Consider the following 144,179-nt stretch of genomic DNA (forward strand, 5'->3'; position numbering starts at 1 on the left):
TTCTTAATGAAGTTGCTTCACTAACAAACCTCAATTCAAAAAAACTATCTTTAAACAATTATTGTTTCTTTAAACCAACTCTAATTTTTTCTTTTACATGCAAAATATAGTTCTTTAAATCAAATTTCTAACCACATAATCTTATCTTCAAAAGTCCTTCAAACGCATGTGCTATGTTCTAAAGAGTGGCAATAGATACAAAATCAATATCTTGACTTTGAGCATCTATATCTCTTTTACAAAAATTCCAAATCTCACAAAATTTGTGCCAAAAATATATCCAAAATCCTAAACTTGATAATCTTAACTTTGGATATTTGATTGTCTTCAAAAAAGTAAGCAAACTTCCTTATAAGATCTCAAGCAACTTCTTTGAAGCCCATTGGGCATGACTTTTGGCAAATAAGAATAGAGATTTTTATCATCTATCTCCATTCATCCATATAGATGGCTTAACTATTTTTTTATATACAACAATCATTTTTTGATCCTTTTTTTTAATAATTTTTATATAATATGTGTCCTACATACCAAATAAAAAAACAAAACAAGATTTTAAGAGTCACCAATGTCTAATAAAGGTAGTTCTAAATATATTTTATAATAAATTTTATATTATATATATATATATATATATATATATATATATATATGTGTGTATTTTTTTATATGGTAGCTAAATCATAATACAACATCTACTCCTTTCAAACTTTTTCATCTTCCAATATACACTAAAAAGAATCAAAGTTATGGTCGACATCATATTACTTCCTTAATATTGTTTTTTTCATGATCCATTTTTTTTTCTTCATTTGTAAAAAATCAATGTCTTTTCTAATATCTTCTCCTGTTATATCTTAATTTCATTCCTTAAAAAAATTTATATACTTTTTTAGCAACTGGAATCTTAAAGAATCTTAAAGTATTTCCTAAATATATATGTGGCATTATGTAGAACGTTCACAAACATATAAGGTCCAAACTAATACTTTTATTTTTTTTTTGCAAAGTACTATATAACTTATTTAAATTTCTGTCATAAATCAATACCTAATTACTTTTAAGAATTTTTTGTAGTCTTAATTAATGTTATCATAAATCAATACCTAATTACTTTCATGAATTTCTTGTGGTCTTAATTAGTGATGCTTTTCAAATGTGTCATTATTTAATTTTTATAATTTCTTCTAAAAAATCTTCTAAACTTGTTTCTATATACATATCTATTATCTTATCATCTTTATCAAGCATACTTATTATTTTTAGGATTTTTTTAGATTTTTATATACTTTTTTCTATTTTTATAAATCATTAAATCATGTGTATACAACAAATTCATTCTTAGATAATTTTACAATATCTCCATAAAAGAAACTTTTTTTTCTACGTAAGAGTACCTTCTTTGATGTACCACTATATTTCCTCTTTATAGTGGTACTTTGCAAAAATCTTTAAATTTTTCATTAAGCTTTGGAAATGAATTACTCCATAAATAGTCTCAATTATGCTCATAGTTAATAGGTATAGCTAGGTATTATATTGCTTTCTTGCCATCAAGGCTTTTGATAGAGGCATATGCTAATCTATCATTCAACATCTTAGTCTCTATCGTCATAGCTGTAATATATGGTTGTCTAGGAATTATTGGATATGAAATAGTATCTTAAACAAAAAAAAAAAAATCAATAATTACATCTTCAATTTTCACCTTTATATAAAGACAAGTACCATAAAGATCCTCTTTCAAATTATTTGTTGCCCAAATCACCCAACTATATTCAATGTCAATGGACCACCTTCCACATTTGTAAATTTCTTTTGACATAATAATAATTTCAGATCTATAGTCAATAAGAGAAATTATTGGATCTATTAAGTCTTCTATCTTTACCAAGGTCTTTATTGTAGCTCTAGCTCAATGATTTCTAATATAGTAACTAAGGCCCTTTTCATCAACCTTGTCTTCATTCAAAGAAAATTGAATCTTTTTATTAATATAACATTTAGCCAATTCTACTTCTTTTTCTTCTATCAATGTTATATCCAAAATATTAGATACTATAGATTTTCCTATTAATTGTCTTTTTTGTTTAATAATATCAATAAAGATATCATGAATTTTTTTTCTACAATGTCTAAAATTTTGTATAAAGTAAACTTAATTTTGGCATTCAACACTCTTTCTTTTAGCTTCCTTTTAAATCTGTAGCTACCTCAATGTCTGATTGTAACTTATAAGTAGCAAACTTATTCTTATCTTTGTTTTTACTAGTTTTCATTCTTTCTTCTCATTTTTCTTTTGGTAGTGGTGTATTCCTAAGGTGTAATATTGATGGTCCAATTCCAAATGGTCTATTATCCTATAGTATAGGTATCTCCTTATTTTAAATTATTTTTTCATCTTTTTGAGATTTTTTTTTTTGTCATTAATGTTTTTTTGTTACATTTCTACCCCTTTTCATGTCCACCAAAGCTTTATGTTGGAATTTTACCAAATAAGCATGTACAAACATGACATCAACAAGATAATTTTATCTTGTAGCATTCCTAATCATTGTAGCTCTCTTAAGCAAATCTTTCTTTGGTATTTTTTCTTTAACCATATTAATTATGGCATGGTTCCATAAATATTATGTTTCTACATGCTTGTTAAAGATATCCTTCTTTTTTCTTACTACTTCAATACCATAAGAGATAGCTTCTCTTGATGCCATAGCTTATTGAGACAAATGATCATTTAAATCCTTTCTCATTCTTCTTTTTTCAAAATTAGTTTTAAGGAAATCATCTATATTTCATAAAACAATCTTTTCATCTTTCTATAAAATTACTCATTATTGCAAAGTATCAGTAAAATCTCCAAACTCCTTGCAAAGATGTTCAATACTATTACATCAAATACATCTTTGTATACATTATGGCTTTGATATAGATTTTTTCTTAAGTTTTCATTCTTTTTCCTCTAATTTTTCCAATTTGATTTGTAATTCTTTTATTGCTTTCACCAACTCTTCAATTACATCTTTTTGAGGTGCAATTGTAGACATAGGAATAGAAGCAGTAGATATTAGTATAGTAGCTTGTGATAGTTTCCTACTAGATATTGTGATTGATGGAGGCCTAGTTTCTTGTCTTATAACCACCTTACTTCTCTAATATTTTCTTTTAGAAAGTATATCCATTGCTTTAGAGACCTTCGAAAGCCCTTCATATGCACTCGCTATGTCCCAAAGAGTGATAGTAGGTACAAAATTAATACCTTGATTTTGAGCGCTTATAATGCTTTCATAAAAACTCCAAATTATTAGTATATATATATATATATATATATATATATATACCAAAATTATACCCAAAATCCTAAACTTGACAACCCGAACATTAGATATTTGAATATCCTTGAAAGAGTAATCTTAATTCCTAATAAGGCCTCAAACAGCCTCCCTAAAGCCTATTGGGCATGACTTTTGCTCGATAGAAATAGATATTTTCATCATCCATCTTCATTCGTCCATATGGATGGCCTAACTATCCCTTTTTATGCAACAAGCTTTCTTTAATCCTTTTTTTAATAAATTTTTTGTAATATGTGTCCTATATATCAAATAAAAAAAAACAAAACAAGATTTCAAGAGTCACTAATGCCTAATAAAGGTGGTTCTAATTATATTATATAGTAAATAATACATTAAATATATATGTGTATTATTTTTACATGGTAGCCAAACCTTCATATAACAATGGTTCTTGAATAGAGACAATTTTGTCAAACACATCCACTTTAAAATTGTTGATTAAGATGCTGCCGATGTTATAATATCTATAAAAATATGATGTATCAGTGTGGTCGGAATGAAGTATAGTGCTGTTGCACGGATTCGAGAGCTATGACTTAATAAACTCTTTAGCCCACTCAACAAATAGATTCTTCCTCAATCGGGTTTCACCGTCTTAATAGTCCTTGGCTTATGAAACAATCTTTATATTCTTCTAGTCTTTTTTTCGACCATGCATAAGGTCCACTAGCATCTTCTATTGACGAAGCTCCCAAATCTTGATTGCAAGAGAATCCACATCTACATGCTCCTATGTCTCATTGACTCGGCTCACAATGTCGCTCTAGAAACTTATTGCCAATTTGCCGTCAAGAGAGAAAATCCACAGTGATTCTTTTGCCATCAAAACCATCTCGTAGCACACAATACCAACTCGACCAATCATCTGTACCACCGACAAATACCTCGACACTTTGTTGCTGCTATCGCAATGCTCGAGTCATCCAAGGTATCAGCAGCAACTTCGTCTATGATGACTTGACTAAGATCAGAGATAATAAAAAAAATAAAAAAAAAACACAATACAAACAATGGCGTTTGGGTACTTCTCTGGTCAATGACACTTATGTGCAGCAGCAATAGTGTCATTGATCAGTTGCCAATGGGTGATTATCGCAATTTGCTGCTGCACATAGTGTCATTTCTCAGCTCTTGGACATGGTGTTTTTTCAGACGAGCGTGTAAAAGCTTCCGAAGGCAAATTGTCCAGGTTTAAAGTAGCAGAAGGAGTTGAAATCGGTCCAATCCGAGTGTGGCCGTGCGGCCCCTGTCTCTCGAGATCAATTGGAGACTTGGATGTTGGCGATTACATTGTGGCTGTGCCTCACGTGAAGCAGATCAAAGTAAGAAGGCATTCGAATGTACCCATTTCCAAAAATCTATTTCGTCTTTGATTTCTTTCAGTTATGAGATACATTTCCTGAAGGAATTTGGAGTGAATAATGGGTTTTAGTCTGAATCGGGAAAACCCTTTCAGACCCAGAAATGCATTTCTCCTCGGACATAATGGCAAGTTTTAGATTTGAGCATTCAAAAGTGGTGCCTTTCTGTTTTGCCGTAGCTTTCACCTGCTGGAGGCAGGCTTATTCTTACGTCGGACGGAGTTTGGGACGCCACTTGCACAAAGAGAGCTGCAAAATTCTGTCGCGGGGTGCATCATCCAGAAACTGCTGCTAGATATGTAGTGAAGGTGTGCATTTTCCCTTAGCCAGATTGCATTACCACACTTACCCCAAGATAAACTTGATTCACAAAGAACGAAACTTTTTTACATCTGTGACTGAAGTCATCTGCTTGAGGCTTACATTTTATTGCATGAGCTGAAGAGATGATTCCTTTACCCCTACTCAAGTCCTGTTTAATTAAGAAATCTTACCAATAACAACTTCGGATTGAATCTATTTTCTCTAAGAGCATGGAAGAACCTCAAGAGGAATGTTCATCATTTTGCAACTGGGTTAACGAATACATCAGTAGTCTTCATTTGCAACCATGGTCCTTGTGACATGCGAAATCAATGTTCTAAATGGTGAGTGGGTTCAGAAAACCTCTGTTGCAACGAAGTGTAAGATCGCAAAACAGAATCCTACATATATTTATTTGGCTGACAAAGACTTGAGTCAGTTCTCGATATTGGCCCAGAGAGTCATAAAAACTCATGAAATGTACTTAGTTTTTGTGTGTATGGAGGCAGTGAGAAGAATCGTACGGGATTCCAGGAAGCATAAAGAAGTCGTGGATTACGAGATGATACGACTTGTTTAGTGGTGGATATTGCACCACTCGGTTCTCAACCTTTTGCACCACCACTTAAGAAACAAATGCGGTTCTTGAAGATGTTTCGCTGTACCGCGGTGAGGGAAGGACAGATTGCCAGTGATCTATCCATTATGGAGGAGCTTTTTGAGGAAAACTCAGCAGAACTGACTGAAAGGCAAGTACACAAATTTTGCTCCTCATCGGTACTCGCAGACAAAAACACACGTACCGAGCTTCACTTTGGCCGTTCCAGTAGTGCTTTTGTAGAACGTCCTTGTCCAAACATGCGCTCATTTCCTCCAGGCTTCCATTCCTGAATTTATCAATTAATTTATCAATTAACTAATTTTTATTTTTTTCGTCCATTGAGGCAGGTTGGGACCAGAGATTGTGCATGCTGGAAACGGTCTGTCCCTCCAAGTTGCAACTTGGAGAGAGATGCACAAATCTTTGTACATGCAGGATCATACTTTTCATCGGCTAGAAAGGATTGGAATGGTAAAGTTTCATGTACCGAATGCAAGAACAAACACAATGCAGGAACAGGACGATGACCGCCTCGCGATGAGAAAAATGCATCTATCACTCCCAAGCCACCAATACTACAACTGAACAACGCAGGGGGAGCAGAACACAACCTCGTGAGGAGTATCAAACTTCGGTGCATCCTCTGCGAGGTATTGAAAAATTGTTGCTAAACCTGCACAACTGGTGGCTTCGAACTCATTCATCATCAGAGGCAGCGCAGAGTAAGCTATGGTGGCCAAGCAGGCAAGAAACAAGCTCTGGGTTGTCTTTGCGTATTTCATTGTTTTCATTCACGGCTCACAAGTAGAAACAGATGACCATGCAATGCCAGGTGCACACAGTTTCTGGTATCTCCGGAAGCTCTTGTGTGTTTCTAACACTGTCTTTGCACGCACCCATAAATGGTCTCGACATAGATTTTGAGGATTGAAGATTAGTGTAGAAAATGTAATTGACCTTGGATGGATGTAAAATGAATGGGCGCATCTTTTTATGTTCTACTGAGTTAAATTTTGATAATGAAGATGCATGTTTATCTCAAATTCTACTTTTAACTATGTATGAGTTGGTATGAGAATTTAATAGTGAGTTGGTTTTGGAAATATGCCCTCATGGCTGTTGTTTTGGCTTGTACCAGAATGAGTGCACACAATTAAATGTGAAATAAATCCTTAGAAATAAGGATAAATTATTGAGAATTCATAAGACTGGTTAATATGAATTATCATTCTTTACCTTTAATATTTGAGTTATGCTAAGTTAAAAGAAAAATGTGATTTTCATACAATTTAAGTAGAATTTATGGAGTACATCATCTCAAAAAATGGTTTAAACATGGACACTAATAATGTACAAATGATTATAAATGTGACACCTCTTCTAATCATGAAAGATGTTTAATGTTTATTAGAATTTTTTTATTATCATAATATATTCATAATATAATAAAGAGTTTTTCAGTTCTTGCTCTACCTACACAAATTCTGTGAAAACAAAATAAATTGGAATAGTAATATAGTAGTAATATTTTAAGGTTGAAAACAATTAGAAGCAAATACATTGGATTTTATATTAATTTCAGTGTCATAAAATATAAGAGCAAATACTAAATCTCATCCTTGTTTTTTTATTCAATATTAAAAAAAACTAAGATTAATTATAAAATTTATAATAAAAATTCTGTACTATGATAGATTTATTATTTGTAAATTTAATTAGCAAAAAGTCAATAGAATTGATTGTGAAAATTTTGTAAAAACTAACTATTATAAAAATAAAAATAAAAAATAAAAAAATCTTGTTTTAATACATTTTTAAAACAATTCCACTTATTTCTAATTTTAAAAAAAAAGGTATTTTGATAATTGTAGTTCATTTCACCAAAAATATATATATAACGTCTTGTATAAATTTCATTAGTAGTAAAAAAAATAATCAAATAATTTTTTGATAATATATATCAATACTGTAGATTTATTATTTGGCATTGTATGTAATGAATAGTCTTAGTTTTTATCACGGTTTTACATAACCCTTCATAAGAATATTATCTTAAAAATAATATTGCTAGAGATTAAATGTCCTTTACTTTTTATCCCTTAAACCAAAAATAAAATAATATAAAATACAGAAATCAAGTAATATACCAACATTTATTACATAATGTGTACACATATTTTTATTAATATATACATATTTTTATTAATATATTTATTACAAATATTTTTATTAATATATTTATTACACATATTTTTATTAATATATTTATTACACATATTAATAAAAATATGTGTACAAATATCTTTAAAAAAGAATAACATCAGAATAGAAAATGTAAATTAATATAATATATTATACCTTAAAATTTTTATATTGTAATAAGAGAATTTTCTAGCAATATACTCTTGAACTGTATCTCAAAATTGATTAACTGTACCTCCACTGCCTCTAGTTGAATAAATGCACTATTTTTAGTAATAATTATTGCAAACATCTTAAACCCTAAATTTGTTTTAAGTATTTTATTGTAACAAGGATGTTAGGGATTTTTCAAATTATATCTCTTTAATAGAAGCTGTAGCAATAAATGAATGCAAATTCATATCTTTAAGAGAATTTTCAAAATTTAAATCCCTAACATCCTTATTTTTCAAAAGAATTAAAAAATAATTGAGAAGCAAATTTAAGTGTGCACATTATTCTTTAATACACATACAAATAGTATTGTATAAAAAAGTATATTACGTGAATTCTTTTCGAAATATTATACTTGAAATAAAGAACATTAGTACATATAAAAATAAGATTAAGATTCTATTTTTTCTAATAAAATTATTTAATTAGGTACATAATAATAATGATAATCTTCTTTCAAAAAACTATGTACATTATATTAAAAATATATTATTGTTTTCAACCTTAAAAAAAATTTAAAAATGAAAACAATTTAAAATGCTAATCATAATTTAGAATTAACTTTATTTAAGGTTGAAAACAATAAAAATGATAATCATAATTTAAAATTAACTTTATTTAAGGTTGAAAACAATAAAAATGATAATCATAATTTAAAATTAACTTTATTAAAAATATTTCATGAAAATATTAAGATATGTTATTTGATTTGATTTGAATTTATTTAATTTATATTTTTGATATAAAATGAGATATACCTAATACATTCAAGGATTAGAAGATTACAATAGTTTATTTAACTTATATCCAAAAATAGAGAGAAGAGTACCAAGAACTTGGAATAATTCTTCAAGCAAGCTCATTTATAATTTTGTATGTTGAGGTATTATAGAGTTGCTATTTCTTTTGAAAAATTTATAGGAATAATAGGACTCTATAATTACAAATTTTTTAATATTTCTTTTTAAAAAATTCCAATAAATTTATCTATATTTGATAAAACCTTTCTAAACCATGCTTCTAATATAGAATGTAAGCTATACTTCATTTTCAAAGACAATTTTTTTTTTCTTTTAGTCCAAATAGCATATAGACAAAGTTTCTATAATAAAGACCACATTTTAAAAAAATATTTTAATTTAAAAGAAAGAATATATCGATATATATATATATATATATATATATATATATACATTACAAAGCAAATGACTTTTTAGGATTTCAATTCCAAGAATTGGCTGGTAATTTATATAACAATAAGATTGTCCAATTTCAAATGTGATGGAGTTTTATTATTTAAAAATCAACGTATGAATTCATTAAATAGATATTTTTAGAACGCTTTGATCTTATATTGAAGTTGGACTTACAATCCAAAAACAATACATAAGATATTTATAAATATCTTTTTGGAAATCTTAAACAACTTAAGTAAGCTTCTATTTATGTTAAGTATACCTTATTAACATCAGAAAAATCCTAAAAAAATATTATCATACTCTAATTAATTCCAAATAAACCTTAAAAAATCCTTAATAATCCTAATTAAATACCAAATAAATCCTAATAAACCAAAAGAAATCCTAAATAATCCTTAAAATATCATAAAAAAACCTTTAAAAGAATCTTAACCAAATTCAAAGCAATTCTAAAATAAATTCTAATTGTTTCCTAATAAAATTATCAATAAAATTAAAAAATCCTAAAGAAATCCTAATTAAAATCTAATTTTTTAATCAAATCTTAATTAAACCTTTGATAAATCTTAAAAAACTATAATCAAATCCTAAATAAATTCTAAAATAAAATTTAAGACCTTAATAATTATTAAATTAACCATTGATCTTAATTTTTAAAAATTATCTACTTAAAAGTATTATTTTGAAAAAAATACACAAAATTTTAAAATAACTAAACTTATAGATTGGAAGAAAAAACTCTTAAGTTTCTTTGGTATCAATTGTCATTTTTTTTTTTTAATCTTGATATTAATCTTCCAACATCTATGACTCCCTATTGTACAATTAACTTACTCTAAATTTTTGCATAAACGTTAGAAACTAAGTCAACTATTAATTTTAAAAAAATATCATTTTAATATATTTTTTATATTTTTTAAAGTTACAAAATTTTTTATTTATCCTCAAATACTATTTTTAAGATCCTAATTTATTTTTATTTTTATAATCTTCAATCTAAAAATTTAATAAAGCTTAACTTTATAACAAATATCTAATACAACTATGTTCACAAATCTAAAAATTTTCATTTGTGTATTTGCTATAAAATTCACATAATTTACTAAAATAAAAGTTCTTTTCAATCATAAAAAAACTTAATCACTTAAAGTAATCCTAACTTTGCAAAGCTCTTACAAAATTATTATTCACTCAAATTCCTTAAATCCAATTTTTGAAGAAACCTACTAAGTTTTCTTCTTAATTATTTTTTTATAAATAAAAAAGCTCTTATTTTCCTAAATGTCCAATTTTGTATCTTAAAGTTTGGTATTGACTGAACTCCACAACCGATTCTCTCTAGGTATCAGTTTAAATAATTTAGATAATTTTTACTTAAAGTTACGCTTTACCCTCACCTGAAGATACTTACAATATTCTTTTTTGCTTAACTATTTATTTTTTTGTCTTGATTATGATCCTATGAATTAAGTAGAAGTTTTTTTTTTCTTCAAAAAAGTTATATTAATACCAATTTTTTTTCCTCATTAAATTTAATCTATATTTGCTGAAAGTAAATATTCCTAGATTGAATATCTATACAAAAAAATATCAATCCAATCATTGAGTATTAGAAAGAAATTATTATAATAGAATATATTTTTTTAAGAAATTAAAAAATAAATGTAAAAGAATTTCAAATAGGGCTATAAAATGGTGAAATGTGGTTTGTGGGTATTGCTTCTTTTGTGGTAAGGGGAATCAATGATCCTTTAAAAAGATTATTGACACAATGAAGATTGCTTGAGTAGAAAAATATAACTTAATAGAATTATTTATGAATTTCAACTAATAAAAATTAGAGATTCTACCATAAATACAATCTTATATGTTAAAAAAAAATTTAAAAGGCTAAGCTGAAGAAACCAAGATATATACAACAATATATATATATATATATATATATATATATGTAGATCCTATATCATATTTATGATTTAAAATAAATAACCAAATAAGATTTGATCCCTTATTTCTATTACTTATAGATTTAAAATTTACCATTTTAAATCTAATTTTTTTTTTTTTTTTTTTTTAGTTCAATTGAATTGCCACCAGCATCCATTTGAATAAGAGTGCTTTAATGGCTTTTTTTAGGTTAATGATATCAATTCCACCTTCTTTGAATTCTTTACAAAAAAAAAATAATAATAACAATAATAATAATAATATGTGCTACATTAGATGGTGTCAAAGAAATGATTTTTTTTCACAAAAACATTTTAACCATAGATTTAATTTTTCAAATATCTTTTACAATTTCAACCCATATAGCTAAAAAAAATATAACAAAAAAATATGTAATATTCACAATCATGGCTTGACTTATCATATTGGTTTTTCTGATAGAGCATTAGTAGTCTAATTCTTTTATCATAACAATGATAAAAATTTGATAAATATTCTACACAATGAAAGAAACTCCAAAAGGAGTTTTAAAGTGTGTATTGATGTTTATATTAGATGTCCATGTCCATTCAAATTGATTACTTTAAGCCACTTTATTAGATCTTTTGGATTGTCAATAGACTCTTGATTGAAACCAATTCATTTTAAGATCCAATGCCAAGCTAAACTGCTTAATAATTTATCTTCTTTGTCTTAGTAATAATAGTAGAGACATCAATATATTAGCTTATGATTTGTTAACTACAGCTCTAAAGAATATAAATATCTTATAGGTAGTGTTATTTGGTAATATTTTAAATATCAATATTAAAAAAAAAATATCAATCAAGATGAATAAATATGGAACTAAAAGACTACATTGTTTTACTTTTTTTTCTATAGAAAAATCTTTGGTATAAGCTTTGTTAATGTCAACTAAAATGGATTGAGCCTTGGAAACTCATTTGAATTATTTTTCAAAAGAAGATATCAAAACCAAATACTTTTAAGACTTAAAATATAAAGATCTAAGGAACTTTGTTATAGGCTATAGAATAAATACATATATATAAATATATATATATATATATATATACATATGTATTTAAATATATCTTTTTTTGAGATTTTAACATAATTTATGGTCTCTTGCATTATTGTGTTATGTAAAATTTAATCTATAAGTGTACTAGGAATCTAGCTATGGAAGAATTTGGACTTATCTTAAAGTTTGATTTACAATCCAAAATAATACATGTCATATAGAAACATCCTTTGACAATCTTGAACAACCAAGGTAAGCTTTCAATTAATCAAAGTACATCTTATCAACCTTAAAAAATCCCAGATGAATCTTATCATACTGTAATCAATTCCAAATAAGCCTTAAAAAATATTTAATACTTTTAAATAAAATTCTAATAAAATCTTAAATAAATTATTAAAAAATTATTAAAAAATTATATTAAAATTTTAACCAAAATAAAATTCTAAAAGAACCTCAATCAGATTTTAATCATATCTTTGTCAAATCATTAATTCTAAATCTTAATTAAAATTAAATTAAATCCTAATCAAAATCTTAATCAAATGCTATAGCAAATTCAAAATCTCAATAATAAATAGTCCATTTGTTGATTTTGACTCAAAATTTGGACATCTCTTAATCATTTTTTAGACAATAAGCATAAAAATTTAAATATGGTCAATCATATTAAATAGAAGGAAAACCTCATAATTTTCTTAGATGTCAACTGGTATCCTTTTCTAACCTTGATGCTAATCTTTTGGTGCAAATATCTTTAGTTTTTACAATCCAATTGCTTTCAATTTTTTGCAGTTGTTGGAAATTAAGTTTGCTATAAGTATGCCAAATTTTATCTCAATCCATTAGGCATATTTTTGCAAATCTTAAAAAATCCTCACAAGTCCTCCAAACTTTAATTTTCAAAACAAAAATACACTTGAATTTCAATAATTTTTAATTTAAGAATTTGATCAAATTTAAACTTATAACATAAATTTTAAAAAAATATGATTACAAATCCAAAAATCTTTATTTGTGAAACTACTACAAATTTCACAAAATATAAATCCTTTTTATTTCACAAAAACTAGAGCCACTTCAAAACAATCTTAACTTTGCAAAGCTTTTACAAAGTCATTAAAAATTCAAATCACTCAAAATCAATGCCTAATAAAATAAATTCTACTTTATTCTTGAATCTCACTCTTCAATCAACAAAAGAACCTTCAAATTTACCACAAGGAGGTAGGTTTGTGCCTCAATGTTTGATTTTGATCCATATTCTTAATTGGTCTTTTGCAAATATCAACATCTAATTTTTTAAGTTAATTTTTTTTAAATCTACTATTTAATTTTACTTTAAGATATCCGTAATATTAATTATGCTCTTCTACCTTGATTTATCTTATCTATGGTCCTACAAAGTGAATAAAAGCTCATTTTGTAAAAAGACTCCATAAACACTTATTAATTTTACCACCTTCTTGAATATTATCTTTGTTTCTAACATAATTTGCTATTATATTTTGAAATGAGTTCTTCTATAATATAATTTTTTTTTTCTTTTTTTCATTATTAGCCATATTAGAATATGACAATGTCTAAGTGATTTAGAATAAAATTGATCTTATGAAAATAAGTGTACCATCTCTTTTTTTCTCAAGCCTAAAGATTTTGTAATGTAGAGAGTTATCAAAGTACAATAAATATTATTTATTAATTCTAATTCATCTTAAAAAATTAAAATTAAACTATTAGTTACAAAAAATATTTATTTTTCTATAAAAACAATGATCAAATATTTTGTTACATGTACTTATGGTAAGAACCTCCAACTTCAAGACTATTTATAGATAAAAAATGAATTTTATTTGTAAAGTATGATTACTATTGGAATAAAATTTGTTAATAGAAGAAGAGCCAAAGTAAAAACAATTGGCTACTACTAGCTTTAATTTTATGGAATAAAAATCTATTACTAAATTTCTACAAGCTTTCAAAATGTGTTAGATTTTTTTGACTTTATGATCTATAAAAAGTCTTATTGCCTTTTGAGATATAAGCCATTTGATCCAATAAGTGTAGAATTATAAAACTTCATGAATTTAGATCTATAAGCCCTTATTATACCAAACTTGGTGGACTTTTAGGTACAAGCCTTTAATGGACCATAAATGAAAAATCTAGGCCAATGATGTTTTTCCGGCTTTATTCTACAAGACTTGGCACTTTTGGATTTGGTGGATTTGATAGTCATATGCTTATTTTATTTAATACTAATTCTACAAGCACATATCTAGGCATTACCTTCATAGTATTCTAACTCAAAGCCACTTTAGTGATTATGATAAGTTGTATTGGAAAATAATTTCTAAAATCAACTTTCTAAACTACGTCTTAATTGACTTGTTGTAGCCTAATTGAAGAGTCTTTTTACTATTTGAATCTAAGGTATGCAAAAATATTATTAGTATCATGTGATAATATAACATATTATGGCAAATTAAGATTAGAGAGCGTTCTAAAAGTATTAAGTTTATCAAATCAAGCTACAAAACAGTTAATAGAGAACCTAAATTCATTCACAATCTTGCTAAATATATTATTATATTAATAAAGATTTCATCAACCTACAAATTTACTAAGCATTTGATTGTGGACGGATTTGATTTTATCTAAAAATTGAATACATAATACAAAATATTTATAAAGTATTTAAAAACCTCTTTTTGGCTAACTTGAGTAATTTAAGTAAACTTTTAATTATCTTAAATATATCCTATCAACTCTAGAAAAACATTAGACATTTCTTATCATATTCTAATCAACTTCATATAAATCCTTAATAATCCATAAGAATCCTTAAAAATATCTAAAAAAAAAAAAAAAAAAAAAATCATATATAAATCATAAAAAATGTTTTTTAAAAAATAAATAAATCTTTAAAAAATTCTTAAGAAATTTTAAGGAAATCGTAAATAAACATTGAAGAAATTATAAAAAAAATTAAAAATAAAATTAAAATCTTAAAGAATCCTTTAAAAAATCTAAAAAAAAAAACTAAAAAAATATCCACTATATTAAAAAACTATATTAAGTAAATACACATTTATATTGTTAATTAAGATTACAAATTTTGAGCCAAAGATTGAAGCTATAATTAGTATTAAATTTATAGCAATATTCTAAAGCTAATGAGTATCTTGAAATTATTCTTGCTTATTTTTAAAATACCATTTGTGAATTTTATATCTTATTCATCTATTATGTTGTCTGCCTTAGCTTTTTTGCTATTAAAAAAGATGGTTATGATTATTATTGTAGCTATCTATATCCTCTCCATTTGTTTTTCTAGAGTGCTAGCTTTCTCTTGCACAAATTCTTTAGTATTGTCAGAAGGCTTGTTGCTTATTGTATAAAGTCTTATTGATCTATCAAGTTAAAGACACTCTTAGATACATGTTACTCATCAAAATTCAATAATTGCAAGTTAGAATTGTGATTTATAGAATCTAAAGATGTCATATATTTTGTTGTCAAGATATTTAATTGAAAGTAGATGGATAATAAAGTATTTTTAAGGGTTTCCAAATCCATTACTTCTTATATAATAAATTGATTAAATCTTGGTTTAGAGAGTAAATAGATCTTAAATTTAATATCAATTTTTAGATTAATGGATTCAAAAGAAATTTGTATTTTAGAACTTGTAAAATATTTGATTGTATATTTAGTAATATACTAATATTTCTTCTTAATTTCTTCTTATACTTATACCTTACTATAATAAAGCCATTGTGTCAATTATCTTTACATTATACATTATCAAAGTAAGATTGAGATTCATACATGAAGATTTGTTTGGTAAATCTACTTTTATGTAGTGGTTATAATTTTTTTAAGATATTATAGATTTATTTTTATTTTTATCAAAAAAAAATTTTTTCTTGCTTTGGCGAATTTGCTAAAATCTTAGATTTGAATTTTGGCTTGGATTTGATATTTGGTAGCAAGACAAAATTAATATCTTACCAATAAGTTTAAATAGTTTTTAAAAATAGCTTTCATAGTATTAGTGACAAGATTATTCAACTTCACTTTAAGGTCCCATCCATTACATGAGTTCATGTGAATGTAAAAGTAAAGCTTTGAAGTTTTATTGTTAATTGATTCATGCTTTAGAACCTTGCCAATCCCACTTGCAATTTGAGAGGCTATTAGAAGAATTTTTTTGGGAGCTTACATAATACAATTCATATAGGGATTTTAAAAAAATTGGAATGAGAAATATTAAGAAAGATTTAAATATTTTTCACATCAAATTTTGAATTCTATGCTTAGTAGATACTAAATCCAAGTCTAGAACAAGATGGAGATATAATCAATATATACCTTGTCACTTCTTTGAAGGATGTTTTTAAAAATAAATAACTACGGCCTAAGTTCTTGCTAAGAAATATAACTCCTATCGTATGTTTAAGTCTAGGTTCTATAACTTTATTCTCCACAAAGCACATAATAATTGTGTTTTGGCATAATTTAGCCACTTCTGCTTGTACAATTTCTTCATCCACCAATATTTTGCATGATTTAGTACAAATAAAAAGACCTGCACAACTCCTTAAAAATCCAAGAGGCAACAATTCACTTAAAAATCATTTAGTTGGATGAGGATGTTCTTGTATTTGGCATATTTTTACAAATAGAATGAACCGGATTTTCTTTTAAAAGATCCATAGAGAAGTTGAGATTTGTACCAAAGACACCAGAGTCATCACATCTGCTAAGAAGTCTTGAATTGTTTCCACCTCCGCTGACTTTTTTTAATATTACATGTAATTTTTTAGCAAGAAGTATAACATTTTTTAATGTTACATGTAATTTTCCAATGGTCCCTATATAATTGGTCTTTAATGAATCATCAATTTTCATACAAGACCCCTAACAAAAAAAAATATATATATATATATATATATAGATACATATATGAATGATAGATGGATACATAAATGGGCCCTTAGTAGAGGAGGATGGTAAGAAGCACGTTTCAAAGAGAAGGGCATTGCATTTAGGCACATTTGTGTGAGGGAGATTGCATTGGATGTGAGTGGAGACCTTTCATCCCATTGAATTAATATTAGTGTTATCACTATCATTATAATCATTATTTTCCACAAGTTAGTTCTTTACCCTCAATTTGAACCCATATTCAAGAAACTTATATATATATATATATATATATATTTACATGAAAATAATAGTAATAATAATAACAATAATAAAATGAAAAAAATAAATGTTGAGTTGAGAGTCTTCCCAAGCTTAGACTAGTCCCGTTGAACCCACTTCATGGAAAATCAAACTCATCTTTAAGACTCATTCCTTTCTTTTGCACCCAGTTTGACTTCAAGTGGTGTTGATGGACCAAAAATAAACGAACAAATTAGATAGCATAAAATAGAAGTAAAATTATTTCAAAAACTATTTTTATAGAGTTCAGTGTTTCAAAAGTCTCAAACAAAGCCAGAGTGGATGAGTTTCTGTGCAGTATCTGATAATGAACAACTTTTCTACTGAGTAAATTCAACATTAGTGCATCCTTAATGCACTTAAGACCCTTCAGTGTTTTATTTTATTTTATTAACTCCTGTCACAATTTCGGTAGAGTAATATAGTTCTATGTGTTGACTAGCAACAAACGTCATTTGGGTAGGCCATTATTAGTATGTGATAATTATCAACCATATTGACAGCTACCGAAGCTTAATTAAGAATATGACGTCGATTGTTTTTGTTGGTTATTTTACAGTGTTCAACAAGAATTGTATATGTATGGGAGTATTTTATTTTTAGTATTTATTTACTTTTAAATATACGTGGAAAAATAATTAAAAATGGTTTACTCTATTTTTAAAATTTGAAAACTTTCCCACAAGTTGGATCACTGGTTACTACACTTTTTTTGTTTTTCCCTTGCAAAATGAGTTGTAAGTATCTTTTTTTTTTCCTTTTCAAATGTCTTTTCAAGAGATGATCATGATGAACCATTGCACTTGGCAAAAACACACAATATAATATAATTTAGAATTTAAAAAAGAAATCTTACTCATTCCTAATTGACTTTGATATCATCTCTTAATAGTCAGTATTTTAAAATCATTTGTTACAATATCTTTTTTTGTTACGTTTTTATTCTGTATTAATATGTAATTGATTTTGATGTTTTACTCGAAAATACTACTTTTCTTATCTTCAATAACTCAAGGAAAAAAAAGTGCTTGCACAATATTAAAAATAAATAAATAAATAAATAAATAACTATTATTTTATTTTTATATTTATCATAAAGTATTTTATAGTTTCAACTTACATCAACCTAAAAGACTCTTGCTTTGATATAGCAGTAATGCCAAAAATCAAGTCATTGATTTGTAAGAATAAGCAATACAATCAAGGTGAATATATGGACAAATGTATGGATCTTTAGATGGATAATTATAAATAAAAATGGATTAAGCCAACCTTGGTAGAAGTTTTTGCAATGACTTTTTGCACAAATTTTCATTATATTTTTCATTTTATTTTTGTAAAACAAAATCAATTCAAGATGTAAGTAAGATTTTATTATGGTTTTAAAGATATATGTGTCTTTTGTACAAGTATTATTGTTGCATTCGGGCCAAACAAACAATTATAGATAATTTATAATTTCAATAAAAATCATCTTGAATTTAGTTGCTTATTACTAAGCCTACATTCTAATTCCAATTGGAGAAGGTGCACACCTAGTTGTGCCAACAAGAAACTTGATAACCAAATTTTAAATATGAAATCTAAATTTATTTGTGAATAAAAGAAATTTCCTATGAATATATATATATATATATATATATAGGTATAGGTATATATGTCTCAATAGATAATTTAATAATCAAAATTAATATGATTTGAAATATGCTTCTTATTCTCCTCCACTACTAAGAGCCCATTCATGTATCCATCCATCATTTCCTTTTCCTTCTTCACTTGGACATGCCTTCATTTGGTCTTTATATATATATATATATATATATATTCTTTTTCTTTTTCTTTTTCTTACCAGTTTATTTTTTATTATAAAAAATAAAAATAAAGTTTGGTGGGAGACCATAGCGTGTCTGTCAAAAAGAAAGAAACCTCAAAATAAAACGAAATAAAAATTTATTGTCACTAAGATATTTTTAATAGTATTGTAATCAAATTTATCACAATGTAAAGTTTATATTGTCTTTGAAACATCATTAAGAACTAAATATTTATAAATCTAAATAAAAATTAGATACAACTTGTTAGATTTTTTGTTGAATTCTATGTTTGATTCAAGTTATGTTTTAAGAATCTATTGACACCCTTCAATTTTGAAAATGGATGACAATATCATGTGATTGTTGTGAAGGCAGGAGTTACTATTCACATCTGTACTTATGCAGAAGTAATCTAGATTTGCAGTGTTTACATTGAGCAAAGTATTTATTGAATCAACAGTTGTTAAAACAAAATTATATTTTAATCAAATGATTGAAATAAATAATAGACATCTCTTTGTTTCAAATCAATACTTAATTCCAAATAGAACAAAGAGAAAGAAAAGAAGGTTAAGCATATTTTAGTTTTTTGACCATTTGAACACTTTGACACACTCACACACATATTTATGTGTATACATGTGTATGTGTATATACATATATATATATACATACATATATATATATACATACTCAGGTATAAGTTTCTTTTCATTTTCTGAGAAACATATAAGAATGCATTGCTCATTCAAGGTAATCAAAATTACTCAGTAGCATGTGTTTTACATGTTCAGTTGTAAAAGTAGACATTAATTACAAAATTTTAATTCTGATTTTTTCACATATATGGATTTGTATTAAAAAACGATTTTATTTTTTTTTGCATCAAACACTTGATTTTCGAACATCTAAATTGGGAGTTTTACTTCATTGTTAATGAGACTATCCATTGTAAGTATATTTACCCCACTTCTTGCTCTGTGCTAAGCATGGTCCACCTCTTTCATGTTATATAATATTCCTGGGCACCCACTTTATGTTTTTAGAATTTTATTATATTCTATTTGATCTTATTATAAAATATAAGAATGCAAAAATTATATAGAAATCGTCTATAAAAAACAAATAAAAGAGAAGACAGAATTGAAAAAGAAATAAAAAAGTTGATATTCTGTGAGTCCACTTCAATAGACACAAGAAATTGCAAAGAGGATATGCCAAAAATATTGATTTCACATGGTATGATTGGGCATTGGTTTGTTTTGTCCAAATCAATCAGTGATCTGAGATCTCTTCTTCATGGTCACACATACACAAACATTTGCTTCACGGGGGGTTCTTTTAACTTGGAAATCCTCTGCGAGGGATGGAATTTCCACCACAAAGATTGTCACACCAATTTGCTCTACACCACCATTCAAAAACCACTAAACAAACATAACACACATACATTCTTCTAGTTAAAAAACAGAAGAAGTTAATTCACAATCTGTGTTGCACAGAGGAAGAATCTCCCAAGCTTGAAACCTTGCTCCAGTTCTCTCCCAATGGAACTGTTGAGATGACAAAGCTCATAACATACTTTCTTCAGATGCAACAAATGGGCTTGAGACACATGGGGATTGTGACAGTTTCTGTCCCACCTGGAGCTGGATCAACTACAGCGACTGAAGTTGCCCAATTGTAGACATCAGCTTCAGATTGTATATTGAAAAATACACATATATATATATATATATATATATATATAAACAAAAAAAAACAGAAAAAACCACAGTGATGGGCAATGTGTCTGAGCCCATTTAGTTCTCTGGGTAGTATGTAGTCCAGAGCCCATGTTATCAAACAAAGAGGAAAGTTTCAAAACCCCATAGAAAGCAAGCCAAGTAGTAGGGTGGTGTGTCACCTTTCTGTGTGTTTGACTGGATGGATGGCAGGCCTGTTGTGGGATTGACCCTTCTCCTTCTTCATCTCCTTCATTCGCATGCTTCTTCTCCTAACTTACATCATTGTCTGTTTCATATTCCACTAACTCTACAATGGCATAGAGCATGGCATGGCCCTGGCTGACAATGGTAGGGCACAGAGCTTTCCCCTTCCAGCCATTCACTCCCTCCTCCTTGCCTGGCTGTGGGTGTGCACTTCTCATGTCTATCAACATGGGAATGGTGTCAGCCCCCCCCCCCCCCCCCTCATATTCCTAACTGCCCTGACTTGGACTTGTGCTGCTGGTAGACAGTGACTCAGACACACAGACAGACAGGTAGACAGAAGTGGAAGAAGAAGAAGAAGAGGCAGCAAAAAGGATCCTTCTTATTTCTCATGTATTTACTTAGCCTCTGTCTAAGAACATGGCAGTAGACTAGTGATGTGTCAAAGCTGGGTCTCTCTCTCCTATGTTGTGGATTGGAGTAGGTTTTGAGACGCACTGGGAAAGGAAGAGAGCAATAAGGGGAAAAGAGAGAGAGAGATAGAGAGAGAGGGGGAGAGATTGTATGAGTGTGTATGCTTTTTCTAGAGGCCTTGAAGAAGTGATGGGTGCTCATGTTATCCTGGGCTGGATCCCTGGCTCTAATTTAGGAAGGGGGGCTCAGATGTCAGTGATATCCCCAGACCCCCATCTGACCAAATCCATGTTCTAACCACCCTGCCAGCAGCTGTGCCTTGCCTTATGCTGCTGCTGCTGCTGGAGCCCTGCTGCAGCTCATATGGTCCTTCTTAAGATGCCTGGAAGTTTTCTTTTGTCATAGATTCCACAAGGTTATTGTTATAACCTGCTGAGGGATTGGTGTACATTACCTCTCTCTCTCTCTCTCTCTCTCTCTCCCTTTTTCACCCAAAAAGATTGTTATTTTTTTTTATTAGTGAACTGAATTTGGCAAAGGCAGGGGCAAAGGCTATAGACCCTAGGTTGACCAAGGAATGGACACACAATCAACAAGCAAAGATCAGTTGAAAGGGAAATGGGGTATTATGATGTTACAATAGGGAGGATAAAGGTGGGGAGCAGATGGATGGCCGAAATGATCAGAAATTGACCTATCCACTGAGAAATTGACAAAAACCCACTGAAACAGGGATGTGATTTTTTATGGTTTTGGTCAGTAAATATTTGTGTTGTTGTTGTTGTTGAAGTGGAGGCCCACCGAGGGAGGTCCACTTCACACCCAGTCTGAGTCCGCACTCTTTCCTCTCCCCCCCCCCCCCCTAGTTCTCTCCTCCTTTATCTTATTGGGTGACTTTTCAGTTCAACTGCATGTTGAGACAGAGACGCCCTAAGGCTCGGTCCCAGGTCGAGTTCTAAAGAGCCTTTCTAAGCGTCTGTAATCCCACACACGCTGTGGACAAGTAAAGCAGACAACCCTTGTTCGCACTTCTTCTTTCTGTTGCCACGACTGAAGCAACCAATAAGTGACTGAAGGGGACTGCGAAGTGACTGTGAAGGGACTGTTCCTATGTTTCGCTGTTCATGAGTTGTGGTTGTTGTTGCTATTGCTGTTGCTGAAAGGGAGAGGGGTTGGAAGAGTGCGAGAGGAGGGTATAAGTAGTATTTTAGCAGTATTTTCTCCGCTGTGGAAGGTTATCGATATTCCTGTGCAGGTCTTGATCGAAGGCTCTTCTTGTGGGAGTTTTGGATGTGGTCTCCACGTCAATCTCTTTCTTCAGAGCAGACATTAAGCGCATTCACCTTTTGATCGATAGTTCTGGGTCATGTCGATGGTACCGTTATCTGCATGCCGTGACGCATCTTGAACCAGCCTTTTGAGTGGTTTGTTTTTCGCCGAATTGCACGTTGCATGTACCCTGCTGGTATTCTCAAGCGCACAGGATCAACCCCTCGAGCTCAACCGGTCTCTGGTTCAATCGATTGTCGGCAGTTCGTTGATTGAGTTTGCTCTAGATATAAAACCTTACGCAGTTGGAATCTTAAGTGTTGTAAATCGGCCAATGCTTGTGTGAGATAGCCGCTGCGATTCATTGGAAATTGGTTCAAGTGGGCGCTTCTTCAACCAAGGGGATGTTATCATATCAGCTTGGTCTCAAGTTATACGTCTACGGTTCAGATATACCAGGACTCTAGCTAGTCGGTGGTTCACTGTTCCATTTCCTCGGAGGTGAGAGCCTGAGAGCCTGATCAGAACTGATTGTGCGAGCAAGCGAGAGTTTTCTGAGGATTAGATTGGCATCACTGAGGCGGTTGTATCGAGAGCAAAAAATCTGGGCGTTGTTCAGCGGTCGGTTAATTTTGTTGTGATAAGTATCAAGGTGTTCGGGAAGTGGGTGAGGGAGAATCTGACCTGTAGAAGGGATGGGAACCCATATGGTGCTGTTTCCTGAGCACGAGCACGTAAGGAGAAGTACATCATGGGGGGGAATGCATGACTCGGATGGTGGTGGATCCTGGGGCACGCCCTCGAGCTACGGAACGCACACCCAAGGAGGGGGGAACACGTGGAGCAAGAGAATTGCAGCCAACAGTGCCGAATCTGACTCGTGGGAGGTGCGCGCGTTCGCCGAGGACGCGAGCACGAGCGGCCAGTGGCCTCCGCGATCCTACTCTTGCAGTTTCTGCCAGCGCGAGTTCCGCACTGCGCAGGCCCTGGGTGGGCACATGAATGTTCACAGGCGAGAGAGAGCTCAGGCGAACCAGCTCGCGCAGCTTCGAAGTGGAGCAAGCAGCGGCAGCGAGACGCCCAATTCCACGTTCAACAATGCCTCGAGCGACTGGATCGCGAGAGGAAATTCGCATGACATGCAATCAAGCTCAGACTACGGTAGAGCATCGTCTTATGAATATCCACACGCCCATGTGGATTCTTATCAATCCTACGGTGGTTCATCTTCTAGTTACCGCAACCCTATCTTGTTCAACTCTCCCTGTGAATCCACCTGGAGATCTCCACACGACAAGCCTCTGGATTCAGTCGACCTTGAGCTCCGACTCGGTCAGAGATATGACTGATTTCGATCAGCGTCGAGGATTTCCATTCTAACTTTCAAGCTTCGATGATCACAGATAGTTGAACTGATAGTGGTTCAGAGTTAGACTTATGCCCGCCAGTCTATCCAGTCATTCACAGATGGCAATAGAGATTTCTGCCAGTTACAGTTGCAGTGAGCTCACGATTCAATGGATCAATCGCTAGATACAGAGCTTCCATGGCGGATTAGTTATTCCTCACTGCAGGGATTGGAATAGTTTCAGACATGGCGCTGATCTGTAATCATTGTACATATAATTGTGGAGACACATGTTTGTCGAGTCAGAGAAATTCATTGTTTGGAAAAAACATGAAAGTCTCCACGCTGTGTTCACGTCATTCTATGTATTCCGTTATAGCTAACATGGTCACATTCGTTCTGTTGACTGCCAAAGTATGACATCATGCACAGGCTTAAACCAAGCAAGGTTTTTAGATGCTCACGTTTGATTTTGTGTTCACATTTGTGCCGGTGGACACTAGATTTCATCAAAAGTCCTCCTTGAACCGATGATTCGAGGCTGCCAATCGTTGTATTTCGGAAAAACAGGAGTTGACTGTTTAGGAAGGAAATCAATTCTGCAGGATTTCTATATCTTCTTAAAAGTTTCGCCCTCTGCCCTTTGCAACGATTACAATGAGATCAGTTAAAACTCTTGATCCTGAAAGCCTTGCTGATTGAAAGGGCACCTCCACTAAATAATGCACCAGTTTGGTGCCCATTACTTGTAGCATGGAGCAAAGCACCGCACATGCAACGCGCCCGTTTGATCAATGATTGAAAGCAAAGCATCTCCATGATGAACCAGAAGAATTTTGCCGTCATTACTTTAGGCAAAATTTTATGTGATGACCTGGACTCTGGAGTCTTCCAACTCAAACTTCACATGTGCCAAAAGCCCTACATCAGTTGTTACTTCTCAATTGCAACAACATGGAATGCCAAAACTCTTTTATTTACATAGAGCTAGACCCTCATGTTCAGATCAATCCCTTGCAATTGATTCACATCTAAATCTTCACATAGTTGCTAAAGTACAGTGTCATTCTCTCAGAAAAGGCATGAACAGATTGCACTCTTGGTTCATTTGTTAATATTCATATATACAAACTGAGAATTAAACCTTCCTTTCCTTGGAAGTTAGGTGGGTGATGAAGGGCCACCTTTTCATGGGAAAGCCATATCAAAGGACCTCAAAGGCCATAAGGGCACTGAGAGATGGATCCATGAGCAACTTGGCCTCCTCCCCCATGCACTGTTCACAACACTCAACACATTAGATGGAAATGGATGGGGATGGCCTCTCTCCTTGCCCTTCTCTCTCATACCCCCTTTTACTACTCACGGCATTTACAATTCTTGCCTCCTTTGGGCACTCATGGAGCCATTACTTAAGCCACTTGGCTTGGCTTGGCAAGGAGGTAACAAATTGAATGCCACACTTTGGGGCTAGGAAAGGTTGGCAAAAAAAAATAAAAGGGGGTGGGGGAGGGGCCCCTTAGTGGGTAAAAATGGGTGAAAGAGTGCAACATGGGGTGATTTGAAGTGTCGGGGGGGGGGGGCTCACTGGATCACACAACTAAAGAAACATCTCCCCTTGTTAAATATATATAAATAAAGAATGTGGAGGAATGAAGGAAGAACAAAGAAAGAAGATAAAGTCTGTCTGTTGGTGGGGAAAAAGCAGGAGTACCCACATTTTGTAAGAATGGACACATATAACTTAAACCCTACTTTTTGGATTGTGTTGTGGTGACCATTCTGTGGCCTTACAGTATTGTTTTTATGCACACACATGCTCAGACTTTTTTTTTTTTTTTTTTTTTTTGTAGGTGGCTGTTGAGGGGAAACTACTAAGTCAAAAAATATGTGTTCATTTTTTTTAGTTTTTAATTTTTGCCGAGTTTCTTCCCTTTTTGGCATCTTTTTAGTAATACTTACTGATTTGGTTCACACTGGATGATGGAGATTTTTTATTTTATTTTATTTTTTTTATATATTCAGTTGGCAACAGATCAATTGTGAATGCATCTTTTCAAATTGGTTGTATTGTTGAGTTTTTGAAAATTTTGATGAACAATAGAAATTCACATTAGTGCATGTATTAGAGGATTAGCAATATGGATATTACCATTAATATCTAGTTCTTTTCTCATGATTTTAAGCTTTTATTTTCTTCTACTAATTGCCAAAACAACTAGCACATTGCACATGGTGATTTTAGAATGTTGAGCATAGTTTCTTTTTAGTGTTTCTGAATAAATAATTTTCCAATAATGCTTGGAATGTAAATAAGTAAATTTTGTTGCAGCATGAGTATTATCATCAATTTTTAGGGTTTAAACAATCAATTTTTCTTGAAATTCTGAAAAAAGCACAAGACTACAAATTCAACATGCATAAAATTACTTTAAAAAAAAGTACTACTGATATATTTGAAGAATTAAATTGCATGAATTATGAAAAAAAGATTTCATTCTGTTAAATAATAAACCAGTAAATTCAACAAATGTTCCTACCAACAAAGTAACAAGCATCATTTATCTGATATTGTTTGAAACAATAATACCCACTCCATTATTCCCTATCAACCCTATTAGAACCGTGACATGTTATTACAATATCTTTATCAAAAGAGGCTTAAAAACAACACAACCACAAACAAATACATTGAAAGAACTCAAGAGCATTTGAGGAAAGTTTTTGTACCATCATGAATACTATTGTGATAATGGTAGTCAGGATCATTTTATTTATTTATTTATTCATTTTTCCTACATTTACTTACTATTTCAATACATTTGAAAGTTGTAAACTATGACAACCCATAGAGGAAAGAGACATTGCTTCTTCTCATTGGGCTATGAAGTAGAAATCTACTTTAGACCTTCAATTTTTGGGGGTGATGGGCACCCATTCAAAAAGTGAGGGGGACTTGTCAAAGTCACAAACTGCGCTAAAGATGGATCAAAGCAGTGGTGAGAGCCTGTAGCCTACAAATAACCCCCCCTTTGACCACAAAATATGGTACTTCTTGCCACTTTCCTTTCTCTCTTTGCATTCAATTTTACCAAGTCTTTTGAAGTACAAAAGGAGTCAACTGCTCAAGTTCACTGAGATTCTTCACCACCTCCCTCTCTTTCTTCTTTACTGAAGAGCCAACCTAAAGGAAAACAACTTTAAAAAACTAAAAAAACTAAACTAAAAGGACCCAGAAAAAGACAAACAAGTGAGATGAGCAGACAAGAGCAAGATATAGAACATAAACTGATGGTTGGGACAGACTTCATGAAAAAACTAACTTCTTCTTCTTCTTCTTCCAGCCAATATTAGCTAAAAGAAAAGGTGCATTGTTGTTCCCTAATTTGTAAACTTGTAACCCATTTTTTATCATAGAAAATGTGGGTGGTGAAGGTGTGTGGGTAGACACCATGTTGGCTATAACCATCCAAAGGCCAAACATGTCTCTACTGGACATGGGAAAACTTGGAAACATCCCAAGACAAGACCTTGTCCAAAGGCCAGGAAAATTCCTCGGCCCCACAATCTGAGTGAGTGGGGAATCTGCATTGACCAGTCTTTGTGTGTCTCGAAGTGCTTGCTCAAGGGAAAGCCTGGTCTTCAAAGGCCCTTGCCTTCTTTTTCCACTATCAAAGCGGAGAGAGAGAGAGAGAGAGAGAGAGTTTCATTTGTTTGTTAGCCTTTACTTTAATGGTCCAAACCGCCACCCAATCATCAGGTGGGTTAAGCCTCCATAGTGAACTGTGGCCAGTCGCAGTTGTAGTAGAAGAAGGAGAATAATAAACAAAACAAACAAAACAACCAAAATGAAACGAAAACAAAACTGTGACTTGTTCAATGTCATGCCTGTGGAATCTGGATCATTGCAATTTGAAGGCCGCCCAAAAGGGCTATTGATTGACAATCCCCCCCCCCCCAAAGCATGTAGAATGCTAAACTAACTATCTCTGTGTAGGTGCAGCAGAATCATGCAAGAATGAAGCAATAGCCACATGACTAGTCCAGTCAGCAATGCTTCACTATCATTGAAAGTCAAAGAGAAATACAAGTGCCTCAAATAGGATTTGCATTATCATGTTGTTGCTTTGGAGCTCAAGGGTTGTTTGTGGTTAAGCCTTTGGTGAGTTGAATGGACATGGTTTGGAAAAAGTGTGAGCAAAGGGGGCCCTTTGAAGTCCAACAGAGGTTCCTTGACTTTGTTTCATGTGTTTGTGTGATTTTGAAACTGTTTTTGAATTAGTAGCTTTAAGATGTCTGTGATTCATTCCAAAAGTTCCTTTCTGTTCATATTCTAAATGATACATGCATTCATACATACTTGTATACATTGGTATTCTTTTAAAACAACTTAACAATGTTTTGGTAAACATACTTTCAAAGATTATATTAAACAATAATTTTCATTGAAGATTTAAACTGGAAGAACATTTTTTTCCAAAATTTTATGTGAACACAAAGTTTCTTCGCCTCATTTTTCTTTTAAAAACTCAATTTAGCTTAAAATCTGGATAAATAAATAATCTGAATATACATACATACATACATACATACATACATACATACAAATTGTCAGTTAATCTCTCTTTGTCTTCCTAGGCAGAACCCTTGTAATAGTAACCTTAGAAATGGGCGTTTCATACAATTTGTCTTTTAAAGGCATAAAAACAATTTGAAATCAGTATAGCAGTTCCAAGTTCCAGTATGAGTTTCATCCTCATGAAGGAACGATAACACCCCTAATTCCTTCTCAAAGGTCTGAAATGCTACATACAATATGACATTCAGATTCATTGTATCAATTGATTTCCAAAGGGGAAGAGAGAAGGGAAAATCCTTGCAAAGAGATGGATGTGCTTCACCTCCTCCGGGCAAAAGAGGAGTAAAAACACAACCACGGCACATGCTTAAAAGTAGGATGCGATGCTTCGGGAACAGCACCGAGTCTGTTTTTATACAAACAAACATTAAAAAAACAAATCTCCAGGAATGTTTTGCATTAGAATCCTTGACACGATCGGAATCCCAGTAGCCTGGGGGGCGATGAACCAAAGCGCCAGTGCCAGGCTATGCGACGCCGAGATCGCACACACAACCCGCAGAGCTCCACAGTCCAGACCTGACTCCTCCTCTATCGATCCCTCCATTCTCATGTGTGCGATCAGTGCATCGATCTCCGTGATAGACAAACCCTTCGTTGCTTACCGGAAGGCTAAAGATCGAGGCCGAGGAATCTAGATACCTAGTACACAGATCGATTGTAGTGTAGCTGGGCTAAATTCCTCCGCTTAGGGGAATTCGGACATTTTCTTTTCCTTTTCATTTCTTTTTTGTCTATCTTTTTTCTGTTTTTATTTTGTCCATATATATATATATATATATATATAGTTTTTTCCATTTGTTTTTCGGGGAGCGGGAGCTGGGTCATCGTGACACCACGAAGGAGCGTTGGCATCTTTGACAATGCAACGGTTTTGAAGCTATTGGATCTGAGGTAGCGGGAGAAAGTGGTGTAGATTTCCAGATCAAACGACAACAGCACATGATGTCAGTAAAACTGAAAATCAGTTGACACAAGTAGTTTGAAGTGCGGAAGATGCAGGGCGGGGTGGGAGGTACAGATCCATAGACAAAGAGGGCCAGCAAGTAACTGAGAAGATGTAGTACCACGAAGACTGGCCCCTCTTCGACTAGGAAGTCCCCAGGGGAAGTGGTAGGGGGCCCGTGGGTGACATCTAATCTTCCACAGAAGCTGCCAGGAGGGGACCAGGAGGGATCCAGCAGGTGCCAGATTATAAACTTGAAAAATAAGAATCACATGGGGATTCTAGGTTCCAGGGTTAGAAGCCGTGAGTGGAGTGAGCTTTTGCAGCATCACAGCTCAAGCCAACTTGGATTCATGACAGGGAGGGGCATGGCGCGCTGGAAGATCCCTTCCGCTCCCCGAGGCAACTCAATGGCAAGCTCAGTGGGGTCCTGGATCGATTCAGGGGCCTCGTAGTGGACGGCCACTCCGACCTCTGGAGCACCAGCGACCTTTTGCCTCTACCGGCACTGGGCGTTGTATCATGCTCACACCTGTTATGAAAGGACCAAAGTGGATCAGTTGTACAACTGCTGCCAGCAGCGCCAGCTTTTTCCCCTTCGGAAATTGCTTGATTAACAGATGATGGAGAGGAATATTCAGAGCAAGTTGATTTAGTACACTGCGTCTATACTGGCGTTCAATGAGAGTGGTAGTAATCATATGCGGTTGCAGGAGCCGCGGTCGAGGTAGCTGTCAAGGGGTGGAGGGAGGGGAGAAGGCAGAACAAGCAAGTGGGGCGAAGCATGGGCAAGTCTGCAGCAGTTTTGTGGTGATCGAAATCAGTGTGAAGCCTGTTTTAAAAAAAATTATTCACCCTATGAGCAACAAGTTTGTGTTACTCCCTTCCCGAGGCCGAGGATTATAATCTCATAGTCGCGGCTTAACGTCGCCACTTTATCTCTTGAATGAGCGGGTGGCAAAATCTTTGCGAAAAGCGTAGTCGACGGCATTGCTTTCTAGATGGGGAAAGCGATTCTCAGTACTGGGAAGTTGCAGTCTCAATGTGTCCAATGAAAGCATGACGGTTAGTAAACCAGCAGACCTTCACATGCGCTACGTAAGTGACTTGATATATTGCAATCAGGACAGAGCTCTTTAGTCTCTGGAGATCATGAAAACCGTCACTGCACTGACTTGATTGGAGGCATCTTTGAAAGGCATCCCCCGCAGGCTTAAGTTCAGTGTGGATATTCCTTGTAACCCATCTCACACTACAATCCTAATCGGAAGTCAGCTCATGCTAGTTACTAAAATTATAACATAGTGCGAGAAATTTACATGCGTGTAGCATGTTGTCAACCCAATCGTGAGGTTGAGTGACGAATAGTATGAAGTGCTTTCAATTGGGAGACATTCAATCTTTCGGTTAAGAACGAATAGTATGAAGTGCATCAATTGGGAGACATTCCAACCAAAACAATTGATTCCTGTTCAAGATGTGTCAACAATTTCGCCAATCGAGTAAACAAATGAGTCTGCTCACAAGCACGAAGTACGGGTCTAGCTAATTATCCTGTTAGGTGCACAGTATATGGATGTTGATAATTCTCCTGATTCCATTTAGTAATATGATTTTGTGCTGCTTATCCAACATGATGGCGCGTAGACAATGGGGTGACGCGCATCCAAAAGTGGATCTGCCAGGCTGACATACATATCCCGGCTTTGGGTGTTGAACTATACAAACGAAATCAAAGTTCTTTCCTTACCTGCAATGGCCAAACTTTTATAATAATCGATGGATAATATCTGCATGATTAATTAAACTCTATTGTTATTAATTCAGGAATCGGTTGTAAGCTATGACTGAAAACCTGTGATATAATGTAGGATCTGAGGAAAGGAAACATGCAGCATATCAATGAAGTTGAAAATAGCACCTGGCATTGACTAGAATGTGAACCAGTTGTCATCTCTCAGAACTTGTAAGCCTGACATGTCAGCTTGCAGTACCGTGATCGCTCCTTTATGAGAATGAGCTTTCCCATACACATGGAATATGTGTATGTGGGATTGTGGAGTTAGCTAATAATTTAGTCCTTAGAGACCTGATATTTCCTCAAGTGGGTTTTCTAGAAGCCATCATTTTAACAATTCGAACTAGGAAAAAGCTGCACTCATGAAGCAATGAAATCATAGATCAGTGAAGTAGGATTCTTGTTTACAGTCTGAGAGCAAGATCCGGTTGCCGACAATCAGAATCGTTTGGTTGGCTCCTCAAGAGCATCTTCTTCAAATATGAATTCCAACCTCTAGCTGTGGAAAGATTAGTTCTGGTACTTTCCACTATCAGCTTGGCCTATTATTTCCTATATTCAAGCAGCATAGTTCTACAAATTATCTCGGCAATGTTCCTCATTTGTTTAAGTTCATGTACAAAATCAAAACATGACATGCTGATGCACTCTTAGTAAAAACCATGCTCTCAATGGTAGTTCAAACAGAAGCAAGAACGAGAATTAGTTGTGGTCATGTGCAAGAATTTTACGTACACTGTGAAATCAATTACACAAGTGACAGTCATAAACATTTAGCATTGACTTGTGTGCACAGAGAACTTGCACATGTCACTGGAGAGCTTAGAGAGTCATCAACATGGGCAGCACCCAGACGACAGCAGTTATCAGCCAATAGCAATGTCCTTCCAATCCTGCATCTCCTTGCAAAAACCTAGTTCTGTAGTCTACCGATTTCTCGTTACTAAGAGTATAACCCAAGTGCTCTTCCTGCCATTCGGCAAAATTAATTACTAGCCTCTAGTGTACTCCAATAAAGCTCGAGTCTGACCCCCTGGATCACTGCAGTGGAACACATCACAATTCAAGGTCCATGTTAAAATCATTCTTATCACGATGATTGCGGTGTGCTAGTGATCTATATTCAGACTATGCAGGGAATACTCTGCTCTTCTGAGCCCAGACGAAAGGAACAGAAATTTCCCTCAGTCCTTGTTCTTAACAAAGAATGCTGGCTATTGAATTCCAAGGTAAACCCAACTTGAAGAGCACAATCGCCACTGAAGGTGAGCTGCAGTTCGACATCTTCACAAACCCAGTAGGTAGGAGCATTTCTTCACTGAATATCTACGATATTAAATTCTTTCGTGCTATAAAATGGGTCAACGACGTGAACCGCACTCGCTGAAGCACATCGGTGGAGTCGATCAGGAATATAGAATCAGCGACGAATTGACATTAAATGCGAAGGCAGCAGGAGAAACACCTTACAATGTGGATGTTAAGCATGTGATTTTAGTGAATACGGCATTCAATACAAAAGAAACAGTGAATTGAATGGATATCTTGACAATAGTGAAAAAATGTCCAGCTTGAATAGTGAGAGTTTATTGAATCGCATTCATATCTGCATTCCATTTTGAATGCAGATAAAGTTTCACATGGATTACCCAGCATATCATAACATTGTGTCTTGTGCCTGAGGGAGCACATCATATCATCCAACTGTGGTTATGCAGGGGCCACAACTCTCTTCATAATCTAGAAACAATATGGAGGCCAAATGGCCCTGCATGCTGTGAAAACCTTGCTACCATTACTGAGCACCAGTGTAATGTATTCCCACTGGCTCTTGCATACTTGAACTTGTGTGACATTACAACTTTCTACTTACAGCACAAACTGATAAATGCAATAGCTCCAGTTAGCTCCATCCAAGAGGCATGTGAAATGAGCATTGATTTTCTTATCAGAACAGAATGTTTCAAATGTTCTCTAACAACAGTGTAATATTCTCAGCATCTCAACAATTTCTGCAGAATGCAGCAGCTAATTAAACCAACACCAAGCTTGATTTAGATTGCAGGGAAGAAATGATATCTTTGAAGCTTCTCTTGATTTAGACTGAAGACTAGGAGAGCCTCTATCAAAGTTCCTATGAGGTTTTAGAAACTGTGACAGATCTGGGTGAGAGACCCTGTGGCCATCATACACACACCTTGGACACACCAATTTTCCCATGGAAAACAATGTAGGTAGAACCTCATCATCAAAGTACTATCATATTTGCACAATAATAGAAACAACAACTAGATATGATCTTACTTCTGAGTGATACAATGCATGTTCTTGTGAATTGTTACTTGCACAGTCATTTGTAGCAGTGACTGATAGTTAGATCCTTATCTACAAGATACTATTATTAGCTATCTACTATGGTAATAACCATGTGATTGAGTGAGTATGGTTTTACTCCAATCCATTGTAGTATGGCGTGATTTGCTATTTGGGAATACATTAGGTATCTAGTTGTAGAGAATGTAGCTTAAACCTTTATATGATTCTTGTCTTAGCTTCCAAAACTCCTTTATTTTTGTATAAAACTCCAAATATAACAAAATCCCTTCAAAACATATTTTTCTCATGAAAGGTTTTTTTGCCCCAAATTTTAGAAAATCATAACTATTGATCTAACTGTTCAGTTTATCTCAAATTTACAAGATAGGTAGAATTCACCCTTAACTTTTACCACAAAAAAAAAATTGCAAATTCACTTTCGATCTTTTGGCATCCATGAAACCCTAGCAGGCACTCTAAACCCTAATTTACAAGCACCCGAAAAACTATTTTCCTTATATCTCAAAAATCCAAACTCTAAATTCCACAAAACTTATGTAGAAAGCTTTATAACAAGATTATACACAATCTTGGAAATTTTGAGCTAAAACCTCATCAAATTGTCTAAGATATAGCTCAAATCACAAGCACAAGTAAATCAGGCTACTTACTACCCTTAGATTCCAAGTATTGACTTCAAAATCCAATAACTCCTTTATTTCAACTTGGAATTCAGTAAGCAGTATATAAAAAGTATAGCCGCAAAAGTGTTCTCTCTAGTCGCAGTTGCCGATCCTCAATTGCTATCTATACGCGTGCGTTATGCCCAAAAGAGTGATAGTAGGTCCAAAACTAATACCTTAACTTTGAGCGCCTATAACTTCTTCATAAAAACCCCAAATGACATAAAACTTATATCAAAACCACAGCCAAAAATCTAAACCTTTTGATCCTTGCCTTCAAAATCCAAATGGCCTCGAAAAACTAACCCTAATCTCTAATATGGCCTCAGGTAGCCTCCTCAAAGCCAATTGGTCATGATTTTTGACCAATAGGAATGGAGATTTTCATTATTCATCTCCATTCATCTATATTGGTGCCCTAATTACTCCTTTTGCTACCAAAATCCTTCTTCAATCCTTTTTCTTATAAGATTTACATAATTTATGCTCTAAACACCAAATAAAAGAACCAAAAGAAGTTTTCAAAAGTCACCAATGTCTAACAAAGGTGATTCTAAATATTTAGAAGTTACTATCAACCAAAATCAATCTTAAAAGTCACTATCAAAAGAAAATTAAAATTATACAAATTCTATAGTAATCTTTTTAAACAACCTCTTCTCAAGGTAATAATCAAATTGTATTCTACAACCAATTAAAATCTACTAATATGGCTCTCACCATGTTACTTAATAAATTATATATTAAGTACATAATTACATTATTTTCATATAATAGCCGAACCACAACACGACACCACCCTCCTTCACCTTGATAATTAGTCTAGGTGATATATTCTAAAACAAACAAACTGAAGTATTTATATTCTAATTTATTTGTATATATCATCTGAAGACTATGGTGATTTCATCTTCTTATAGCATCATGATATTGAAAGACATTGATTGAACTTTGAGAATTGGAACCACTACAAGATTGTGCAGCAGATTTCTATGGTAAGTTTAATACACATAACATGTAGTCTTTGTTTATTCTTTTGGAAGGAAGCTAAAATGACTTCACATTTTTTGTAATTTCATACAATAGAAGTCATGTCTTCTAATATTATATGCATAATTTATTTTCTTGGATTAACTATTCATTCATATCACCATATTTATGAGAGACTATTTTATTCAATCCATCAATAAGCAATTCATAGAATCCCCCTTCTTAAGGTAATTGCTCTTTTTTGCTCAAAGTCTATTTCTATTATGTTATCAATTGTTTTAGATGCTATTGTGAAATAAGTGTTGTCACCAAAGTTGAATAATCTATATTTCCTATTATTGTTGAGGCAATTAAGATGCGTCAATAGGTTGTGATCAGATTTTATAGCTTCTACATTGGAGTTGTAAGCCTTTGAGATTGTAAGGATTGAACATCTTGGTTATGTAGTAATAATTTTAAGTAGTGGTTGAAATTGTATAAGACTAATTGAGAAGTGAAAAACTAATTGCGAGATTTTTTGTCTCTTCTTTCTATTGTAAAAAATCTTGCTAGGTTTTCAATTTTTTACCTCATAGTTGTACAATAGATGAGGGAGCTTATCCTAAATTTCTTACTTTGTTATATAAGGATCATCATGTTCAACATGGTATTAAATCCTTGGTATTAAAAAATGCTTATTAAGCATTTTTAAGACTATAGATGCCCAAATTTTACTTGAATTCTATAAATTTTTCTTAGCCTAGAGGTTTAATCATTATATTTGTAATTTGTTCATGTGTGGATACATAGAAAAATTCTACTATCCTTATGAGGATATTTTTACAAATAAAGTGATGCCTTACTTTAACTAATTTAGATCTAGTATAACAAATCAAATTTTTAGAGGATTTAATTGTACTTTGATTATCGTAATAAATAGAAATTGATTAAATTTTTCTTGCTTTAATTCTTTGTAGCAATGTCTTTAATTGGATGACATCCTTAATACCTTCTGCAATTGCCTTTGTTTCTACATTTGTAGATGATGTAGCTATCCTTGTCTATTTTTTTAGAGCCCCAAGTGATAGATTGTCATGGACATACATATTTACGTAGATAAGAAGTGCTAGGTAGAAGTTAAATGTAGATAGATTTGATATTATCTTGTGATAAAGCTTCTTAGAAGCTTTATAGATATATATTTGACTTTATATATGCTTATAGTTGATTGATAAGTTAGAAACATAACCAACAAGTTAGCTATCCACACATGCAATACATGTGTTTGTTTGAAGCTACCATCTGGGTATAGCAGATACGTGCATCTGGCAATGGAGGTTTTCTTCCAACATGGTGCTTAGGTTGTATGTGCAAGAATGTGTTACAGTAGATTTATTCAAATCTATTTGTACGTTTATGACCACATATCCATCCACTCCGTCAGAAAGTAGCGAAGAAGTATTCAAATTTAACCTCAATAGTCGAGTCCATTTATCTGTACTCACGTTGAGTTCAACCCTAGCTGGTGGATTGAATGGAGCTGTAAGCACTTGTGTCTCCTATGCTAAGTGCAGGCAGGCTTTGAATATCATCATGCAAACCCCACTTACGTGATGCTCGTTCTTCGGCTCCCAGAGAATGAACCCAATTCTCTTCCTAAAAATGCCTCTCACACGTGCATTCGTCTTGAATGACGGACAAGAGTCATTCAACACGTTTAAAATGATCATTGAATTTCATTATTAGAGAACAATGTTGTCTGTTGTACCAACACGTGAAGTTTATCCTCTGAATGCAGATTCTAGCCATACAAGAGAAGCATGGAATTTGGAGTCAAGGCGAATGGAAGAGGCCAACAGGGGTTATCAAACAGGTCTGCGATTTCCCTTGTATTGCATTTTCTTGATTTCTTTTGAAATAGCTAAGTTCCACAGAATGAAGCAGCTAATAAGTCCTTCTGCTCGAATTGAAGGGTGAGGATATATTCGCCGGAATCGAACGAGAGGTTCTGGAGGAGACTGGGGTACACACAGCTCTCTTTGCGAAGTGGTTTTGATGGCTGTGGATTTTTACTTGCTGCTGTTCGGGTAGTTGTTAGTGAAAGTGCATTCTGATGATCCTCTTGGCCGAAAGAATTGATTTCCATCTTACAACGCAGCGCATGTAAACGATTTTCTGATGGACTTACGTGTTAACGATGCAGATCGATCCGGAATTTGTCCAAGTGATTGGTTTCAGGCAAATTCTTACTCCCCTCGGAAACAGTTAGGTTTCCAATTATGTTTTGCTTTTCTATAATCTGATGTTCAAAAAGTGTTGGCGAAGGCCCTTCTTTTGCTTCTCTACTTTCTGACCTGTTACTTTGAAAATCTTGAGCTGGTTAGGATTTCAATTTTGATAAAGAGTGTAAAACTTAATGTCCCCTTTCAGATGTCCTAATGAGGAGCTGTTGCTCCCATGTTTCAATGATATAGACAGCGTAGATGCCCAACTTGGGTGTTGAAAGTGGCTTATTACGTAACTTCCATGAACTTAACAGTGCTTCCGTTTGTTACGACAAGCTCACCGAGGAAGGTTTGGGAGAAGTTCCGACATGTTCTCAGATTAGTTCTTCATGTGTGTGTTGCGGCCACTCACATTTAAAATCACCGCGAAAGCGTCAGAACTGACTAACGCCAGGGCACTTTTGATCTAAACATTTGATCTCTAGTCGTCCTGCCATATAAACAAGGTTCCCCTGGTAAATAACCTTGATGCAGTTTCAGTGCACTTTCCAACAATCTGGTACTTTTTGGCTGTGGTTCAGTGGATTCCACTGCCTAAATTCCAAAATCAGGAGTACCTCGCGGAGAGAAAATAATGAAGAAGATGCTGGATATGTGCATTGCAACTACGAACTCATCTCCGCGCAAAGGCTTCAAAAGACAAGACGTTCAAGCATGCACAGACAAGCACCCTCAGTACTTCAACGTCAGTGACTAATTCATCTGTGTCTGAGGGCTTTCCCCTGGTTTTTATGCAATACAGGTATCCTACCTTCTAATTTCGTATTTGCAACTATCGATTTTGTTTAATTGCCAGTTCTGCAATTTGTGGTATTCAGCTTCAAAGATTTCATGTAAGTTTTTCAGTATAAGCTGTATTTTTGCACATCAATGCGACTACAGATATGCGAAGAATAGGATACAATTTCAGGCTTCAGTACATATATATTACATATATAATACATGCTTCTATGAACTGAAGTTGGTCTTATTATGCCCAACCTTTCACCCACTCTCGCCCTACCACCTGAATCATGTCCATTGTTCTTGGAGATTGGCTCGGTAGAAGAGTTGCCTTGAATCATGGCGTGGCCGCATGTGCCGACCTTGAAGTCTCAGAGTCTACGCCTCCATGAAGACCAGCACGTTCAATTGATTCCTTTTTCAGCTCCAAGAATATGTAGCTCTGGATTAAATAAAAGTACGTTCAATTACAAGGTTTACAAATCCAGATTTATCATCACACAAAACATAGTCTCAGACATATGTGTAGATTGACAGGTAGAACAAGATCAATATTCCACCTCAAGCATCAACTGACAAAACCCGTTACTGTTCAATCTATGAAATGCCGTGCTTTTATGACCTCTAAAATACAGATATTAGAGCTTTCATCAGTGCCTCCAGCACAAGTTTTGACTTCGCTAACACTTGCACATAAAATGTGGTTGTTTAAGACAATTTATCCAGCCTTAGTATGGGAAATTCTAATGGAAAGTCTGGAGACTAAGAGAAGTGATGCATCTCGCTGAACCCTATAAAGCTGGAAACCGAAAACCCTTCCAAATGTTCAGAAAATGAGGTTGACCTCAGCATGAGTGGGTTACCGCCTGCATCCATACATAAGACAACTAATTATCCTAAAGCCCAAATGCCCATTCACGACAAAAACGAGTAATAATCACTATCATCTTATAGCCCGACTGATGCTAATCCCAACCGAGGCCCACCATGTTGTTGCAAGTTTAAAGGCCTCCCAGTGCAAACAGTACCGCTCATGAATGTCTCACCTAAGCAAGCATTGTAGTTGTTTGGGACCTTCTATTCAGTGATCCTCATTCCTGCTAAAATCTCCACTCTAGCCCCTCTTCCTCAGTCATATCCTCGGTTTAGTAATGAGCCAGCTCAATCGTTAGTTTCACCTAATTTTCTTATCCCAACATACAGATATCGAAGAGCAGGTATCAGAAACTCAACCAAATACAACACTCTGATGCTGTCACGGCTACTTAGAAAACAACGCAGACTTTCTGTCGTTAAAACCTGCTCTGGAGGTATTGGTAGCATGTTCAATCCATGTTCAAGTTCATGCCAGAAAGCTCTTTCCAACGAAAGCAAAAAAGGAGCATTCATTCAAAGGAAGTGTGGAGCAGTAAACCCTGCATTCGGTGCAACAACTGCAAGTCTCTCATCCTAAACCCTTGACTCCACAAACCAACGAATTGCTACCTCAACTGGCCAACAAACTGGGTTAGTTAAGAAGCAAAGGAACCCCAACTCCCTGCACCAAAAAAATTAAAAAATTAAAAAAAAAACATGGGCAACAGCATTTACTATTATTTGGAATTTTTTTCTATTAATATATTATCTGACTTTATTATTAAATTTTCAGTTTGAATATTTTGTGATTAAAGATATTGAAATTCAGTATGTTGCCTTACTCAAATATTTATGGATTTTTATTATTATTTTCTTTTTATGATTAACAACATTGTCTTTGATATTTTGAAAAAATATAATTGTGAATTGGCAACATGACATTAAAATCTAATGTATGTTTGTATGTGTGTGTATGTATGTATGTATCATCATTCTATTTTTAATTTCAGTGGGTCTATATATAGACGTGTCTAAATTCAGAATAAATATAAATACAGTTTATCAAAAAATAAAATGATAAAAATTAAAAACAGCAGCCTTCATAACATTATATTTCTGTCTAATAAAAACATTTTGTGTGAATCTAAATTAATTTCATACATAAGTTTATGCAGTCTCATTATGGTTTGTAAACTAGAACTTGTTATGTAAAATAGTTGGAAATGTAATAATATGCAAAAACCAAGGAACATTAACAAAAACAAATAAATGTTTATGTAAGAACAATTATTACAAAATACAGGATAAGATAATTTGCATATATGTATATATATATATATATATATATATATAATAAAAAATCTTTAAATCTGTGAAGACAGAGAAGACATGTCCTATTGCATGACTTAAAAAATATGTTAATGAATAAAATATTGTCTAACAGAAAAATAATTGAATGAAAAATAGAAATAGAAAAAAACTAAAAACAATTAATTTTCTAAAATAAAAAGGATTTTTATAAAATTTCTTAAACATTTAAAAATAGTAATATAGACCCTTAAAAAAATCCTTCAAATATTGCAAAAGTTAATACAAAAAATAATGATAATAATCAAACGTAACAATTGTTTTTGAAGGTCATTGTTGGTGTCCTTGAAGTTTGTTACGAAAAAAATCTGAGGTATCCATGGAAAAAGTCCATATCGAAGTAAAAGTGGTAAAAAAAATGGTACACAAAATAAATATTATTAGCATGAAAATAATTACCAAGCGTTAAGCCACAGATGGAAGCTTGAGCCGCCCCGGGCCGGGCCAAACCGGTAAGCCGGTAGGTTGACCCGGCCCTGGCACAGGACCGAAAGGGCACGGTAGAGGCAGACGACGTGCGCAGTGATTGCTTGTCTGTGTGTGTATTTGGGGGGTTGAAGTATTGCAATTGCAACAAGGCCGTGGCGATGGCGCTACGCAGCGTAGCTCGCAATCTCCTGCGACAGGGAGCAGTCGCACAGCACTTATCAAAGCATCCAGGTAGAAAGACCTATGTAGCTGACAATCATCACGTAGAATGGGATTTCAAAGGGCAACGTCAGATTGTTCCCGTAGGTCACCGAGTGCCGATTGTGGCTGTGGACGCATTTGTCGCGCCCAATGTGGTTCTCGCGGGCGCAGTGGACGTGCAGGATCGAGCCACAGTGTGGTATGGTTCGGTGCTGCGGGGTGATTTGAACCGCATCGTTGTGGGGTTTTCGTCGAGCGTCGGGGACAAGTGTGTACTTCACGCCGTGAGCACGGCGCCCACGGGGCTGTCTGCGGAGACTCTGATCGGTAAGTACTGCACCATTGGGTCGTTTAGTACACTGAGGTCCTGTACCGTGGAGGATGAAGCCGTTGTAGGGCAGAGGTGCGTGCTGCTGGAAGGGTCGCTGGTGGAGATGAATTCCATGCTGGGGTCGGGGTCGTTGTTGCCGCCTGGAAGGAGAGTTCCGGCCGGTGAGCTATGGGCTGGAAACCCGGCGAGATTCGTTAGGATGCTTACGAATGATGAGATTATGTCGATTCCTAAGCTGGCGGATGGGTTGCGCGAGCTTGCACAGGAACATGCGCAGGAGTTCTTGCCCTATGGTACTGCGTATTTAGAGGTTGAGAAGCTGCGGGAGAAGCACCTATTATCAATGTGAAGGACGAATGTCTAAAAGGTATACGCTATGTCTTAGCGATATGCGAGTTTTTTCGATGATTCAGAGCTGCGGTTTGTGAACGTAGACTTGAGCACTTGACATCATCTAGAGTTATATGTAGATTGGATCCAGTTCAGATGAATTCTCCCAACATGGAGCTGCTGGCGTTCGTCGAAGCGTCTCGCTACTCTGACTGCAGTGGACTTTGAACTCTGCAATTAGGGATGGGAGAGCTTAGTACACTAAGAGCTTAGTACACTAAGTGCAAGTGCAGGGAATGGAACATCTGAATAAAAGCTGCAAATGGCCCTCAAAGCATGATTCCTAGGGTATAATTAAATTGCAAAAGCTGTAACTGTTGATCCCGTGGGGATTATTCAACACACCTACATCGTGCAAGTTGTGCTCATATCTGGAGTGAATCAATTTCGAGTGAGCTGTGATTTCAATTTTCTGAAGAAACTCTTGGGCATTGCGTTGCTTTTTCAGCCTTTCAGCTACGTTCAGAACATGTGCTTAAATTTGTGGGTGCTTTAGGTGAACGAACACGGTGTCGGCACTGACAATCATCCATCCTGAGCTGATTCTGAACCCGATCAACCACGGAGCAACGTTTCCATCACTTCGTAAGGGCAAATCACCAAGGTCTTGTCTCTACAACCATGTCCTCCAGGGCTCTTTCTGATCCTGAAGCAGCACACCATTTGCTTTTCTTACATAATTGATTTTGATTCTAAATTTAGTGCGACTGTGCCAGCATGTACTTATACCATATCTATCGCAGTAAGTTCAGTTAGCTCCTATATAAGCTTGCAATATTCTTCAACGTTCAACCGTCGTGGTGAAGGGGTGCTTCAGGATTCCTGAGTGAAATTCCCCGAGCTTACGGGCAGAGATGCCATCCCGGAAGGGAAGACCCGTTCGACGAAGCCTGTCCAGCGGCGCAGAAAAGTTGGACATCGAGCCCTCGAGGCAGGCTCGCAGCGGCAGCTTGCTACAGCACAGTAATGCAGCCCAACCCTGCAGTAGCAGTGTGTTAACCGAATGGGGATTACTCTCGCCATGATCTCTTTTTTAGTAACAAACTTTACATGGACGAGGTCTGACTTAACTATGAGTCTGGGTTATTTGAGTCACATGTACAATTTTACTATTTGGAACAAAATCATGCAACAGCAGCACCTCTTAGAACCACAGCAATTCTTGCTTGCGAAAGAAACCTGCGACAGACTTCACAAGTCACCAATCAACTTTCCTGAAAATCAGTGAATGCATTTTATGCAAACCGCGAGGCATGGATTTTATCGTGGATTAGGTCGAGGTTCTCGTCCCAGAATACGAGATCGGCCATAATTCGCCCTCCTTGACAGAGAATGTTCGTGGAGGCGATGCCGAAAACGTCAGTACGTGGCGCGTGCGTGAATATCGAGGGAAACCAACTGCCGAAGGAAACCAAATCAATCCATCGATGTGCTGGAGTTCCGGCAACGGGTGCAGAGCAACAAATCAGATCGGGAGGACGGATCGGGTCCCTTCGCCCTTTTCTGGAAGTCACGAATTAGGGTTTACTGCAGGTTTTAAGTATTTGTGAGTGGGGCAAAACTCAAAATGCAATAAGTTAGAATTCGGAAAAATACTGAATTATTTATTTTGCAATTGCAGTAGGAAGCTTGATTTAGACCTCAGCTTGTAGTGTTTATACACTTAGAACAATTTTTTATATTTTTTTAAATAGCAATTTCTGTAAATTTTAAAGATGATTGTTAATTTTAGGGGAATTTTTTGTGCTTAAATTGATTTCCGATTTTTAATAATTACGTGATTATATTAAATGTTCAATTAACAATGTGTTTCAAATATTCATGGTGTGCTAATATAGCCTGTTTTGTTTATATTTTATTGCGTGTTTCCTTAAACACACTCATTGCAATACTTTAAGTACAAATTTTGATTTTAAAAGTTTGAATTTGTTTATGTTTTCTACAAACATGTATATGCAGAAATATATTAGAACACATTATTTGGTCTATATAATATATACACATTAATACAGCCTTCTATTATAATAAAAAGTTAATGATGTAAATAATTATTTTAAGCTATTTTTTACTTATTTTTGGTTAAATACCAAAAAGAAATGCTTGAATTGACAATAAACACATAAAAACTGAATATCATATTTAATAATTTATATCTGGAAATTATATATATATATATATATATATACACATACTTGAACATGATTATTCTTTTATACATATATAGATGACTAAATCAAAATTACATAACTAATATTTTTACTAGTATAATTAAATATAATATATATATATATATATATATATATATATATATATATATCTATTAAAAGACATCAAAATACTTCTTTAAAATAAATAGCAAGAAGTTAGAAACAAGTCAATTAAATTACAATGTAATTAAAAGAATACATAACATGTTTTAGAACTATAACTAATACAATTATTATTTGAAACCTTTTAATTTTTTTTCTCTCTCTCTCTCTCTCTCTCTCTCTATATATATATATATATATATATACACACACTTAGCTAATTAATTATTATTTTTTGGATTTTTGAGCATCAACAAATTAAAAACTATGTAGTATCTTAGAATATAAAACATTTTATACTAATAATTGTGAAAACTTTGTTTTTGTACCCCAAACAATTTGTACATTCTCTATTTGGAAGACGATTCTTACTATTCAGTAAATTAAAAATAATAACACACATCACCAAAAGGAAAGTGAATCCATGACACAAACTATACACTAACATAGAATGCATAACTTAGTAAAGCAATCTCCATCAAACCTTGAATGGAAAATGGTCAACAAAAGCTCCCACACTATCTCTAGAATTGACAACCAACAATAAAACGAGTCATACATACCCATCAGTTCCGACGGACGAAGCTCAGCGACGTGAAGTATCGTCCATCGTCGGAATGGGATCGTCCGATGTCGGCGGACAAAGAGGGGGAGCGGTGTCCATGGAGTGTACCAGCGAAAGGAGAGGGAGGGAAGAAACTGTGGCCACATCGTCGTTTGAATGGCCAACGGTCCTGCTTCGCTGGGGTGCGCGCTGCTTCTCTTGTGGTGCCGTTTGAATGTGGTGGCCAGAAGCCGATCAATCGCAGGATCACCACCGAAGAAGATCCTCACGCCAGGTGGGTCTTATTCATTCTTTTGCTCACTCCTGCAGCCAACCGCCTCTTCAATCATTTGTACAATAATGTGGCATCGTGGGGGGGGGGAGTTTGAGTTTTTGTTTTTTTTCACCGTCTCCTGAATCAGAGAGTCGTTTAGAAATCCCGGAAGTTTGAAGCATACCTGTTGCACTGTGCCCTGGAGATCGGGTGCTCAAATGCCGCTCTGAGGGAGGTAACCGGTTGCTTCGGTTGCGGAAATTTAAAGTGCAGTTCAGGATGTTGAGTGATTCTGAATGATTTTGTTTGGTAATTAGAGATTTTGAACTGTTTTGCTGCTCTTGCGTTTAGGTGGTAGTGTATTGACTTGTTCGTGCAACGCTTCGTAGGTGTTGTAGTCGTACTAGTCGTTGGGTTGTGCGAGGATCTGGGTTTATGAGGATCGATCGCTTGCATTGGAGAACGAATGTGGGTTCTCTGTTGTGGGTTACAAATGCTGAGAGCTTGAATGTGTATGGAACAGTGTGAAGTTGGTGACTCCCGACAACGATTGAAGCATTGTAGTGGACTTGCCGGAATCAGGTGCTGGCTGTGAGGTTCGTGAGAGTGGCGGTCTACTTAGGTATTTTGATCAGCATTGGTGGAAGTTTAGTTCATCATTTCTTTCCTGTTGTTGTCTCCTCTCCAAATGATATGCTCTAGAGGGTTCTGACTGAAGGGTTGGTCGAATAGCAGCTATCGCCCTGGATTCTAGATCTTGAGGTAGCGATCGGTGGAAGGTAAACATCAGGGACGATGAAGGGGAAAACCGGAGGATCACGGGGGCGAGAGCCGCCCCAATTTGAGAGGGACCCCTTCGGCCTCGGTTTGAGGCAGAAGATCGTCCCCATTGTTGAGACCCCGACGAAACGTAGGGGTCGCAACAATGGTGAAAACGTAGCTTTCGATGGCACAGCCAACGTGGAGACGCCCCAGACCAAGCCTTCATGGGCATCGAAAGGGTCTAGAACTCCTGTCAAAGATACCGTTGTTCTCAGCCCTGCTCTGGTCGCCAAGGGTCCCAAACCATCTCCTGCTCGAAATGTTTTTCCTTCGAACGAACACCCCGAAGCAAATGCACAGATCGCCACAGGTGCTGGACCAGAGCAAGAAAATGGTTCAAAGAGAAAGCTCAGTTGGGAAGCTCACACAGGGCCAAGTGAGGGCGTCGCAAATCCTTCTTCAGTGGACCCATCAGATTCTGGAGTAAAGGTCAGAGAGTCCCAGTGCAATTTTCGAGTTCAAAGTGTAACACACAAGTAGCTTTTTACGTTGCTTAGAATACTACGAACCTACCAGTAGAACTCATTTCCTCAAAAGCCGTTGTGTACGCCCGGTTCCCTCTCACTCTTTGTGGTTGACCGACTTCTTGTAGGTAATCGTAAGAATGCGCCCCCTCAATAAAAAGGAGGCTGCTGAAGAGGCCACAAATATAGTGCAAAAATTATCTGGTGACTCCCTGTCGCTCGGTGACCAGCAATTCACATTCGATTCTGTGGCAGGTGAAACTGAGTCTCAGGTTAGTCCTCTTGCTCTAAAATGTCATATTGCCTGAATGCAACCATGGAGTGCGATAACGTGCTCACTGAAATTCTCACGTTCACTGAGACCAACCTTTGGAGACAAACCTTTGGAAGTTGATGGTTTGATGCCATTGTAATGTCACTCTCAGGAAGCTGTTTTTGAAATGGTGGGTCGACCCATGGTGGAGAACTGCTTGGCTGGATTCAACAGTTCCATCTTTGCCTACGGCCAGGTACCGTGCTCAGCATGTTGTCACAACGTGGTCGTGTCTTGCCAAGTCTAAGTTGGTGATTGTTGACAGCCGCCGCCACCGAGTACGATCATTTGCAGAGTTATCCGTCCTTGGTTTGATGCGAGAACACTCACTCTCTCTTTTGTGTCATGCGAAACAGACAGGAAGCGGTAAAACGCATACCATGTGGGGTATCCTGCCTACTTCAGGGACGGATGCAAGTGTAACAGAGGAGCGTGGTATCACACCACGTGTGTTCGAACAGCTGTTTTCCCGCATCCAGCAGGTACATCGGCAGTGCAAGCATTACGTGTTTGTGATGCTTAGCTCACACAATGCGTGCAACGGAGCATGTTGAAGGCAATCTGGGTGTTGTTTGGGACAGTGAGGGTAGTGAACGTAGCCCAGTGGTACTCCGGCTTACAAGCGTTTCCGTTTCGATGCAGGAAGAGCGGAACAATGTGGAGAAGCAGCTGCGATATCAATGCCGCTGCTCGTTCCTTGAGGTAGTGGAGGTGGCGTGAAATTTGATGGCAGTAATGACTGTGCGGAGGAATGGGATGGGGGTGACAGAAGGAATGCATGTGTGCTGACGGATTACGGGGACTGTGGTGTGGCAGATATACAACGAACAAATTACAGATCTACTGGAGCCGACCCAAAAGAATCTCCTGGTTCGCTGTTGAACCAAGTGTTTGATGTGTTTGGTGAAGTTGGAATGTGGGATGGCATGCGTGCATGACGTTGGTCCGGAACTGATTACAGGGTGTGTGAACAGATCAGGGAAGACACGAAGACCGGTGTTTACGTGGAGGGGTTGACGGAAGAGTATGTGTCGAACATGGATGACGTGATAAGCCTTCTCGTTCGGGTATGTGGCGAAGTTTGCAGTAGAGGTTTGCGTTGTGGTGTGGGTTGGTGACACGGCTTAGGTGTTCCTCGTGCAAAGCCTGGGAGTGGCATGTATTGGAGGGAAAGCAGAATGATTGCGTGGGTGAATGTGGAGCGTAAGGGGATGAGATCGAGTGGGAATGTGGTGTGTTTTGAATGCAGGGCTCCGCGAATAGAAGAGTCGGGTCAACAGCGATGAACAACGAGAGTTCGCGGTCGCACAGCGTGTTTACTTTTGTGATCGAGTCTCGATCCAAGGTACTGAATTAGCAATGTTGATGCCGACGTGAACGTGGTGGAGTTTCCGTGGGTGTGGAAGGTGCTCGGATTTGCCTAGTGCTTGCGAAGTGATTGAAGTGAATGGGGTGTTGTGAGTTGAGGAATGTCCAAGTTAGGCATTGAGCTTCCTTGAAGCGTTCGAGAGTGATGATGAGGAGTGTTTGGGGTGTGGGCAGAGTGTTGCGGAGGGTGTGAGCAGTGTGAGAACAAGCAGAATGAACTTGGTAGATTTGGCGGGCTCGGAAAGACAAAAGCAGACAGGGGCTGCCGGAGATCGTTTGAAAGAGGCTGGCAACATCAACAAGTCGTTGTCTCAACTTGGGTGAGTGACATCCGGAACCCGAGGAGTTGATCCCCAGGCGTCCAAGGAGCCGCGTCTGGTTGGTGTTGTTGCAATGTGGTAAGTAGGAACGTGAGGTGACGGGCGGCACTGGTTGAGGGCGAAATGGGAACGGTGGAAGGTGGCATGACGTGGGGGTTGCAGTGGAGAGGAAGTGGCAGTATTGTGACGAAAGCGTGTTGTTTTGGTGGTGTGGGCAGGAACGTGATCAACATCTTGGCGGAAGTAGCACAAAGTGGGAAACATCGTCATATCCCGTACCGGAGTTCGAGGCTGACGTTCCTTCTTCAAGAATCACTGGGCGGCAATGCGAAGCTTGCGATGATATGTGCCATCTCTCCAGCCAGCAGGTAGGAGGGATCGTTTGTGCAGTTTGGGTACGTGATGTGGTTGATAAGTGAAGTGAAAGTTCTAACAAAGAGGTTGTGGATTGGTGGTACAGTTGTCGGACTGAGACGCTGAGTACACTGAGATTTGCTCAGAGAGCGAAAGCTATACAGAACAAAGCAGTAGTGAACGAAGAACTTGGTAACGATGTGAATCTGTTGCGTGAACAGATCCGTCAACTGAAGGTAGGGTTGAAGCAGAATGTGCATGCTTCAGAGTAAGGGTTGGAGGTTGATGCGTGTCAGTGAGTAGTGGAAACGGTGGGGGACGAGGGTTTCATGTGAAGCAGTTTGTGTGTGTGTTGCATTTGAGGGTGTAATGAATGGTTCTGGGTATGATGCTGCAGGATGAGCTCATGAGGATGAAGTCCGGCGGCAATCAGACTGAAGGTACTGCTGGAGGACTGTCCAGTGGATGGAATGCCCGTCGCAGCTACAACCTTCTGAGACTGAGCTTGGGTCAGCCCATGACTATCGCTCCGATTGAAATGAAAGAAATTGACGAGGATCTTGAACAGGAAATGGACGAAGATGAGTTCTTTGATGCTAATGCAGGTGACAAGTTACTTGCCTCTGATGTGGATGTGGAGACTAAGGAGCTTTTGACGAAGGCTGAACTCAACACTGGGAAGTTCCCAGATCCGAATGAGAAGTCGCAGGCAGCCGATGGATCCGTTGTAGGTGACGGGAATGGTCCCGAACTTGCTGCTCAGCGAGAACTTCCTGAGCTTACCCTTAGTCTCGTTGCGCCTACCATGAGTGTTTCCCCTCGGGTGAAGGAGGGGAAGAAAGAAGAGTTTGGTGTGGACATCTCTTTTGGATTGCCGAAATCCCCTCTAGGACTGCGTAGCAGCAAGGCGTTCTCATCTTCCACGGGTCAGCTGGCTGCTAGTCTTACTCGTGGCGTTGAAATTCTTGAGAATCAGCGTCGACAGTCTAGAAGGTATAATATGAAAACTTGGTATGGGTTAGTAGAGATTTACTGTATAATTAGAAGCTTCGAGACCATCCAAATGTTAGCATATCAAGGGACAAGGGTTTTGCTTGGTTTGGATTCAAGTTTTAACGAAAGCCAGGTGATTTAGGACGTAAGAAGTACTAACGGTGAATATCACAGGTTTTCGGGAGCGCGGTTTTCTTTTCAAAATGGTGAATCTCCAAGTTCACCGAAGTGTGAATCACCTGTGCTTGCAAGAGTTAACAGTATCGGCATCAATCCCTTATCTCAAGGCACTAGAGATGTCGTATTTGCTTCTGAGAAAGAAAATACCTTCATTACAACTAATGGAATAAAACTAGGGTCCCCTTCTCCAGGGGAACTTTCTCCATTACCTGAAATTACTCAGGAGGACTGGAAGCTTGTGCCCTCTACTCCACCTGCTCAAATGAACAATGCCCAGGTAATATTTTTCTTCTGTTGGCAAATTGAAATCACTGAAAGCTGTTGTCGGTTGCCAGAGCTCTTTAAATGACTTCAGAATTCTGAGGATAGTTTGGATAACGTCTCGATTGGTTAGTGTGCACTGTAGAAATGTCAGCTCAAATGTCTGACCACGAACATTAGTAATTGTCTAGTTGAATTTTGACTGCTTATGCAATGAAAATCGTACAAAGTTTCTAAGATCTTGTTGACGATGTAATAATGTCACGTGAAATGTGGTTGTATTTTTGTATGTAGGACGTGAGCGCGCTTTTGGCAGGGGCTCTAAGAAGAGAAAAGATTGCCGAGGAGACCATTGCGCAACAAGCTGCGGATTTGGAGCAACTCACTCGCCTGGTACAATACTATGTTTTTGACATTTTTGTGAATGATCGTACAATTGTCTCTATGCTCAAATTTTGGAACCTTCTGATTCTTTTTGTCAGGAACTCAAGTTTACGTGTCAACTGATCCTCAAAGTTGTTTTCTACTGAAAAAGAAGCTGTTAAAAACTGTCACTGGTTCTCGTACCTCACGTTTCTTGACATTAGAACAATGATGTGCAGTTCGTATACAAAAAAATGATCTGTCTCATAATCGAGTGTGGGATTCGCAGGTGCGACAATACAAGCAGGAGAGGGAGTATAATGCTGTCATACAGCAAAGCCGAGAAGAGAAGATTGTTCGGATGGAGTCCTTAATGGATGGTATTCTGCCTTCAAAAGATTACTGCACTGATGAGTTGGCAGCATTGCAGCTTGAGAACAAGGTGCGAGGCATCTACAGTTACCATTTGCTTTTGAAAGCATTCAGGAACTGATGTGAACCAGAAGTTAATCGCTGATTTATATTATGTTAGTACACCTTCTCCTTCACAAGTCCTAGTCACTCGTGTCACTAAGAGAATCGCATGGGTTTTACTTTTTGAAACTTCCAGATGTTACAAGAGAAGTTTATCCACCATCCGGAGCTGGCTGAAGCTAAAGCTGAACAAGAACTGCTCCGTCATGAGCTTAATCGATACAAGGCTTTATGTGATCTTGAAGCGAGTGAAAAACTTCAACAAGAGATCGTGCAGCTACGTAACCAGGTCCTACTCTACTTGGAAAATGGAACCCCTGGCTCTATGAAGCAACGGCGCCTGTCTCTCACCCCGACTAAGGGAATCCAACCTTCTTATAGCCCGATCAAGCTCATGTCGTTAACAGCCGTACCAGAAGCAATGCCTTCATGTGAGTCTGCGTCCTCTTCCAGGCAACTTGATGATGAGCCTCCAGCGTCAACCACAGAGGGACGTGCTGCCGAATTCTTGGAGCAAGAGCGCGCGGAATGGGACGAGAGAGAAAAAGAATTAGTTGCGATGGTTCAAGGACTGAGGGAAGAATGTGACCATTATATGATGTTGGCAGAAAAAAGGCGCAAGGAGCTCGAGGGCGAAAAGAGGTGAGTTTTCATTTGCTATACCTTTCAGCTAGAACAGATTCGTGGTTTATACTCCATATTCAAATGAGCAATGATTTGGGGGTGATTAAGACATGCTATTTATGGAGAATGTTCTCTAGCGCTTGTTTCCGACGTTCATTTTCGTCAACAAACAGCCAGGGATGCATTTGGTGTTGTCCGTGGTGGATGCTATATGCCTGAATAACGCCAAAGCCGCCTTTTCTGTTGAACTTTGCTGCTTGACTTTGCTTAGTATGTGTTCAATTCCCCTGTCCAGGTGTACACAGGAGATGCATGAAGCGCTTCAGATGGCTATGACAGGCCATGCTCGTATATTGGATCAGTACGCTGAGTTACAGGAGAAACACATTCTTCTTTTATCTAATATGCGTGAAATCCGCCATGGTGTAATCGAATACAAGAAAGAAGCAAAGAATTCTGGTATGAACTGCGTTGAGGATCACTGGTTCGATGTCCAAGCTACTCAGATTACATACTTCAAAGTTGAGCAGGAGCGCTTCAAAGAGCAAATTAGACAACTGCAATCTCAGCTTGATGATACTGCCGATGCTGTACAAGCTGCTGGGGAGCTTGTGGTACGATTAAAAGAGTCCGAACGAGCCGCTACCTTGGCCAAGGTGAGTGGTTCAGAAATGTTGACTGTCTTAGTCTACAGTAACGGCCCCATATATGTTGGACTACGTACCGTTCATTTTTGTATTCTAGAGAATTCGTCCATCTTACCTTTTCGGTAGGCAACTTCTGATTTTTGGTAATGTAGTTGTTCTTGAAAATATCCTAATTATTTGATGATTTTGTGTTTCTCTTAACATTGCAGCACACGGCAGCAGTAGCAGAGGAAGAAGCAGATGAGTTGCGTCGGGAGTTGAAAAAGTCCAACAGGAGGCACTTCAAGGAGATTGCATCCCTGCAGCAGCGATTACACCAGTCCTCATCAAGAGATTTAGCTCATTTGGGAGACGATGGTGACAACGTCCAAGCTGAGACCGCTATTATACCTCATGTCATGAAACAGGATCCTGGAGTTTCTGAAAGCTTGAGTGGTGACACGACTATCTCAGAGTTTAGTGATGATGGTACTTGTGTTTATGAAAACTGGGATGTTGGCGCTACGAATCATCGAAGCGACGCGCATGATAGTGCATTTGAAGACCATGACCATGATATCGTGAGGGAGAGCGTAAGGTTTAGCAGAGATCAATATCAGAACCTGAAAAATCTAGAAATAAATTTTGAAGATGACGATGGATTTTTTTGCGAGCAATGTGGTCAACAAACTACAAACTCAATGCGAGTTTGCGACTCCTGTATCTGATCGGATTCGACAATCGACAGCTTATAGATCTGATTATTGCCTTCTATCAAAACTCTATCAAAGCAGCTTTTCAAGGGAGAACAAGAACAGCTCCAATTTCTCAGTAATCTACCTGTTTTATCCTGCCATCACGAACAGGTGACTGAGGTCATTGGTGAGGAATCCATTGAATCACATTTTTCCAGGTTAGTGAATTGTTTGTTACCTTGGTGTCTTGATTAGTGAAGCCATGCGACTGAGAACTCCAACATCCCACCTGCGAAAACCGTGTCGCCAAAACCTGCTTATTGACACAGGAAAACTTGACACAATTTGTACAACAAGCTAAACTTTGGTTTCTCACTTGTAGTGAGGGTAATAATATAGTTTTCCAAACGACTGCGAGAATCGTAGGGGAGGGCGAATGCTGCGGCATCTATTTGCCATTTTGTAGCTGTAACTTCTCAGCATGTCTGATGGTTTACCTTAGAAGAAAGTGAATTAGGGTCTCGACACAGACCTGGATCAGCATTCCAGCTGATCAAGTTAAGTTTTGTGTCCTAATCTGTTCTTTTAAATTCTAGAGTTCGATTGTTCTGGTTTTGTCACATTGAGTAAACTTTCCTTAGTTCCTCTTGTGGCAGTTATTGTGGTTTTCATCAGAGGGGTAGAGAGAATTGCTGACCGAAAGCGCCCGTGTAAAGTAAATTTCATTAGTGGAGAGTAGAAATAGCTGACTTTGTTAATATGAGGTCGAATTTAAGATCTTTGTCTCTCTAATTTATTCAGCACTAGCGATTGTACTGGATACCAAATTTGCATAACATCTCCCTATAATGTCTTGTGACATTCTTTTTTCTGTTTTCAGCGACAGTTGCTAGATGAGTAAATGTTAGATCGTTCATCACACTCTTTGTTGACATGTTGATGTTCAAGATCACGTATAGATTGTCGTTGCTCTTGCACCAAACAATTGATCTTGGTGTTCCCAGCCTTCAAATGAAGGCCGCTGTGTTAAATGTACAAGTGGACACTGTCTACAACCTGAGGTTATACGATTTCCATCTCTCAAACCTGAGGATATACAAGTTTGCACCTTCTATCCGTTTTACAATGGCAGCCAGGAAAAAATAACAAACCACTGCATCAACATTTATCTGAACACGCCCGAATATTATGTTTGACGATGGTCATTATGGGAAGTCGAGATTGACATCGTTTGACCTATGAACTGTTGAGAAAGTGGTGATCTTGTGCCACAACTGGTCCAGGGAGTAAAGACACTCAGAAACGAGGTTGGCTTTTATTTTGCATCGGGTTGACGACTTTGGTAGACTCCAAACAGAATGCGACAGGAAAATGAACTTCTTATTGGAGACTTTCCCTTGTCATTCGGCTGATTACAACCAATTATCGGCCTACCCTGTTCCTTGTACCCGTGAGCGTTCATGTCCATGTTTGTGGAGGCAAAACAGAAATTCTGGAAATGTGTGCACAGACCACCATTGCCCATTCGGAGCATCCGTCAACCCAACATCCACGAGGACTGCCAACTTTCCACTTTCAGCCATGGCGAACACCAATGTTGACCCCCTATGGGAATCAAACAATCATTGAGCCGTGGTAAGAGCCACTGCTGAACATTTGATTAGGATTTGGTTAGAGTTTGTTTAGGATTTGACTATGATTTATTTAGAATCTGATTAGGATTTATTTAGGATTTGACTAGGATTTGGTTAAGGTTTGATTAAAATTTGACTAGAGTATGGTTAAGGTTTGTTTAGAGTTTGATAAGGATTTGGTTAAGGTTTGTCTAGGATTTGATTAGGATTTAATTAAGATTCGTTAGAATTTTAATAGAATTTAATTAAGATTTCTATTTTAATATTTTATTAAGATTTCTATTTTAGAATATTTTTGAATTCTATATTATTTCTTTATGATTTCTTTAAAGATTTTTTAAGAATACTTTGTATTTTTTACATAATTCTTTTGAAATTTTGATTGAATTTGATTTGATGTTTGATTATATTTGCTAATCTTTAATTATAATTTATTAGGACTTATTGTTGAAATTTTCCTTTTATCTTCTAGAGCTAGGTATTCAATGCTTTCTCAAGCCAAATACCACGTAATATTATAGTGCCACATAGTTAGCTTATTTCATAAGCTACTATATGGATTTAACTTGTTCTACAAGCTACCAACACGTGGTTAATTTATTGGCCAAGTTTCTAATCTACAAACACATCTAAAATAAAATTACATCTACAAAGCTTCTAAGAAGCTTCTCTAGAAGACTTTATGAAATTAATCTATATTTACCTACTTCCATCTAATCATATAAGTAACTATTGGGATAAATGTATATGTCCATGATACTTTATTCTTTTAAAAAGTCAATTCTTTTCATGGCACATAATGAAGATAATCCTTAGAAGAGTATTTTGATTCTAACTACAATCCTAGGCTACTTACAATGCTTTGTGGCACATTCAAATTAAGTATTTTAAGTCTCATTTATTCACTAACAAAATGGTGCATTTGTTATCTTTCAAATTTATTATTTGAATACTAATCTACATGTTTTCTTTTGTTGAAGAATTCTCATATCTATCTCCTTAGCTAGTGATGCTCACTAGTAACAATATGGAATTTCAAACATGGCCTTTTTGGATGATATTTTACCAATGATGCAAGCTTGAAGTATCCTGTGATATTTTGAAATATCCCTTCATACTTCACTAAATCATCCATTTTTTTTCGTGAGATAGGTGATTTTGAAATTGAAATATTAAAAGAAGGGTGAATCAAATATCAAAAACTATGTTGCTTGCCTCAGCTCTCTTCCCTCTTTGACTCCATACCAAAGGATAATAAAGTTTGAATCAAAGAATAATATCAAAAGATGATAAAGTTTGAATGGTAATATTTTGGATTTGATATTTATAGTGATTTTGGAAATATCAATTGTTCAATCCCAATTATTAGATTTTACAAAAGTGTCATGTTTGAAACCCCCTAATATTGTCATTTTATACATATTGGATCTTAAGAAAGAAATGTGATATAAAATACACATTTTTCACATGTGCATAAATTTAGTAGAAGTTGTTCTATTTGTTTGTTGTTTTTAGGGTACGATTACACTTAAAGAGGGTAATGGTTGAAGCTGGACATATTGTGCTCAGAAATTTGATCTCTCCCATGATTTGGAGGTAATTCCAAAAACTATTGTGGTTTTCTTTGATAAGTCTTTGTTTGAACATATTTATAGAATGCAAAGGAGGTGAACATTTACCCTCTTTTCAAGTTTTATTGATTTATATCAATAAAGGACTTCTTTATTTGGACATCTGTGAATGCCCTCTTTTCATGATTGTGGACTTTATTTTTCTCTACTTTATTTTAGTTTTTAGTTTTTATTTTTTTGTTTTTTTACTTTTTAAAAAAAAGAAAAATAAAACTAAACAGAACTATGTTGTTATAATGTCGTAGTTACAAATGACAAATGAGAAGTATTCATGTATTACTTTGTTGGGAAACATGCTCCAATATAATTTTAGTTAAATTTATATTATTTAACATACTCAAATTCTGAATTGAAACGTGACAGAAGTAGAATACATAAAAAGGAATGTTTCTAATAGGAATTTAAGTGAACTGAATATGTGTACGACTTCTTGTCAAATCCCAGAGATTTGAATTGACAATTCTTCTACTGTACATTTATATTGAGTAGTCTATGATTCATCTTGTATAGATCAATTTTTATTATAAAAAATTGCTAGTGCAATTAGTAGTTCATGATCATAAATAATTTACAGTTACATTTCTTGATTGAAAAAAAAAAGAAAAAAATGATGAGTAAAACTTTTATTTTCTATGAAAGTTTTAGTTTAGAATCTTGTTTTGTGCTTGTAAGATTTGATGTTAAATGAGCATTTCATGACCTCCCATATAACTTGAAGACAAAATCGGAAGATATTTTTATCTTCTAATAGAGAGTTTCTCTTTAACTACTTTAGCCACAAATGATGAACTTATCTGAAAGTAGTTTTTCATATTCAAATATATGTTTAAAACCATAAGTATTCAACTATATACATGAGTAAATAAATAAATATAGGAAAAACATAAATTTTCTTTACAACAATATTAGAGTTGACTTAACTGCAGAAATGTCAGCACACAGTAATAAAATGTTGAGTCTTGGTAAATAAATAAATAAAATAAAATCTTTTTTTTAAAAAAAAAAAAACCCTTCATTTCCACTTTTTTCAATATATGTGTGATGTTGTATTTTTTTGAATTTTATCCTCAAAGAATTCTATTTCTATGATTTTAATTTATTTTATTTTATTTGACAATATTTTTCACATGACACAATATCATCATGCGCCATCCTCAAGCACCTTTTGTAGTTAAAAAATATAAATATTTATTACATAAATTCATTTAATTTTTGATTCACTCAATGTATTATGTATAATGAAAATAAAAATAAATAAAATTATAATATTTAAGAATATATAAATATATATATATTTCTAAAATGAAAGATTGTTAAACATACTTAATGAATCAAATTCTTACATCTTACAGTGCTTCTCACATGACTTGAAACCTATAGTAGACATATTTTGTATTTTACACACTTTCTGCAAAATAAATACTATATTAATAATTTAGACAACATGAAATGGTACAAATCATTCGTATGAACAATTATTTTGAATCAAATAACATTTTTTTAATTTCAAAGAAAAGGTCACCAATTTGATTTGATAAAGAAGCATGATGTTTGGTTTTCAACTTTAATACCTTCTGTTATAAAGCTCCTTACAATTTGAACATGGAGCTTCAAGCTTTTCTCATACACAATGGGTGCAAGTCTAAATTTATTTTTAATAATTTTGGCCCTTATAACAACATCCATATTGACAAGTGCAGCCCTTATATACAAGTTTTGCTAAAGAATTAATACTAAAATCTTATCTTGCAACACCATTATATTACTACATTTGAAGGTTCTTTTCCATTCTTAAATTGTTGAAGGCAAACTCACTTGAAAAATCTAAAATTAACAATTACAATGTGTTGAACTTTACATAGATGCTATTCATGATTTGGAATGTTTCTTTTAATGTCTATTTACAACATTAATCGATTTTTCCAACATTTAGTGATATCAATATCATATTGAATACCTTTTTCTATACTCTTCAAAAATGTTAATTTTTTTTTTCTTGTTGACCCATTTATTTCTTCATTGCAATACATTTTGTTCATTGCATGTGGCTCTTTTACCCATTTTTTTCGCTGTCTGTAAGTATTTATTTCTGTATGTAGATATGGTTTTATTATATCAACATTTTTTTCACAAAGCTCAAAATTACTTACTAAATCACTACATTTTTTATCCCATGGTGGTTTTGTATATAGCTTTTGATGCAGTATATTTTTCCTTGTATTACAAAACAATTCTTTGACTAATTGTTCTCTCAAAGGTGGTTTTAATTGTGAAGGTGTTAATGCACTAGAAACAAATTTGGAACCATCTTTTAGACGCTCTTTATTGAAACAGTTTGGTACTCCTTTATACATTAATTTTGGCTTCAAAAAACTTTGTAGAATATCTGAACTTGTTTGTAAATCCATTGTCAACCCATCAGATGTAGAAGGTTTACAATTATTTTTTTCTTCATCTATTTTATTCTCTGTGTCAAATGAAGGCCATATTCTGCTACTTTCATGAGACTTTGTTGAGGTGTCTACTATTTTATTTTTCAGTGGTGAGCTAATTATTGGGAATTGTATTTCATTGCTGCAGTTTGTAACAAACTTTTCCTTGAGCTTTTGAAAATCAATGTTTCTTTTCCTCGTATGATTCTTAGTATTATTTCTCGTTATTCTTTTTAGTTTGAACCGAGAATATCCTTTCAAATTAGAGATTCTGGTAGACCTCTTCATTTTCTTTTGTAACTGTGCACAAAACATATTGTACGTGAGCAGTATACTCTAGACTGTGTTTTTGTATTTAGAAATCCATAAAAATATTAAATGATCAATAATAGCAATAAATTAAATATACATATATATATATATATATATATATATGATATCAAGATCAAAGTTTTGAAAATTAATTTAAAATGTTGGTACCAACTTTATGTAGCCAAATATTTGAGGATATTTCTTGAATTGTCAAACTTTCTATATCATTACTATTTTTTGCATTATGTAATTCATACAAACTTCCATTTTTAATTAAACCACATGTTTTGATGTGTTCTTTAAGAATGTTGGTATGAATCTCTCTTTGAGAATTGATTTTATTGTCCATCAGTTTTTCAAAATTTTGATTCAAAACATCAACTTCTTTGAATTTTGAAAAAGCAACGTCTTGATTTGATTCTTTGTTTTGAAAAGTTTCATATTCTAAATGAAATGAATTAAATTTTCTACATTTATTTATATGCATATTTTCTTTTAAACATTCATGTTCATTTTTTATGGTTTTAAAAATGTTTTTCTGCAAATATGCATGTTGGTTGTTACCACACAAGTTAATTCTTCTATTTAAAGATTTTAATAAATCTTTTTCACAAATCTCATATATTTTAGAGAGTTTTACATCAACAAACTCCAGAATTTTGGAAATTAAATCACTGTAACAATTAATTTTATCTTTGACCAACCAAGTCACTGTTTCACCTTCACATTTAATTGTGTTTTTTGACTTCACACCGAATTGGTAGGATTTTTCATCATACAAAGAATCCATGTTTAAATTATTCTGCTTCTTAAAAATTATTTGATTAGAATAGCCATTCTGTGTAACCACATTTTGGGGATTTAAGAACCTCTCTGTAAAATGATCACCTAAAATATGTACTCCCTGGATACAGTTTTCAACCACGTTTAATTTAAATTTTAGATATAGACTAGATTATGTTTTTTTAGAAAATCTAACTAAATCAATAGTTTTATTTTTTTTTAATACTTTTGAATTTATTAGAATTTCGGTTGAAGCATTTACTTTCATACAAATATTGAGTATCAATCATTATGAACAATTTATTTAGATTTTTTTTAAGAAAATCATGAAAAAAAATATATAGAATATTGCTAATGCCATTAAAATTTTTGCTATTGCCACCACAACCCCCCATCCACCATATGCTACTTTTGTTTGATATCTTTCAAACCATAAGATCTTTTAGTTAAATATTTTTTTAACCATTTGATTGAACTATTTTTTAGATTAGATTAAAAAACACTAAAAAAAAAATGTCAAATGGATGGTGGGCTGTGATGAAAAATGCAAAAATTATGGTGGCATGAGAAATATCCAATATATATATTTATATATTTAGCATAATTTTTTTAGCTTTTTTAAAAATATGAATATATTCTTTTGTAATATTTATACTATTAATATTTATGCTATATAAATATATAGATTTTTTAAAAATAAATTTGATGAACATTATCTATCTTATTGATGTTTATATGTGTATGTTTGTATATATATATATATATATATATATGTGTGTGTGTGTGGGTGTATATGTAGATATATATATATATATATATATTAAAGAGAGAGTCTTTGTTACAGCCTTTACATATGAGAGATAGTTTTTTTCAGGATCTTTGTTAAACATCTGAATGGATCTTAAACACGTTTTATTGTCCTGATTATAATTAAAATTATGAGATTCTATGTTTGCCTCATATACCAATCCTACATACACTTTAAAGTTTTCATGGTCAATTTGTGTATTCTGTGTATTCTGTGATGAATTTTAGAATTGTGGTATTAAAGCTTTAAGTATACTCAAAAAGTAAATGATACTAACCATTTGCTTGTTTCAAATCAGATAGCTTTGATGGTCCACACTTATATATATATATATATATATATATATATTACTTCTAAGTAAATCACACTATTATGCAAAGAAAAGACCTTCTAGTAAGAATGGTTCTAAATCTACATCAATGCAACAAAAGAAAGTAAATAAATAAAACTTTTAACTTTTAAAATTATTTCAGTGTTTTAAGATTATGGAAATTTTTCCTTGAAGAAATCTAAAATGCAACAATCTTAGTTAAATATCAAGAACTTTGAATAACTCATGGTTAGTATTTGAAGAAGATTTACCCATTGATTCCAACTTAGATGTGCTTCGTACATGGAACATGTAGAAAATTCGACAATCTCTCAACCAAGGAAACATTGGCAAATTTTCGCTTTTAAAATTTTCAATTTTATTTAATTTTAAATTTCTCTGTTTGGAAAATAAACAAGTTGGAAAGTAATTTGTGATATTTTTGTAATATATAAAATGCATTGTGTTAAAGACCATCAACTCAAGGTTGTTTTTTAAAATTAAGATTTTAGAATAAGATTGTTTTGAAATTTTATTCAAATTTTGAGTTACATATTGAGTGTGGAATTCTTCACATTCATTTTTTCTATAATTTTGATAAAGATTTTTTCTATAGCTTGTCGAATTGATTATTTTATTATCCAATGATTTATTTATATTATAAAATACTACATAACTTATTGTTCCATTATAATATGAGCTGAATATTTTTTTGTTAGCTATGATTAATTTTAGAAAATCTTTGCCTTTTCCATAACTTGCACAACATAATACATCGTCTTTATTTACACATTTTTCTTTTAAATTCAAACCACCCAAATTTCTGGATTTTATCTCTTCCAAATCAACAGTTATTTTCTTTTTATCAATAGAATTATTTATTTTATCAGCATTGCAACACACCATATTCATTAACTTTGACGTCTTATTTTTTAGAAGTTTAACAATTTTTGTAGTGGCATTCAAAAGTGCAGTTGTTTTTATTGATTTTTTTCCGTGAACAGTCTTGTTATCATTCTTACATATTTTACTAATTCTTTTATGGAACTTTGAAGTTCTTTGTTGAAACCAATCTTTTGATGATAAATTTTTATTTGTTTCATTTTTACTATGTAAAATATTTGAAGCTTCACAAGTTTTTAAGTTTTTAATTTTGATTTTAATTATAGTATTCTCATCATCACAACTTATTCTGGTTGGATTTTTTTCACTAGAACAAAATTTTCTTAGTGTTTGAGAAAAACATGTTTTCAACTTATTTTTGTTATTATCACCTTTACTCTCATATTGATTAGTGACATGCATTTCTCTCCATGAAATGCTACCAAGATCACTTTGTTCTTTACTTGGAGATGAGAAAATTATGTCATTTTTATTTAATCTTGGAACCAAAAAAATTACATCACTGGTACTATTAATTAAAATATATGTTTTAAGATTAGTTTTTTTGCCATAGAATTCCTTTGGATTAGGTTTTATTGTTAGGTCTAAATATGATTCTTTGTCAGATTGTTTCATACTTGGTTCTCTCAATTCATTGGAAAATTCATGGAAAAATGACAAACTACTAGAAGATCCTATACATGAAGTATCAACTTCCACACTTGCAACATTAGGAATCATCATAGTTACTGGTTAAGATTCAATTGAATTTGATTCAATTTGAATTGAAATTTCACATTGATCAATCAGCCTTTAAATCATCCTTATATTTAAGAATACAAAATCTTTTAGGGAGATTTTTAGAGACGAATTTCATGCCTTCAATTTTCAGAAGTTAAAGTAAAATCTGGGTTGATTTTAAATTCCATTAAGCTTTTGCTACGATTTTTTTTTTCCAATATTAAAAATAAAAATATTTTAACTGCGTCATTTTAAAAATAAGACCTTGCTTAAAAATGTCCACAAACGGAAGGATTTTTCTCATAGAAAGAAATCTTAAAATAATTGACAGATGAATAGGTTTAGGCTTATAGTATTAATATATGTATCTGTGCATTAACCTAAAATAGTAAAATAGGATGTAAACCCTCAGAATATACAACACAACTCTTTTCACCCTTTCTCTTATTTCAGAATTGTGACAAAAAGATACAATAACATATCATTGACAAGTTGGGATAGAGTACTTAGAGGAGACTCTCATATGATATTGATAGAGATTCTTTTATTCTTTTAGTTTATTTTTTGCTCTTCTTGGTAAAACTGCTATTGGAAAAGTCTTCAGCAACCAACTAGTCTTTATTATTCTAAGATAGCATCCAAATTTTCATAAATTCTTTTAGATGACACTGCTTCTTTATTCTAGTATAGATTCTTAATGCATGAACCAATTTTCATATTACTAAATGAATGGAACTGAGATAAAACGTCCACATTGAGCATCCTTTTACTTAATATTCATGATGAATTTATCGAACTTCAATGGAGCTGCCAACTTCCGATTAAGTGTTGCTGTGGAAACCTCGAAAGTTAATATCATGTTTCGCTACGGATTTATTTGTTGAGTGACGAAGAGGTTGTGCCAAGCCTGTAACATATAACAAGAGGCTGAACCACAAGCTGCATCAACTTCCTGTCATTGCAACATCAAAGCAACACTTCTATCAGCTTGCATTTACAATTTACTTTTCTCTAAGCTTTTGATTAAGTAGTTCCATAAAATTACCATAGTGCTGTGCATCCGAATCCTGAGATTCTGCGGCGGAGCACAAGATTTTAGCAAATCGTTCAAAGCATGGTACCTGATGCACACAACGTGCATTCATATGACTTGACACCTCAAGGATTCGTGGAAAAGTCCTCTCTGCCAGATACATCCCCCATGAACGGGAGAAGATTCAGTTGAAGTTTCAATGACAGTACATCCGGATACTGTACTCATGCAGACGATCTGGTTGCTTTAGCTCTCGAAAGACAGCCAGCATGAAGCACAGCGATTACAAAGGTTGTTTTTCTTGCAATTGTGTCCTACATTGTACTTCCTGTCTCGAGCTGTTACCAATCTTGCAAGTAACCATCTACACGTTCTAGCGTAAATTTGTTAAGGGAAAGAATTATTTCAGCAGTCGGGGGCAGTCGCATGGGTCATGTTATTGCTCTGCATGTTAGGGCCAAACCAAAGCAACTCATATTGTGAAAGTCCAGCTCTTTAATGCCATGTAAACAGAACCTCCATCAAAAACCAACGCGTGAGGTTCCTTCCACCCCTGTGTCCACGTTATTAACAGCTTCCTGTCTCGAGTTGCGGATCCTTGAAACTCCTTAAATTCAAAGATATTTAACCAGACTTCTTCTCTCCAAATCCTTCGTCTGCTAAATCTCGAATCACATGTTATCTTAATTCTGTTCCTTGCTCAGGCCCACCACAGACTACGTGATAGGGAAACGCTACTAAAAGATTTCGCTAGGTCAGCCTTAACACATTATCTTGTCAACATTAATAATCTCTCGCTCACGACTAAGAGCAGAAACCTCCAACGAGAACAAACCTCTACCTCAATCTCCATACACCTCGTTCCATTTCACATATTTCCTCCAAACAACGGGCGTCCATGTCCACTGAGAAAACAAACTAATAAGAACAAAACGCAACAGGGACTCATCTCGACGCTGCGGTCACGGGTTTCTTCGCTGCTGTTCGATGGCCCCGTTCTCATCGCAGCCATTTCTGAGACTAAAATGCGACGAAAATGTTGACGGGAGAGTGAGAAGCGGCCGTGAGAAGAAGGATCCATGGATCGATGCGAGGGTTTCAGATAATGGCTTCTTCTTCTTCATTGAACGGGCAGCAAACAAACAAACAGGCAAATTAACAAACAATCAGGGTGAAATGTATAGTGCAACGCTCTCAACCCCCCAAGGCCTGTTGCAATCTCTCTTCGAACTTCTTCTTCTTCTGTGCCACCCATACCCGTGCCCATTCCTATGCCCGTGCCATAAAAATATGGCTACAATGCCATGCTTTAAATGAGATCCTATAATTTGAATGAGATTCCATGAATTGAATGAGAGCCACCTGATTGGCCCTCCAGGGGCTGGGCAAACTTTAGGATGTGGATAACTGGAGGTGACAATTCTGGCTGGGAACCAAACTCTAGAATATTCACAATTCCGGAGTTCACATCCTTGTGTGTGTGCGCTCAAAACAATTTAAAATAACACATATTTGTATATATATATATATATATATATTCTATTTTTTTTGAAAAATTAATTTAGAACCTTTGAGTTCTAAATCGATTTTCTAAAATTCGAAAAGACTTATATTCTAAGGTTCTAAATCGATTTGTAGAATAAAGTTTTCTTTTTCCTTTTTTTCTTTTTTTGCACAAATTAGGTGCCAAGTTTTGTGACATCATTATAAGAGCTTAAAATTTTAGCTTTAGGTTATGAAATGGCAATGTATATAAAAAAAATATATTATCAAGAAACTCAATTAGATGGATAGCACAATTTTTTTTTATTATTATTAATTAAAACCAAGTTTGCATGAAGAAGTTCTGCCTCTTTGCTAAAAAAACGTTTTTTAAAAATTACAATCAATCTATTGTTGTATATCTTAGTGGTAGATAAAATTGCATAATTTATGATATATTCTTAATTGTTTGTATGGTCAACAACATTACTATAAATATATTGGTTTTTTATTTAATATTTCTATTAAAAATATGAATTATGTTTTTACCTTCATCAACATAAATAGCCTTTATTCTTTCCCCAACATAAAACTAACATTGTACAAAGTCTCTAGTTTTATTTCCTCCAATGTTATTAGCTTAAACCAATATTACATTAATTGTGGAGTGCATTTTTTGTATACATGGTTATAAATAAGTAAACTTTAAGCTTACATCAATAATTTGAATTCTTATTTTTAGATAAAAATTGGACAATATTTGGCAAAAGGTTCTACCTAATACAAATACTTTTCTACTAAGCAACTTATTGTTATTTCACATATCATATAATAATTTAGCTACAACCTTAAAAGTATCATTATTATTAGTGCTTCATTCAAAATAAATATCTTAAACTTTTTAAATAATCTTTTAATTTGGACTAAATAATAATGTAGGAATTTGCTTTATTACTTAAATCTATTTCTCACTTCGAAGTAATTAGATTGCAATGAAAAAAGAAACAATATCTGTAGAAATTTGTATCTTCTTCATAAAATTGTCAAAGACATAAATCAAGACATAATTGTTTTTTTAAATACAATTTGTGTTGTTGAAAATAGACAAATAAGATATACATATAAAATAGAAAGTAACTAGAATGTGAGTTAATCACAAAGAACCTAGAACCGAGAGAGTCATGTTACGGACACTCTAAAACTTCGAGCAATTGTAAAGTCCATCAAAAAGTATTGGACAGACAGACGATGAGTTGCACTGGAGATTGACAAACAACCATATTTGAACACTGCTCACATCCATCGCACTACAAAAGAACTACAACGCCGAATTAGGGCAAAGGTTCCCGTAGAGCAAATATCACGACTACACTACAAATCACATGCACATGATTTAACAAGGAAATATATGGATATGAGAGCAAAAAACCCATCTGAGTATGTGTAGTTTCTAAAACATTATGTCTGCCCAAGGCGCTTGTGCTGCATACATTCGCTAGAAATGAGCAGGTGCCTGTAAAAGCTGTCTGGGCGCCCATCGCTATGTCTGGATTCCTTGGCACGGTCGACCGTATCCTGGGAGTTTCCCCTCATCAAAATCGCATCGGATATATATATGCACTAGTGCATAGCTCCTAGGTTGTGGTGCTTACTCTATAGCTGCCGAAGATGGGATTAGATGGTTTACTGTCTGTTTACTATATACAAGGTGCTAGCAAGTCGCTAACTTGTCTAAGGAATGACTATGATACAAACTTCAACTAGAGCAATTACACTTAATGAAAGTCACAGGAAAAGCACGGCAAAAGGTTGCAGTCTACTTTTTATAGTTGTCTTGGATAGAGTATTCGACTTTTACCCACCAGGCGACGTCTTTGAGATACATATGCTCCCTGAAGTTAGAATCTGTTTCTTCCTCGCAAGTACTGGCTGGGTCCATTTAGTGATCAATGTGAGTAAAGAATTGGAATAAGGACAGAAAGAATGAAGTTACAGCCTGCCTTCTTATAAAGCACGTTGTTGAAGAATCCTGATACAGTGGTAGTGATTATAGGCCAGAACGCCCAAGCCACCACGAAATGACTTGCAGCCTGAGCAACTGGAAAGACTGCCATTGTTATGGCAGCAGTCGTCACCGAAACTGCAATCATGCTCGGCGAAATCGTCATGCGGCAATTGGATACTCGACATCTCCATTAAGGTTTCTACAAGCGTTATAATCGGAGTTGATTTCTGAAAGCAAACATAAACAGAATGAAGTGAGTTCGGAAACTCCCCTGCCTATCGTGACTTAAAGCTAGTTCAATTAAGTTCACCATAGCTTCACGAGTAACGAACACAACTGACACGGTTTACGTCCAACTGTCCGGGTTAATTGGAATCTATGAACGAGGTCAATCTTTGCAGTATCACTTGATTATGAATAAGCATTTCCGTATCATCGCTTACAGTATCACATGAACCTTGGAGGATCCAACATCACAGTGCAGATCCAGGTGGTTAGCGCGACTTAAGTCAATTTGCAATACCAAAGCGTAGATAGAGCTGAAAGTTACCTGGCGCAATTTCCGTAGCCAAGTTTGCAGCTCGCTCTGACTCCTTCAATCGTACAACTAGCTCCCCAGCAGCTTGCACAGCATCAGCAGTGTCATCAAGCTGAGCTTGCAGTTCCCTAATGTGCTCTTTCAAACGCTCTTGCTCAACTTTATAGTATGCAATCTGTGAGGCTTGAATACTGAACCATTGTTCCTCAACACAGATCAATCCGGAACTCTTCCCCTCCTTCTTATATTCAACAACACTGTCACGAATCTTGCGGATGTTAGCCAAAAGGAGAATATGCTTCTCCTGTAGCTCAGCATACTGATCCAAAATGCGAGCGTGACCTGTTATAGCCATTTGAAGAGCTTCGTGCATCTCCTGGGTACACCTGCACGGAATTGAAAACCTTTTCATGTAAGAAAACACATGACACTACAGGCATATTAGACAGAACATAAACCACGACGCAATTCAGACATTAAGCCAACACGGCGTTTTCACACGCCACGAGACTGCGGTTGTACATCGCCGATGAAGAACATCAGCAACCAGTCCAAGCGAACACCCAACACGCATGATGCGTCTTAACCAGCTTCAACCCATCCCTCATTCCAAGCTGAGTACAAAGCACGTATCCGATCTAGGTGGACACTGCCTGTACATAAAAAGAACACAACCCACCTCTTTTCGCCTTCAAGCTCCTTGCGCCTCTTCTCTGCCAACATCATGTGATGGTCACATTCTTCTCTTAGTCCTTGAACCATCGTAACCAGTTCTATCTCTCTCTCGTCCCATTTCCGCCGCTCTTGCTCCAAAATATCAGCAACATGTTCCTCCGCGATTGACGCTGGAGGTTGATCATCTACGTGCATGGACAATGCAGATTCACATGAAGGCATTGTCTCAGGCACAGCTGTTAAAGACATGGCCTTAACTGGGCTATAAGAAAGTCGAGCGCCATGCGTTGACGTCAGAGAAGGATGACGTTGCTTCATAGAGCCAGGAGCTCCGTGCTCAATATAATGATGCACCTGGTTCCTTAGCTGCAAAATGTCTTGTTGAAGATTTTCACGCTCATCAAGGTCACATAAAACTTTGCAACGATGAAGCTCATGCCTAAGCAGATCTTGTTCAGCTTTAGCTGCAGCCAGCTCCGGGTGGTGGATAAACTTCTCTTGTAACATCTGAAAATTTGGATAACACCAAAAAGTATCAGCGAAACAAATCAAAGAAAGATTCGAAATGCTCGAGGGACTTAGACTCGTAAAAAAGCGGATGTATCAGCTTGATGTTGACCATCAGTGCACTTCCTGATGCCACAGTAAATGGTGGCAACAGGCTGTTGAGAATGAATTCAGAGATGTGTTAACATCTTGTACCTTGTACTCAAGCTGGAGAGCTGCCAATTCGTCAGTGTAGTAATCTTCTTTAGGAAGGACACCATCCACTAAAGATTCCATTCGGGCAATTTTCTCCTCCCGGCTTTGCTGTATGATGGCATTACACTCCCTCTCCACCTTGTATTGCCTCACCTGCGCATCCCACATGCGATTGTGGGGCTGAATCAAATACCTTCCCCGAGATCCGATTCTTCAACTTCCTAATTCCTTAGACAAGTAGCGGTTACAGGACACTTTTGATTCTCGATAGCCTTAGTCAACCTCGTGTTCACTGCACAGAACCTAGGGAATTGCGCCGCAGATAGACTGAAAATTTTGAACACAATTTAAATGCTGAACATGCTTAAATTAAACATCAACGTCACATACATGTTAGCTGAAAATGATTTCAAAGTTTAAAAATCATACCAGACGAGTGAGTTGCTCCAAGTCCGCAGCTTGTTGTGCAATAGTCTCTTCAGCAATTTTTTCTCTTCTTAGAGCCCCTGCCAAAAGCGCCTCTGTGTTCTACATAAACAAACAGCAACACATTTTAAACGGGCTAAGTGTCAGGCCAAACTCTTAGAAATTGAGTGTGGCTTCAAACTAAATAAGCAATCATCATTCCATCGGACACTTACATTGATCCATGGCACAAATACTTGAGCAAAAACTGTCACAAAAAAAGTCAATCTCCAAGGTGGACAATATCCGTACCGTTCCTTGTAATTACGGAGATTTTAGAAGTAGGGCAATAAGATTACCAATTCGGGCTCTCACATACCTGAGCATGTTGCGTTTGAGGAGGTGGAGTATATGGCGCAATCTTCCAGTCCTCCTGAGTGATTTCAGGCAATGGAGAAAGCTCCCCCGGGGAAGGAGATCCCAACATTATTGAATGTGACATGACCACCATATCTTCGTGCTCAGAAGGACACGGAAATTCACCAGTTCCTGGAACTGAAGTTGAATTGCCAAGGCCGTTATTCCTAATCCGTACAGGCGATTCGCGCTTCGGTGAACTTGGAGATTCACCATTCTGAAAAGAAAACCGCATTCCCGAAAACCTGTGATTGAAACCGTTAGTCCTATTTTCGTCCTACACAAACTAGCTTCTGGTGAAACTTGCATCCGAATCAAGAAAAAACATTACTGCTCAAAGTGGAGACACCTTGACGGTACTGAACCTTCTCTTGGAGATGTACAACATGTTTATGATCACCAGTACCAAAGTTCCATGCTTTACCTTCTGGATTGTCGTGATAGTGACTGTCGGCGCTGGTTCTCAAGAATTTCAACGCCACGATTAAGACTGGCAGCCAGCTGATCCGTGGAAGATGAGAACGCCTTGCTGCTACGCAATCCAAGAGGGGATTTCGGCAATCCAAAAGTGATGCCAACCCCAAACTCTTCTTTCTTCCCCTCCTTCACCCTAGGAGAAACACTCATGGTAGGCGCGACAAGGTTAGAAGTCGGTTCTTGCAATTCCGGCTGCGCAGATGATTCGGATATGGGTTCTTCCTTTTCACTGGATCCATCAACTGATCCGAGCTTGCTACTCCAATCTGCTGTTTCTTCCGTGTTCAATTCAGTCTTCATCGAAAGCTCCTTCGCCTCCACATCCGATGCAGAACTTCCATCAGCACTTACGTCCACGCTATCATCCTCACCAATCTTCTCTTCGAGCGGCATGTCAGTTTCTTTTATTTCATTCGGAGCGATAGTCATGGGCTGTCCCAAGCTCAGTCTCAGAAGGTTGTAGCTGCGACGGGCATTCCATCCACTAGACAGTCCTCCAGCAGAACCTTCAGTCTGAATACTATTGCATTTCATCCTCATGAGTTCATCCTGCAGCATCATACCCAGAACCATTCATTACACCCTCAAATGCAACACACACACAAACTGCTTCACATGAAACCCTCGTCCCCCACCGTTTCCACTACTCACTGACACGCATCAACCTCCAACCCTTACTCTGAAGCATGCACATTCTGCTTCAACCCTACCTTCAGTTGACGGATCTGTTCACGCAACAGATTCACATCGTTACCAAGTTCTTCGTTCACTACTGCTTTGTTCTGTATAGCTTTCGCTCTCTGAGCAAATCTCAGTGTACTCAGCGTCTCAGTCCGACAACTGTACCACCAATCCACAACCTCTTTGTTAGAACTTTCACTTCACTTATCAACCACATCACGTACCCAAACTGCACAAACGATCCCTCCTACCTGCTGGCTGGAGAGATGGCACATATCATCGCAAGCTTCGCATTGCCGCCCAGTGATTCTTGAAGAAGGAACGTCAGCCTCGAACTCCGGTACGGGATATGACGATGTTTCCCACTTTGTGCTACTTCCGCCAAGATGTTGATCACGTTCCTGCCCACACCACCAAAACAACACGCTTTCGTCACAATACTGCCACTTCCTCTCCACTGCAACCCCCACGTCATGCCACCTTCCACCGTTCCCATTTCGCCCTCAACCAGTGCCGCCCGTCACCTCACGTTCCTACTTACCACATTGCAACAACACCAACCAGACGCGGCTCCTTGGACGCCTGGGGATCAACTCCTCGGGTTCCGGATGTCACTCACCCAAGTTGAGACAACGACTTGTTGATGTTGCCAGCCTCTTTCAAACGATCTCCGGCAGCCCCTGTCTGCTTTTGTCTTTCCGAGCCCGCCAAATCTACCAAGTTCATTCTGCTTGTTCTCACACTGCTCACACCCTCCGCAACACTCTGCCCACACCCCAAACACTCCTCATCATCACTCTCGAACGCTTCAAGGAAGCTCAATGCCTAACTTGGACATTCCTCAACTCACAACACCCCATTCACTTCAATCACTTCGCAAGCACTAGGCAAATCCGAGCACCTTCCACACCCACGGAAACTCCACCACGTTCACGTCGGCATCAACATTGCTAATTCAGTACCTTGGATCGAGACTCGATCACAAAAGTAAACACGCTGTGCGACCGCGAACTCTCGTTGTTCATCGCTGTTGACCCGACTCTTCTATTCGCGGAGCCCTGCATTCAAAACACACCACATTCCCACTCGATCTCATCCCCTTACGCTCCACATTCACCCACGCAATCATTCTGCTTTCCCTCCAATACATGCCACTCCCAGGCTTTGCACGAGGAACACCTAAGCCGTGTCACCAACCCACACCACAACGCAAACCTCTACTGCAAACTTCGCCACATACCCGAACGAGAAGGCTTATCACGTCATCCATGTTCGACACATACTCTTCCGTCAACCCCTCCACGTAAACACCGGTCTTCGTGTCTTCCCTGATCTGTTCACACACCCTGTAATCAGTTCCGGACCAACGTCATGCACGCATGCCATCCCACATTCCAACTTCACCAAACACATCAAACACTTGGTTCAACAGCGAACCAGGAGATTCTTTTGGGTCGGCTCCAGTAGATCTGTAATTTGTTCGTTGTATATCTGCCACACCACAGTCCCCGTAATCCGTCAGCACACATGCATTCCTTCTGTCACCCCCATCCCATTCCTCCGCACAGTCATTACTGCCATCAAATTTCACGCCACCTCCACTACCTCAAGGAACGAGCAGCGGCATTGATATCGCAGCTGCTTCTCCACATTGTTCCGCTCTTCCTGCATCGAAACGGAAACGCTTGTAAGCCGGAGTACCACTGGGCTACGTTCACTACCCTCACTGTCCCAAACAACACCCAGATTGCCTTCAACATGCTCCGTTGCACGCATTGTGTGAGCTAAGCATCACAAACACGTAATGCTTGCACTGCCGATGTACCTGCTGGATGCGGGAAAACAGCTGTTCGAACACACGTGGTGTGATACCACGCTCCTCTGTTACACTTGCATCCGTCCCTGAAGTAGGCAGGATACCCCACATGGTATGCGTTTTACCGCTTCCTGTCTGTTTCGCATGACACAAAAGAGAGAGTGAGTGTTCTCGCATCAAACCAAGGACGGATAACTCTGCAAATGATCGTACTCGGTGGCGGCGGCTGTCAACAATCACCAACTTAGACTTGGCAAGACACGACCACGTTGTGACAACATGCTGAGCACGGTACCTGGCCGTAGGCAAAGATGGAACTGTTGAATCCAGCCAAGCAGTTCTCCACCATGGGTCGACCCACCATTTCAAAAACAGCTTCCTGAGAGTGACATTACAATGGCATCAAACCATCAACTTCCAAATGAGATACGCACATGAGAATTTCAGCGACACGTTATCCCACTCAATGGTTGCTTTCAGGCGACATGACATTTTAGAGCAAGAGGACTAACCTGAGACTCAGTTTCACCTGCCACAGAATCGAATGTGAATTGCTGGTCACCAAGCGACAGGGAGTCACCAGATAATTTTTGCACGACATTTGTGGCCTCCTCAGCAGCCTCCTTTTTGTTGAGGGGGCGCATTCTTACGATCACCTACAAGAAGCCGGTCAACCACATACTGTGAGAGGGAACCGTGCAGCAATACCGGCAATCGAGATAAGGAAGTGCTACTTGTAGGTCCGTAGCTTTCTGAGCAGCATAGATTGTTTCGTTTTTGTAGGATCCAGAGCTCCACAGAAAGCTCACAAATTAATGTACCAGACAGGTCGTTACTTGAAATTCTTACCTTTACTCCAGATTCGGACGGATCCACTGATGGATGATTCGCAACGCCATCTGCGGCTCCTGATGGAAGGTCCCAATTGAGTTTCCGCTTCGAACCATTGACCTGCTCTTGCGCAGCACCTGCGATGACCGGTGTGATTGCGTCTTGACCCTCGTTCGTGGGCAGTACATTACGAACAGGAGACGGTTTGGGAAACCTGGGAAGCAGAGCAGGGCTGGCCATAGCAACGTCCTTCACTGGAGTTTTGGATCCTTTCGATGTCCAGGAAGGCTTAACTCCAGACATGTCTACATTGGTGGCGCCGTCGGGAGCCACATTTTCACCATTGTTGCGCCCCCTACGTTTCGTCGGAGTCTCCACAGAGGGGACGATCTTCTGTCGCACACCGAAGCCAACAGATTCTCTCTCATAATGCGACGTCTCTCGCACTCGCGATCCTCCACCTTTCCCCTTCATTTTCCTCTGCTATTCGCTCCACCACGACCGCCTCTCTCAAGATCTAGAATCCAGGGAGACAGCTGCTAAACCCAAAGCCTCTCAATCGGACCCCTCTACAGTATTCTCCTCGCCGTTATTCAGCTCCGATCCAACTCCTACGAAACGAATGACCTCACATTCACCACATTCCGCACAAGACCTAAGCCAATGCTCACCCTCGCGAATGCTTCTACCAAAGTCCGAAACATTTACCACAACGCCTTTCGCGAACTCGACAATCTGCTACACTTCTAACTCAAGCATCGCTCAAGGCTTCCAACAGGTGGCCCAACATTCGCCGCCCTCAACAGTGTACCCGCATTTGAGGAGCTCCGATGCTACTAATCCATCCTCATAATCTCAATACGCACATCATCTTAGTGCCACAGCCTAACGACTAGTACGAATTTGAACAGCGACAACAACAGTAAATTCAGCCGCAATTCCTAAGCGGAGTCGAGCGGTCACTTTTTAGAAGAGTATAAATTTCGTAACCGCTCCTTCCTCATGGTTTTTGTCTGGTTTATTGAAAAGATTTCAAACTAAAGTGTTGAAAGTATAATCGAACTGTTAGTTTGGACGATGCGCGGGATTTCGGAGGTCGGCGTCGCCCTCCCGGTCCACTGGCATTCCGTTCTGTGCAAGCAATCGAGAGACGTCCGTCATTCGTCTCCGAGTGCGAATCCAGTCATCAACGACCTGCGAAAAGCCACTGTTCCGGTGGTTTTGCAGGATGGAATCGTAAGAAGGTTTCTGCCGCACTGCTGACGATATCTTCCCCACCCAAACCCTAATCGGACGTTGCATTTAACTCACTTCCGCAACTACTCTCACCACGACGCCCACCCGGGACGCGGTTATGGGAAAGGGCTTCGTGCGGTTGGAAGAGAGTCCATTGCCGTGATGGCGAGTTCGTAGTGGTCTCTTCAAGGTGTCTTATCACCGCATCCCAAATATTGAACTGCATGTTTGACTGGTCTATTTCTTGCAACTAAGCCAAGAATTTGTTACGAAGTATCCAAAACTTGCTGAGAGAATTTTAAAATATAATATTATATTTCAATCTACTTAATATGGATAGAACATACCAAGCTTCTTTGCAACTATGAATTATTCTTGAGGGTATTTTAAAGAGAGAAAATAAAATTCATGCTGTAATAAAGTGTATGCTTTATTTGACAAGAAAATTAATCTATCTTGTAGCTAGTGTTTATGCTATTTAATCGCTTTAATGTATACCTTAAAAAATTACAATCATATATAAATGTATTTTATCTAATTTTAATAAAATAATTATATTACATATATAATTCTTTGTAAATTTATAATTCTTTGTTTAATTATTTTTTAAATTGAAATAATTAATAATTTTATTTTTTAATAAATATATTTATAAAAAATAAAATTAACATATATAGGTATTATTATTATTTTTAATTATCTTTAAAAAAATAAATATTTAACTTAAATATTTTTATAATATAAATTTTAAAAGAATACAACATAAAATTTTATGTATCTATAGAATTAAAATATGTTTTTAATTTAAATAATACTAATTATAATATAATATTATTACAATAAAAAATAATTATAATAGAACTTATATAAAATATTTTTAATTAGATTTTAAAAGATGATTATTTAGTTGTAATTTTAATATACATATTATATTATTTTAAAAATAATATCTATTGTTTAAATGGTTTATAAAGTTATTGGTAGATCTTTCAAATTTTAGTATATACTACAAGTTAATTTAGTTGTCGTAAAAATTATATCACATTTTGTTTTATTTTATTTTATTTTTTGATGCAAGTAAAGTGAAACTTTATTACACATATAAATAAACATATAAGCATGTTGACTAAGACTAGCTTCTACAAAAGATCCTTATTCCTATTATAATCTTAGTTTATCAAATTGAGGCATATCAAAGTCTATTGAAGAGTACTTGTAACTCATAATGCGTCTATCACATTTTCATATCATTGGAGATAAAAAGCTTCTAGTATTAAATGGGCTTGATTATGAGTCTTTTTTTTTATCTTTGTCTTTGTCAATGCTTATTTTTTTCTTCCATAGTCAATCAAATATAATCATAATATATTAAAAATTTGCTCTTGATGCCAATGCTAATTATTGAAGGCCGTAATTTTTTCTTTTATCTAAATATTCTATATAATTATCTATCATAATAGCAACCATAGGCAATTCTTTTTTCTATTGCAATGTAGAATCTTGTTGACAAGAATCCCTTAGTTTCTATATAAAGTTGAATACATGATTGCTTTGATTCCCTCTAATATTGTTTCAATTAGATAGAGATACAATATTTGTACAATAATTTCCCTTGCTACTCCTTGGATTTAATCTAATCCAGCTAATAGAGACATTTTTTCCTCCTCTCCTTGTCTTTTACTTGAATAATATCACTATGTATTGATTAAAAAATTTATTTACAATACTATGCTTCCACACTCATACTTTGTTAGCTACAAGACACTCTAAGACTTTATGTATTATAATTTTGGATTTCTCTTCAAAGCACACAGAATAACTTTGGTCAATATTTGTATTTTTTCTTTCTTTTTAGACAATGATAGCAACTATACAATACCAAATGAATTAGAAGAAGCCAACTTCCTTCCTTGTTTGATGGTTGAGCCAAATATTAAGCCATTAGAGTTTATACAAGATTGACAATAATCCTACCCATTTAGACTCTATTATAATTGATATTATATATTTTTATTGCAATAATTTTTTTTAATTGTATAAAATAGTATAATAACAATCTTTTATTTAGCCAACAAAATCTCTCTAGATCCTACTAAAATTAGTCTAAAGTGTCATAAAAGAAGTGGACGTTATGTTTTTGTTGGCCTTACAATACTTGCACAATTTGTATCTAGTGAATTTTACCATGCATTAGAATGTATATAACTCTATTGATAGTGGATGTAGAATCCCATACAATTATGTTCTATATTAGAATTAAGGTGAGACTTTATGTATTTTTGTAAATGTAATATATGTGCTCTACAATTAGTATTCAAAATTATATTTTATTTATTGCTAAAGCATTAGCTGCACTAACATAAAAGATTGTGTATAAGAAAGGATCATTATCCACATCATATACCTCTATCCACTCACTTTCTACATAACTTATTTATCTTGAGTTCAATATAAATCTTTAAGAATTATATATTTACTTGTATATGGTCTTCTATATCCCTATTTACTTAGGGCTAGGCCAAATTCGGTTGCATCTTCCTTTATAGTGATAAAATTACTACCATTCTATACATCTCTATAGACATTATATTAATATTATTTAATTGTAAGGCCTTTATTTAAGAAAATCCAAGCCTTATCAAAGTGATAGTCAGAGAGTGCCACATGCTACAACTTAGGAGGTCATTCATGTTATTTGGTAGTATATAAGTGAATTCATAGAAGAGCTTTTTTGAAGCAAAGGTAATTTAATTCCATACAATGGATCCACAATGGCTTAGGTAAGTTGATAATGTAAAATAATCTAAATTAATTTCCCATTTTTCTTTAACATATGGTTGATAGCAACCAATTCTATATTTCAATATAAGTTAAAGATTTGATTGATCTTGTTCTAGTGCCTTAATGATTATCTTGACTATAATATTAAAATAGCATCATTAAGATGAATAACATTAATATCACCCTAAGATTTAAGTTGACGATATTACAACCATCCAATTCTTAAATTTGATTATTTTATAGTAACAATAGTAAGATATATTCTCAAATAAGCCTTAATTTTATTTAGTCTTTTTTTGTGTCTTCCTATGCCAATATGAAGAAAACTAATGAAGATAGTAATATACTATTAACTACAATATATCTACTAATTGTATTAATTTGTTTGATATACTAGTAGGTGAGCTTCTTCTTAATATGTGATTCTAGGAACTTATCAATATCCTAAGATTTTAGTGACAAACCAAAGAAGGTGCACTATAATTTACTTATTTCATCTTGATCATCCCATATTATTTTTAGATAATTTTTTCATATAGATTGTGATAAATTATCATAGCCTTTTTAATAGCTACTTGATTTGTTTTAATTTATATTAAATTAAAAATCTAAGAAAAATATTTCAATAAGAGAAATGAGATTACAAGTAAATTTTTCTTTTTTACATAAGATAAATGATGTATTATCTATATAGTATGCCATAATTTGTTATTTTTTACTTGTGGATAGTTGAATTCTTTGGATTCTACCAATATTTTGTTTCAAGAATTGATCTATAAAGATGGAAATTGTGGTATGATTATGAGGCATCTGCAGCAAACAAGTAATAAAATCACTAGTTATTTGATCCCAACATGCCGTAGATAGTGAAATTGGCTCCAATAATCTAGGAGATGTCGCATTACGTACTTTATTACATTGATATGACTCATAGGAGTATATAAAGGATCAAATATCATTATCTAATCTTGTTCAAAATCATGTGCGAGTCCAAAATAATGCACCAAAATTTTTTTATATAATTTTTGGTATTTCAAGAAGATATAGTATTATTTATTTATTAATTATGAAAAATTAGAGGTTTTTAGGAAAAATGAAGTTAGTTGTAGTCAAACTATGGTAAAAAATAATAGAAAGTTATTCCACTCTTGAAGCCACAAGTGATGGTGAAAGAAGATGAAGAATTACTCTACTCTTGAAGCTACAAGTGATCGTGAAGGAAGGAGATGGAGAATTATTCTACTCTTCAATCATTACTCTTACAACAACAAATCAAGTTATTTTCTAAAGAATCTATTCTAAAGATTATTATATTTAAGTTAGTAATTTTTTTAGCAAATATTTTAATTAATTAAGTTATTATTATTTGAAAACCTATGCATTGATTGAAATCTATGGTGATTTTTTATGATCTTGTCGCAAATGGATGTCAATCATTGGTCCTTTTTATAAAAGGCATTGGTTGGAGATCATGGGAAGTGTAGGTTGACTTAATAACAAGTTTTACTATTTATATGGATTAGCTAGTAGGAAAGCTCTTAAATTAGTTTTTATTTGTAAGTTATCGATAATAGTAATTATCAATAAATGGCTTGAGGGCTGCGGTGTCGTGTTGTAATACGTCTATATGATGAAAATATAAATGAAGAAGATTTATTAATATTTAATGACCTTAGATGTTAGAAGCAGCGGCCAATTCCAGTGCAAATATTGAGAGGCCAGGTTCAGTCACCCCATTACAATCAGCTGGGGCATACTCACCAATAACAAAATATTCCATTTGATTCCAGTAACGGGAGTCAGCAGGAAGGAAAAGGACCAATTCAACGTTGGGTGAGCCTGGTTTGGAGAGCTAATTGGATCCAATTTTAGAAGACATCTAATCCAGGTCCTATTACGGGCGTCTTACCTAATACGAGACCTGACTTGGTTGGACAACTCAATGCAGTCCAATTACAGGGCTTCGATTTCGTTTCAGGCTGTTTCATTCTTTGTGCCGTACCGAGAACGTCCTTTTGATAAAATGATCTCTTAAAGGTAAAAATGGGAGGGAAAAAGCGGGGGGGTCGGCTGTTCTAATTCGGGGAGTTCAAGGCGAAAGAATAGGATCTTCTCAAGATAAAAGGGAAGGGTAGGTTTAGAAATAGATTTTTTTTTCAAGAATCAAGGTTTTAGGTCGGAGAGCTAGCTTCATGCTTTCGGAAAAAGACGAAAAATTGGGATTTTAGGTCGGAGAGCTAGCTTCATGCTTTTGGAAAAAGATGGAGAATTGGGGTTTTTTTTTTATATATAGGATTTTGGGGAAACTGAGAGGGGAGTTGCTGAAAGTCAGTATTATATTAGTGAACTAGATTTTTTCGGAAGAGAGAAAAGGCTGATACTCTTGATTATTGATGGAATGGGAGATACTTTTGTGGTTGAAATTCAGAGTTGTCTAGAAGGTTGAGTATGCTCAATGCATGCGTGGTTGTATTAATCTGATTGTACGGATAGAGGATATTTGCCAACAGTTTAAAGAGGTATTGGGAGTTGGCAAATTGGAGATTGTTTAGGGTTTCTATGATAATTGGGGACCTACCGACAGAGATAAGAGGAATATCGGCAAGCGGCCAAGGGACATTGGTGCGGATTGTAGCATAGCCTCATAATCTGTAAGCGGGGCTGAATTGGAACTTCTTGAGCATTCGAAAGGGCTTGCAGAGACACTAGCGATAGATGTTTCACAATACGTTGGAAGGACAGATTGAAGATCACAGCTTGCCGAAGTTCACGGTCTAGGATTAAGGTAATTAACAATAAAGATAAAATAAAAAATAAAAAATAAAAAAAATAAAATAAAAATAATAAAAGAGATTGAAGTTATATAGGGTCTCTAGATATTTTATATTGGAATTAAGCTTTTACATTGTAATCTGATATAGATTATATTTGGGTAGTCAAGAACCCGATAGACTGCTTGAGTATCAACGAAACACGATACTACTTCCTACAGCCAGACGCCCGGTACATTCTCAAGCAAGATAGCATGTAATACGACATAAGTGGTGAACCCAATGTGAAAGCTTGAGGTGGAAGGTATTGGATTTCGTTTGATTTTATTTTTATTTTTATGGAGAACAAAAATAAAAATTTTGAAGGATCTTTGGGAGGAGTTTCTGGTGGGGGTTCTTATAAAGGACAAGGTATGCACATGGATCTGTCTATTGCTAGTATGTTTCAAGCCTTCTCATTATTAATGCAGCAACGGCAAAACAATGATCGAAAAGAAGCTTTGGCAACCAAAGCATTGCAAGCAGTGGTCAATAAAATTGATCAATTTGATGGAAGGAATATTTCAAGATATTTAAGATGTTATGTTCATGAAATGGAATTAAATTGGATTTTTGAGAAGAAAATGGTTGAATTATTTGGACTTGCCACAATATAGGAGATAAGAGACCATATTACATCGATTACGGATCGTTATGGGAATTCATGGGAGGTTTTTTCACATGCATTGAAAGATGAATATTTCTTGGAAGATGTTGATTGCATTACTAAGAAGCTGTTTCTGGAATGGATTGAATGGCCCAATAAGAATTTGTAAGCAACAGAGCTACTAAGAGAATTTGAGAGGCAATACTCTCAATTATCGAAGGTAGAAAAATTGACATTGGAGCTGAACAAAGTTGATCTATTTCTTCAAACTGCTGATGGAAAATTGCAAGGAAAATTGGAATTCTTTCTTGAAGACAAAGAAGAAGATGAAGGATTGACAACAAAGTGGAAGAACATTGAAGATGTGGTGGAGTTGCTTGCAAAAAGAGAAAGAAGGAAGGATAGGAGCAATATTCCAAAAATAATACAAGCACCCAAAGCTCCAATACGTACAACACCACCAACAATGCCTACAGTTCAACCTTCGACATCCTTATCAAAGAAAGCAGATATGGGGATGGAAGAAATTATACGAGGAATGTGAGATCTTCAAATCAAATTGACAAGACTTGAAGAGAATACTTCCACAAACAATTTGAAGAATGTTTCAAAACAAGGATATGTACAAAGATGCATTTGGTGTGATGACGCTTCACACACTAGAAAAGATTACAATGAATTTAATAATATGATATGGCAAGGAATTATTTGCTAGAAAGATGAGAAGATAGCATTAAAAGATAGGAAGGATCTTCTTCAAACCAATTTTGGTAAGGGAGGAATGAGAGCATTGGTTCAAGATTACTTAAAAGAGCATGAAATAGCAGCACGAGAAAGTGTAAGTTATGATGCTAGAGTAGATGATGACCTTGGTGGAAGTACGAAAACTAGTGAGTTTTGGGGTTCTGCCATTTCTACAATGCAAGAAGGAAAATTACCTCGAGAAGCATTATTGAGGACTGCAGCTACAATACGAGGTGCAACAGGTTGGGAGGATCCTGTTGAGTCTCTTTCAGTTCATACATATATTGCTAAGAGCCAACATGAAGCTTTGATAGAAGAAAAGAGACGAAGAAATTTTGATGATACGAGAGAAGGAAATTCTTCTAAGAGACAAACTCGAGGAGATAAGGCTCGGGAGGTAGCTTCACAAGAATTGCCTGTAAAGGATACCTCAACATCATTGGGAGAAAAAAACAAAGGAGACAAAAGATAAGGGCAAATCAATTGCTTATAAGCTACTTTCTGACATTGAAGCTGCAACAAATTTGAAAGGGGTGTTGGAAGAACGTATATTAAACGCTAAGGTGGAATTCACATTAAAAGAAGTTTTGGGAATTGCAAAGAAGGAGTTTCATGATGTTATCATTGACAGCATTAAGCGAAAGAGGTAATTAATGGGTGAAACTGGAATGAGTCATGCTATTGATGCAAGAATATATAAAGAAGAAGAAGAAGTTGATATTAGTTATAAGAAACCAACAAATAAAAAGAATGGGTATAATCAACGAGTACGTTTCGAAGATTATAGTGATAAGGAAATGGAAACTTTGAGCCATTATACTAAAAAGCATTGGACAAGGGCAACTATTGAGATATTGATGAAAGTATGAGTTATAGAAGAACCAATTGTTGCTTAAGTCGACCATGGTTCTGAAATAAATCTCATGTCTAAAGATCTTTATAAAAAGAAAAAATGGCTAATTGATATGGAACATGGATGGGCAATAGGAGCAGCTAATAACACATGAGGCAAATTATATGGAGCTTGTCCAGATGTCAAAATTCGGATTGGGGATGTTGCGATGGAGCAACATTTCTTTGTTCAAGATACAACATCTTATCCGTTGATTTTAGGACATCCTTATATTATGGTAATACGGATGGAAACAAAAGTACTTGACGATGGTTCTACTTATGCAAGGGTATGTAGTGAAGATGGGAGGAAAACTGTACAATTTCTAAGAGTACCTCCTAACCATGAACGGAATCGAGATAGGTTGAGGGAGAAACCATTGCCAAAGATTATTGAAGGATTTAAGGATTTTGGAGAGGTACCACTATAAAGCGAGATTATGGAGGTACAAAAGAGGAGGTACTCTTGCAAGATGAAGGTGCCTTTGATGCGAGTTTTATTGATATTTTGGAGAATGGAAATATTATGTATAAGAAAGTTGATGATTTTAAAAGAAAAGAAAGAAAAATATTATATAATATTGAAGGAGAATTATACAAGTTAGATACATTACAAGATGATGAGAGGATTTTAGGTGTTTATGAAGCAAATGGACTAGAAGATTCATTGGAATTGATTACATCTATTGGATTAGGGTATAATGATAAGATTGTTGAGATTCATTCAAGAGAGGTCTATACCAAACTTGAATCTTTTCAAGCACCAAAAGTCAATGTAGAGACGAGATATAAAACGGTGTCGTATTACGTGCTTTCCTGCTCGAGAACGTGTCGGGCGTCTGGCTGTAGAAGGTAGTATGGAGATTTGCCAATAGTCAAGCAGTCTATCAGTTTTTGATTGTTGGAATATAAACGATTGCAAGAATACACCATAAATCTATACGGATGCCCTTCGACTGCTCGCCAAAGTCCTTTCTGTCCTAGCCAGTAGGTCTCTAGACGTTACAAAGAACCCCAAACAATCCAAACTGCTAATCTTCGACACCGCTTTATACTCACGATCTTGTATCCACTAACTGTCTCGTTAGATTAATCCAATAAATTTCATTCACTCCGCATACTCAATCCTATAGACACCCTTTTAATTCTTCATCATAGACATAACTCGATTTCACAAAACAATCAAGAGTAATCAAATCCATTTCATTAAAAAACTGGATTCACCATTACAACACTGACTTCAGCAACGATTGCCTTAGTCTTCCCAAAATCATATGAAGAAAAAAAAAATCCAATTCTCTGTCTTCTTTCCTCGCCCGAAGCATGAAGCTAGCTCTCCTCCCCTCATCTTTCAAAACCTCCTCTAAAACTTATATTCCCCCTTAACCTTATCCTCTAAATTTCTTCAATCTTCTGTCTAGGATCCGGAATTGGCTCCCACCGTCAGAGCTTGGATCTAAAATTGGCTCTCGCCGTCAGAGCTTTCTCCTCTGTTTTTACCTTTAAAAGCTCCTTTTACCGAAAACAACGTTCCCTGAAATGGCACAGAGAATAGGACAGCCTGAAATAGAATCGAAACCCTGTAATCGGCACCACATTGAGTCGCCCGACCAATTCAGGTCTCATATTGGGTAAGAGGATCCGGATTGGATTCTTGAAATTGGATCCAATTGGCTCTTCGAACCAGGCTCACCCGTCGTGTGAATTGGTCCTTTCTCTTTCTACTGACTCCCGATATTGGAATCGAACAGAGCATTTCAATATGCCCCGGCTGACTGTAACGGGGTGACTGACCTGACCACTCAGTATTTGTACTGGAGTTGGTCGTTGCTCCCAATATTTGAGGTAACTGAACATTAATAAAAGTCCCCTTTCTTTATATTTTCACGGTATACTCGTGTTACAATACAACATCCACCCCCTCTGAACTTGTGCATCCTCCGGTATGCACCAATTTACCCAATTGCTGTTTGATTTAGAAAATATCCACTACGTCTTTGTCCAGTTCGTCTTCGTCACCTTCATTATCCATATCACTTTCAATCTCTTGCTGCGGAATCTCTATACCTTCATTAAGGTCTTCCATATTCATCTCCATGTGTCTTCGTTTAAATATTTTTACACGCTTCTCTGCAATTCATTTTCTCAATTTTGTACCATCTAACTCCCGTAACAAGTAAGTCGCATTATCATGAACAGTTGTTACTACATATGGTCCAAACCAACGTTTTGAAAATTTCCGCAAAGTATTATGTTGATTATCCAGACTATTGTCATAAACAAGTACCTAGTCACCTTCCTCCATGGCTTTTGGTCTCAATCGAAGTTGCTTATCGAATCGTGCCTTGTTTTGTAACCTTGCTCTTTTTAACCTTTCCAATGCTATCTGCACATCTTCCAATCTTTGCTCCAATTGTCGAATCCTAATAGCCAGAAGTTCTTCTCTTGACAATCCATCTTCCTATGGTAGCATACTCCAAGTAAGTACCTTTTCTTCAATCGACATAATTGGTTTTTGACTTGTCATAAGTTCTACTAGCATATATCCTGTCACTGAACTATGTGTTGTTCGATTAGCCCATAATGTAAATGACAAAAGCCGTGGCCACTCTTTAACTTTTCCATTACAAGCTTTAACTAATGCTTTCACAATCAGTGGGTGACCTCGTTCGCTTTTTGCATTCCCTTTCGGATTATAAGCAGTAGTCAGTGATAGTTTAATTCCACATCTTTCAAAGAACTTACGAGCTTCTTGTGCATTTAATTCTCCACGATCTACAGTGATTTTTCCTACGCATCCGTAGAGGCAAATGACATCTTCAAGCAAAAACCTACAAATCCCCTCTATAGATTTTGTCCTCAATGCTCTTCCTTCTACTTGATTTGATAAATCTTCACGAGCTAAAATCAAATATCTCATCTGCCATAACCCAATCGGCATAATAACCAAATCAACAACCCATTTAAAATGAATAGCCAGAGGATACGTAGGATGAAGACCATCTCGATGTCGGATATTAGAATACGATTGACAAATTTCACATGACTCTACAAATGAGAGCACATCTCGATACATATTTTTCCACCAATATCGTTCTTTGAGTTTAGCAAAAGTAGCCCAGATTCCTCTATGCCCTGCCCATAAACTATCATGAAACTCCTTTAATAATTTTAGTTTTTCTTCCTTTTTGCCTATCACTCATCGTGGCATTCCAATTCCTTTCTTTGGTCTCTTCTATAAGAATCCATCTCGAAGTAAAAATCCATATGCTTTTTTTCTTATTTATTTGAATTTTTTTGTAGATCAATTCTCCTGCTTAGTCAAGGTATTCAAGTAATGACCAATATCCAATAATTCTCCTTCATAAGATTCTTCAAGAAATAGCTTGTCTTCTCTATTGAGATTTGATATTGAATAGAATTTCAATCCGACGTCATCAATGTCTTCAACCATTTTGTCTTCCCTCTCGTATCTTGCTCGAGATAGCATGTCTGCTACTAAATTGTCCTTCCCAGTAACATGCTTAAATTCTGGATTTAGTGACTTAATATAACTAATCTATCTCAACATTGCAATATCTGGCATTGAAAATTTAATAATCATTCCAAGCAATGGCAAGCAATGTGTTTCATTTACTACTACTGCCCCAATCAAATAGTCCTTTTCAGCTTTTATAGCCGAAACGACTCCCCAAAGTTCTCTTTTGACTTACGAATATGCATGCTGATGAATACTTAAAACTTTAGCCCCAAATCGAACTGCAAATCTATTCCCATTTGAATCGGCTTGACCCACAGTCCATCCAATGGCAATTGGACTAGCGTCCATAGTAAGAATCACTGGTCTATTGCACTTATAATCAACCTTCCTCAATATTGGAGGTGACATCAATAATTTCTTTAATCTTTGCATTGCCTGAATATGCCTTTCTTCCCATTTAAATCGGTAGCCCTTGCGTAACAGTTCATATAATGAATCCACTATGTGAGCAAAATGAGGGATCCAGATTCGATAAAATACACATGCACCCAAAAACCTGCGAACCTCTGTTAAAGAATCACAATCCTCTTTCATCCTTTCAATTGCATCAACTTTAGTCGGATCTGGTTTTCTTCCGTAAGATCCACATAAATGTTCAACAATCACAACCTCTTGTACTCCAAATACGGACTTCATACCCGATAATGTAAGATGAACTTCTCCAAGCCAAGTTAAAATCTTTTCACAATCTTGTATATGATCAACAACATATTTGTGACACCCCCTCGTATCTAAAGTTTCATCCTTGTCTCCTTCTCTGCACTTTTTTATAGGAACATCATCTAGAAAAGGCATAGTCTTTTCCAGAATAAAATCTCTCAATACCTTATTCATCCCATTCATCATATGCGCAACTGAGTTGGTCGTGCCTTGAGGAAGAGTGCACACTCTAACCAATCGAGGTGGTGTACTCATTGTTGTCATATCTCTACTTCCTTCAGCAAGTTGAAATTGATCATAACCTCAATACAAGTCACCCATTGAATAGATCGCCCTTCCAGCAAACGCCTCAGCAAATTCATCCGCAATAGGTCCAATTCTTGCATTCCTGACAGTTACTATATTTACCGGTTGCATATCTTGAATAAACCATAGTGACCCATTCTTCTTAGGTACCGTAAACCATCGACTAGAATACGGCGCAAATGAGGGTTCCAATATTTTCATCTTTATCTTTTCTTTTAATAGTTCCACCAATTTAGGTTAATGTGCCCTCGGTACTAGAATCGGTCTTTGATTCCAAGGTACATGTGGTACAGTGAAGATAACCATAGGTGTTATAATATTTAGATCCACATACCCAATTTCATGAGATTCGAAAGCAAACGATCTACCTTGTTTAGCCAACATCTTTTTGAAGCAAGTAATTTCCTCTGGCAATAAAGAACCATCAGAACCAATCTTCAATTCTTCAAAAGTCTCTTTAGTAAACTGATGTCCAATACTCATTGGATCTCTTAAACTTGCTTCTTTTGATGTTTCTCCCATTTATTCTTTAGAATCTTTTGGTAATGGTCCGGTAACAGGCTTTACCTTCTTATCTGCCATTTTATATCTCGTCTCTATAGTGACTTCTGGTGCTTGAAAAGATTCAAGTATGGTATAAACCTCTCTTGAATGAATCTCAACAATCTTATCATTATCTCCTAACCCAATAGATGTAATCAATTCAATTGAATCTTCCATTTCATTTTCTTCATAAATACCTAAAATCCTCTCATCATCTTGCAATGTACCTAACTTGCGTAATTGTCCTTCAATATCATATAATCTTTTTCTTTCTTTATTTTGAAATCATTAACTTTCTTATACATAATATTTCCATTGTCTAATATATCAATAAAACTTGCATCAAAGGCACCTTCATCTCGCAAGAGTACCTCTTCTTTTGTACCTCCATAATCTCGCTTTACAGTGGTACCTCCCCAAAATCCTTAAATCCTTCAACAATCTTTGGCAATGGTTTCTCCCTTAACCTATCTCGATTCCGTTCATGGTTAGGAGGTACTCTTAGAAATTGTACAGTTTTCCTCCCATCTTTGCTCCATACCCTTGCATAAGCAGAACCATCGTCAAGTACTTTTGTTTCCATCCGTGTTGTCATAATATAAGGTTGTCCTAAAATCAACGAATAAGACGTTGTATCTTGAACAAAAAAATGTTGCTCCATCGCAACATCCCCAATCCGAATTTTGACATTTGGACAAGCTCTATATAATTCGCCTTGTGTGTTATTAGCTGCTCGAATTGCCCATCCATGTTCCATATCAATTGGCCATTTTTTCTTCTTATAAAGATCTTCAGACATGAGATTTATTTCAGAATGATGGTCGACTAAAGCAATATTTGGTTCTTCTATATCTCCTACATTCACCAATACCTCAGTAGTTGTCCTTGTCCAATGCTTTCGAGTATAATGGCTCAAAGTTTCCATTTCCTTATCACTATAATCTTCGAAACGTACTCGTTGATTATACCCATTCTTTTCATTTGTTGGTTGCTTATAACCAATATCAACTTTTTCTTCTTCTTTATATATTCTTGTATCAATAGCATGACTCATTCCAGTTTCACCCATTAATTACCTCTTTCGCTTAATGCTGTCAATGATAACATCATGAAACTCCTTCTTTGCAATTCCCAAAACTTCTTTCAATATGAATTCCACCTTGGCGTTTAATGTACGTTCTTCCAACACCCCTTTCAAATTTGTTGCAGCTTCAATGTTAGAAAGTAGCTTATAAGCAATTGATTTGCCCTTATCTTTTGTCTCCTTTGTTTTTTTCTCCCAATGATGTTGAGGTATCCTTTACAGGCAATTCTTGTGAAGCTGCCTCCTGAGCCTTGTCTCCTCCAATTTGCCTCTTAGAAGAATTTCCTTCTCTAGTATCATCAAAATTTCCTCGTCTCTTTTCTTCCATCAAAGCTTCATATTGACTCTTAGCAATATATGCATGAACTGAAAGAGACTCAACAGGATCCTCCCAAACTGTTCTACCTCGTAATGTAGCTGCAGTCCTCAATAACGCTTCCCTAGATAATTTCCCTTCTTCCATTGTAAAAACGGCAGAAGCCCAAAATTCACTTGTTTCGGTACTTCCACCAAGGTCATCATCTACTCTAGCACCATAACTTGTACTTTCTCGTGCTGCTGTTTCATGCTCTTTTAAGTAATCTTGAACCAATGCTCTCATTCCTCCCTTGCCAAAATTGGTTTGAAGAAGATCTTCCCTATCTTTCAATGCTATCTTCCCATCTTTCTAGCAAATAATTCCTTGCCGTATCATATTATTAAATTCATTGCAATCTTTTCTAGTGTATGAAGCATCATCACACCAAATGCATCTTTGTACATATGCCTCAACTATAAGAACCAACTGCTCATCTTTTTTTTGAATACATCAGCATATTATTAGTGATAGTATTGCAAGTAGTCCTATCAATCTATAAAGCAAATAGAAGCAGTTTAAGCCATTGAATTGACTTATTCTTACATGCCTTAATCAATACATAAATGATAGGAAGATGACTCTACTTATTCTTTCTATTGGCTTTAAGATTATAAAAAGTAGTTAACTTTAGTTGAATTCCATATCTATTGGAAAATAATAATAATAAATATTTGTTATCAAATACATAGTAAATATTTCTATGAAATGCTCTATATAGGTTGAAGGATCTTCATTCCTTGTATCTTTGAAAATAAAAAGATTAGAGGATATAGGAAGAGCATTAAGTCCCTCTAGAATTCAAATAGATAAATATTTTAGTTAAACCAAGGAATTAGTTGGTATTGATAGTGATTCTTCTTTTTTTGCTCTATTAGGATTCATTGGTTCTTATAGTTGAGGCAAATGAATACCCTCTTGATCCAAAAGATTTGTACTATCTACCAACTAATTTGAAAATAAGTCTTCTAAATTTTCTTCACGATCTTCTAAAGAAAGATATTCAAATTATTTAAGGAGTTTTTTAGGTATATTTAAATCAGGTCCAAGGGTCAAAGTTCTCATATTTAGAAAAGATGTTTTGATGATTTTCAAAGACTCTAGATTTTCTAAGAATTATACTAATACGGATTTATAGAACTTAATGGAGCAGTTCATTAAACTGCTACAATTACAATGTCATGTCTAAAAAGTAAAAATTAAAATAATTGAATAAGCCAAATAAGTAACTTATAGAATTTAACTTTTTATTATCTTGTATTCATCAACTTGTATCCCACTTAAATACTTCTTTCAATAGGAAAAGATAACATAATAGAAATAACCTAAAAAAAAATACTACTTGAATATATATCTAATTAATATTTTTTTTAGATTATTATATAAAATAACCTTTTGTAGAGGTGATCTTGAATAATATTCAATGCAAAGGTATTTTTTTGTTGGCAAAGAGCTCAAGATTTTATTTTTTTTAATTCTTTATATCAATTTAGTTGAAAAATTATCTACTACTTAGTTAATAATAAAAATATTAGACAAAAAGGACTCTTTGGATGCATCAATTTAACTTGAAGGAAAACTCACTTGGGTGCATTTCCAACCATCTTGTGACTTATTAACAAATCAACATCAAAAAATTCTTAACAATTTTCTTAATTGATTACGGACTAGATTAAAAAGATAGTATCATAAGTATAGGTTCTATTCTAATGCAATAATCTCAAGTCCTAAAAAAAAGAATAGATGAGTATTTCTTTTGCTTCTCTTTCTTGGGTTCTATCTTCAAATTTCTCAATCTTTGCTCTTATATAATTGCTCGAGAACGCGCCGGGCGTCTGGCTGTAGAAGGTAGTATGGAGATTCGCCAATATTCAAGCAGTTTATCGGTTATTGACTGCTGGAATACAAACAACTGCAAGAATACACCGTAAATCTATACGGATGCCCTTTGACTGCTCGCCAAAGTCCCTTTTACCCCAGCCGATAGGTCTCTAGACGTTACAGAGAACCTCGAACAATCCAACTTGCTAACCTCCGATACCGCTTTGTACTTACGATCTTGTATCCAGTGACTGTCTTGTTAGATTAACCCAATAATTTTCATTCATTCCGCATACTCAATCCTATAAACACTCTTTTAATCCTTCAATCACAGACGTAACTCGATTTCACAAAACAGTCAAGAGTAATCAAACCCACTTCATTAAAAATCCCGATTCACCATTACAACACTGACTTCAGCAACGATTGTCTCAGTCTTCCTAAAACTCTATGAAGAAGAAAAACCCAATTCTCTATCTTTTCTTCCCCGACCCCGAAGCATGAAGCTAGCTCTCTGATTCCTCAAAAAAAACTCCCACCCTCTGATCTTATTCTCCCCCTAACCCTATCCTCTGAATCTCCTCAATCTTCCGTCTTGGATCCGGAATTGGCTCCCATCGTCAGAGCTTAGATCCGAAATTGGCTCTCGCCATCAAGGCTTAGATCCAAATTTGGCTCTCATCGTCAGAGCTTTCTCCTCTGTTTTTACCATTAAGAAATCCATTTACCGAAAACAACGTTCCCTGAAACGGCACAGAGAATAAGACAGCCCGAAACAGAATCGAAACCACGTACTCAGGTCCACATTGAGTCGCCCGACCAATTCAGGTCTCATATTGGGTAAGATGCCCGTAGTAACCTGGATGTTCGCATAATTGGGTCAAATTGATCCTTCGCGTCAGATTGGCTGAGACCCGTAGTAAGACCTCGATTTTCTCGTAACTAAACTGCATTGGGTTGCCCGACCAATGCAGGTCTCATATTGGGTAAGAGGACCCGGATTGGATTCTTGAAATTGGATCGAATTGGCTCTTCGAACCAGCTCACCTGTCGTGTGAATTGGCCCTTTCCCTTCCTGCTGACTCCCGTTATTGGAATCGAATGGAGCATTTCAGTATGCCCCGGCTATCTGTAACGGGGTGACTGAACCTGGCCACTCAGTATTTGCACTGGAGTTGGTCGTTGCTCCCAATATTCGAGGTAACTGAACATTAATAAAAGTCCCCTTTCTTTATATTTTCACGGTATACTCGTGTTACAACACGACAACGGAGACAAGGATTACTATGCTTGAGAAGTTTGATGGAACAAGATCAAAATTTTGAGGATTCTTGCAACAAGTCAAGCTCTATCTACTGTTGCATCCTTTCCAATATCTTGATGGATTTGCTCAAGTTGGATTCATAGGCGCACTTCTATCAAGAAATGATCTCTCTTGGTTTGCTTTTTTTAATGGAAAAAAGATTTAAGACTCCTTTAAGATTTAAATTTATTTGTAGAAGTGTTTATGACCACATTTGGAAAAAGTGATCGAGAACGAGTAGTAGAGAAAAAACTCTTATTTTTATGATAAGGATCACGATCAACTACCACATATGTTGTTGAATTTCAAAACCTTGCTTGCAATGTGGATTAGAATGACAAAGCATTCATCAATCAATTTTGATAAGGATTAAAGGATAGTAACAAAGATTTGTTATTAATAATGCTAAAAGTAGAATCTTTAGAATAATTTATTCCTCAAGCCATTGTATGCAATAATCCATTATTTGAAAGGAGTGAAGAACAAAGACCTGGTTGGAGAGGAACAAGTCAAGTAATAGCGGCAACTTCCAAGTTTTCTAAAATATATTTATTAAGGCCGGAGCCAATGCAAATTGATATGATACGTTTTAAAACTCTCACAGAGCAAGAAAAGACTCGACGTTGCCAAGAGGGTTTGTGTTTATATTGTAGAGAAGCTAAGTATATTGCTCAACTTTGTCTAAAGAAGTTACACAATTACAAAATGAGAAACATAATTACCAAAGAAAATAATGAGTCGGAAAATAAGTTTTTTTAACTACAATAGAAACCATGCATCTAGAATCATATACAATATCTAATAAAGATCTTATTTTTTCTTCAGATACCTTATTTTGTTTTATAATAGATGTATATTTATGACTTAAAAATCACAAAGTCTTTGCCTTATTAGATTCAAGAGCCTTAGCCTATTTTATAGACAAATATTTGGTCAAAAATCAAAAAATATCTTTAGTTAAGAAAACTAAATCCATACATATAGAAGTCATAGATGGCTATTTATTGTCTTCTAGAAATATTATCCATGAGATTGTTCCTTTAGATATAACAATTAAAGATCATAATAGTATAGTAGTATTTAATGTAATAAGATCTCTCTCTAATTTGATTAATTAAGGATTATTATAGCCAAAAAAATACAATCCTCAAATAGATTAGATTTTTTGTAACCTTAATTTTTTTGGTAGTATAATCTAAGATCAAGTTACCAAAGTAAACATACAAAAGTCTAATACTTCCAAATCTTTATTGGTAGATGCAAAAGCTTTCATGCATGCTACAAAAGAAGAATCATCTTTTGTTATATATGCTATATCTATTTCTAATAGTAAAAAAATGTCATGTGGTCTTCTTAACAAATAAGAAGAATTTCAAGATGTTTTTTAAAAGAAAAATATAAATATTCTTCTAAAGCATCGACCTTATGATTGTTCAATTGATTTGCAAGAAAGAGCTCAACCACCATTTGAACCAAACTTTAGCTTATTGCAAAATGAATTGACTCCATTAAAAGAGTAAATTGATGAAAATTTAGCAAAGAACTTCATACACTATTCTAAATTCTTAGCCAAAGCTCCTATCTTATTTATGAAAAAGAAAGATGGATCTCTGTAAATGTGTGTGGATTATTGAGGACTCAATAAGATCACCATCAAGAATAAGTATCCTTTGCCTTTGATTTTATGACTACATGACCAACTCAATCAAGCAAAGATCTATACCAAAATAGATCTACGAGGAGCATACAACTTAGATCGTATCAAAGAAGGAAATGAATAGAAGACTACTTTTTGAACTAGGTATGGACATTTTGAATATAATGTCATGTCTTTTGAAATCACAAATACAACGGCCACTTTTCAAAATCTTATGAATGATTTTTTTTGTAAGTTTTTAGATGATTTTATTGTTTGCTATTTAGACAACATTCTAATCTACTCTAAGAACATAGAAAAATATGAACTTCATGTTTGTTGTGTGTTACAGAAACTTAGAGATGCAAGATTATATGCCAAGTTGAAAAAGTGTGTATTCCACACTACTCAAGATGACTTTTTAGGACATATCATTTCCTACAAAGGTCTTATGATGGATCCCAAGAAGGTCCAAACTATCATAGATTAGAAGATTCTAAGAATAATATGAGATGTATAATACTTTTTAAGCTTTGTTAATTACTACCAAATCTTTATCAAGAATTTTTTTTAAGTTGCAGTTCGACTTACATGTTTGACTAGTAAAGACAAACTTTAGTGGAATAAAGAAGCAAAAGTATCATTTGGTGCTTCAAAGAAAGAATTTACTTTTGCATCAATCTTGTATTAAATTAACTTTTTTAAGACATTTTTTGTAGAAACAAATGCATCAGACTTTGCTATGGGTGCCGTGTTATCACAAATGGGACAAATGACAAATTCCACCCAGTAGCTTTCCATTCCAAGAAATTTTTAGCAGCGGAGATTAATTATGAGACTTTGGAGTTAATGTCAAGAAATTTTTAGTAGCTTCAAATATAAAAGGTAGTCAAAGACTTTATATAATTATGCGATACTTTTTCAAGATTCAAAACTCCTTGCCATCGACTTTATAGACTACTTCAACCATTACCTATTCCAGAATAACTATGGTCTTCTATTTCTATGGATTTTATCACGGATCTTCTAATCTCAGGTTTATATGATTTCATATTTGCAATCATAGATTGCTTCACCAAAATGGCACATTTTGTATCATGTACAAAATCTATTTTAGGTGAAAAAAAAATTAAGCTTTTTATTGAAAATATCTATTGCTATCATAGATTACTAAAAGATATTATATCGAATAGAGAGACTCAATTTATATCAAGATTTTAAAGAATCTTATTCAAGATTCTAAAGGTAGATATAAAACTTTCTTTGGCTTTTCATCCTCAAATTGATGGACAAACGAAATGGATGAATCAAACTTTGGAACAATATTTGAGGTGTACTATCAATTATTATCAAGATGATTGCATAACTCTTTTGCCATTGGCAGAGTTTGCATTCAATAATTCAGTACATTTATCTATTCAATAAATACTTTTTTTTCCTAATTATCATTATCATCCACGACTTAATACTTTGACTTTTCAAAAGTTGATAATCTTGTAGTAGAAGATTTAGCAAATCATTTATCAAAGCTACATGCAACAATGAAGACACATTTAAAAGAAGCTTAAGGATGGCAAAAGATCAACGTAGATGCCTATTACAAGGAGCAACCACAATTCAATATAAGTGATAAGGTATGATTATTTCGTCACAATATGAAGACTACTTGTCTTTGTGATAAATTGGACTATAGTAGGCTAGGACTTTTTTCTATTTGTGAATAAATCAATCCTGTTGCTTATTGATTACATCTATTGGAGTCAATAAAGATCCACCTTGTATTTCACATGTCCCTTTTTAAGTTGTATAAGGTAGTGAATATTTTGGGAAGAAGACAAATGCCACCTCCTCCTGTAGAAATAGAGAATAATAAAGAATTTGAGATAGAAGAAGTCTTAAATTCAAGGCAACACCAAAATAAGTTGGAATATCTTGTTCATTGACACGGTATTGTATTACGTGTTGTTTTGCTCAGGAATGCACTGGGCACTTAGTTTTGGAAGGTGAGATTATGTTTCATAAGTAGCCAAGAAATCCTAATAGGTTTCATCCATGCGAGAAGAATATAATGTGAATTTCAATTCAAAAGTACTAAAAATACTCTTCTTAATAGTCTTAACTATACATAAATCCCAATTACCTTGTTACTTTCATATTTAAGTAATTTAGATTTTTCTTGTAAATCCCAATCCTAATCAATGAGTTTTAACAAGCTGTAACATCCAATCCAACTGTTCACTTGATGTGTAATTTTGCAAGCAATTGTCAATGCAAGTCTTTTAAATGCTCAAGAATTTTTAGCCCAATCCAACTTAAAGATTGTAAGAAACCTCCAAAAATTTCACTAATGTCACTCGGCCACCAACTTGAAAAGTGAAGCAAAAATTCCAGCAATGATTTCTCTTTCTCCAACCGTTAACTTTGTCTCAAAATTTGTGTATAGCTTGATCTTTAAGTCCTCCAATACCATGCCAATTTTCACTTTAATCCGACTGATAGATCTTCAGATATTGTAGAAACCCTATCCGACCTCAAACTACCACCTTTTGAAATTCTCTTGTGCTAAAAACTAGATATCTCTAAACCGTGCTGTTACATTATCACAAAATTACGTATACACTTAGCACATCCAATAATCCAAATAATATTGAATTTTTAATTATAGATGTCATGCCAATTGCACAAATTAGCCAAAATTGCTAGTCTTAATTATATTATATAAAATCCAAATCACTGATACAAATTCTAACTTTGAAAAATAATTGCTAAGTCCTCCAAAACCCTTTCAAAACAATTCTTATGTCTCTGAAAAGAACTTCAAGCTAGCTCTCAAATCCTAACCTCTGATCTTCAAATGAAATCCTATTTTATCCTAGGCCAAAGGTCTGATTTCAACCCTGTTTCATAAATGGTCGATCCTTGGATATCAATCTATCCTATCCTAAGGATTTTTTAGCCCAATCCTACTCTCAACTTAATCCTGGTACCAACTATACTAATTATTTACCTCTTCTAACCTGATTTCATCAATTTATGGTCTTTCTAAAGTAATAGAAGAATCTCTACAACCTAGAAGGTAAAATTACTAACTAACCTTCAACCTACTAATTGTTAAGATAAGAAAATAATCTAAGATACTTTTATAAAAGATGAAGATCCTCAAAAATGACATGTTCTTTCTCAAATACTTAGCAAGATACAATGTATTTGGCATCACAACCTTGGAAGTGATTTTTTAGTTCTTTTCAGTTATACAAGAGTGTATCAAGGATTTTCTTTCGTTTAGATTTATGTCCTTGACAAACAATAGATACAAAATCATTATCTCAACTTTGAGCATCTATATTTCTTTCATATAAATTCCAAATCATATTAAATTTGTACCAAAATCATAGCCAAAAACCTAAACTTATTGGCCCTAGCTTCCAGAGATCAAATGACTTTAAAAAAATAATCCTAATTCCTAATAAGGCCTCAAAGAGCCTCTTTGAAGCCTATTGGATATGATTTTTGGCCAATAGGAATAGAAATTTTTATCATCTATCTCCATTCATCCATATGGATGTCCTAATTTTTTTTTTTGCTACCAAGATCCCTTTCTAATCTTATTTTTAATAAAATATACATAAGTTTATATAAATCTTTCTTATCATAGCTCCATTTCTTTTATCCTAAGGCTTATTGAGAAGCTAAAAATAAGATCTAGTTTTTTTTCTAAATTTCAACCCTAGAAAAAAAAATCCAATAAATTGCATAAAAAATCCCAAATTAATCTTGAATTTTGCCATCCAAAAAATCTACTAATCCTCCTCCTACAAACTCATATGGATCTCCTTCCTCATAGTTCTTATTCTTTTATGCTAAAGCATATTGAAAAGCTAACAAAGAAATCCAAATTCTTTCAAAATCTCATATCAAAAAGAAATAATTTCAAGAAATAGCACAAAATTCCCAAACTAATCTTGAATCATGTTGCCCAAAAATTCCAACAATCTTCCTCGCACATATTCCTACGTAAGCAAAAAAAGAAAAAAATACCTATTTCATGCCAAAATCCCTATCCTAATCTTTCTTCAATACTTGCCTTGAACTACTATAGAATTTGATATTTATTCTAAAAGATAATATCTTCAAAGCTTGAATAATCCATTCAAGCCAATAATCTCTTATTTTAAATACCATTCAAATTTGTAAATATATTAGGATTATATTCTTCCTCTTCTACAAGCAAAGTTAATTACCTTTCAAATAATTTTGATGAACTTAATTTAAGTATATTATAATAATAGCAAGCTAATGTGACCACAATATGGATTATGAAATTTATGAGGCATGATTAATTAATCTATGAGACATGATTAATTAATCTATGAGATATGATTAATTAATCTATGAGGCATGATAAATTATTCTCATATTTTTACATAGGCAGCTAGTTTTTTTAAGAAGAAGGGAGGTAATTAAGCAACAATCTAGTAAGAGAAAAAGAGAGGCAATACTTAATTAATTTTTTTTTTAGTAGTGAAGATCAACTAGCAAGGAAGACTAGGGGTAGCTTGTTGTTTTTGGTGATGGTGTGTATATTAATTTTATGCCATTGAAGATTGACGAGTACTTGAAAGAAGGTATTAATTTGAGGCTTTGTTTCTTTGTATATATTCTAATATTACGACAAAATAAACATGTTTGTTTTAAAATCTTTTTGCAAAAAGTTATAATTATAAGTAACAAGATTGAATAGTGAAGCTAGTTCTTATGAGAATAAAAGAAGAAGTAGCATGTAAGTTGCAATGGAAAATTTTGACCTTGAAGAAATTTGATGTGATGGTTATTAGTGGTGTGAGCTAAAATAAACCTCTACTAGTTAAAGGTTTATTCTAGTTTATAACAAATGAATTAATTATATAAATTTTAGAAGTTATAAATATTAATTAAATCCTAATTACTTTACTCTTTATTCTTCTTAAATAATCTAAGCAATAAAGTCAAAACTTTATCATCAACTCATACGTACAAATAATAAGTCAATTAACAAATTCCATGCAATTAAAAATTCCATATGAATATGATTTTCTTTATTTTTTTTATTTTAATTTCTATTTAATTAAAATTTATCCTTAAATAATATTTTTTTTTAATAATATTTTATCTATATACTTTATTTATACTTAAAAAATTTATCTTTGATTAAAATTCATCCAATATTTAATAACTTTCATTCAACCCTAAATTAATTACATCCTAATTGATTTTTTTTTAATATAAAATCTCTTTAAGAATCTTAAATCATCTTGTAATATTTTATTGTTTCCAAATGTTGAAAAAGGATCTTTTTTTTTTCCACAAGATTTTTTCTTTCCTTCCAAAATTATCTTGTAAATTCTTTACTGTTCTACTCTGGATGAGGATTTAAAGTTGTTAAATAGAATTGTGATGTCGATGCTCCTCTTCCAACTCACATAAAGCTTGTTCTTAACTTCCACAATCAATGTCTTCTTACATGATCTTATTAAGAATGTTTAAGTGTCTTCTATGTTCCAAATGGAGTTCTTAGTTGATGCCTTCAACCACCTCTTTGTCTTGCTAAGCACCTTCTTTTATCATTGAGGTATTGTAGTCAATAGTTTTGCAATCTGAGCAGGTGCATTCTGAGCCTCATTAATAAGAACTCTTATAATTCTAAGTGTATCATTGAAGCCATCAAGTGTTTTATCTATGATCCATTTTAGATGTAAAATCTTAGCAATTTCAGTTTCTACTAAAGTTGTCTTAGGATTGGGATTCATTGTAAACGTTTTTGGTTCTTCAAATATGAGTACTTTATTTCTTTGTTGATTAGATACTCTTCGTTGAAGCGATAAGAATATATTTTCTTCAAAATGGCAATTTTACAAATGTGCATGTAATAATGTGCCAATTGATGGATCAATAATATGAATAATGCTTGGTGAATCAAAACCAACATATATGCCTTCTTGTCGATGAGCTCCAATGGTACGCCATTGAGGTTTTGGTATTGGAATCTAAGCACGGCAATCAAATACTCGTAAGTGAGATACATTTGGAACACGATCCGAAATGAACTCATGTGGTGAAATAATTTCAAGAGAAGAAGGGCGAAGGCGTATTAATGTTGCAGCATGTAAAACTCCATGACTCCACATAGATGCAAGTAGATTTGGGTGAAGGAGGAGTGACCGTGTAATGAGTTGTATACGCTTTATAAATGACTTTGCAAGTCCATTTTGAGCATGTTCATATGGAACACAATATTTCAATTCGATTCCTATCGTAATACAATAGTTTTCAAAAGACTTTGATGTGAATTCTTTTATATTATCCATACATAATGTTTTTATAGGATAATCAGGAAAATGTACCCAAAAGTGAATAAGCATAGATATAAGATTGGCAAACACCATGTTTCGAGTTGATAATAATGAAACATGTGATTATTTACGTGATGCATCAACAAGGACCAAAAAATTACGAAATGGTCCTGATATTGGATTAATAGGACCACAAATATCTCCATGCAATCTTTCAAGCATTGGTGGTAATTCTTGTAGAAGTTTCCAAATTGAAAGTCGAGTAATCATTTTACCATGCATGCATGCATGACATAATTCCATAGAGTCTACATCTACAGGCTTTAAATTGTATCCAATTATACATGGAATGATCTTTTTAAATAATGAAGATCTTGGATGTCACAATCGTCCATGCTAGAGAGAAATACGACTCTCTAAGCTAGATGATGTAAAATTAAATATAATGGGAGGCCGAATCACAATTCGATATAAACCATTTTCTGTAGCAAAATCTTTTTCAACAACTTTATGGTTCTTCGCAAGAACCAAAACCTCTTTTCTATTTAAAGTGGCAGTCGAGAGGTGATAACCATTAATACACACATCTCGGTAGCTGATCAGACTCCGAGGTACTGAGGGTGGAAACATTGCATGTTTACATTTTATGATAAAACTCACAGGTAATTTTACCATCACTGTGCTCTCTTGAAAACAAAATGTATTTGTTCGAGCCATGGTCATCATATTTTTAGTTTGCCAAGTTGAAGATTTTTCAATAACAAATCATCTATCTTGCAAGATAATATGTGTTGTTGCAGAATCATTGAGCGCATCATTTGATTCATCATTAGAGGTTCTATCATTCATATAAGCCTCTAAGTCATCAACACCAATTGAATCCATGGATGCATCTATGATATGAACTTTACCAGCCTCAACTCGTAATTTCTTATTTTCTTGGAATATTTTAATAAAATATTCTGAAATACGGTACGCATGTGCTAAATGTCCAATCATTCTACACTTATGATAAGAACGCATCTCTGATTTTTGTTCTCTACTATAATTAATAGTAGAACATTTATTCTTTCTATATGGGTAGAAATGGTCTTTTGATGATCAAACCTAGATTTAAGATTCTTCCAAAGTTCTGCTTGATCTTCCATTTCCAAATATTGATGTTGTAATGCAGATACAAGATGACGACAAAGGAGAAGAAGTGCTTTTCAACGAATAGTGGGAGATATAGAAATACTTATTATAAGAGATTCTTTAAACATAATGATATCCAAAAGTTATTCTGTAAATAAATTTACTTTTGTTATTTTTGTCCATAATAGATAATTGTTTCCATCCACAATCAATGGTGGAAATAAAAGAGCTTGAAAATATTGGGATGCACTAGTAATAGTTGGAACCATAGTAAAAGCAGTTGAAGATATTAAAGCACCCAATATATTTAAATCTGTAAAGAAAATATAAGATCAAGTAGAAAAGTTGAATAAAACATGCCTTAAAATATAAAGTCAAATAAAATGATAAACTTGAACTTGAAAAAATAAAAATATATAATTAAGGCAACTAAACAGTAATAAGATGGCAGCAACAGGTAGTGGTAGGGCAACAACAGTAAGGCGGCAGGGTGGCAGCGACGGGCAGTGACGGACAACAATGGCGAGCAGCAGCGACAGTGGCATTAGGGCGGCGACGGCAGCAAGTGACACCGTCAGTGGCGATAGGGTGGCAATAGTGGCAATGGTGGATTTGACAACAGATCAGCAACTGTTCGGCGACAGTTTGGTGGTAGACACGAGGTGAAGCAAGGAGCAAGGAAGAGGTTGGGGTGGAGTTGGGCTGGATCAAGTATTCTAAGCAAGCAAGACAGAGAGTGGAATAAAAGTTCTAAGCAAGCAACTAATGTATGATGGGCCGGCAAGAAGAACAAGATCATGAGACAGACACTGAGCAAGGATAGCAACAGGTTTAAAGAGTCAAAGACTAGAGCAAAAAATTGTGATAGTGTGTAGAAGAGAGTCATGCTTATAACATGTTGAGAATGTTTAGAAAGACACAAGAGTACTAATAAGTCATACACACACAGAAGAGTAGTAGTAAGTCATACACACAAGAGGGTTTCTAAAGAGAGAGAGCTTCACACATAAAAATCTATTGATCTGGTTGTGTCTTGTATACAAGAAGAGAAAATGGAAGATGATAAACACTACTTCTCCACTAGACTCTAAATATTGTAGCTATAGTATTTACTATATTCTACAGTAAATATTATAGAGAGTATCGGATATATTTAATGATCTCAAAAACTTACTAAGTAATTAACTTTAAGCACCATAAGAGCATTTTTTGTACTAAAATATACTAATGAGGCAATTCCGTGTCTCACAAGTGGTAAAAGATGAACTTGTTTGCTTAAGAAAGAACTTGTGTGAATTTGGCTTTTCTAATTGAAGGAATCTCTTTTTGAATTTCAAAAGGCTGAATTGTTCACCTCTAGTAGTTATCATTGATATTTTCTCTCAAAAACATCAAACATTAAGGAAGTAGAGGTGAAGTTGATATTTTCTCTTAGCAACATCAAACATTAAGGAAGTAAGGGTGAAATTGTGAATCAAGGAGGTCGTGTATGCTCTAGCAAAAAAATATTGTACCAACAAAGGTCTGCTGGTGATCCTAGGAAATACAGGACATCAAAGAAATAGACTCTTCTTAGAAGAACAACCTCTAAGAGTCAAACAAGTAGAACCAAGAATTCAAGTCCATAAGCTTGTGTTAGAGGTAATAGATCTACCATAGGGCAACAATTGTACTACTAATCAAAGGATGCACTTTTGCATTGTGGGAGTGTTGTGGTGCTACACTTCTTGATCTCTCATTTTTTCCTTCATGAAAGCAAGAGCTCCATAGCAATCAAGGTTGCGGTTGGAAATTTCCACTCCATCATGTGTAGAGTAAGCAATTAGGTGGACTGAGTATTTTTTATTGCAATGTCAAAAGATTGTGGCAACAGACTGTATAATGTTGAGCAGAGCAGCATTTGGATGCAGTGGCTGAAGTTGCTCTATGGAATTTGATGGCATGGTACTATGGTGGTGACAATACTAAGTTCTGATTGTTGGCAGTGGTTTTACAACCAACAGTTTGTGAACCATGAGCCAATGCGGGCTTTGATACCATTCTCCATCCTTGGGATATTTTGTTTCTATAATTTTGTGGCGGAATATAATCTTCTACGGTTTGGTGCCGAGAGCCAAACCACATGATTAATTTGGTTAAGAGTGCTCTAGCTTGCATCTCTAAATCAAGCACCTTGAGTCCTCTTTGTGTTAGGGGTTGTATTACTGTTGACCATCGGACCTTGGCGCGTATAGAACCCATTGTGATGCCTGACCATAGGTAATTTTGCACTAAGGATCTTATTTGCTTGAAGATCTTACTCTCTATTCTTGCACTATGTGGAAGCTAAGATAACTTGGTTTATGATCATAACCCTTCCTACTAGTGAGAGTTTTTTGGAGCCCCATCTAATGAGCTGGGATGTGACTTGGCACAAGATCTTTGCTTCAGTTTCTGCTGGGGGCATATGAAATCTTATCAGGAATCCGAGGTATTGTACTGATGCTCCTGTTCTTACCCAATTGAGTCCTTGTTGTTCCCCCCCATTCACAGTTGCGGCTGTTTTGAGAGGCCCATATGTCTGATGTTTTATGCCAGTCGGTTTTGGCTCCTGCCCCCACCTAAGCTTGATAATTGCACATACTGTATGAGTTCAATAAAGGTACAAACCCTCATGTTTTAAAGTGTTCTCTGAATTAGTAATTTGTTTTCTTCTTATTACTTGTATGTGATATGTCTAATTCAAGCATATTTTACTTTATAGAGCTACTGTTGTGCATCATCAAAAACAAATTGTGAACAGTGAGCCTCCAATTGTATAAATACTTTAGCATTCATGTTTTGACTTTCTTTTTCCCTTATCATGACAATAATGCTTTTAATTGAGATCAGCAACTTATTCATTCATTTCTGTGTGTGTGCGTGTATATACATGTATATATATATATAATATATATATATATGTAAATATACTTTTGATATTATATAATTATTATAAAATACATTAATTTAAATTATAACACTATAAATTATTTATTAATTTGAATTTATAATATTATTTGATATTATTTTAACATATGCAAATAATGTTATTTGATTATTTGTTAAAAAAATCGAATAGGTTCTTATGATCACATAGATAACCCCATTCCAATTTAATCCTAGCTTAAAATACACAAAACATATCAACAATATGTGTACAAAAAAAGATCCTTACTGAACTGGAATAATACACATTTGATAAAGAATTATTTATATATACATATATACACACACACTCACAAATTACACAATAATTGATAATTTCTGATAATTATAATTATTGGATAATTTAAAATTTAAATAATATTTTCAATATTAAAATTAATTATCTAATTTATTTATAATATTGATAATATTATTTAAATTTTTTTAGAATAATATCAAATAATATTATATTTGATATCATTTGATTATTATTTGGTTGGAGTTCCTCCCATTATACATATGTCAAATATAAATATCAAATTACACATTTTACTGATAATGTAAATATACAATAAAATTTTGGTGCTTAAAAAAATCGAAAATATATGTAAAAAAAAATCAATTTTGTTTCAAAAATATTTTTAAAATACTCATTAAATGAAATTGCATTTTTTCAACCAAATCATAAATTTTTACATAAGCACATCACAGTTTAATGTATTGCATCTGTTATTTCAATGCATACATAGTTATACTTAAGTATACAAATATGTATTTCAAAATTTGATGTGTAAAATCTTAATAAAGAAAAATTGAATAAAATAAAGATAAAAAATATTAATATTAATCCAAATTCATGATTCCAAGGAAAATCATACTTATATGTATGTATATATATATATATATATCTTCATCATTTAGTTAATGAATAGATGAATGAATGAAAAGCCAGCCAGCAAGGCAGGCAGCCAGACCGCCAGTCAGCATCCCATCCACCTACCCAACAAACAAACAAAATGGAGCTCCAAAAGACAACAAAATATCTCCCGCCCCTTTCCGCGCTTTTCATCGGTATCTCCACGACGACCCCTCCCAAATATCACCACGTGTCCCTCACCCAGCCACGTGATACCGTCCAGCCCCGGAGGGGTCCTGTTCCCACCGGCTCCCCAGTTGTGTTCCCTCTCCGTTCCCTTGCGTTCTCTCCCACTCTCTTGCTTGTCTCGTCTCAAGGCTTACTGTTGTTGTTGTTGAATTTTGCTGCCCGTGATATTGCATTTTCCGATCTCGTAATGCTCGAAGAATCGCCCACCTTCTCCCCTTCTCTGCACCAATTTCGCCTCTCATCGTGTCCTCTCGGAATCAAGCTCTCTCGCTGAGCTGAGCTGAACGCATTGAATTGGAGTTGTGAGATTGGTGGGGGCGTTGCTAACTATTCGAGCTGTTTGCCGCTTCAAGGAGTGACGCCCTTACGTGATCATCTCTCTAGGATGGGCTCGGTTCTTGACCTGGTCGGTGCTTGAGCGGTGGTTTTCCAAGTGTTTCTGAATCGGTGTTTAGCGGATTTAGTTTTATTATTATCATTATTATTATTATTTATTAATTATATATATATATATATATATATATATAGGATGTAGTGTTAATTTTTGAGGGAATTTCGTTGGCAGGGGATTGGATAGGAGATCTTTTTCTGAGTAGAGGTGATTGATTTTGCTCCTGGCGGATTTCGAGAAGGAAAGAGTATGATCGGTGCGACATTTCGTGGCGTCTGTTTCGGTTTGCGTTGTGGGGTTTAGCTGGAGTGTGATACGGAGTTTTGAATTGTACCGCGCCCTTCGCTACTAGTACACCTTCGCAGTCCTCTGTTCCATGGTTTGTTTGGTCTGTTTTCAGTGTGGGAATTTCTCATGGTCTGGTGGTTAGGTCCGGTGGCGCAGGTTGTTCTCGAAATTTTCCATGGTTGTCTCTGTGAGTGGTACTCTGATGATTCCCTTTAGCTTCATTTGCTGCCACATTTGGTTTTGACTCTATCTTTGTGAGGACGGCCCTTAGTTTTAGGAAGTACTGTACGCTCAAGCTTCTCATACAAGTGCACACGTCGTGTAATCGATTTGTGTGTTAAAATCAAGTTGGCAGTTTGTGAAATTTCAATTTTCATTGTAAAAGGTGGAGCATACTTGAATCGTATTTTTAGTTAATATGGACGAAGGTCGCTGGTGGATGGCCTGTGAACCACACGTTCGTGTTGTACGGGATTTGGTGCGTTCCAAGGTTGAAGAGAGAGACGTCGAAGAGCCCTTGCACAAATGTGTTTCTTTATATATGGCTGACATCCACGATCATTCTCTTTTAGAGAACGCGAACGTTTTTCTTACCATTTCAGGTGATTTGCCTGTTTCATCGTGACCCATTACTTGCGTGTATCGAATGAAAGAGTGTCATCATTAGTATACTAGAGTATTGTACAATGCTTGTGATTCTGGATACACTTTGCAGGAGATCAAATTGAAAGCGCATTTTAAGTCTTGTGTTAAACGAGTGATTAATTGTAAAATACAAAAATTATGAATTCATAATTTTGGCTTTCAAAATTTTTAAATTTCAGGTGCAAGAGTCACAGGTATGGAGGCATCTTTCATGTGGCTGGGTGGATGGAGGCCATCATGCGCTTTGATGTTGGTGTATTCTCTAATGGGAGTGCAGCTACATGACCAGATTCGGAGTTTTAGAAACGGAATTAGCAAATTGGGGCGTTCAGAATCAGTGTTATCCGACAAGCAGATAGTCAACCTACGGAATGTTCAGAAACATGCTCGTGAAGAAGAGAAAAAACTGACCAAGAAATTAGCGACTATACAGATGAGCTTTTGGCGCCTCTTTCGTTGTTGCAGTTGAAAACACCTAGTATTGTGGCATCCTGGTCCCCTCGAGTGGCGACTCAAGTACTAGAAACTAGCCCGGTCAAGGAATGGTTGCCTCAAGGATCAGAATGACTTTGTTTATACTGAAGTGCCGTGCCGGATATCTTGCAGATGCTTGTTAGCGACAAAGATGTGCTTGCGGCAGTATTGCAGTTAGGGTCCTCAAGTAGGTCCAACAAGAGTGACTTACGAACTGTTCTTAAGCGTCGAATGTCTCGACTAAAGAAACTTCTGATTCAGGCCGACCAGCTTCGTTTACAAATACTTCATCAACTCTTTTTGGTACGACCCCTGTTCAATTTGCTCATTGCGCCATAGCTGCATTCGAATTGGCCTTCTCTATGCACGCAATGGGATTTTCAGATGAGAAAAGAAAACTTAAGGTGGCCTCCTCAAGCCTGTGTGTGAAGCCTTTGACTGGAAGGTCTTTACCTCCCAGATTATCTGGTAATTCTATGGCCTCTGATTCCTCTGTCACACCAGATGATATCCTTCCCAGAGAGTCAAGCTGTTTACGCAGTGCAGGGCCTGTGCAGTCCTCCAAAAACTCGCTTATTTGGTATCATCGAAGTACTTGCCAAATTTAACGTCAAATTTTTGGTTGAGATGCAGTGTCAGTTCTTTGTAGTCTTTAAGATCTCTACCAAAGCCTTGTAGGTGTAGAGGATTTTTTTCCACTTGAGAGTCGAATATGCCAATACGTACCAGCCAAATTGGGACAGGGAGAGTTGTCTCTTTCACCAGCTTCAGGGAGAAATCCTATAACAGTAGAGTAGGGATTTAAAAGAGGATCATGTCCGATTCTCTGGACTAACGTGAAGACAATTACACATCATGGACAGCTGCTTGAAGGGTTATGCTTCTAGTGCCAACAACCTCAATGCAACGTATCAGAATAAGTCTGGTGAGTGAGCTATGCACAGGATTCATGCTTTTTCTCAGAATAATCATGTTGATGAATTTGCGCCTACGGAATGAATAATTTAGTTGCTGAGAAGCAAGTTAAAAATGAAGACATGTTCAGGGCATGAGTATTACAATAGTGTTTAAAATCCCTTCCTTTGTCATGAATGTAGATTCCATCGTTCAGCGGATGATTTGAGAAATTGTTTGACGAAGTTGCACCTTGCGATAAGGTGGGTTCTTGTATCAAGAGATGCACTTTGAGAAGGGTTAGATTACCTCGCAACAAGAGGTTAATTCGGGATGAGATTAGATTAGCTTTCCGTCTATTTTCTCCCAACAGTTTTTACTGTGGGGTTTTGAGACCGTGAGGTTAAGCTTATATTTCACAAATTATTTGGGTTCTTGTTTTTGAGGTGGAGGATGTTGCAAAATTGCATCTGCTCACTGATCATTTGACGAAATAAATAAAAGAAATTTTTTCATCGCCTCGTCATTCTACAATTTCTGCGAGTGCTTTTTATATCCTTCTAAATCCGGAATACCCATGCCTCTCAACCGCAGTTGGCAACAACTCACTGAACTCAGGATTCTAACGGAAAGCTTAAACAGGAAGCATGATGATATTTGAGAATGCTACACCACTATAAAGAATGACAAAACATGTAATTTAATATTCACACTTTTATGTCGCTGAAAACTCACAAATTATACGCGGCAGTTCGGTACGACTGGGAATCGCGAATCCATTCTCATCTACCGCTTAAGCGCACACGAAAAACCGCACGATCTGATGCTCAGGGTATTAATTCAACAAACAATCAACTCGCCAGAATTTTGCCAGAATTAAGAAAATATTGACTAAAAAATTCTTATTCTACAATACTAAATATCTCACATATTACAGCTACCATCCCTCATGCTTCACAACACCTCTCTGCAAGCCCATAGGACTGGAGAGATTCTTAAGCATCTCGGCTGTAAAACTACTCTACACTGTAGAACCTGAGTAACTTGCTACTTACTCCTAATACTACACTGAGTCACAGACACTGAGGCTACCTGGGCAGGCGTCTTTAAACCACCTACGTCTGCACCAGGGAGTGCTTTTGTCCGCCAGCAGAAGCAGCAGGCAAATCGAGACTTCACTGCTTGCTTGAACTTCTTGTTGCTTCCATAGTAACAGTTTCCGCACGCCCACACTAGAAGAAACACTCCGATCGATCCCCCCACAAAAATAAGCAAAATCTTCCACCATGCAAATGGAGGTGGAGGAGGAGGTACGCAGTTACCACAGCAAACACGTTCAGCAAGATTCCTGGTGTCTGTTTTCGGGCATGTCACACCATCGGATGGCAGCGAGCTCGACGGGCAGACCGCTGCCACGGTCGACTGATTCTGCACCAACGAAATAAAGACAAGCTTAGACTACATAATTTCACGGCATGAATCCATGTATGTTAGCGACAGATTTTGAGCTATCCTGAAACACATAATGTAGTTCATGTACGTTTGTCAAGCCGATTCTCGTATGATCACGTTATCAAAACCGGTTACTGACGAACTTCAATTAGGTAGACGTGATAGAAATAATGATAAAACTGATGACATGGAGGTCATGATTGAAGAGGACTTCGAATGATATTTGAAGATTATTTTTATGATAGTAGCGGAATTGTTCAATTCTACCCGCATATCTCCACCTTCCAATTCCTCATATCCTTGTGAATGGCTATTTTATGAGAAGCCAAGTACCTGATAGCTGCAAACCAGGGTGAGGTTATTAGGAGGTTGAATGGTCCCTCGTCTTCTACTTGCAAGATCTGAAACCACCAATGCTCGCAACTGACCCTCCAGCTGGTTCAGGTACACATCGATTCCAGAAACTCCAACCAACCTTCCGTCCTTGTCAATCGCTAAAAAAAACACCATCACAGCCACGATTTAAGTCAACCTTTCCGTCGAACTTTGCTCCAGAAGACCATGAGACTGGAAGGTGGTGTTTGGAGAGAAGAGTTATGAATCCTATTTTACCTGGTGCAGTCACGGTAACGGCGTCAAGTGATTGCGCCACGCTCCTGTAAACATTGCTCCACGTCGGTTTCGAGTTGACAGCATCCTGGTGTGTCTGAGCCAAGAAGGAGAAATAACCTCTCAAGGCGTACAGAGGGTTCGCGGTAGCTGGTGCTTCCAAGACCTCAAATGATCCTTGCACACCGCACAAAACTGAGGGGAGGGTGGTGTTGATCAAGAACGGATCTGAGGTTGGATCTGAATCGGAGTTTACGGGGAGTTTGTACACAAGCAACTTAGTCTTGTTCTGCCTTATGACTGCGGTTGGAAATGTTGTTGTGTTCAACGGAATAAAATTGCCATTGCTGATGACAACCACCAACTGCAAGAGCAAGGATGTGATCATCAGGGCATATGAATGTTTCTACTTATCTACGGCCGTGGATTGAGGAAAACTGTGACATCTCCACTATGCAAGCATCAGATTTCTCAAATGAAGTTGACGAAGAACTTGACCACTTCCTCTCACGGGGATTGATGGTAGATGGATCACAAAACAGTGTCCCTTTTAAAAGAAATGATATGCTCTCGGCAAATAATCTTAAGTACCTTCAAAGAATTAGATCCGGTAGTTTTAAAACTGGAAACTGCCTTGATCACTCCGTCGTTGAGGTCCGATGGCCGTGGGTCGTCTGACCGTTTCAATCGTTTCACGCTATCCTTCAAGGGCATCAACTCCGAACGGGCACCGGAATCATCGTAATTCCCTACGTTTATAGCGGGCCCCAGAGGGCTAGCGCCGCTGCTGTTGAAAGGCCATACCTGCACGAAATCTCCTGGCGACAGAGTCTGGATCAGAGAAACCGCTAAGTCGATTCCAATGTCCAAGTAGGTAGTTCCGAGAGGCCGTTGGAATTCCCCGGTTACACTCGTGCCCATCATATTTCCAGTGTCCACGAGGATCATCAGCTGCTTCGATACCGAAATGGCATCCAAGAACCAAGGCCTCCAGCGGCTGTCAAAGGAGTTGCATCGCTCCTCTGTAGAGTCTCTTCCAGGAAATGCTCTCCAAGCGCCTGATACGGATCCAAAGTACACATAGGAGAAGTTGTCGGGGAAGGATATGGTCTTGAATGTGGAGTCCAGAGCCCGCTGTAGGCAAACGTCTCGGGTGATCTCGGTGGGAAGATTTTGGAAGTCCGTGTTCGGAGGAAGCCTGCACATGCAACATCATTAAGATTCGAATTTGGCCCATAGCTTTCGGACTGGAGATATTCAAAGAGTGGGCATCGACGCAGTTATTTTGTTCTCAGCCAGACCACTTAATGCAAAGGAGTCAAGCTGCTACATGACTCACGTTATGTAGGACTTCTTGTAATTCAGCATCATCTGCTGACAGCCTTGGCTGGCGTTGGATACTGAGTTGGATAGCGGACAATACTCATTGTTGTCCACTTTTGTGCAAAGGGAGTCTTGAAGATCTTCCTTCTGCGGACGGCACACCGCTCGGCTACAATCCGACTTACAAGAGCCAACCAAAACTGCAGTACGTGCCAAAACACATTTTAATCAACTGCACTACACCTGAAACATTCTTCGATCATGATCACTTCCATCGACAACAGAACGCATCTACAAGGTTAGTGCAACACTTCCTCGCCTTGCTGTTATGCCAGGCGTAGGGCATTGAAAGAAGGGGAAAACACTTACAGCAGTTGCCCTGGTTTGCCAGAGCAGCAGCAGCGATCGCCATGACCTCCTGTTCTTTCTGATCATTATACTTTGCACCATCGCCAACCGCGCAGACCATCACCAGCGGGCCTTTCGGGGTACAAACTAGACTAAAAATCGCTACGAGAAGCCAGACTAGCCGGGTCCTCATCGTAATAGGTAACTGGAACCTTGCTGCAAGTGTGTGTTACCGCCAAGTACAATTATCTGTCACTTCTTGCCAGGTGCCTGAGGGATTATCTTTGTTGTGATTTATACAAGGACTTGGGCCAGAGTAAGGTCAAATTGTCCACCTAACTTGAGACCCACGACAACGTTGGAATCATTCAGTTCAGCTGAGATTGAATCGTCAAACACAGCTTATTGAAAAGCCCAAATCATCGCCGACATCATCGCCCAAATCATCGTGTCCTGGGGATAGTCACTGCTGCCGACTACAAGTGTTGTTCCCGTTTGCTGCGATTGGCTCCGATGAACACTCGGCTCACTCATAAGCCACCTAAGTTTAGACTGGCGAGTCAGCTGGCTCAGTCGGCCTAGACAGTCGGTAGATACGTGGATAGTCAATGTCTGCAGAGGCCAATGCAGCTGCCTCTGAGAGGGTTCGGATGAAGATGGCCTGGAGCTTCTGTTTGTTGTTGTTGTTGTTGTTGTTGTTGTGTGTGTGTTTTGTTTTAACATATCCGCGGTACACCCGATGCTTTGATTAGTGGGGGGCAAGTAGATGGCGTTCAAGGACCTGAGACCCAGAAATACGTTCTTTTTTGTTGTTTTTGAAGCAACTGGGGTGTGCTCGTCGCATTGGTAGATGAAGAATGAGGAATTGGACAGGAGCTGGTTGTCGTGGGGTCCACGATACTGTTTGGGGGAGTATGTCGGCAAACGACGAGCGGGGAGGCGTGGACTTGCAAAAGTCGGCATCGCAGGTCAACCCCGCGCCACGTCTCGGAGGAACATCTGTCCGACACTGTTAACACCCAACCTTTAAGGGTGTTAGGGTATCGAAGTTGAGCTGAGATGAAGTGATGGTTTATTGTTGCATGCCACAGTTTTTTTGAATTGAGTAGTAGTTCATGTTTTGACTAAGTTTATGAGGGAATTGTGAAACATGTGTTCAAAACTTACGTTTTTATTGCTACAAGAGACTCTGAAAAGGGTTTTTATCATACTCCATGAAGTCAAAAAAGGAAAAAAGATAATATAAATGTATAATGCTTAACACTTTAAAGGATGTATTTCTTGATTTTTTTTTCATCAAAGGCATTACTTTGTGATAAAAGAATAAGAATCCTACCCAATTCACATATTGTGCATGATTTTTTATTCTTGTATATAATGTGATAGAATTAGGTTTCTTTAAACTAACTAGAAATGGCTATTGAATATATTCTATTGTATGGATAATAGTGTTTGCATCAAAATATGATTATTTGAGCAAGATGATAGAATTCTGTAAAAAAAATACAATTATCAACATATGAATTATAAAAAAAATAAAAATTAAAGATATTAAATAAAAAATAATTAAGTAAAAATAATTATTCTACAATAGTTGATTAAATATTTTTTATATTTGATTATATACATTTTAGATTTGATTAAATAAAAAAATATTGGTATTATTTATAATTAATATTAATAAATAATAAAATAAAATCTAATCACCACTTAAAGGTCTTTATTGGAGTAAGTTGTTTGTAATTAAATAACAACAATAATTAAAGTCAAATAGTTTAGCTAAAAATTAAGAAATTTTGTAGTAAGTTAAATTGATGGTTCTTGGGATTTAAAAATATCAATCTAAAGGCATCTATTGTTAAATGTAAGAATCTTATAAAAGACCAATCACAAGAAAATATACTTATCTAGATAAGTCCTTACAACTAAAAACAATGCACACCATCTTATGTTGTTTATCTATAAGTATTAGATATTATAAGTAATATCTTATCTTATTTTATACTTCTATTTTTATAATATTATTTTTTTTAAATATATGGCTTTTAAAAAACTAATAAAATAAATTATTGACCACATATATCTATCTTCAAAAAGGTTTAATAATCATTTTTAGCATCACTATTGTATTTTATTTAAATTAGATTACATATTTATTTATTGATATAAGATTTTAAGATTAATAGTCTAGGGTGTTAGACATGATTTTTATCTATTTTGTTAAAAATTATTAATTCTATTTTTTTTATAAATCAAAGATTTTAATATTATTGCATTTTTTTTTTATTATTATTTTTTTTTTGTATAAGAGTGTCTATATCATAGATATACATAGGTATTCTAGTAAATACCTATATGATTAGATAGAAGTAAGTAAGAATAGATAAAAATAGATTAATTTCATAATACCTTCTAAAGAAGCTTCCTAGAAGTCTAAAAGACGGTGCTTTGATTCTATATATATTTGTAATTGATTAGCAGGTTAGAAACTTAATCAATAAGTTAACCACATATTGATAGCTTGCAGAATAAGCTAATTATGTGGCGCACATATAGAAAACTTGCCTTGCAAGTTAAGATACATATCTTGCAAAGTCAACATATTTTGGATGTCCTATAAGACATTGCCACGTAGCTCCTAGTTAAGAGCATATATGGAGACAAGAGTGAAGCCTTCTTCACTCTTTTCAATACCTTTGTAGTCCTCAGTCTTCTTTCAAGCCTTTTTAGTCTTTTTGTTTTTGGAAATAATTATTCTAGTTTAATATTATATCATCTTTGAGTGACTTTCTAGTTCTTTTCAATGACACAAGAGTGTATTGAGGATTTTCTTTCTTTGAGATTCATATCCTTAATAGTTTGATAAGAGTGCTAACTTATTATTTTTGTCTTATTTTAGAAGTGAGTAGATTATTCTACTTTTATTGTTGTATTTTGAAGGTTGCGGACTACCCACCTTTAAACAAAAAATCTTATTTTCTAACACTTATCTTTTCCTTCAAGAGAATAGATTATCTTTTTTTGTAGAAATTTTCATTAGAGGTTGTTAATTACCTTCTTCTAATTTAACTTTTGAATTTTTTTTGAGTTTTCTATGAAATGAAAGATTATGGATACTACTCTCAATGGAAGTGGGAATAGATTTGTATCTAATTTAGATCTTCATGAGCTTCTCAGCACTCTAAAAGTAGAAATATCACATATTTGTAATGTGAATTATGGAAGTCTAAGTTTCATAGAAAAAAATTTGCAATTCCCCAACGATTAGAATTCATTCCTAAAAGTATTTACGGCCACATTTGGAGAAAGTGATCAAAAAAGAGTAGTATAAATCAAGCTCCTATCTTTACAGCAAGGATCACGATTAGCTACCATATGTGTTGCTGAATTCCAAAACTTTGCTTGGAATGGGGATTGGAATGACAAAGCCTTTATCAATCAATTTTGATATGGATTGAAGGATAATGTCAAAGATTTATTACTAACAATACCAAAGGTAGAATATTTATAATAATTTATTACTCAAGCCATTGCATGTGACAATGAATTATTTAAAAGATGTCAAGAAGAAAGATTTGGCTAGAAAAGTATAAATCAAATAACAACAATGACTTCCAAGTTTTTAAAAACTTATTTATCGAGGCCAAAACCAATGCAAATTAATATGATACATTTTAAATTTCTCATAGATCAAGAATAAACTTGAAAACATCATGACACCTTATGCTTATATTATGGAGAAGCTAAACACATTGCTCAACATTATCCAAGAAAATAATACAATCACATAATGAAAAGCATGGTTGCTAAAGAGGACAATGTCATAATACATGGCATTTGGCTAGAGATTGTACTGGACACTTGGCTATGTGTCAAGGACATGAATCTTGAAAATAGAGAATCCTCAATACACTCTTCTATCACTTAAGAGAACTACAAAATTACTCAAAAGGTGAGGTAATATTAACTAGAATGGCTATTGCGAAAAACAAAAAGACTAGAAAGTCTTGAAACAAGACTAAGACTAAAAACACATTGACAAGAGTGAAGAAGGCTTCACTCTTGCCTCCACATATACTATCTAACTAAGAACTATGTGGTGATGTCCTATAGGACCTCCAATATGTATTGACTTTACTAGCCACATGTCTTATCTTGCAAGGCAAGTTATCTATGTATGTGCCACGTAGTTGGCTTGTTCCACAAGCTATTATATGGAGATAACTTTTTCCACAAGCTACTAATACATGGTTAGCTTTTTGGCCAAGTTTCTAACCTACAAACACATCTAAAGTCAAAATTGCATCTATGAAGCTTTTAGGAAGCTTCTCTAGAAGACTTTATGAAATTATTCTATATTTACCTACTTTTACTTAATCATATAAGTAACTATTGAGGTAAATGTATATGTTCTTGACATTATTCCCTCTTCTAGGGACGAGTTCCATAAAGAGCGGTCTTCATATGTTAAGGAAGTCAAAGATGTGACAAATTATATTTGCTACATACTCCGATCTTTGCTCTCTTCGAAGATGGTTGATAGGTCCTTTCAACCATCTATAGTGTCTTATATCAGGGCAAGAAGACCACCTTATTATTTGGTCATTGTTGAGGCCTTTATAACTTCCTTCAAATAAAATATTTGGAACACTGTCAAGAGTTGTTTCTACCTCTAATAAAATCACTAAACATCGAGAGTCTCTTCCAAAGTCGTGATTCCAAACACGTTATATCTCGCCATCTATTCGAGAAAGGACATGTCATACTTGAGGATCTTCATCTCAATTTTATCATCTTGAAGGTTGTAACAATCGCAATGTCTCATCTAGTAAGTCTGCAAATGAAAGCACTTGAGTTGAATCTGCTAGTTGTTGGTGCTCCATTTCATCACAAGTACACAGAAGCTGCAATGAAAGATAGAAGGTAGAATGTTATTTTTCTTTGATCTTGTTTCTTTTATAGCAAAGGTTTGCTATTCTTTATCTTGGTTTTGATGGATGTCGTCGATGAAAGACTTGAACTTTCTTTGCTACATTTACAAGATTCTTTAATGGCTCCCATGTATGTTCACTAATATCATATCCGTGCCAATGAATAAGATATTCCAACCTATTTTGGTGCCACCTTGAGTCTAAGACTTCTTCTACCTCAAACTCTTGGTTATTATCTACTTCTATAGGAGGAGGTGGCATTTGTATTCTTTCCAAGATATTCACTGTCTTATATGGCTCGAGAAGAGACACGTGAAATATAGGGTGGATCTCCATCGACTCCGATGTCATGATGTAACATGACTAATAGGTGAAAGAATGTGGAAACTATTATAATGTAAGAGATCTTAGTTTAAAGTATTAGAGTAAGTTATCTTAGAAATATAGTTAATAGTAAAAAGGATAGTAAAACTAAAAGGTATCAATATTGTCTTTTTAAAAAGGTGACTTCTACTTACTTTGTAGGACCATAAATAAGACAAAATAAAGTAGATTGGAAAAATAAATGATATAGGCATCTTTAGAAAGAAGTTAAAATTGAATTCTAACAAAATTTACTTAGAAAATATGCGGTGTTGTATGGCATGATTTGCTATATGGGAATATACTAGGTATCTAGCTGTAAAAAGTGTACTAATAAGCAGTATGTAAAAAATATAGTCGCAAAAGTGCTCTCTCCAATTGTGGTCGCAGATCCTCAATTTCTATCCATACGTGTGTGTTATGTGTAAAAGAGTGACAATAGCTTCCAATTCAATATCTTAAGTTTGAGCGCTTGTATCTTCTTTATATTAACTCCAAACGACACAAAACTTATACCAAAACCATAGCCAAAAACCTAAAACTTTTGATCCTAGCCTTCAAAACTCGAATGGCCTCGAGAAACTAACACTAATCCCTTATATGGCCTCACGCAGCCTCCTCAAAGTCCATTGGTCATTATTTTTGATGAATAGGAATGGAGATTTTCATTATTCATCTCCATTCATCTATATTGGTGCCCTAATTACTCCCTTTTGCTGCTAAAATCCTTCTTCAATCCTTTTTTCTTATAAGATTTACATAATTTATGCTCTAAACATCAAATAAAAGAACCAAAAGAAGTTTTCAAAGATCACCAATGTCTAACAAAGGTGATTTTAAATATTTAGAAGTTACTATCAACCAAAACCAATCTTAAAAGTCACTATCAAAAGAAAATTAAAATTATACAAATTCTATAGTAATCTTTTTAAACAACCTCTTCTCAAGGTAATAATCAAATTATATTCTACAACCAATTAAAATCTACTAATATGGCTCTCACCATGTTACTTAATAAATTATATATTAAGTATATAATTCCATTATTTTCATAAAGTAGCCAAAGTGCAACATGACATCCACGCCTTCTAAACTTGTGCATCCTCTGGTATGTACCAAAAAGAACCAAAGTTTTGGTCGGCATCATATCTCATTCCCTACATTGTTTTTTGTTTTTTTGTTTTTTTTTTTTTTTGATTCATGTCTTCTACTTCTTTTTTTGTAAAGAAATATATGTCTCCTCTAATACCTTCATAAATTCCTTGTTGCTTTAATCAATGTCGCATATCAATGTTTTCCTTGTATTTTGAGCTTATTTCTTCCAAAAATCTTTCGAATATGTCTCCATATACTTACTATTAAAGCATCTTTATCAAGCACATCTACTCTTTTTAGATCTTTTTCAATTTTTTACATACCTCTTTACTCCTATTTCTGTAAGCCATTAAGTTGTGTATGTAAAACATATCCATTCTTATATAATTTTGCAACATCTGTATGAAAAATATTATTCTTTCCATGCAAAAGTACCTTCTTTGATGTACCACTATATTGCCGCTCTATAGTGGTACCCTGCAAAAATCCGTAAACTCTTAACTAATCCTTGGTAATAAATCACTTCATAAATAATCCTAATTGAGCTCATGGTTTGTAGGTACAGTTAGAAATTACACTGTCCTTTTCCATCTTGACTTCTGATACGGGCACATGTTGATCCATCATCCAAAATTTTAGTCTCAATCCTCAGAACTGTAATATATGGTTGACCAAGAATCACTGGATATGTAGTAGTGTCATGAAACAAAAGAAATTTTATTCTATGGTAATATCTTCAACTTTTATCTTCACATTAGAGCAAGCACCATAAAGATCTCCTCGTGTATTATTTGTTGTCCAAATCAACCATCCACGGTTAATATCAATGGACCACCTTTGAAGTGTATAGACTTCTTTTGATATAATATTAATTTCAGATCCATGGTCAATGAGAGCAATTACTGGTTCTACTAAGTCTTCCATTTTTACTAAAGTCTCTGTAGTGGCTCTTGCCCAATGTCCCATGGTATAGTGTCCAAGGCCCTTGTCATCATCCTTATATTCATCCAAATTAAATTATCTCTTTTTATTGATATAACATTGTGCCAATTCATATTCCTCTTTTTCAGTCAAGATTGTATCCAAAGCATTAGATACAACAGATTTTCTTATCAACTACCTCTTTCACTTAATGGTGTCTATGATGACTTCATGAAACTCTCTCTTTGCAATGCCTAAAATTTCTCATAGAGTAAATTCAATTTTGGCATTCAATACTCTTTCTTCCAACACTCCTTTGAAATTTGTGGCTGCCTCAATCTCTGATTGAAGCTTATAAGTAACATGCTTACTCTTCTCTTTTGTCTTTATCAACTTCTATGCTTTCTTCCCATTTCTCTTTTGGCATTGGTACTTTTCCAGGGTGCGATGTCGATGGCCCATCTTTAGATGGTCTATTAGCCTATGGTATAGGTATTTCTTTATTTTGTGTTGTTTTTGCATGCCTTTGAGATCTCTTCTTGTTAGTTGGCTCTTCAAAATTATCTTCTATTTCATTTCTTCCTCTTTTTACCTCCATTAAAGCTTCATATTGGAACTTTGCCAAATAAGCATGTATAGATATAGTATCAACAGGGTCATCCCATCCTGTAATATTTCTAATTATTGTGGCTGTATTAAGTAATTTCTGCCTTATTATTTTTTTTTTTTATTCATACTGATAATAGCATGATTTCATAAATCCCTTTTGTTTACATGCTTGTCAAAAACATCCTCCTTCTCCATTACAGCCTCAATGCCATAGGTAATAGCTTCTCTTGATGCCATAGCCTGTTGAGATAAATGCTCTTCCAAAACCTTTTTCATCCCTCTTTTTCTTAAATTATTTTTGAGAAACCTACTTGAATCTCACAATGCAATTTTTCCATCCTTCCATATAATTACTCTCTATCACAAAATATCTACAAAATCTCTATATTTCCTTCAAAGATGCTCCATACTATCACACCAAATATATCATTGTATATATCTTGACTTTGATACAGATTTGCTCTCAGGTAATCCTTCTTTCTCCTCTAGCTTTGTCAGTTTGATTTGTAAGTCTTTCATTCTTTTTACCAACTCATCAATTACATCTTTTTGTAGTACAACTATAGACATAGGAATTGGAATAGTACTTACTGATATAGCAGGTTCTGGTATTTACCTACGAGATATTATAGTTGGTAGAGGTCTCGTTTGTTGCCTTAGTACCACTTTTCTCCTCCGATACTCTCTTTTAGCAAGTATGCCCACAACTTCAGAGACTTTCTTCCAATCAGTAGTAAGTCCATTGTCCTCTCTATTATCCTCCAATAATAATTCCAATTCTCTTTGTAAATCATTGCCAGCTGATTGAAGAAATAACTCCATCTTATCATTTTCAAGTGTAAGCTTTTCCACTCGAGACAATTGAAGGAACTATCTTTCAAATTCTTGGAATAACTTTGTTGCAACCAAACTCTTGTTGGATTTATTAACCCATTCCATAAACGATTTTCTTGTTATCCTTTCTGTATCTTCTAAAGAATACTCTTCTTTTAGCTGAAGGATAAAATCCTCCCATTTCTCTCCATGAATTTTAATAATGTCTTTTATATAGACACGAAGCTCTGGTACAACTACAAGCTCAAATGTAAGGATCATATCTTTCTCCAGCACTTTATTGAGCTCCATCTCTCAAAAATAATACTTAAGATATTTGAAAATATTTCTTCCATCAAATTGATCCAAAAATCCAACAATAGATTGGAAGGCTTTAGTAGCCATTGCCTCCTTGCATTCCACTGCTTGCTGTTGTTGCATAAAAAGTACAAATACTTGAAATATTTGAGTTGTAGCATGATCAAGTTCTAATGGAGATTCCTTAGTGCAATTCCTACTACCACTTCCTTGCCCCCCTTCCATAATAGAAAACAAAAAATATTTCTTCAAAACTCTCTACCACAAAAATATTCACGTCGGGTTCACTAGGTTTGTCGTATGGCATGATTTGCTATCTGGAAATATACTAGGTATTTAGTTGTAGAGAGTGTAGCTTAAACCTTTATATGATTCTTATCTTAGCTTCCAAAACTCCTTTGTTTTTGTATAAAATTCCAAATATAATAACATCCCTTCAAAACATATTTTTTCCGCGAAGGATTTTCTTGCCGTAAACTTTAGAAAATCATAACTATTGATGTAATTATTCAATTTTTTTTAAATTTATAAGATAAGTAGAATTAATCCTTAACTTTTATCTTAAAAAAACCAACTACAAATTCACTCCCGAAATTTTGACATCTAAGAAACCCCAGCAGGCACTCTAAACCCTAATTTACAAGCATCCAAACAACTGTTTTCTTTATATCTCAAAAATCCAAATTCCAAATGTCATAAAACTTATGCACAAAGTTTATTGACATGAAATAACACATTCTTTGAAATTTTAAGCCAAAAATCTTATCAAATTGCTCAAGCTATAGCTCAAGAGACAACCACTTAGCAAATCAGGTTACTTATTATCCTTAGATTGCATATACTGACTTCAAAATCCAATAACTCCTTCATGCCAACTTAGAATCCAATAAGTAATATATAAAAAGTATAGTCACAAAAGTACTCTCTCCAGTCACAATCGCCGATCCTCAATTTCTATCTATACGCGTGCGTTATGTCCAAAAGAGTGACAATAGCTTCCAATTCAATACCTTAACTTTGAGCACTTCTATCTCCTTCATATAAACTCCAAACGACACAAAACTTGCACCAAAACCATAGCCAAAAACCTAAAATTTTTAATCCTAGCCTTCAAAACTCGAATGACCTTGAGAAACTAATACTAATCCCTAATATGGCCTTGGGCAGCCTCCTCAAAGCCCATTGGTCATTATTTTTGATCAATAGGAATGGAGATTTTCATTATTCATCTCCATTCATCTATATTGGTGCCCTAATTACTCCCTTTTGCTACCAAAATCCTTCTTCAATCCTTTTTTCTTATAAGATTTACATAATTTATGCTCTAAATATCAAATAAAAGAACCAAAAGAAGTTTTCAAAGGTCACCAATGTCTAACATAGGTGATTCTAAATATTTAGAAGTTACTATCAACCAAAACCAATCTTAAAAGCCACTATCAAAAGGAAATTAAAATTATACAAATTTTATAGTAATCTTTTTAAACAACCTCTTCTCAAGGTAATAATCAAATTATATTCTACAACTAACTAAAATCTACTAATATGGCTCTCACCATGTTACTTAATAAATTATATATTAAGTACATAATTACATTATTTTCATATAATAGCCGAACCACAACAGGATTGCAGACTATCCACCTTTAAAGAAAAAATCTTATTTTCTAATATTAATCTTTTCTTTAAAGAAAATAGATTATTATTCTTTGTAGAAATTTTCATTAGAGGATGTTAATTATCTTCTTCTAATTTAACTTTTGAAATTTGTTTGAGTTCTCTATGAAATTAAAGATTATGGATATTACTCTCAGTGGAAGTGAGAATAGATTTGCATCTATTTTAGATCTTCATGAGCTTCTCAGCACTCTAAAAGTAGAAATATCACGTATTTTTAATGTGAATTATGGAAGTACTATGCGTATGCCTATGGAAGAAGATTAGACTTTGTGGCAAGAAGTTATGCAGCTGAAGGAAGTAAATAGATCGACCTCACAACCAAATCCAAAGAGTTTTGCTTCAACAAGTATGATAGGGATAAAGATTAATATACTTGAGAAGTTTGATGAAATAAGATCAAAATTTCAAGGATTTTTACAATAAATCAAGCTCTATCTAAGATTGCATCCTTTCCAATATCTTAAGAGATTTATTCAAGTCGGATTCATAAATACACTTCTATCTAGAAGTTTTCTCTCTTGGTTTGTAACTTTCATAGAAAAAGATTCGCAACTCCCTAACGATTTGAATTCATTCCTAAAAGTATTTACAGCCACATTTGAAGAAAGTGATCAAAAAAGAGTAGCAAAAATCAAGCTCCTATCTTTACAGCAAGGATCACGATTAGCTACCATATGTGTTGCTGAATTCCAAAACTTTGCTTATAATGTGGACTAGAATGACAAAGCCTTTATCAATCAATTTTGATATGGATTGAAGGATAATATCAAAGATTTATTACTGACAATATCATAGGTAGAATCTTTAGAATAATTTATTGTTTAAGCCATTGCATGTGATAATCGATTATTTAAAAGATGTCAAGAAGAAAGATTTGGCTAAAAAAGTATAAATCAAATAATAACAGCGACTTCCAAGTTTTCAAAAACTTATTCATCGAGGCCAAAACCAATGCAAATTAATATGATACATTTTAAATTTCTCATAGAACAAAAACAAACTTGAAAACAGCATGACGACTTATGCTTATATTATGCAGAAGCTAAACTTATTGCTCAACATTATCCAAGAAAACAATGCAATCACATAATGAGAAGCATGGTTGCTAAAGAGGACGGGGTATTAGAAAATAAGTTTTTTTTAACTATAATAGGGAATGTTGTCGTACTATAATTGCTTATAATATGGAAAAATTAGTTAGATTATATAATATGTTCATAAGTCTTGGTGTATGTTGGAATGATTAATAGATTAATTTGATGACAGTGGATATAAAAAAACTTTATTTTGAATTTTATCTATTTTGATTAAAATATTTAAAAAAATTATAGGACCTAAAATGTTTAGTATGAGGCCTTGAGAGGAGATTAGAGCCTAAAGAAGAAAATCTTAACTAGTAGGAAGCTTATTAGAAGGGATGAAAGCAAGGCATGGTTGGATGAAGGCAAGGAATGGGGATCTTCATTCCTATTGGTCAAAGGCCATGCCCAATGGACTTCATGGAGGCTGCCCGAGGCCTTATTAGGGATTAGGGTTTCTCTTTTGAAGTTATTTGAGCTTTGGAGGCTAGGATCATCAAATTTAGGTTTTTGGATATAGATTGGGTACAAATTTTATATGATTTGGAGTTTTTATGAAGGAGTTATTGGTGCTCAAAGTTAAGGTATCAATTTCATACCTACTGTTACTCTTTGGGGCATAACAAACGTTTAAAGAAAGCAAAAAAAGATCGGCTACTTGCATTGGAGAGAACACATTCTTCACTTTACTTTTAATATATTATTTTATAAATTTAGAATTTTAATAAAGAAGTTATAGAGGGTTGAAGTCAGCACATCCAAATCAAAGGCAGTAAGTAAGTGATTTTGTTCATAGTAATGGTTTGAGCCATATCTTGAATTTTTGGACAAATTATTGGCTAAAATCTTTTGGAGAAGGTAGATTATTGTGTTAAGAAGCTATAAATACAAATTTTGTGGAATTTTAGTGCTTAATTTGTGAGATATAAAGAAAGTTGCATAGAGATGTATAAAGACTAGGGTTTGAAGCTACTGTTAGGATTTTGGTGATATCTTAAGATCCGCAAAGAATTTGTGATTTAAATTTGTTGTGGTAGTTGTTAGAAGTACATCACTACTTCGTGTAAAATTAAAGTGTGTTTGAACGGTTCAATTGGAAGATATGAATTTTTGAAGTTTAGGAATAATATCCCATAAGGATATTTAAGAATTTAGAGGTTTTATCATATTTTGGATGTTTTTGGAAACTTGAGACTTATATATTTGGTGTAGTAGCACCTAATTTTTTTTTTTTTTTTATATATATATATATACAAAATTGGTCTTTCTTATCTCAAGACTTGATTGAGCAATTAGTGGCAGCCAGGAGCTCAATGCTTTTTTGAGGGAAATTCTGTCTATGCAGACATCGTGCAGCTCGAATCTTACATAAATCCTAATAAAGGTCCTATTCTCTCTTCAAATCCTTCACCTTATTTTATAATAGAAGTTTATTTAGGACCAAAAAATCACAAAGTCTTAGCACTGTTAGATTCAACAACCTGAGCCTATTTTATAGACAAAGTTTTTGTCAAAAAATAAGAGATATTATTAGTCAAAAAAATTAAACTTACACATGTGGAAGTCATAGATGGTTGTTTGCTATCTTTTAGAGATGTTATGCATAAGACTATTTCTTTTGATATAGCACTTAAAGATCATAATAATATAGTAATATTTAATATAATAAGATCTCAATTCAATCTAGTTATCTTATGATTATTTTAATTAATAAAATATAATCCTCAAATAGATTAGATTTCTTATAACTTTAATTTTTTTAATAGTTTAATCCAAAATTCCATTAGTCAAGTAGAAATACATAAGTCCAATACATCCAAATTCTTACTCGTAGGTATGAAAGCTTTTATGCATACCACAAAAGAAAGATTATCTTTTTCTTTATATGCCATATCTATTTTTGATGGTGAAAAGACATCAAGTGATATTCTTACCTAATATTAAGATTTTTAAGATATTTTTGAAAAAAATAATATATATATTCTTCTAAAGCATCGTCGTTATGATTGTTCCATCAATCTTCACAAAAGAGCTCAACCACCATTTGGACCAATCTATAGTCTATTACAAAATGATTTGGTTGCATTTAAGAAATATATTGATGAGAAATTAGCTAAAAATTTTATACATTATTTTAAATCTCTAATTGGGGCTCCTATCTTATTTGAAGAAAAATAACGAATCTCTATAGATGTCTGTAGATTATCGAGGACTCAGCAAGATCACCATCAAAAATAAGTATCTTTTATCTTTGATTTTAAGATTTTTTAATCAATTCAATCAAGCAAAGATCTATACAAAAATAGATCTACTAGGAACATATAATTTGGTATATATTAAAGAAAGAGATGAATGAAATATTATGTTTTTAACTAAGTATAGTCATTTTGAATATAATGTCATGCCTTTTGAATTCTCAAATGTATTAGATGCTTTTTAATGTCTCATGATTGATGTCTTTTGTGAGTTTCTTGATGATTTTATTATCTATTATTTGGATGATATCTTAATCTATTCTAAGAATATAAAAGAGCATGAAGTTCATGTTCATCATGTGTTACAAAAACTTAGAGATGCAAGATTATATGCAAAGTTAAGAAAGTGTATATTCCACACTATTCAAGTTGATATCTTAGGATATATCATTTCTAATGAATGGCTAATGATGGATCCAAAGAAGGTTTAGACTATTATAGATTGAAAGATTTCAAAAATAGTAAGAGATATGTAATGCTTTTTGAGCTTTGTTAATTACTATTGGACCTTCAACAAAAACTTTTTTTAAGTTGTAGCTCCATTTACACGTTTGACTTGTAAAAACAAACTTGACTAGAATAAAGAAGCCAAAATATCATTTGATGCTTTAAAAAAGGAGTTTATTTTTACATCAATCTTATATCATATCAACTTTTGTAAGGTATTTTTTTATAGAAACACATACGTCAAATTTTACTTAAGGTACATTATTATCATAAGTGAGAACACAAGCCAAACTCCATCTAGTATCTTTTTATTTTAGAAATTTTTCAAGAACCAAGATTAATTATAAGATCCACAATAAAGAAATTTTTGCAATTGTGGATTTATTTCAAGAATGGCATCATTATTTAGAAGGTGCCTCAAGTCTAATCACTATATATACAGATTACAAGAATCTCGAGTATCTCATATTGATACATGTTTTAAATAATTGTCGAGCTCATTGAAGCATGTTCTTATCAAGATTTGATTTTGAGATCACTTATTGATCCAAAAAACAATAAGATTTTTTGGACATCCTTTCTAGACGTTCTTATCTTATACCAAAAAAGAGAGATGCATCTTTTGATGAACAAAGAATGATTTTCTTGAAGCCAAAATATTTTCACCTTCAAGCAATAAAATCATTATTAATTATTGATTCAATGTTTGTCAAGCAAATTCAATCAAGTATGTCCTCTAATCCTCTTATCTATGATATTAAGAATAATTCTTTTTAGTCTCATGACACTTCTAAGTTTAAATTCAAGATTTAACCTATTCTATTTTGAAGGATGATTATATATTCTAGAAGATGGGATACAATTATGTATTTTTTAAACTTGTCATAACTATTCAGTAGCTAGACATTTTAGATACAATAAGAATTTGGTATTAATATTGAAAGATTTTTGGTAGCTTCAAATGAAAAAGATAGTCAAAGACTTTGTACAATCATGTGATGTTTTTTCAAGATCTAAAACTCCTGCCATTGACTTTATAGACTTCTTCAGCCTTTATTAATTTTTGAACAACTGTGGTCTTATGATTCTATAGATTTTATTATAAATCTTCTAATGTCATGTTTGTATAATTCTATATTCATGGTAGTAGATCATTTGTCAAGGACAAAGACTCGATGAGGGAAAATATACACCAAAAGGCTATCTCGATATAATAAGTCAAAATATAAACAAGTATGTATATTAAAAGGAAACTGGAATGGCTATTGCCACAAGACAAGAAACTAAAGACTCTTGAACCTGGACTAGAAGCAAGAAAGGAGTTGACAAGAGTGAAGAAGCCTTCACTCTTGTCTCTATATATACTATCTAACTAGGGGCTACGTGGCGACGTTCTATAGGACCTCCAATATGTGTTGACTTTGTAGGACACATGCCTTGACTTACAAGGCAAGTTTTTCTACGTGTGGGCCACATAGTTAGCTTGATCTTCAAGCTAACAACATGTGTGGCACATGGCCAACTTGTTGACCACGTTTCTAATCCAAAAAGTCAATTAAAGACATCTATGAAGTCAAAGCAGCGTCTAGGAAGTTTTTAGGAAGCTTCTATATTAAATATTATAGAATTAACTTACTTTTATCTATTTTTACTTACTTCTACCTATTTCTATATGTAATTATTAGCTTACATGATTATGGCCGTGACATTACCCCCCCTTCTAGAGACGAGTTCCACGAGGAGCGGTCATCATATGTTGAGGAAATCTATGATGCGACGAATTGTATTCGCCACATACTCTGATCTATGTTTTCTTCGAAGATGATTGATAGGGCCTCTCAACCATCGGTAGTGTCCCATACCACGGCGGGAAGACCACCCAGTTATTTGATCATTGTTGAGGCCTTCGTAACTTCCTTCGAATAGAATATTCGGAACACCATCAGGAGTTGTTCCTACCTCTAGCAAAATCACCAAACATCGAGAGTCCCTTCCCAAATCGTGATACCAAACGCGTTGTATATCACCATCTGTTCGAGGAAGAACATGTCATTGTTGAAGATCTTCATCGCGATTGCATCGTCTTGAAGGTTGTGACAATCGTAATGTCTCGTCCGGCAGGTCAGCAAACGAAGGTTCTTGAGTTGAATCCACTGGTTGTTGGCTCTCCATCTAATTAGCGTCACAAATGCAAAGAAGTTACAAACAAAGATAGGAAATTGAATGTTATCTTGCCTCAATCTTGTCTCTTTTATAAGAGAGGTTTTCATCTTGGTTTTGATGGATGTCGTTGATGAAAAATTTTGACTTTAGCTGATGCATTTCCTAGATTCCTGGATGGCTCCCATGTGCGTTCACTAATATCATATCCGCGCCAATGAACAAGATATTCTAGCTTATTTCGGCGCCGCCTTGAGTCTAATATCTCTTCCACCTCAAATTCTTCATTATTATCTACTTCTATAGAAGGCGGTGGCATTTGTCTTCTTCCTTGTATATCCACTGTCTTATATGGTTCAAGAAGAGACACGTGGAATACAGGATGGATCTTCATTGACTCCGGTAGATGTAACCGATATGCAAGTGGGTTGATCTGTTCAGAAACAGAAAAGGGGCCAAGCCTACGATAGTCCAACTTGTCACAAGGTCGAGTAGTCTTGATATTGCGACGAAGTAGCCATACCTTATCACCCACGTTGATTTGTGGTTGCTCCTTACGATATAGATCTGTGTTTATCTTTTGTCGTTCTTGAGCTTCCTTCAATTGCGTCTTCATTATTCTATGTAACTCTAACAACCGATTTGCCATATCTTCTGCTGCAGGATTATCAACTTTTGAAAAATCAAAAGTATCAAGTCGTGGATGATAGCCATAATTGGCAAAGAAAAGTGTTTGTTGCGTGGAAGAATGTACCATATTATTATAAGCAAACTCTGCCAATGGCAGAAGGGTTGTCTAATCATCTTGTTGGTAGTTGATAGTACACCTTAAATATTGCTCCAAGACTTGGTTTACGCGCTCTCTTTATCCATCAGTTTGAGGATGGAAAGCCGAAGATAGCTTTATGTCCACTTTTAAAATCTTGAAAAGGGTCCTCCAAAATCTTGACACAAATTGAGTTCCCCTATCCGATATGATATCTTTAGGTAATCCATGATAGCGATAGATATTATCAATGAAAAGCTTAGCTGTTTCTTCACCTGTGATAGATTTTATACATGACACAAAATGTGCCATCTTGGTGAAATGATCTACTATCACAAATATAGAATCATAAGATCTTGAGCTTGGAAGATCTGTGATGAAATCCATAGAAACAGAAGACCATGGTTGTTCTGGTATAGGTAATGGCTGAAGAAGTCCGTAAGGTCGATGACGAGGAATTTTTGATCTTGAACAAATATCACATGATTGTACAAAGTCTTTGATTGACTTCCACATTTGTGGCCACCAAAAATCTCTTGATATGAGTTCCAAAGTCTTATTATATCCAAAGTGCCCTGCTGCTGGAAAGTCATTACGTGCTTGAAGAACACGTAAACGTACTTCTCCTTCTAGAACATATAGGCGTCCTTCAAAATATAATAGATTATTCTTGAACTCGAACTTAGAAGGATCATGAGACTTGGAAGAATTATTCTCGATATCATAAACAAGAGGGTCTGAGGACATATTGGACTCGATTTGCTTGAGAAAAGTTGAATCAACAGTCAATGTTGATTTCATTGCTCGGAGATGAAATTGCTCTGGTTTCAAGAGGACCGTTCTTTGTTGCTCAAAAGCTGCATCTCCTTCTTTAGGTACAAAATAAGAACGTCTAGATAGAGCATCAGACAAACCTTGTTGTTTTCCTAGCCGATAAGTGATAATGAACTCGAATCTTGACAAAGACATACTCCAACGAGCTTGACGACGATTCAACACACGTGCTGACATGAAATACTCAAGGTTCTTGTGATCTGTATACACAGTGACTGGACTAGAAGCGCCTTCTAGATAATGATGCCATTCTTGAAAGGAATCCACGATCGTAAGAAGTTCTTTATCATGGATCTCATAATTGATCTCGGCTGCTGAGAATTTTTTTGAATGAAAAGCTATCGGATGAAGTTTGTCATCTGTTCTCATTTGTGATAAAACTGCACTCAAGGCAAAATCTGATGCATCTGTTTCCATAAAAAATGCCTTGGAAAAATCAACACGATATAAGACTGGTGCAGAGACAAATGATGTCTTCAAGGCTTCAAATACTGCTTCCGCTTCTTGATTCCATTGGAATTTATCTTTACTAGTCAAGCGTGTAAGTAGAGCTGCAACTCGTGAGAAATCTTTGATGAAGATCCGATAGTAATTGGCAAATCCCAAGAAACATTGGACATCTCTTACTGTCCTTGGAATCTTCCAATCCATGATTGTTTGGACTTTCCTAGAATCCATCATGAGACCATCATTTGAAATGATGTATCCTAAAAAGTCAACTTGAGTAGTGTGAAATACACACTTTTCCATCTTGGCGTACAATCCTACATCTCTAAGTTTTTGTAATACTTGACGAACATGTATTTCATGTTCTTCGACGTTCTTAGAATAGATCAGGATATCGTCTAGATAGCAGACGATAAAATTGTCTAAGATTTCACGAAATACATCATTCATGAGATGTTGAAAAGCAGCTGGTGCATTCGTGAGTCCAAAGGGCATGACATTATATTCGAAATGTCCATACCTGGTTAGAAACGCAGTCTTCCATTCATCTCCTTCTTTGATCCGTACTAGATTATATGCTCCTCTTAGATCTATTTTTGTATAGATCTTAGCTTGATTCAACTGGTCAAGGACTCCTGATATCAAAGGTAATGGATACCTGTTCTTGATTGTGATCTTGTTGAGTCCTCGATAATCAACACACATTCGTAAAGATCCATCTTTTTTCTTTACAAATAGAATTGGAGCTCCTACTGGAGATTTTGAATGGCGTATGAAATTCTTCGCTAAATTCTCGTCAATATATGTCTTGAGTTCAGCCATCTCATCTTGCGATAAACTGTAAATTGGTCCAAATGGTGGCTGAGTTCCTTCCTTGAGGTCGATTGAACAATCATATGGACGATGCTCAGGAAGAATATCTGCATTCTTTTTCTCAAAAACGTCTTGATACTCCTGATATTGACTTGGAATGCCAATTAAAGTCTTTACATTTTCAGAAATAGGTGCAGCATAAATAGCAAAAGTTGATCCTTCTTTTGCTGCGTGTATAAATGCTTTTGCACCTATCAGTACGGGTTTTACTATACTAGACTTATAATTTTTTACTTGGTTGGTAGAACTATTAATAACGCTTTGGAAAAAATCAAGTTTACGTGAATTCCAATCTATTCGAGGGTTATATTTTTCTAGCCAGGATAAACCTAAAATAACTGGATTGGACGGGGATTTAATTATGTTAAAAGCTATGTAGCTATCATGACCGTCTATTGTTACTTTTATAGGATGAGTTTCATGAGTGACATCTCCAGAAGACAAGGGACGACCATGTATGACTTCTACATGTACTGGTTTAGGTTTCTGTACAAAGGGTATTTTTTGACTTTTAACAAATTGTTCATCTAAAAAACATGCTGAGGCTCCCGAATCTAATAAAGCAGAGGCTTTGTAATTCTTAGGTCCTAAATATAAGTCTATTATAAAACAAGGAGAGGGTTCTGAGGAGAGGATAGGACCTTCATTAGGAATTGTACAAGGTTCCAGCTGCACGGTCCCTATTGTAGCTGGACGAATCCGTTTTCCAACATGTTGTCTTCTTTGACCGTCGTACCCCTCATTTTATAGTTGCGTCATTTCTTTGGACAATGTTGAGCAGTGTGCTTAGGTTCTTTGCAATATAAACATAATCCTTCTTGACGACGACGAATCTTTTCTTGCTCAGTTAGGGGTTTAAAACGTACTGCGTCAATTTGCATGTCTTCTACTTTCGAATGTACGTTTGGCAAAGATGTTGATGTTGCCATTGAGTAATAACATTGAGGTTCCCGTGAATGATTCTCGGATCAAAATTCAAAAAGTTGATTATCACATTTTACTGCAAAATCGATTGCTTGACTCAAAGTTTGAGGATCAGGTAAGTTGAGCATCAATTTCTTTACTTCGTATTGCAATCCATAAAGAAATTGACTGATGAGTGCAGCATCATCCCACTTGATGTCAATTGCAAGTTGTCGAAATCGTGAAGCATATACTGTTACTGAGCGATTTTCTTGTCACAGAATTCGGATCTTATTTGTTGCAACACGAGTTGCATCGTGTTCACCATACATAGATCGAAACTCCGCCAAAAAAGCTTCCAAATTATCCAATATTGGATTTCGTTGTTCAAGAAAAGACGAAAACCACGATAATGCAGAACCAGAAAGTAGAGTGCCAATAAACCTGACTTGTGATCCTGGAGTTGGATAGCTTTGCGGTTGAAGTTCAATTGCCAATTGTACTTGATTGATGAACCCTCGAAACTTTGATCTCGTACCATCAAATTTCTCAGGTAAGGCAATTCTTGGTTCTCTAGTGCTTATAGGGTGTTGTACAATTGGAGAAGGAATGTGATTTATTGTAGATGTTGAAGCAGCTCCGATCATCTCTATATCTCCACTTTCTGCTATTCTTGTTCTTTCCTGTGTTGGTGAATTGAGTTGATGCATCGCAAGCATTAACTCCCTCATTTGCTCTTGCATTTGTGCCATTGCACTCTTCATTTCAACAAGCTCTGCGATAATGACACTAAGAAGAAAAATTTGTTTGATATTGCTCAAGACAAAAGAAAAGAAAGACTTGATAACAAAGAAGATACTAAGAAGAATATCAGTTTAGAAGTGGGTAATCCGCAAACTTCTAATACGCTTATGTCTTGTCAAGAGAAAGGGGTAATCCACTCTTACTCAAGAAAAAACAAAGCTCTGATATTGTAAGTGTACTCTTGTCAATCTGTCAAGGACAAAGATTCAATGAGGGAAAATATACACCAAAAGGCTATCTCGATATAATAAGTCAAAATATAAACAAGTAGGTATATTAAAAGGAAACTGAAATGGCTATTGCCACAAGACAAGAAACTAAAGACTCTTGAACCTGGACTAGAAGCAAGAAAAGAGTTGACAAGAGTGAAGAAGCCTTCACTCTTGTCTCTATATATACTATCTAACTAGGGGCTATGTGGCGACGTTCTATAGGACCTCCAATATGTATTGACTTTGTAGGACACATGCCTTGACTTACAAGGCAAGTTTTTCTACGTGTGGGCCACATAGTTAGCTTGATCTTCAAGCTAACAACATGTGTGGCACATGGCCAACTTGTTGACCACGTTTCTAATCCAAAAAGTCAATTAAAGACACCTATGAAGTCAAAGCAGCATCTAGGAAGTTTCTAGGAAGCTTCTATATTAAATATTATAGAATTAACTTACTTTTATCTACTTTTACTTACTTCTACCTATTTCTATATGTAATTATTAGCTTACATGATTATGGCCGTGACATCATTTTACTAAGATGGCACATTTTGTACTATGTTCAAAATCTATCACATGTGAAGAATTGGCTAAGTTTTTTCTTAACAACATCTTTTACTATCATAGATTACTTATAGATATTATATTAGATAGTAAGACTCAATTTATATCAAGATTTTGGAGAATCCTTTTTAAGATTTTAAAGGTGGATATAAAGCTCTCTTAGACTTTTCATTCTCAAAATGATAGACAAACAGAATAGGTGAATCAAGTTTTAGAGTAGTACTTAAGGTATACCAAAAATCTTATATCATTGGCTTTTATAGAAGATATTATGGAAATAACTTAATTTTACTTATTTTTATCTAAATCATATAGGTAATTATTAATTTACATGTATTTGTTTATGACATTATCTCCCCTTCTTGGGATGAGTTATATGAAGAGCGATCTTTATATGATGAGAAAATCCAAGATATGGCAAATTGTATTTGCCACATACTCCAAACTTTTATTCTCTTTGAAGATAATTGATAGGCCTTCTTAGCCATCGATAGTCTTCTATACTAGGGCAAGAAGACCACCCTATTATTTGGTTGTTGTTGAGGCCCTTGTAACTTCCTTCAAATAAAATAATTGGAACACTATTAAGAGCTATTCTTACCTCTAATAAAATCACCAAATATTGAGAGTCTCTTCTAAGGTCGTAATATCAAACACATTGTATTTTGCTATCTATTTGGGAAAAGACATGTCATTCTTAAGAATCTTCATCTCAATTTCATCATCTTGAAGGTTGTAAAAATTATAATATTTTATCTGGTAAATCCGCAAATGAAAGCTCTTGAGTTGAATCTACTAGTTGTTGATTTTCCATCTCCTTAGCATCACAAATACACAAAAGCTACAAAAAAAGATAGAAGATAGAATGTAATTTTTTCTATACCTTATTTTTTTGTAGAAAAAACTTAATATTTTTTATTTTAATTTAGATGGATATTTTCAATGAACAACTTCTATTGCTTTTGTTGCATTTGTAAGATTCTTTAGTGGCTGCTATGTGCATTCATTAATATCATATCCATGCCAATAGACAAGATATTCAAATTTATTTTGGCACCTCTTTGAATCTAAAAACTTCTTCTACTTCAAATTCTTCATTATTATCTACTTTTATAAGGAGAAGAGGGGCTTGTCTTTTTTTTAGTATGTTCATAGTCTTATATAGTTCAAGAATAGATATGTGAAAGATATGATGGATCTTCATTACTTCTAGTAGATGTAATCAATAAGCAATTGGATTGATTTGTCTACAAATAAGAAAAGATCAAAGCCTATAGTAGTCCAACTTATCACAAGGATGAGTAGTCTTGATATTACGATGAAGCAACCATACCTTATCACTTATATTGAATTGTGGTTGTTTTTTTTTGATAGGCATCCGCATTGATCTTTTGTCATTCTTAAGCTTCTTTTAATTGCACCTTCATTATTATATGTAGCTCTGATAAAAAATTTGCCAAACCTTTTGCCATAGGATTATCAACTTTTAAAAAGTCAAAAGTATCAAATCGTACATAGTAACCATAATTGGTAAAAAAAAGTATTTATAGCATATAAAAATGCATTATATTATTATAAGCAAATTCTACCAATGGCAAGAGGGTTCTCTAATTGTCTTGTTAATAATTGATGGTACACCTTAAGTATTGCTCTAAAACTAGATTTACGTGCTCTATTTGTCCATTAGTTTGAAGATGAAAGGCTAAAGAAAGCTTTATGTCCACCTTTAAAATCTTAAGAAGAATTCTCCAAAATCTTGATACAAATTGAGTCCTCCTATTTGATATAACATCTTTTTACAATCCACAATATCAATAGATATTATCAAAGAAAAGCTTGGCAGCTTCTTCACCTATGATAGATTTTGTGCATGGTACAAAATATGTTATTTTGATAAAACAATCTACTATTAGATAGATGTGCTTTAGGTACCAAAATTGGTCTTAAATTCCAAGGAACATGTGAGACTATAAATATAATCATTGGTGCCACAATACTTGGATTGATACATCCAATTTTTGAAGGTTCAAAAGCAAAAGCCTTTTCATGCGTACTTAACATATTTCTAAATTCCATTTCTTCAACAAGTAATAGGAAATTTGTAGATCCTATTTTCAACTCATTGAGTGTATTCTTGATATACTTATGGCGAATTTATTTAGGATCCCATAAGCCCTTCTCCTTCAAAGCTTGTTGAACTTGATGATTGGAATCACTAGGTAATGGTATAGCTATAGATTTTATTTTCCTCTCCACAGTCTTATACCTAGTTTCAACTTTGACTTCATAATCTTGAAATACTTGTATAGTTGAGTAGAGCTTTCTTGAATGTACTTGCACCACTTGATCTTCATTTCCTTCTTCAACCTCTAAAAGTTCTTCCATAAAATCTTCTAAACCAGTCTCCATATATACACCTACTATCTTATCATCTCCATCAAGCACACCTACTCTTTTAAAGTCTTCTTTTCAGATTTTTGAACAACTTTTTTCTCCCACTTTGGTAGATTATTAAGTTGTCTATAGATAGTAAATCCATTCTTAGATAATTCTACAATACTTGTATAAAAGGTACTTTCTTTTTCATGTGAGAGTACCTTCTTTGATGTACCACTACATTGCCACTCTATAGTGGTACCCTGCAAAAATCCGTAAACTCTTAACTAATCTTTGGTAATAAATCACTTCATAAATAATCTCGATTGAGCTCATGGTTTGCAGGTACTGTTAGAAGGTGCCAATATTCAGGGGCCAGTTCAGACACCCTGTCACAGTCGGTCAAGGCACACTTACTAGTAACGAAATGCTCCGTTCGAGTCCAATAGTAGAAGTCAACAGAATCAAAAGGACTAAATCGATGACTGAGCGAGCCTGACACGAAGGACCAATTTGACCCAATTATGGGAACATCCAGGTCTTACTACGGGCCTCTTACCCAATATGAGACCTGAATTGGTCGGGTGATTCAATGTGGTTCCGATTAGGGGGGTTTCGATTCCGTTTCAGGCTGTCCTATTCTCTGTGCCGTTTCAAGGAACGTTGTTTCCGGAAAAAGAACTTTTTAAAAAGGCAAAAAATGGAGGAGAAAGCTCTGACGGCAAAGCCAATTCTGGATCTAAGACGGAAGATTGAAGAAATTCAGAGGCTAAGGTTTGAAAGAGGGGAGTATTAGGGTTAAAGGGGAGGATAGGTTAAGAAATGGAAGGGTCAGAGAGCTAGCTTCATGCTTCGGGAGGGAGAAAAAAGACAGAGAATTGGGATTTTTTTCTTCATAGTGTTTTGGTAAGACTGAGGTAATTGTTGCTAAATAGTCGATGTGTTGTATTTATGAATTGGAGTTTTAATGAAGTGGGTGTGATTACTCTTGACTGTTTTGTGAAATCGAAGTTACATCTGTGATTGAAGAATTAAAAGGGTGTCTATAGGATTGAGTATGAGGAGTGAATGAAATTTATTGGGTTAATCTAACAAGATAGTCAGTGGATACAAGGTCGTGAGTATAAAGCGATATCGGAGATTAGAAGATTAGGTTGTTAGGAGTTCTTTGTAACGTCTAGAGACCTACCAACAAGGACAAAAAGGATTTCGGCGAGCAGTCAAAGGACATCCGTATAGATTTATGGTATGTTCTTATAATCGTTTATATTCCAACAGTCAAAAACCAATAGACTGCTTGAATATTAGTGAATCTCCATACTACCTTCTACAGCTAGACGCCTTGTGCGTTCTCGAGCAAAAAAGCACGTAATACGACAACGTAGCCCCTAGTTAGATAGTATATATAGAGACAAGAGTGAACGCTTCTTCACTCTTGTCAACTCCTTTCTTGCTTCTAGTCTAGTTTCAAGGGTCTCTAATTTTCTTGTCTTTTGGCAATAGCCATTCCAGTTTCTCTTTCAATATATATATTTATTTATATATATTTTGTTACCTCTCTTTAAGTAAAGGCTCACTTGTTTGAATTGTTTTATCATCAAGTTTTTGTCCTTGACAGATTAACAAGAGTACACCTACAATATCAGAGCTTTGTCTAATCTTGATTAAGAGTGGATTACTCCTTTTTCTTGATAAGATATAAGCATATTAGAAGTTGCGGATTACTTTCTTCTAAACTGATATTGTCCTTAGTATTTTCTTTGTCCGCAAGTCCTCTCTTCTATTTGTCTTGAGCCATATTAGACATCTTCCCTCTTTTAAGTGTTATCATGACAGAACTTCTTGAAATGAAGAGTGCAATGGCACAAATGCAAGAGCAATTGAGGGAGTTAATGCTTGCAATGCATCAACTCAATTTACTACCACAAGGAGCAACAAGATTGGCAGGAAGTGAAGATATAGAAATGGTTGGAGCTGCTTCAACATCTGCACCAAGTCATGTCCTTTTTCCTATGGTGGAACGCCCTTCAAATGTTAGAGAACCAAGAATTACTCTACCCGAGAAGTTTGATGGCACCAGATCCAAGTTTCGAGGATTTATCAATCAAGTGCAACTTGTGATTGAACTTCAACCCCAAAGCTATCCACCTCTAGGATCGCAAGTTAGATTCATTGGTACGCTTTTTCCACGTTCAGCACTATCGTGGTTTTCATCTTTTCTTGAATGACAAGATCTAATATTGGATAATCTAGAGACTTTTTTGGGAAAGTTTTGATCCATGTATGGAGAACTTGATACAATTCATGATGCAACCAATAAGATCCGTATTTTACGACAAGGTAATCGATCAGTAACGCAATCACAAAATGAGGAGTATGGCTGTGAAAGAAGATAAAATGTCAGAAAACGAGTTTGTCCAATTACAATAGGGACCGTGTGGCTCGAACCTTGCACAACATCTAGTAAAGGTCCTATTCTCTCCTCAAAGCCCTCTCCTTGTTTTACATTAAATATTATTTTAGGACCTAAACATTACAAAGTCTCTGCCTTGTTAGATTTAAGATCCTCAGCGTGTATTTTAGATGAAGAAATTACTAAAAAACATAGCATATCTTTAGTAAAGAAAACTAAACCTATTCTTGTAGAAGTCATAGATGGTCGTCCATTGTCTTCTGGAGATATTACTCACGAAATCCTTCCTATAGAAGTAATAATCAATGGTCATAATAGTTTTGTAGTATTTAATATCATTAGATCTCCCTCTAATCCAGTCATTTAAGATTTATCGTGGTTAGAAAAATAAAACCCTCAAATAGATTGGATTTTCCGAACTCTTATTTTCTCTAAAAGTATAACTAACAGTGTAGTTAAGCAAGTAGAGAGTCATAAGTCTAGTTCAATTAAACCCATATTTATAGGTGCAAAAGCTTTCTTACATGCTGCTATGAAAGAATCACCATATATTATTAATGCCACAAGCGTTTCTACTAGTGAAAAGACCTTAAGTGGCATTCCAAGCCAATATCAAGAATTTCAAGATGTATTTGAAAAAAAGAATGTGGATACACTCCCGGAACATCGTCCCTATGATTGCTCAATTGACCTTCAAGAAGGAACACAACCACCATTCAGACCAATCTACAGTTTATCACAAAATGAGTTGGCTGAACTCAAGGAACATATTGAAGAAAATCTAGCCAAGAATTTCATACGCCATTCTAAATCTCTCGCAGGAGCTCCAATTCTATTTGTGAAGAAAAAAGATGGATCATTGTGGATGTGTGTTGATTATCGAGGACTCAACAAGATTACCATCAAGAATAGGTATCCACTACCTTTAATATCTGGACTTCTTGATCAGCTGAATCAAGCTAAGTTCTATACAAAAATAGATCTTCGGGAAGCATACAATCTAGTACGCATCAAAGAAGGAGATTGTCACGGACCAAAAATACAAACAAGAAATCTAAACAAGAAGTTCAAGAAGAAATGACAAGAACTAGATTATCAGATGAGTACAAGAGCAACGCCAAGAGAATTGAGCTAGAGCTTCAAGAGATGTGTTGTCGAAACTGAAGAACTCTTCAGCCTCGATTCTTATATATACTACTGGCCTATGGTTCTAAGAAAGCACATTAAAAAGCTTCCCAAGAACTATGAAGCTTCTCGAGTAACTACCCAAGAGCTAGGAAGCTTCTCAAGTAACTTCCTAGAATCTACTAGAATATTCTAAGAATCTTCTAGAGCCTTCTAAGGGAATCTTTAGAGAATCTTTAAAGAATATTCTAAGAAAATATTCAAGGAATCTTCTGGAAGTTTCTAGAGACTTCTTTCTAGAAGGTTCTAGAAACTTGTCTCTAGAAAGGTCTAAGGACTATTTCCCTAACATCACCTCCTCCTTTAGCTTCGAGGTCTCCGAGAAGCAATGTTATCGTCAGTCAATACCAACGCAAGAAAATGAAGATCTGTCACATAACCTCTGCTATGAACTCCAATTGTTGTTCACGAGGCAAATGATTCAATGGTCCTTGAAGCCAACGGTAGTGGCCCACGCCTTCAACTTCTGACCAAGCATGAACCTCTGTATCTTCATTGTGAAATTGTCCTGCAAACACTCCTTCTGGCTGACCATTGTAGGCAGGCTCGACCTCAAATACAATCACCAGCGATCTGTTGCTCGGAATCCTTCGACGTCATCGTGGTGCAAGCGATTCTTCATCTCGCGGTCGTCTTCGTGAGCTAGTTGCTTGAGATGACATGACAAGTGTAGTATCTTAGCTATCCATATTCAAAGGCTAAAACAATAAGAACAAACTTAGGCTACTAACAAAGTTCTACGCTATCTTGGAGAGAATGACTACATCAACTATGGATTTTGGTGGTGCTCTCTCCTCTTTTCTGTTTTCTGGATGAGCAAGCTTCAGTAAGAAGCTATCGTTGAACCGGCTTGGGTTTCTCAGGATATCGTCGATGAAACTCCTGTACCTTTTGCGGCGCATTCGCGAGATTTTCGACCGGCTCCCATGTTCGTTCATTAATATCATAACCGCTCCAATGTACAAAGTATTCTAATTTACCCCATCTTTGCCGTGAATCCAGGACCTTTTCCACCTCGTATTCTTCATGGTTCTCTATTTCTATACTAGGTGGTGGACATTGTACTCTTCCAGGAAAAGACGATTCTCGATAAGGCTCCAACAAAGAAACATGAAAGACAGGATGTACCTTCATAGTAGCTGGTAACTCCAGACGATATGCTACAGGATTGATCTGCTTCTGGATAACAAATGGTCCCAATCTCCGATAGTCCAATTTGTCACATGGCCGCTTGGTCTTAATATTTCGTCGAAGCAGCCAAACTTTGTCTCCAATCGTGAATTTAGGTGCCTGATTCCGAAATTTGTCCGCGGACGCCTTGTAAGATTCTTGGGCAGTTTGCAATTGAAGCTTCAATGTAGTTTGAAGCTGCGAAAGCTCCTTCACCAATCCTTCAGCTGCCGAATTGTTAGTTGTTGACGAACTCCATAAGTCAAGCTTTGGATGGTATCCATAATTGGAAAAGAATGGCGTTTGTTGAGTTGACGCATGAAGGATGTTGTTATATGCGAACTCGGCTAGCGATAGATATGCGACCCAATCATCTTGTTTATAGTTGATGGTGCAACGTAAATATTGCTCTAAAACTTGATTCACCCGTTCTGTTTGGCCGTCCGTTTGAGGATGAAATGCCGAAGAAAGCTTGATATCCACCTTCAATATTTCAAAAAGAGATTTCCAAAAGTTTGACACAAATAGGGTTCCTCGATCCGATACGATATCATCTAGTAGACCATGATATCGATACACATTATCAAGAAAGAGTCTTGCTGTGTCTTCGCTTGACGATGTCTTCTTGCAAGGGACAAAATGCGCCATCTTTGTAAGCCAGTCTACGACAACAAAAATGCTGTCAAATGAATTCGATGGTGGTAGATCCGTAATAAAGTCCATGGAAACCGAAGACCATGGTCGGCGCGGAATAGGCAATGGCTGTAGAAGTCCATAAGGCCGATGTCGAGGGTTTTTGGATCTTGAACAAATGTCACAAGATACAACAAAATCTTTCGCATCCTTCCACATTTGAGGCCACCAGAAATCACGGGAAATAAGTTCCAAGGTCTTCTTGAATCCAAAATGTCCCGCAGTTGGAAAGTCATGACGAGATTGAAGAACTCGGAGTCGTGTTGGCCCTTTTGGGATATACAACCGCTCTTCGAAATATACTAGATCTCCTTCCATCTTGAATTTATCATCACTAGCATGTTGCTTCATATCAAGGGCTAGAGAATCTTCAATGGTTGCGGCCCGTACCTGATCGAGGAAGTCAGCATCAATTGGTACAATAGCTACGTTGAGCCGAAATTTCTCTGGCTTCAACAATGTCGTGCATTGTTGATCAAATGCTGCATCTCCAGCCTTTGGCGCGAGATATGATCTCTTTGATAATGCATCGGACAACCCTTGTTGCTTCCCAGGCCGATAAGTAATAACAAAGTCGAACATGGATAGCGACATACTCCACCAAGCTTGACACCGATTCAAAACCCGAGCCGACATAAAATACTCCAAATTCTTGTGATCCGTATATACGGTCACTGGATGTGCAGTTCCTTCGAGAAAGTGGCACCACTCTTGGAAAGAATCTACTATAGCAAGGAGTTTCTTATCGTGGATCTCATAGTTGATCTCAGTAGCAGAGAATTTTCGAGAATAGAACGCAACTGGATGGAGCTTCTCATCTATGCCCATTTGTGAAAGTACAGCTCCCAAAGCAAAATCCGAAGCATCTGTCTCCAAATAAAAGGCCTTTGTAAAGTCCGGATGTACCAAGATTGAAGCTGTAATAAATACCATCTTCAAATCTTGAAATGCTTTTTCTGCGATAGGTCCCCATTCGAGCTTGTCCTTACACATTAACCGAGTGAGGGGGGCAGCAACTTGAAAATAATTCTTGATGAAGATCCGATAGTAGTTAGCAAATCCAAGAAAATATTGTACGTCCCTAACTGTCTTCGGAACTTCCCAAGACATGATTGCTTCCACCTTCTTTGGATCCATCTTCAAGCCTTCCATAGTTGCGATGAATCCCAAAAACTCCATCTCAGTTTGGTGAAATAAGCACTTCTCCAATTTGGCATAGAGTCCTCGCTCCCATAGTTTTTTGAGTACCAGACGAACGTGCTTCTCATGTTCTTCCTCGTTCATAGAAAATATCAAAATATCATCTAGATAGATGACAACAAAATTGTCTAGATGCTCTCGAAAGATGTCATTCATCATGTGTTGAAAGACCGCTGGAGCATTAGTAAGACCAAATGGCATGGCATTGTATTCAAAATGGCCATACCTTGTTCGGAACGCTGTCTTCCATTCATCTCCTTCCTTAATTCGCACAAGGTTGTAAGCTCCCCTTAGGTCAATCTTTGTAAAGATCCTTGCACGCCCAAGTTGTTCTAGAAGACCAGAGATCAAAGGCAGTGGGTAGCGATTCTTTTTTGTCACCTTGTTGAGACCTCGATAGTCCACGCACATCCGTAGTGAGCCATCCTTCTTCTTCACAAATAAGATTGGTGCCCCAGCTGGCGACTTCGAATGACGGATGAAGTTCTTGGCTAGATTCTCGTCAATGTACTTCCGCAACTCAGTCAACTCCGTCTGCGACAAATTGTAGATTGGTCCAAAAGGTGGTTGTACTCCTTCTTGCAATTCAATGGCACAGTCATAGGGTCGATGCTCTGGCAGCATATCAGCATTCTTCTTTTCAAAGACATCTTTGAATTCTTCATACTGCTTTGGAATAACCAAAGTTGGAGTTGCATCTTTTCGAGTCGGAGTTGCGAAGATGACAAGAGGTGTATTTTGCTTGGCTTCCTTCATGAAAGCCAATGCACCTATAAACAAGGATTTGTTTCTAGACATTGTCTTGGCAGATTCCACCTTCAAGGAGTTTGTTGGAAATGTCACTTTCCGCAACTTCCAATCTATCAATGGATTATATCTATCAAGCCAAGATAGTCCCAAAATGATAAGACATGAAGGGGTCTTGATAAAATTAAACACAATATTGCTCTCATGGTTTTCAAGACTTACCTTCAATGGTTTAGTTTCATGGATAACATTGCCCGAAGACAATGGTCGTCCGTCTATGACTTCTACATGGACAGGCTTAAGTTTCTTTACAAGAGAAATATTGTGAAGCTTGGTA

The 144,179-nt window shown here is 35.3% G+C and overlaps 8 protein-coding genes, 1 long non-coding RNA gene and 1 other non-coding gene across 30 annotated transcripts; 7 read left to right on the forward strand and 3 right to left on the reverse strand.

The window, feature by feature from the left end:
- The first annotated feature begins 4,266 nt into the window (after positions 1 to 4,266).
- On the forward strand, positions 4,267 to 5,961 carry LOC112284990 (putative protein phosphatase 2C 5). The gene is given in 4 exon segments (XM_090252251.1): positions 4,267 to 4,284; positions 4,472 to 4,678; positions 4,897 to 5,025; positions 5,555 to 5,961. Coding segments are annotated over 4 exon segments (711 nt in total). The 3' UTR covers positions 5,912 to 5,961.
- Positions 5,962 to 22,577: 16,616 nt separating this feature from the next.
- LOC112284422 (uncharacterized) lies at positions 22,578 to 24,628 on the forward strand. The gene has a single exon (XM_024524198.3). The coding sequence runs from the start codon at positions 23,562 to 23,564 to the stop codon at positions 24,213 to 24,215; it is 654 nt and encodes a 217-aa protein (XP_024379966.1). The 5' UTR covers positions 22,578 to 23,561; the 3' UTR covers positions 24,216 to 24,628.
- Positions 24,629 to 36,855: 12,227 nt separating this feature from the next.
- LOC112284517 (uncharacterized) lies at positions 36,856 to 39,056 on the forward strand. 2 transcript variants are annotated; one of them, XM_024524390.3, is made up of 6 exons: positions 36,856 to 37,107; positions 37,364 to 37,438; positions 37,538 to 37,588; positions 37,769 to 37,803; positions 38,372 to 38,592; positions 38,896 to 39,056. In XM_024524390.3, exons 1-5 carry the CDS (start codon positions 36,916 to 36,918, stop codon positions 38,541 to 38,543), a joined length of 525 nt encoding a protein of 174 aa, XP_024380158.1. In that variant the 5' UTR covers positions 36,856 to 36,915; the 3' UTR covers positions 38,544 to 38,592; positions 38,896 to 39,056. The 2 variants fall into 2 exon arrangements, with proteins under 2 accessions (XP_024380158.1, XP_024380157.1); XM_024524389.3 differs by having other exon boundaries at positions 36,857 to 37,107; positions 38,883 to 39,056.
- A 2,246-nt stretch (positions 39,057 to 41,302) lies between these two features.
- Positions 41,303 to 43,952, forward strand: LOC112284516 (gamma carbonic anhydrase-like 2, mitochondrial). 3 transcript variants are annotated; one of them, XR_016504229.1, is made up of 3 exons: positions 41,303 to 42,124; positions 42,644 to 42,751; positions 42,954 to 43,952. XR_016504229.1 is itself a non-coding variant. In XM_024524386.3 (2 exons), the coding sequence occupies exon 1, from the start codon at positions 41,384 to 41,386 to the stop codon at positions 42,104 to 42,106; it is 723 nt and encodes a 240-aa protein (XP_024380154.1). In that variant the 5' UTR covers positions 41,303 to 41,383; the 3' UTR covers positions 42,107 to 42,124; positions 42,644 to 43,952. The 3 variants fall into 3 exon arrangements, 1 of the variants encoding a protein (XP_024380154.1); XR_016504228.1 differs by having other exon boundaries at positions 42,965 to 43,952; XM_024524386.3 differs by having other exon boundaries at positions 42,644 to 43,952.
- Positions 42,941 to 43,173, forward strand: LOC149988569 (RNase MRP). The gene has a single exon (XR_016504334.1).
- A 1,190-nt stretch (positions 43,953 to 45,142) lies between the features above and the next one.
- Positions 45,143 to 53,951, forward strand: LOC112284182 (kinesin-like protein KIN-12A). 10 transcript variants are annotated; one of them, XM_090252053.1, is made up of 20 exons: positions 45,143 to 45,295; positions 45,798 to 45,896; positions 46,010 to 46,525; positions 46,689 to 46,832; positions 46,986 to 47,069; positions 47,230 to 47,355; positions 47,516 to 47,575; positions 47,690 to 47,743; positions 47,848 to 47,940; positions 48,123 to 48,218; positions 48,416 to 48,561; positions 48,780 to 48,929; positions 49,022 to 49,151; positions 49,313 to 49,908; positions 50,083 to 50,365; positions 50,644 to 50,742; positions 51,002 to 51,154; positions 51,323 to 51,828; positions 52,106 to 52,466; positions 52,667 to 53,951. In XM_090252053.1, the coding sequence occupies exons 3-20, from the start codon at positions 46,070 to 46,072 to the stop codon at positions 53,162 to 53,164; spliced, it is 4,035 nt and encodes a 1,344-aa protein (XP_090108179.1). In that variant the 5' UTR covers positions 45,143 to 45,295; positions 45,798 to 45,896; positions 46,010 to 46,069; the 3' UTR covers positions 53,165 to 53,951. The 10 variants fall into 10 exon arrangements, with proteins under 10 accessions (XP_090108179.1, XP_090108183.1, XP_090108185.1 ...); XM_090252057.1 differs by having other exon boundaries at positions 45,798 to 45,870; XM_090252059.1 differs by having other exon boundaries at positions 45,798 to 45,856.
- A 1,493-nt stretch (positions 53,952 to 55,444) lies between these two features.
- LOC112284514 (uncharacterized) lies at positions 55,445 to 64,938 on the reverse strand. Of its 6 annotated transcripts, XR_012217807.2 has the most exons (7): positions 63,786 to 64,938; positions 61,314 to 63,616; positions 60,775 to 60,893; positions 59,313 to 60,044; positions 57,968 to 59,128; positions 57,740 to 57,804; positions 55,445 to 57,558 (listed from the first exon to the last, which is right to left on the reverse strand). It is a non-coding gene; the product is annotated as an uncharacterized LOC112284514 (long non-coding RNA). The 6 variants fall into 6 exon arrangements; XR_012217809.2 differs by having other exon boundaries at positions 60,775 to 60,843; positions 61,314 to 64,938; XR_012217806.2 differs by having other exon boundaries at positions 61,314 to 64,938.
- Positions 64,939 to 66,586: 1,648 nt separating this feature from the next.
- On the reverse strand, positions 66,587 to 74,561 carry LOC112284511 (kinesin-like protein KIN-12A). The gene is made up of 18 exons (XM_090252061.1): positions 73,745 to 74,561; positions 73,408 to 73,551; positions 73,191 to 73,274; positions 72,905 to 73,030; positions 72,685 to 72,744; positions 72,517 to 72,570; positions 72,320 to 72,412; positions 72,042 to 72,137; positions 71,699 to 71,844; positions 71,331 to 71,480; positions 71,109 to 71,238; positions 70,346 to 70,947; positions 69,884 to 70,166; positions 69,529 to 69,627; positions 69,100 to 69,252; positions 68,402 to 68,904; positions 67,735 to 68,108; positions 66,587 to 67,411 (listed from the first exon to the last, which is right to left on the reverse strand). Exons 1-18 carry the CDS (start codon positions 74,198 to 74,200, stop codon positions 67,344 to 67,346), a joined length of 3,621 nt encoding a protein of 1,206 aa, XP_090108187.1. The 5' UTR covers positions 74,201 to 74,561; the 3' UTR covers positions 66,587 to 67,343.
- Positions 74,562 to 105,712: 31,151 nt separating this feature from the next.
- LOC112284887 (protein DOG1-like 3) lies at positions 105,713 to 108,765 on the forward strand. 4 transcript variants are annotated; one of them, XM_090252064.1, is made up of 4 exons: positions 105,713 to 105,964; positions 106,124 to 106,839; positions 107,062 to 108,281; positions 108,454 to 108,765. In XM_090252064.1, the coding sequence occupies exons 2-3, from the start codon at positions 106,656 to 106,658 to the stop codon at positions 107,349 to 107,351; spliced, it is 474 nt and encodes a 157-aa protein (XP_090108190.1). In that variant the 5' UTR covers positions 105,713 to 105,964; positions 106,124 to 106,655; the 3' UTR covers positions 107,352 to 108,281; positions 108,454 to 108,765. The 4 variants fall into 4 exon arrangements, with proteins under 4 accessions (XP_090108190.1, XP_090108189.1, XP_090108192.1 ...); XM_090252066.1 differs by lacking the exon at positions 105,713 to 105,964 and having other exon boundaries at positions 106,083 to 106,839; positions 107,062 to 107,824; positions 108,220 to 108,281; XM_090252065.1 differs by lacking the exon at positions 105,713 to 105,964 and having other exon boundaries at positions 106,163 to 106,300; positions 106,623 to 106,839.
- A 164-nt stretch (positions 108,766 to 108,929) lies between these two features.
- On the reverse strand, positions 108,930 to 112,348 carry LOC149988570 (uncharacterized). The gene is made up of 6 exons (XM_090252062.1): positions 112,004 to 112,348; positions 111,651 to 111,834; positions 110,903 to 111,509; positions 110,315 to 110,675; positions 110,036 to 110,196; positions 108,930 to 109,678 (listed from the first exon to the last, which is right to left on the reverse strand). Exons 1-6 carry the CDS (start codon positions 112,173 to 112,175, stop codon positions 109,298 to 109,300), a joined length of 1,866 nt encoding a protein of 621 aa, XP_090108188.1. The 5' UTR covers positions 112,176 to 112,348; the 3' UTR covers positions 108,930 to 109,297.
- Positions 112,349 to 144,179: the final 31,831 nt, after the last annotated feature.

The sequence above is a fragment of the Physcomitrium patens genome, chromosome 7 (assembly GCF_059467195.1).
Source record: "Physcomitrium patens ecotype Gransden chromosome 7, ASM5946719v1, whole genome shotgun sequence".
NCBI lineage: Eukaryota > Viridiplantae > Streptophyta > Bryopsida > Funariales > Funariaceae > Physcomitrium > Physcomitrium patens.

What these genes read in the sequence shown, in the direction of transcription:
- LOC112284422 (XM_024524198.3), top strand. Translation starts at nt 23,562, where the DNA reads ATGGGAACCCATATGGTGCTGTTTCCTGAGCACGAGCACGTAAGGAGA.
- LOC112284517 (XM_024524390.3), top strand. Translation starts at nt 36,916, where the DNA reads ATGGTGCTTAGGTTGTATGTGCAAGAATGTGTTACAGTAGATTTATTC. An exon ending in CAACAGGGGTTATCAAACAG is followed by an intron (nt 37,439 to 37,537) that starts GTCTGCGATTTC and finishes CTCGAATTGAAG; the next exon opens with GGTGAGGATATATTCGCCGG. An exon ending in AGGTTCTGGAGGAGACTGGG is followed by an intron (nt 37,589 to 37,768) that starts GTACACACAGCT and finishes TTAACGATGCAG; the next exon opens with ATCGATCCGGAATTTGTCCA.
- LOC112284516 (XM_024524386.3), top strand. Translation starts at nt 41,384, where the DNA reads ATGGCGCTACGCAGCGTAGCTCGCAATCTCCTGCGACAGGGAGCAGTC.
- LOC112284182 (XM_090252053.1), top strand. Translation starts at nt 46,070, where the DNA reads ATGAAGGGGAAAACCGGAGGATCACGGGGGCGAGAGCCGCCCCAATTT. An exon ending in TGTTTTCCCGCATCCAGCAG is followed by an intron (nt 47,356 to 47,515) that starts GTACATCGGCAG and finishes GTTTCGATGCAG; the next exon opens with GAAGAGCGGAACAATGTGGA. An exon ending in GCCGCTGCTCGTTCCTTGAG is followed by an intron (nt 47,576 to 47,689) that starts GTAGTGGAGGTG and finishes GTGGTGTGGCAG; the next exon opens with ATATACAACGAACAAATTAC.
- LOC112284511 (XM_090252061.1), bottom strand. Translation starts at nt 74,200, where the DNA reads ATGAAGGGGAAAGGTGGAGGATCGCGAGTGCGAGAGACGTCGCATTAT. An exon ending in CCATCTTTGCCTACGGCCAG is followed by an intron (nt 73,031 to 73,190) that starts GTACCGTGCTCA and finishes CATGCGAAACAG; the next exon opens with ACAGGAAGCGGTAAAACGCA. An exon ending in TGATCGAGTCTCGATCCAAG is followed by an intron (nt 71,845 to 72,041) that starts GTACTGAATTAG and finishes GGGTGTGGGCAG; the next exon opens with AGTGTTGCGGAGGGTGTGAG.
- LOC112284887 (XM_090252063.1), top strand. Translation starts at nt 106,656, where the DNA reads ATGGACGAAGGTCGCTGGTGGATGGCCTGTGAACCACACGTTCGTGTT. An exon ending in CGTTTTTCTTACCATTTCAG is followed by an intron (nt 106,840 to 107,061) that starts GTGATTTGCCTG and finishes TTTAAATTTCAG; the next exon opens with GTGCAAGAGTCACAGGTATG.
- LOC149988570 (XM_090252062.1), bottom strand. Translation starts at nt 112,175, where the DNA reads ATGAGGACCCGGCTAGTCTGGCTTCTCGTAGCGATTTTTAGTCTAGTT. An exon ending in GGCAAACCAGGGCAACTGCT is followed by an intron (nt 111,835 to 112,003) that starts GTAAGTGTTTTC and finishes CACGTACTGCAG; the next exon opens with TTTTGGTTGGCTCTTGTAAG. An exon ending in CGTTACCGTGACTGCACCAG is followed by an intron (nt 110,197 to 110,314) that starts GTAAAATAGGAT and finishes TGTTTTTTTTAG; the next exon opens with CGATTGACAAGGACGGAAGG.